Genomic DNA, 144179 nt, shown 5'->3' with positions numbered 1-144179 from the left:
TGAATTGTAGTTAATGCTGTTGATGTAAAATATAAGAGGGATGTTATCAAAACTGCTCACTGACAGATATAAACATGTTTTGAAATATGAATGAGCTCAATAAATTCAATATGCAACTTTTACAAGCCAGCTGTTCTCAAAAGATAAGGCAGTAAAAGATTTTTAATGAACCCCATGCCAGGCCAATGCAAGCTCATTTCTCTGGCCCACATGATGGTGGGAGAAGCATTTCCTACCTAAAGCACACATGGAGTCACAGTTTCACTTAACCCCTTCCATCTTGGGAGAACTAATTATGTCTTGTAAGGAGCAACGAGAGAAGTGGTATGAAAATATCATCAGGCATATGTGTATTTATCTATATTTATCTATCTATCTATCTATCTATCTATCTATCTATCTATCTATCTATCTATCTATCTATCCTATCTATCTATCTATCTATCTATCTATCTATCTATCTATCTATCTATCTATCTATCTCTGTGTCTGTATCTATCTCCTTAGAAGAGATCCTGTGACAAAGATTTTTTACAAAGGTGTCCAGAAAAATCCAAATAGCACTTCTTCATTTTTTACTCTCCATACGATGTTACAATGAGGTGAGTTATAGCACAGGTCTTGGCTCTGTAAATGCTTCTATACTGGAACATGGCACATGAATAACAGCCCAACTAATCCACATAACAGCTGCCTTTGAGAAATTCAATATTGAATCACAAAAGAGTGTATCCTTATAACAGCTTCCTCAGTTTAATACTGAACATTATACACCCTCTATATAATATACATTTTCAACTCTTTGGATGATCAAGTTTATTATTTGGGAATTTTATTTATACTATTATGATTAAGAGCAGCCATGTTTTGTTTCCCTTCTACTAGATGGTATCCCATTGCTTTTAATATCTACAAAATGTTCTTTCTCATCCTGAATGGTTCAAGAAAACAGACAAAAGTGTTTCTTGACAGAGAAAGAGTCTCTTAAATCTTTTAAATATTGTCTATTAGTATTTGACCTTTTGGTGAGGAACTTTTGCTAGTTTTGTTAATCATCTAGAACACCAAATAGATCCTTTTTATCTTCACTAATCTGAAATAATAGAACATAAAAAGTGCACTTAATTAATGCCATTTATTTTTTAAGAGTTTTCAATCTCATTGAAAACATACAATTTATAAATCATCACAGGTTTTAATTCAGCATCCCTGTGTATTACTCACTCATGATGAATTATATTCTACTTAAATAGAGCTAAACTAACTTCTGGCCCAATTACTTTTCTGTACCTATGCTGGATATTGGTCAATAATAGGTGTAAGCCATTTAGTTTGGGTTAATTTAGCAGAAAATTACTACCAAAATTATCAGAAACAAGTGGCAAGATAATCTCATAGAATCCAGAATCTGGGTAGTCTGATGTGGCTCCTCTGATTCCCTTTATATTATTTGCTTTTTTTGTTTATTTACACTTATTTGAAAGTATGGGTGTAAATTAATAAATTAGGACAATGGTGGTGCTGGTAGATTGCTGTGTGGCACATGAATTTACTCCTCTGGGAGTAGGGTGTTAGGAAGTTTGTGAAAGTCAAGTGCATCCAAATTTATCTAATTTCATCTAACTTACACATACCCTGCATTTTGACTGCTGAATCTAAACTGTAAACTTGCACATTTGAAGGTGTTTATTGCAGAAGAACTGTTCTTGAAACTTCAGGGTATTTTTTCATGTGGCAAATGTGCTTTGTCCTGCTATGCCTTACTTTCATAGAGCCTTCAACTTGCAGAGTATTGATCAAATTGACATTTCTTTGACAGAATTCCAGGGAGCCCTGTAATGTTCTTGGCTGTTCCACCACTAATAAAATTGTTTCTTTACAGATGGCAAGGACTAACTTTATATCCTCATTAGGAGCATAAGGAGAAAAGTAATAAAATGGTTTTCAATAACGAAGTTCAGTATTGCATGTTATGGCTTCACATCCATAGCCAGGCCATCATAGAGACAATAGCTTTAAATAATTAACAAGGAGACATATTAACTGTTGCATCTTAAGTCCTGTTATCATTAATGACAGTGACCATACTCTATTAGCTCTTTTCAGGATTTTATTACTGGAGATGACCACACTGTATCCAAAGGAAAATTAATAACTAAAGGAAACCAACCTGCTCAGAATTCTATTAGCATTACTCCAATTCTGTGTTTAAAGTCAGTTATATATATTCCTTCCAGGAGCTGTTGCTTTATATGACAAAACTTTTGCTCATAGTTTATCAGATCCAAACCCATTTTTTTACCTGATAAAAGTGGAAAATTTTAAATTTCACTGTTACACAGATACAGTTTCAGAGTGCAGGGGAATGTTCATTTGTTCAATAAGCTTTTAAAAATCATACTGAGAGAGCTTTCCATAAATTCACAGTTATCAGATATGCACAAGGTTTTCTTATCTTCTCTCCTGGCCACAGTGCTGTACCCAAACATAAATGTCACTAAAGCAGGATTTACGACAGAGGCAACAGAGAAATTCAGTAACAAACTAGCTTAAATATGTATGCACACATATGCATATTAAATTCTGATGGGAAGAGATTCCTTACAGCAAATCAAGTCATCCTTCAGATTTGAAAGAGGCTTTGGATTTACTGAACAATGCTATAAAGCAAAAAGATTTATTATTTTAATTATATAAGACAGTAACAATTGTTTCTGATGCAAAACAAGTCCAGAAGTAAATGGTATTTGAATGAATAAATGAATGAGACTATGGTCTGCTTGTTGGTTAATTTGCATACCAGTCATACCCTTTTACATTTTGTGTAGAGACATAGTGCTTTCTTCATTCAAGAACTCCACTGGTTAACAGAAATTTAAGTGAGTACTGATGTTGCTTCACTGGTTAACAGAAATTCTCAGAAAGAATTGACTGATGAGTAAAAACAAAAAATAAATTAATGACAAAAGCAAGTTCAGGTAGGCTGACATAATAAAATTGAAATTAATAGATTCCACTGATAACATTGCTTAGTTTGATGTAAAATAGCAAAATATTTCTTGTAGATATTTTGTTCACAGTGATTTTGATACTTCTCTCATATTCAGGAGTACTGAGTATACTGCATTTCCTTGATCTAATTTATATCAACTCCAAGTAGTGCCAAGGATTGTCTTTTCACTGTTTTTAAGCTACAATTCAAACAGCTCTCTACTCAGTTAGTTTCTCAGAATTTGCAGATCTTTACATATTCTGAGGTGGATCCCAGGCAAAAAATTACTACAAACTACATTAGGGTTCTATAAATCTGTGCAGCCAGAGCCATGCTATTTCAGAAACATATGACACCTCAAAAATATTTGACATGTATTGGTCCATTTCATAAAAATCTAGAAATTTATTATGTATATTTCTGTAATATTTTTCTGTATGAGAAAGAAATATATATAAAAACAATAAAAGCAGACATTTGTAGACTTTCTGTAATATTTTCCTGTATGAGAAAGAAAGATATATAAAAATATCAAAAGCAGATGTTTGTAGACTTTTGCATTGAGGAAGACATGAACCTTAGCCCTCTTTTGTCTGTCATCAATAAAAGTTGTGCTTAAAGCTGAGTTAACAACCATTCTTTTCTATTATTTTTTTATTTCTTTTACGTTTTAAATACAAATTACTTCTTTTATTTTCATGCTTAAGATAATTTTTATTAGCTAAAAATTCTCTAAAGGTTCTGTTAGCACTCAGTGTGTTGCTGTTCTTGACATGTTAAATGTCAAAACTGTCAAAATTTATAAAGCAATGGCTCAGAGGCTGCGGAATGGACCAGCCATCTGGGAAAGAAGACAAATCAAATAAGCAGGAAATAACAAAAACACAGCGAAGCAAACAAACTCCTACAAAATGGGAAATTTCTGCTCTTGTCCATGCAACTCAGACTGAGTAATTCAGGACTTAGTTTTGGTAAAGACTTTTCAGAAATTTGGTTTTTTTTCCCCTGATATGTTTCACAGTACTCAAAATCTGAAGCATTCATGCCTAATTGGCATGTTGTCTTATGGCTGATGAATTCATGTAACTTCTAATTGAATTGGTCTGATGTGACCAGTAGTAATAGTCTAGAGGAAACAGATTTTAAATGGTCAAAAAGTACAGAGGCAAATGTCCGTCTAAAAATTTACAGAACATCCCAATTAGAAGATTTATTAGAGATCTAATTGTTTGACTTGTCCATATTAGTCATGTTTTTCATTGCCCTCCATGTGGACGGAAGGAAATAGTCCAATCATCACCTTCCACACACTTGCTCACACTTTACTTTGGACAGAATGCAAATGAAAGAATGAAATTGCTCCTCAGCAGGACACAAGCTTAATGCATGGAAAGGATTGTTTAGTTTTGGTTCTTTTTCAGCAGAACAACCTCAGTGAGTGCTCATCTTTGCTGTGAGTTCCAAAGTGAAGAGTTGCTCCACTCCTCTGAATGCCTCCAGGCCCTGCCAAGGCTGCCTGAAGTTGGAAGGCCTATGTTGAATTTAAGTTTCTGGACAGAGATACTTTCCTGACTCAGGACCAGATCTGGTGTCTACAGTAGCTTTTCTTTTCTCTATTTATTCATCATTACATAGTTACTTACAAAAAAGTCCCCTCCTTTCCCGAGGCAGGGTCCTTGCAACAGCAGTGGAAACCTAGGTGTAGCCTTTAGTCAGGATCAATTACAAGTATTTTCTACTACAGCACTGCTATAGAAATGTATGTCTCTAAAGGCAACCATCACAGTACTGACAAGAAAATTACTTTTTATTAGAACCAGACAAGCCACACCGATATGTTAAGTAAACCATGATTTTATGTATATTCTGAGGCCTCTTGGCCTCACAGACAGCAGGAGGGATAATGCTTGCATTTATATCCCCCCAGCATTAAAGAGCATATGCTTGCCCAGCTTGTCTGGTAGACACCAGTGGAGTTTTGCCGTTGACAGCTCCTGTTTATACAGATGGTTTTAAAAATGTTATTGGAAGAGAAAACAGCCTGCACTGTAGGAAGCACCTTACATGGGAGCCAAGGCTTAACAAGGGAAACTATTTTCGTCATTCTCTCCTGTTCATCTGGAAAATTTGAGGAGAATTTGAAGGTTGACCTTAAAACTAAATTTAGACTTATTTTTGTCTGTTATATTTAGACATGTCAAGATTTTTTTTAACATGAATATTTTGAAGATCCTGTTTAAGCAATTTATTAAAGATCTGGTTATTTGACTTGTCTATATTAGTCAGGTTTTGCATTCTTCTCCAAGTGGATGGAAGGAAATAGTTAGGTGAATCACCTTCCACATCTTCACCCTTGTCTTTGGATGGAATGAGTCACTCTCTAGAGAAGCCTGTACCTTCTTGAAAGCTGCAAGGGGAACTGAGCAAAACCCAAAATAGATAACTTGTATGTAGGACCAGTATTTCATGCCAGAATCACATTGAAGTTAGGGGAAAAAAATTCCCATCACTGTCAGCTGCTATAGGGCCTCCATCCTTTGTCATGTGAACTGACAGCTGTAGGACTACTGCCACCAGTCCTACAACAATAATGTGCCTCTGCAAAGTATGCATTTCTTTTAAAGATGCGAGTGGTGGAAGTTCTGGTAGCTGGTTTTCCTGATCCAGAATATGATTCATTCTCATACCCTCATAAAAACAGTCCTGTCCCAGCTGTCTGCATTCATATTTGGCTAATTTCAGACCCCTACCCTCAAAATAAGCAGAGCAATACAGAAGACCTGTCACTAACTTTTACCTTTCCACCTACAGTGAATGAAGGTACTTGGGACGAAATCTGAGCTTTGTGAGACTTTTAACATTGACTTCAGCAAGACAGAGTGTGTCCCAGAAAAGCTCCCCATTCTGTGGGCTAAAAGCCTAAACTAAAAGCATATAGTATAACAGTAAAATATATGCAAATAATTTATTACCCATGTTACAATTCCTTTAACATCAGAACATGCTCACCTCCTCTGCAGTTCATGAAAACTGTTCACAATATGTCTTGCCATGCATTTGAGGTGGTGGTGATACGACACTGCTGTTTGCTGACAGTAGTTATTTAACAGCAACCATATGTAAGCCAACTATAACAAGATAGACAGATACATGGCCAGTGACTGAAACAGAAATTGAAAGAAAGAGCTTTCAGAAATTGATAGGACATGCCATTATCTGGGATAATGGAACTGAAAGACTTAATATTTTTCTCATCTTTATGAATTCTAATGAAAAAAATAAATACTTAAAAAAATTATGGTAAATTTGTAAACAAATGAAACTGCTAATTTGGAAAAATTTTAAGGATTGTTTTATATGAATATCATAGAGATAAATTCATGTAAACACACTATCATGTTCATTAAATCATAGAAATCAGAAAAATAAAAACCTTAGAATAGTCAAATTCAAAGCATAAACCTTGAGACAATATTCAAATAAAGTTTTCCTATGTCACTGATGAGCAGTGCACAAGTTTGAGGAGAACACAGTTATCTAATGCTTAATATATCTTTTTCTTCTACATTACACATATCCTCCAAACAATTTTTTGCCTGTAAAGGATTCACAGCGACACAACACAGCAGCACAAACACCTTTAAAGTAAAGTGCAGTTTTGTGCACTATTCTACAAAGTCAATCTGCTCAGATTAGAATTTATTTTTAAACTACAGTTCAGTCAACTTTAGATGCAATAATGACTCTGCTTTGGCAGTACTGTAATGAAAGCTTTAGTGAAACAAATGGATTTTTTTCTGTTTTACATAGGTTTTTAGGCACAGCACCTGTAGTAATTGGAAGTAATTCACTTCATTTGGGAAGGATGCATTAGCCCAGGGAAAGTTATAATGAAAGAGATGTAAGAGGTTGTTATGTTAAAGACAGAGGGTTGTTTATCGGGGGAGGAGGCAAAGCCCTGTTTTGGTGAAAGAAGTAAAAGGTAACCAGACAACCCTAGAGCCACAGTGCATTCAATTTATGCACAGACATCTGGCCAGTAGCTGCTTTGGTGAAGGTGTTGTACAGAATTGGAGTTGTGTCCCTACTGACAGGGTATTGAGAAGTTATTGGGTACATCTGAGAGCCATTTAAATGCAAATATAATGCAAGTTTTTCATTGACTAAAAACAATCTTCCAGGCAATGGCATTAATAATTAGAAACCATCTGGGTACCATGAAAGCTTACAGTACTTTCCGTATTTCCACAGGCCAAAAGGATGCAATTTATCTCCTATAAAACAGAAACACCTATGCTATATGTTAGTGCTCTGACAATTAATATGCAAAATCAGATCCATCTTGATGCTTTTCCTCTGGGCCAGATCTGGAAAATAAATAAAGAGAATTCTGGAAAAGAGAGTGCCATAAACTTCACAAAGGAAATTTAAAAAGAACACACAGACAGAGATGAATACCTGAAAATATGAAGAAGGTGTGTTGAAAACTTTGCCTCCTTTTTACCTGATAACATTATAAAGGAAAGTTGATAACTCAGCTATCAGATCTCCTTAAAAAATTATGTTCTGTATTTTCAGCGTTTGGTATGTAGAAGTAGATTCAAAATAAATTAATTAATGTAAACACTTTCTCTTTTCTGGCCCTTAGAAGTTTGGGGGTTCGAATTTTCATGCTGTAGAGACCAAAATGAAAATGTTCTAGTCTGTCCATCAAAACCTAAACTGCCCTTCATCATCTTTGTTTTCAAGCTAATATACCCTAAAGAATGTATGGGCAGGTTATTCTCTATTAAAAATAATTCAATAACATCACACTTTCAGTCTTCATCTGAGAGATTAAGTGAATACTGTAAAAAGATAATTTTAAATTTAAATTGGTAATTGCAGTAATTGTCTTCTTCAACACCATGTTCACATGACATTTACATTAATTGTCAACTTCACTTGGTAGCTTGCATGAATTGAAAACAATACAGACATTCAGCTTCAAAGTTTATTAGTGATAACCACTTATTAAGGATATGGAAGAAAGCAAAAATTAAGATATTTAATTTTGAGAATTTCAATAGCTAGAGAAATAACAGGAGAGGCCCACTGTAAGCACAAAAAATTGTAGTTTTTATACACAATGAAACTGTTGAAACATCCCAGTGTGCTATCAAAGTAAAAAGGTGGTGGTTTATCCACTGTAGTTCTGATCTGAATAATGCAGGTTTCAAGGCTGAACAGTTAACATCTGCAGACCATCTTAGAGCCTGTGTTTCTCAGGCACAGCTGTGCTTCTCAGACCATAGTCTATAGAAACTGAAGCTGTTCCTAAACTTTATTCTTACATGTGCCAATGTCATATCTCTATTTGCTATTCTTATAATTCATGGAATATTTTCTTTCAAAAATTCTCTCAGAAATAAGATATGCCAGAAGTACTGAAACTGAGCCATCAAAATAGTGAATAGCAAATGTATTGACTGTGTGTGAAGAGGGTGTTTAAGTGTCTGTATGTCTTTGTGTGTCTGTGGCAGATTTTCACATCTCAGTTCAGGAACAGTATTTTTCCCTTGTGTAGGTGAGTATGGCAATTGAGACTTTCTTTCAAGTTCTCAAGACACAGGATTTCCTATGTACTACTTGTACTTTGAAATATATAAGCTCTGAGCAATGAAACTGATTTCCTAGGACAAATCAATGTGAGAATCTCAGCTGGGAATCAAAATAATTTTTCTGTTTCTGGGTATAAATCGTCAGATTAAGAGGTCTTGGTATGTTTTTTCTTCTAACATGCACTGCTCCTATACAAAATCAAAATTCTCTCTCGCTGGTATTTATAAAAAATGTCACAACACATTAATGGATTGTTTTATGCCCTTACTTCAACCATTACATGATGTATAAAAAAATCAAAACCACTTGTCAACAACAATGCTTCGTTCAATATCCCTGTATGAAATAGCTGCTTCAGTAACTAATTTCCATATCAGAATTCATTTTCTCTCTTTTTGTACATGAGGGGAATAATTTTCTTGTGTGCTTGTGACTTTCAATAGCAAATAAACCTTAACCAATGAGACAAACCTACATAAATATTCACTTCCCTATAATTTTCAGTTCATTTTTTATGCCATCTTGTCCATCAGCAGGGTTTTCTAAAGTTCAACCATTTCACCTCTCTTCTGAGGTAATGCATGCACATTATTTTGAAAAGAGAAACTAGCAATAAGGTATTCCATATATATTTGAAACAGTGATAATTTCATAGATAACTACAGAGCTAACATCTCTTCAAAGATTCTTAAGAGTGCGGGTCTTAGGTGGTCTGTAGATAATACAGATTTCTAGATATAACACATAAATTTTCTGCAGAGCACTGTCTGAACCAGGATAATATGCAATTTGCTACACCACAGTGACATGCTTGAATGAATTCTTGCATTTCATGTTTCTGTATGCTTTAAAAAACCTCAAAACCAAACCAGATGTAAAGGAAAAAGGAGATTTGATTTAGGTAGACAAATGAAAAGGAAGTTTAGTGACAACTGTGTAATTTGGTCACTTTGAATTTATGCTCTGTAAAACACATGCAGATTCTTTTTCAAGCTGTAGATGCAACTCATCATCCATAAAGTTCTCATTTTATAACATCGCTCACTCAAAGAACAGATCTTCCAAATCCCCATTCATATTTTTCTCATGACTTTTCTTGCTTGCCAAAGCTGTTGAGAGGTTTATAGTTTTGCCCTTCACAGTTTGTTAGCTTATTTTTACTGAATTAAAATATATTAACATAAATGACAGAAATAATTTACAGAGCTTAAAGGAAAACAATTCCAAAATATTTTGGCAGTATTATCATAGAATTCTTTCAAGAATATAAAGATGCATATTATAAACATTCTTGTGCAAGTTAGGAAAACAGATTAATTACAGAGGGAAATTTATAAATAGTTTTAATCAATGTTATTGCTGAAATCTAAGAACTAGCAATAAGAAAATGACACAATGAAGGGAAGAAATTATAAAAAAGAACATTCTTAACATTTATTTAAAAATTATCCAATATAATAGCAAATTTCAAAAACCTGTGGCCCAAAGTCAACCTCAAAACTGTATCTATAAGTCACATATAGAGATTTACAGTATAATTGCATTATCATCTACAGTCATATCAATTGGACTCATAGAATATAAGGGGAAAATGGAAAATGTAATGGCGAATCTTTCCAATGTTCAAATAGAATTTTTGCCCTATACAGCATTTTAAGCTGCAAAAATGGAGTCAAATAAGATCACATCAATCAAGGGAGATACAAACCATGACGAGAGTTACCTAGTAAGGCATTGAACTTCTTATAAGAAAACAAATTATAGGGTGAAATAATGATCCCAATTACAATACATGCTTTGATCGTAGTATCTCCCCAAAATTTGCGTAAACCAACAAGATTAATGCATTTAACTTCTAATGGGAAAAGAAATTTAGATTAAATAGAAAAGCAAGAATTCTTGAGGACTTTCACTGTATCATTATATCTCCCAAACAGATTTTTCAAGCAGGTCCATTTCCACTTAAGTTGTCTTTCAGTCAACCAAGAAACTCTGCCCGTATGGAATTACTGCAAAAGATAACATTACAAATAACTCTTTCAAAGGTGCCATATAGAGCAAAAAATTTCTTCCTTTCTATGCATGTCATTATGCCATGGGAATGAGGAACAAAATGTCTGTTAAAAATGTCAGTTTTTGACAGAACTTTCTACAAGTATAAGGTAGCAATCACTCCAGAGTGCTGGCAAGAAATGGAAAATATGAGAACCTTCACATAGGAGGAAAAGGAGAAGGGTGCCCTAATCAGCATCAAGGGTGTCTGAATTTAAGATGTCCCTGAACATCTGGCAAAAATCTTTCAAGCTCTTTCTTCTTCCCTTTGCAAATCGCTTGCTTCAAAGTTGTGAAAATTGCAATTGGCAGTGTCTAAGTCCTCTCTACTGCTACAAGAAGGATTTCTGGAAGTCCAAAGGTTGTATCAACCACTTCACTGTTCAACCTCTGGATTTTGGTTGATGCTGATTGCAGTGTTTTATGGTTCTCAGTTTGTGTCATGAGGACGGAAGAGAAAGCAAATTATGTGCTCAAGTATGTACACACATTTTTCAGTTGCGGTATTTGTTTCTTTCATAACAGATAGAGAGATAGAGGTAATTTTGGGACATAATTCATCAGCTCAATATTGAACAACTGCAGTAGCAGGACAAGTTTTCTGCTACAAAAGTGCTATCTTTAGAGACATCTCAGACAGTGACAGTCCTGCAGGTGCCCAAGTCAGATATCATGTAACTAAACAAGACTATGAAGTCAAAAGCCCTGAAGCCATTCCTTTGCCTGTATTATCAGTTATTCAGGATTTCAGACATTTACATGACTTAATTAGCACTTTTTATTTGGAAAGTACCAGGTTCAAGAGTTAGGGGAGATTTTTTTTTCCTAAGAAACCCACAACAACCAGTACTAAACAAGAACTTTGCAAATCCCTTCTATTTTTTTTATTTTTAAATAAATCCTTTATATGCCTTCAATTTTGTACCATATTGACATTCTTTAGAGACACTTGAAAATCATCACTCTTCATAGACTAATTGATGATTTTGTGTTAGTACTATCATTACAGGTTTTGTGACAAAGTAAAGTCTCTGTTGACATTATTGTTTTTACTTCTGAGCATCAAGAATTCACATACTAGAGTTCTGGGAGTTTTAAACTTAAATAATCTCCTTTCCCTTGGAAACTAAGAAATATTCAGAAATGTATCAACTTTATTAATTGTAATTTAACAATTTATTTTATGAACATAAATCTCTACTTCCCAGACCAAATATTCTGAATGTGACCAGCAATGCTTAGATTTTTAAGGGTTTTCTTTGCTTTTAAGCTACACTGGATGCTCCCCATGAGCAGTGAGCCACACACACAGCCATAGTCATGGGTGAGGCATGGCTATTATTGTCTTCGGTATCTTCTAAGATCTCAGGAAAGGATGCCACTTGTTTATAGCAGATTTTGCTGGGAGTTTATTCATTTTAGGTAGTAAAGGCCTGATCCAAACCCCGATGAAGTCAATGGAAAAAGTCTCCCATTGACTACAATGGGCTCTGGATCATGCCCTAAGTCCATTCTCTTCATTAATCCAGGATTAATAACAGGATGCTTTTCCAGTAGCCTGGAGTGCCTAAGATCCCAGAAATTTCAGCTGAAGGAGTTCACTTTAGATTGTCATTCCATTTGGAATTTGAAATATGAAGTCTTGATCTTTTGCAGTGAGAAGAAAACTTTAAATGGAGGCATTTTCAGTTCCTGGTTATAGTCAATCCCACCAGTTCAGTGAAAATCCTTGGGCATCCTAATGGGAAAACAGGAAGAGCAAATGGAGCCAAAGAAATTTATGTTTTTCAGGGCACACTTCAGAAATACAGTGTAGACTCTGTTTTGACCAATTAATAGATGCATGTTGATGCTTTTGGAGAGATCAGTGTGGAGCCTGACCACAAAGAGCAAATTAAAAAAATTATAGCACACTTAAACATATAATGTTTTTGCTTTTTAAAATTAACAGATAAGGAGAGACATGACATTTTTCAAAGTGTTTTCTCAGTTTGCACAACAAAGCACCATCAGTTCATAAATAATGAAAAGTGATAGAAAGACATTACAAATAGCAATAATACCACTGTTTTCTGAACTTGCAGATGTGAATTTTGAATGTTATACTAGTACAAACTTTGACAGATAGACAGTAAGTGGATAGAATAAGAATAGTGTTATTAAATCAGATATAAAATATATCTGTATTAGGATCCATTTTATATAAAAATCAAAATCTGAAACAAGCACAGTTGGTTATATTACTGTTTAAAAATTGCATTTCTGATAAAGTAATGGATAGATCAGCAATTCCAAAAGATCTCTAGTGCTATTCACTATTCCCATTTAATTAAATTTGCATTAGCATTATTTATTATTTTACCTTGATTATTCATACTGACAAGAACGGCTCAAAAGTTGAAGCATGTTTTTTAACCCAATTACCAATTGTTCTGCTAAACAGTAGCATCCAAGTTGCCGTGTACCTTATGATAAGGATATTTATAAAGTTAAATTCTAGGACTTAAGAAATCAATGGAAGTTTGCCATAATTTCAATAGTATTTGCTATTATATTATCAGCACATTCATTGACCTATAAATTCTTGCAAACGTGTCACCAATCTCCCACTAATCCAGTGAAACATCAAAGTTTTGTACTTTCAGTTTTACTTCTTTTTTTCAGACACATTTTTGCAATACTCTTTGACCACTCACATTTAGTTTTAAGCAATTTAAAAGCCTGCTGACTACTCTTATACTTATTAATTTTAGAGATAAAGGAAGGAGATCTTAAATCTTCACATCAAAATACATCAATTTTCCAGATGAATAGGTTTATTTTGCATATACATAAATAAAAACTTGCTCAGCAAAGGACTCTCCCAAAATACAGAAAAAACTCATGTTTGGATCCATGGTATGAATCATCATGGACTTGTGCATTTCTCTCTGAAATATCTGAATATTATAACAAAATTGATGTCATTTTTATCTCTTTCTTTGCCTTGATGAATTGAAAATAAAGATAATAATATAGTATTATTTTAATATATTAAATATATAAATATATTAAAATAATAATAATAATAATAATACTAAGAAGAAGAAGAAGAAGAAGAAGAAGAAGAAGAAGAAGCAGAATATTTTACTTTGCTGTAAAATAAACATGTAATTTTTCAAATCTCACCAGTTTTTGCCAAAGGAAAATTTGCTTGTAATACAAGATAACTTTAATGACATTGAAACTCACATAGTCATGACCAATACCAAAAAACACCTGAGTTGAGTCTAACATGTTCTCCGAACAAGTCCTTTTTCTCTTCCATCTAAAAACTCTGGCCTGATACACTACTTTAGCTTAGAATATAGTATTTAGTAGCACAGAAAGTACCCCAATTTCAACTCTGTTGAACAAATCCAAGGACTCTTTTCAGTTTAAGTCAGTGTCTTTTTTCCATCCCTTCATTCTTGTTGAAATTAATTTTATTCAACACTGCTTCATCCAAGTCATAGTCTGAAAGAGAAAAGGAAAGGGTCCCACCACCTGGATCAGGTGAAAAAAGAGAGAAAATTATCAGAATTTAAATGCTGTTTTCTGAAGCTAATATAGACAAAATAATTTCCCATCTATTTGTTTAAATAAAAGACATTAATTTGTTTTCATGTGGTTCTCAATTTATCCATTTATCACTTTCAGATGAAAGATGTGGCTACAATCAGCAAGATCAATAGACATCAAAGCTCTCTAAGCAAGGTTTAGCAATTGCTTCCTTAACACATATATAGCTCGGCTACTAAAATTAGCCCATGCCATTGGATTATAAATAATATCTTAATCTATGGTTCCCGTTTGATTTAACTAAACAAATATTACATTCCTGTCTTATAGTGACATTGGCAAGATTTCAAACCCTGTAAGCTGTCCAGGATGTACAGTGCATAGAAAAGACTGTACATTGATTTTCAGACAAAAGAAAAAATATCAGTCAAGAGGAAATGCTTTACTGGAGAGGTCTTCACAGCAAAAGACCGAATTGAGAAAAATTCTTTCTTGCCCTTACTACATTTCGAGCAAGGAGCTTAGAATGTGCAGGAAAACACTCAAGAGCCCTCATCAGAGGGAAAAGTTAATGACATGATAGCATCTAATATATTCTTTAAGCTAACAATTAGAAAAGGTAATTCAGACATCAAATAGGTTGTTTTCAGCAGTTTTAAGTCTTTTCAATATACATGAGACAGGCATTTCAGATCAGACTGTAATATTCTTTAGAGACTTAGATAAATCAATAAACAAGGCCATAATGAATATGTAAGACAGTTTTATCATTAGAAAACCTTGTAAGTAGCCAATAGTTTAATTCTTACAAGGAGTGGGAATTACCTTCATGCATCTATCACCCTACCCTCTTTAATTTAGGTTTTAAAATAAAAAAGTAGACTTAATCACACAATTAAAAATAATGTTTTACTGACTTGGCACATCAATAGGTTGGGTGGAATTTTACTTTCTCTCCTTCTATCTTTCTGCAATTATTAAACACAAGTAAAAATTTAAATTTTCCTTTATTTCAGATGCTCAAGAAAGGCCTTCAGTTACCATCTCGCAAATACCAATATATTGTGTGAATGTGCACAGAAAAGTGATAGCTAGTATATTTTTGTCCTTGCACTTAAGGCCCAAATCAATAACTGTAATGCAAAACCTTTGCTTAGAGCAAAGTTAGGATTTTCAAATATTTGCCTGAATGGAGGGTAATATATCTTTGTTTTAGTATTAGCCAGGCGTGCTACTGGTACTACTCTGCCACCCAACAAGTACATGGTCACCAGAACAAATCTGAAGGAAAATCAAGCCAGAGTCACAGAGAATCAGTTTTAGAGAGCAATGGGGTCCCCCCTCAGCCTCCTCATTCCCCTTCCCTTCTTCTCTCCACCACTGAAATAGCTTTCTTCTTTGTGTAAGAATCGACCAACATTCAGGGATGTTTTAGAGGGGTTGCTTTGCCCACATCTCCTGCTTCAAGCCCTTATCTGAATCTTCAGTCCCTGATATCACATTCCTTTTACCTGTATTGTCAGGGATAGCAACCAACGACAAAAATTGATCAAAAGGCCTTATTTTCAGTTGTCTTTGGTGTAAGCACTGATCTGATAGATTTAAAAAGAATGAATGGATAAATGTAATAAGGCTTCAGAAATTAATCCAACTATCAGTAATAATAATCTAGTTTTCACAATGGATATTTTGTTAAATATAAAGGAGGTTTATTTTTTCTGGAGAGTATGATGAACAAGGATTCTTAATAATCAAATACATTTTTTTCTTTTTTAAATTAAAAGAGGAGAGAAAGAAAGAGTATGTTTGCTCTCATACGCCTTATTCATCATCTCATTTCCCAATTCATCCTCAAGCAAGCACATTTGGTAGATTAAACCTCAACCAGAAAAAAAAAAGTTCCTGCTTTTTCTCTCTTTAGAAACCATCAAAACTAAAGCATACCCTGGAAAGTTTTAAAATAAAGCAATCTCCCTTTACCTACACACAAAGGAACACTTAATTAAAAGTTACAGAAGGACAGACGAAAAAGCAATAACACAATATCAAAGAGCATGTGGACGAGAAGGAAATGTTCACCCTGAGATATTTAATATTTTAATTGGTTATCTGGAAGAAATAAGAAACTGCATGTTATGAGTCTGATTCTAACCTTATTAAATTCAGTGGCAAAAAGCCCAGTGAGTTCAATGGGGCCAAGATGAATCTCTAATTGAATTAGAAACTGACTTCAGATAAAATATGTTACCTTCTTTCCTTCATCTTCCCATTTTAGCAAAAAGAAATAAGAAAGATATATTGAAATTCATCACAGAGGCAGTCAATTGAGTTTGTTTTGAACTGGATCAAAAGAAATAAGTATTCATGAGGAGAGTAGTTTTGACTATAAATTCATTTAAATAACAATAACGGACACTGAGCTTTCCAGTAGAAACTGACCTCTCAACTGAAGTATTTAAAACCTGTCCTGCACTAAAACCTAACTTGTCTGAAAACCTTGGAGACAGGGTAGGTCTATATAAACACAAAAAATACGGAATTGTCCTCTAAAAAATAAGTGAAAATGCAAGGTTAGTTGATAGGAAAAGACCACTACTGTGTTTGTAAGCCCCTCTGCCAGTCAGCATTTGCTTTAAGCTCAGATAAGGTGTAAGATCACATAAGGAGGAGTTGACAAATGAAAACTTCTCTCCCTTTTACTGTTTGCAAGATGACTTATCAGTTGTTACTGGTAAAGCATCAGCAATAATACAGTAGAAAAGACCTCAGTTTCCCTTTTCCAACACCCCCTCAGGGTCTTTTTCCTCCAGCTGCTGCTGGTTACTACTACCCCTGTGATCTTGGTCATCTGTGACAGTGACTGCATGGAGAGGAGGGGTGGCTGCTGTGTAAGGCATGTGTTGTGAAGCATCTCTTCTTTTCTAGGGATTTTCTTCCAGCCCTCAGAAGTAGGAGCTCCCAAATTCTATTGCAATAGCAGAATTTAAACATGGAAAGATAGAAGCAATATGAGAGACTGCCTTCAACTGTAAGGTTTCAGGTACTGTTACCTGAAGCAGTTTAATGGAAAAAAATTCTAAAACTAATCGCCTGAAGCGCAACACTGTAGTTGTTCTTGCATAGTTCTCTTTTATATAACTCGTGAGAATTATTCCTTTTCTTTTTAAAGACAAATATTCATTATATTAATAGGGAAAATGAAAGGAGCAAAGAGGAGTCCTATTCCTTGGCCCACTGGTTAGAGGCCATTTTCTTTCATGTGGCAGGCTAAGCTTGAAATCTCCCAGATCAGTTTCAGAGTTTCATGAAAACAAATGCAGATAAGCAATCATCTATTAATAAATTAGAAGAATGTCAGACAGCCTTAACCTGCCTCTCATGTTTTTTGGGGTTTTTTTGATGACAGTAAAAGAAGCATTTTACAGAAGTGGGACCTTATTTACAGTACTTTGGTTTCTGATGGGCTGAAGAGTCTAAAAAACTCCTGAAATTTTTCAGATGAGGCTGTTTCCTTCCTGACTCTCCCTGCAGTGGCACAGACTTGGGGAAATGACAAGTACCCATCTTTCCTTTGGCTTCTGTTGTGCTTAAGCCAGAAAAGGCTCAACTCGCCAAGATTTCAACCAAGATTCAGCTTTGAGACATTAAATACTTATGACTAACATTCATGAAGGGGGATTTAAGACACAGAAACCAATAACAAAATACAAATAAAGTTAGGGTGGAGTTTCCTTAGTCATGAGCTGGTAGAACAGACATTTCCTAAGCATCATGATATTTTAGCTGCATCTTTTTTCCCCCAGAATAAAACACTACCAGCACCTTCAGAAAGTGAACTGATAAGTCTTTTTAATGTATGTTCATCATCATATAAATTGAAATACGTTTCACAATGCCAAGCATAAAATATTCTGGAAACAGATGAAAGACTTCCTTTGTATTTCTCTGTCCAACTTCTTTGTGTAATATCAGTCCAAATACTTGCAGCATTAGCTTGGGCACATTTGCAGTTTTCAGCAAGCTGATGACTGCTTATTGCTGTCTGGGGACATACAAACTCTTGTACTGGTAATAGAATACCCATGTATCTGGGAGATATGCATACTAAGTGATGGAAAGCATGCCACATTAGAAAATTGATTGCATATGCCAGCATAAGCACCACATTTTAACAAATTAGTCAGTATTAAACTCCACAATATGCATGACTTGGAGTGGGGAGAGATTCATGAGTTTTGTTCAAACTTGAGCTTTCTGCAGATTTTTTAATCTAGAATGAATTTCCTGCTGAAACCAACAATGTCAAAATGCTGCGATATTCTCATTTCATGTTTATTGCATTTACGAATTTTATGAAACTTCAATAATGATCTTGGGGAAGGCTTGCATGAGCATCATCCTTGCATGTTATGATTGAAAGCCTATATCAGCACAGAATTCTCCCCAAACAATACATTACCCAAGCAGTAGATGCAGAGATAAGCATTACTATTATCATAAAAGAAAAAAATCGCTTTTATGCTTTTGTTCTCCCTTTCTCCTTCACAATGTTTGCTATTATTGTAGAAATCAGCATATGAAAAAGGACAAAGGAAAGCTCCTTGGAGGTGACTCTGCACTGCCTTTTCTCTAAAAGGTCTTTTTCTAGGGTTTTGTGGATTGCATCCTTGAATGCGACATTATAAAACAGCATTGTATTTTGCCCCATTTTTGAAACAATGCTCTATGATTACAATACTGACTAAATGCCTTGGTAAAACATAGCTATGCAATGTTTTTCTAGGCTTAACAGGAGTTCCATATTGTAGTTCCTGTGATCTATATATGATTTATAAAACAAGTGAAGTAGTGGAAATTGTCACAACTGTCTTTCTAACACCTTTAAAAAGCATTTAGGAATGTAGAGAGTCCATAAATCTTAGAAGTAGATGAAGACAACTTAACTAAAGTGTTAGCAGAAAATGCCTGATCCAGGTCTAAAAACACTCTCCATAAACTCATTAGAAGATTTGCAAATTATCCAAAAGGAACAGAAGTGGCTCCCCCCCACATTATGTTGTTAATTTTAGGCACAAGTGTACAATTAGTTATTTACTTACCACTACTGGGGTTTTGCTTTTTTTTTTTTTCCTTATCATCCTCCTTTGACTTCCACTTTCTCCTCAACATGCTTTGAAGACAAGGACTGTTTTTGCATAGCAAAAATACAACCTGGTGAATTGCAATGTTCGGGGTTTTTTTCCACCTATCAGTAGAAGGCACCACGTGGCTCCAGTACTCAGATTGTTCTTGTCATTGAGAAAATGGATTGGTAATCTTCTGATGAATTTTTTCTCCTTTCTTCTGACATGGCTGGTATTCAGCACTGACAGAAGTCAGCTTCAAACTGGATAGCAGATCCTGAGAGGCTGGAGAGCTTTGAAATGTTAATAAATGTCAAGTGGCGAGGTAAAACTACAAAATTTAAATCTTCAGAACTTCACTCTCAAGCTAAATGTCATTTGAGCCATGGCATAAAATAAGAAACATTTGATAGGTGCTTATCAGTGAACAGGTTTCAAGAATATTAAAGAAAATCCAGAGAGAGTGATAGAATTAATTTCAAATTAAATTAGCTACCCTCTAATTTCTACTTTAATTTGGTAAAATGTAAATACAAATAAAATGCAATACGGCTGTGTTAAAGGTTAACTGAACCAAAGTTTTCATCACCCACTAACTTCTGTTATTACCATCATAGCTGGAGGTGGGTTTTGTAGTCCTAACAAAAAAAAACAAGAGTCTCTCACAAAGAGCCTTCTGAACTATCAGCTCATTTAGTGCCACCAGCAGCAGAGGGTGCTGAGCCTCAGAGGCCGAATGACAAGATTCTGATTCAGGAACTCAAAGAGAGAAACTTCCCATTTACTTAATTGGCTATTATGCCCTTGGTATGTCACAGCTTTAAATCATATGCCTTATAGTAAGGAAACCAAAGGGACTAAAATTTTGCAGTATTTCAAGCTGTATTTACTAGGTTCAGAATCACACACCATACTTGTAAATATTTTCACTACCATGATCTACTTCTGTTCCTTCTTAAATATTGCATTTTATACCTCCCATTTAAATGGATTGTTCATCACCATGCAAAGATTGTACAGAAAGGAACTTGTGGAAAATCTGTTTGATTAATTCTGATACAGAAGAAGCACTCATTTTCTCAAAGCATTAAAAAAGTTTCTAAATGTTCCCTTACTTTTTACTCCATATACTCCAAACAGATGTGTGTTTAAAACTTCATGCCATATAAAGTTTATGTCCCTGTTGAGATATCCATAAAAGTTTTTGCCTGTTGAGATTTCTCTTTTGATCAAATTGAGTTGAATAATAAAATCTTACAAAACTAAAATTGTGCAGAACTTCTAGAGTAATTTCCTATTTTTATTTTTATGCATCTCTAATAATTTCCTAGCAGCACATTGTGATCCAGATAAACCCTAATGACATTTGATAGACTTTTTTATAAATCTGTATACTATATGCCAGCACAGGAATTTTTTCTTCTTGAGTCCCTGTAAGCTACTGAATTGCAAAAGAAGTGCTAATCTGATAGACACATAAAGGCTACAAAGTTTACATCACAAAACTGAGGAGTAAAACTAAGAATCCTAGCTGAATTAAAGGAAAAAGAAAAAAATCCCAGATCTGAAAACTGTTGCTTATATCTAAAAATGTCACAAAATCCTTGCTGCCTTCTGCTATGAACTCTAAGTTTTCCACGTTAACACCTCTCCCTTTTTCAATCATCAAAGAGCTGGTGATATGAACAAATGGAGATTTAATGTCGACATTTAAAAAGTGTAAGATTTAAATTATTTCCAGTGAAATAATATTTGCCAAGAGTAGTGTAGACTTTCTACTAAGATACTAAAAGCTAACAAGATACTAAAAGCTAACAAGATACTTTATGTCACTGAAGTTATTCTCAAATGACAGCACAAGTCTCTGGGCCTGGATCTTGGCCATGCAACTTAGATAACAGTTGAAGAAATCCTTCCTGCAGGCAGAGCTGTAATGTACTGTTTCATTACTAAAGTGGTGCCAGATATGCTCAGAATATCAAACAAAATAACCCCATGGGTATTTTCTGCACCAAAACTAGTCAGTCGAATGTGGGAGTGAAAATGTTGGAAAGAAATTAAAAATGTCTTCCATTTGGCAAGGAAAACTCAAAATGCAGAGCCTTGTCTCTGAAAAAAAGAAAGACAGTAATTCTTTCTGGCCAGCAAAATAAGTTGTGCTTAAAATAAAGAATATCAGCACCTTATGTATTTTTAATTGTTAAATTTTTCATTTTAAATTGGTATACAAATATAAAATAACTCACATTCCTGAGCTAAATTTTATCTTATGATAATATGAAATTTACTTTAAAAATGAAGGCTAGGATTGGGCTTGTATAGTAACCAAGGCTTCAACTGTAACTTCTGAAAATATTATTTTTGCTTTGATCATTGGGAAAATAGGCTTACTTTAGATTTCTAGTGTTCTCTCTCATTGTTGACTTCTCTTTTCAAACTTATATGGATAGCCTAAGTATGGAACACTAAATTTTCTTTAAATTACCGATTTTTAAAACAAAGAGAAAGAGTAGATGACTTGTGTTAAAAGCTCCTCTAGCACAGAAAAATGAGAATGAAGCTCTCCTTCCCCAGTACAAATCATATTTTTGGCTTCACTAAAGATGGTGGAAGTCATTCGCTTTCGTCAAACTGATTTTTCCTAACTAAAACTTCCACTGAACTCAGAAAAAAAAAATAAGGATCTAGAAGGAGGATGTGACTAAAGCATGAATCAGGCACTGGAGTTTTACAAGTAAAATCTCAGATGAAAAGTGTTTTCGTTTAGTGATGCAGTTGATCCAACTGAATGGTTCATTTAACCAGATACATTAATCTAGCATCTGTGAAAAGAAAAAGCAACTATTTTTTTCACCATAGCTGTTCACCTTTTTCACACAGGTATTTTTGCATCCAAATAAACTAAATACCAAGTAATTACTTTCCTGTAAAGCCACCAGTTTTTAAGTAGCTAAGTCTGTTTATTATGTACCTTTCTGGAGGACTGACTGAAGAATGGAAAACTTAAAAGATCTAAATAACTAGATATTGCAGATGCTGCACGTAGCAGCACAAGACTATGCTCATAGGCTCAGTAAGTCCTTGTCTGCATACATTTATGAAAGAGGCTTTTAAGTCTTTCCAGAGGTCTGAATAGAATTGGTACTCACAGTTGTAGCATCCTTCTCCTTGGGATAAAGAAGGCTTGAACCACAGTTTTCCTTTATCTGAGAATGAAGGGATGAGATGATGCTGCACAGAATTGATCAGGCCTGTTACTTTGGTAAAGAAATCTAAGCAGTCTTATTCTTTCCATATTTTCATCCTGGGCTTCTTAATTTATCTCTCTTCTCCCAGCTAGCATACATTGCTTGAAGGGGATAGCAGCTTCCCTTTTTTTCCCATAGTGACCTTGTTTGGAGATTGTGGATCAGCACAATTCCTTTTCCTGGGAAAGAAAATGGATGGAAGCAGCAACTCCTGCTTCTTCTGGTAGCTGATGTTCTTACCTTGCTGCTCTTACCTTACCTCTGCCACATCATTGGCAGGTATTTGCCAGGCTGTGCACTGTTTTAATAGGTATGTGAAGGAGGCAAGGACATGGATTTAAGTTGTGTGGAAATACATACTAATATAAATACAGCACAGAAGAAAACTTAGAAGTGCTGGACATGGTTTGAAAATGGTGTTAACTGGGAGAAGAAAAATGGTGGATGAACATTGATGTATGGCTATCACAGGAGAAGTCATGCCAACACATGAGGGTAGAAAGCCCAGAAAACACTGATGTACAGGCATTAAAAAGCAGACCCAGTACACCCTAATGAGCCCACCCTCCTGTCCATTCCAGTGGAGCTTCATAGCTTTTCTTGTTTTACATAAAGTGAGAGTGATTAGGATATGCTGAGATGTCATGGGTTTTTTTTGCTGTTTATAGGTAAGGTATGATTAAGATGGCTCTAAAGTGACAGATGGGAAAAGAGGTGGTGGATTCAAGGATACCACAAAGGTAGGGAGCTGGTAGGACTCCAGCATTTTGAGTGAATTTTGAGGTGAGATGGGAACAGAGCTAAACTGGAACTAAACTCACTGTGGACAGAAATGAAAGGCAGGAAGTGATAAAGATGTAAAGTGATCATCAAAGAATAAAAAGAGATGATCCGAAGGTAATGATGAAGAGCAGTGGAGTTGTGAATGTAAGACTTCACATCAAGTGTTGAGCCACAAATGAGGAGATATTTTCAGATCAGATATAGAATTCTATGTTCAAAACAGTTTTGAATGGTGCAGCTTTTATCCTTTGTATGAGCTTATATACTTCAGCTGTGTTCTCTCAGCTGAAATATCTTTGTGGTACCAGGGAGATTAACACATAAAGTAGAAAAAACACCAAAAAATCCAAATTTTGTTTGTAGGACAGTGTTCTGTGAAGTATTAATTATGTCTTTTGGAGCTGGACATAAACAGAATGCTTTTGTTTGATTAAGTTAAAGAATTTATCTATCCTAAAAAATGTTAAAGAATTTATCTGTCCTAAAAAATGTTTGCAAATTGGGGAATAGGTATGAGCAAAAATCCTTTATATTCTTCTTCTAATTATACTACCTTTCTGTGTTTCTTTTCTTTGTCTGATTTTTTGAGGGGCGTGGGAGGGTGTGTGGGCTAACAATTTCTCTTTAACAAGAAATCTTCCTACTTTCTCCTATTCCCTCTCACTGGCTACATTGTTGATAGGTTCAAGAGAATATCTCCAGCATAAAAATTGAGAAAAATTGAAGGATAAGGTGCAAACATTTATCAGAGTCTTTTTTTCCCCAAGCTGTTTTTAGAATTGTGAAGATAGAAAAAGTTTAAATGAGGATGATTTACAATATGAACTTCCTGAGTTTTTTAAATGATGCTGCAGAGAGTCCTTGACAAATTGCAAAGACCATATTTCCTGGAGCAGAGAAAAAATGTTGGATGTGGCTGTTCAACTATCATGCACAAAGAAAAGTATATCCATAATACTACATCCATGGAGGAAAAAAATAAACAGACCACAAAACTATAAACAATATTTCAATGCACTATGATAACAAAACCTCATTTTTAGAAGGTATGTAAGAAATAACCATACTGTCAACATAGCTGTAGATCACACTCATTGCACCAGTCAAACCAAAATTATCTAGAAAATATAATTCTTAGTTTTAGTTTAAGGCAAACATGAGGTAAAATGCATGCGGCTAGGACTAGCAGCTCAGCTAATCCTCAGTAATTTATTGTGTAATACAATCTTAACACATACAACTGCGTAAATTTAACCCAAACTTCCTTTCCATACAATTTAAAGCTTGTTTGAACTTCTTTCTGGTTTTAAACAAGTGGATTTATAATAATGAAAATTACTGATAGGAAAGGAAAAGTATTTACTCCCAGCAGCAACCCCTTTTATTTTAATATTTTGAGTTTCATAGATCACATTAAGATATTCTACTGTTGTGTGATAAGAAGCAAATATTTTCTTTACTGTTTGCGGTATAGTGGACTAGGCTATTATTCACACTGACTATACAAAGAATTCAATTACTGGAAATTAAATATTTTAATTATAGCATTTTATCTGTGTTTGAATTAATTTTTGTTGATATTTTGAATAGATATAATTTGACCCTGTTACCCCCGTACACATGTATTTTATACTTACAATGTTTTTTGTTTTAGGCTATACCTAGCTATTAGGCACTATGTTTCTAAAGGAATTTCCTGGATCATTCATTAATATTCTCACTTTGCTTGACTTGTTCCATTTACACAGCATTTTATGTTTCTCCCTCCTTTTTCTGTGGCACAATTAGATATTTTTAAAAGAAAGCAAGGGTGTGCATGCAATATAATTATTAATATCCATGTCTTCTCCAGTTCAGTTCTTTCAGTTAACGCTTCACTGGAAAAACCTTAAAATTAATTTTATTGTGTACTTGTCTAGGAGGGACTACACCAACTCTGTTACAGTGGGATTTAGGCACTTAGATATAATTACACAGCAACTTTAAAAAACAAGTTCAGCATTTTTCTGTGTGAACAATATAATTAATTCAAAGCTGAATTCATATTTAGATTTTTCCCTATTTTATCTCCAATACTAAATATCTATTCATGTACAAGCCTTTAATTCTGCCTTTATTTTATAAAGGATGCATGGGTGCATCCATTTTAAGCATGGATGTGGCAAATATCTTAACATATACTTAAAAAAAGGGTGATGAGCTAGGACTTGGAAAGGTTAAGGAAAAAAACAGTGATAAATCATATGAAATTGTGAAGAGATACTGATCTGGAAATGAACCATTAGTGCATGCTGCAAACCCATGTAACTGAGGGATGACTCAATGACTCAATGACTGCAGAAGACAGAGGACTGTTTTTCAGATAATATGCGAAAACAAACAAATTATTCAAGGTAAAAAATAGTTGTAAAATACCTTGTAAATATAAAAGTAGTCAAATACCTGAAACCTGTCTTCCTATGTCACTATTATGTCACAGTTTTAGAAATCAGATTTTCTGTATTTTAATTATGCAAATTATATATTATATATTTAAATAGCTCATATAATCACCTTATTTTTTTATGTTAGTCTTTTAGGTTTTCTTTTTTCCCCATGTACTTATAGTTTAGGAACATAGATAGAATTCTTTACAATTTTTCTAGTAAATCTAGCAACATTTTTATGCAGAAAACCTAACGACCATGAATGACGCAAGATAATTCAGAAGGAGCTGAGATTTGTTTTAGAAGAGAACTTGAAAGATAGACTTTAAATAGATAATGAAACTATGATTTTATGCATGGCTATTGAGTTCTTAGATGAGGAGGCTTTCAACTTTACATACTAGTGACTCTTCAATCTATAGTGATTCTATAAAAACGTAACCTCTCAATTTTGATTTTCATGTTGGCTATTAATACTTACAGCTTGAATTACAAACATAATTTCATCTTACATATGGAAATGGTTTGTGTCTGTATTTCTAAAGTTTGAATGCAACCGTAAGATTTGTGTAACAGATAAAAATCTGCTACTCTACTGTACTGAAGCAAACTTCCTAATAATTGCCATGGAAATAAATTAGTTAAGAGTACAGAATGGAATACATAGATTATCATAAACCTTTTAACTGAAATTAGGTGATCAACCTATTATGAATTCATTTAAATTTTAAAAATTAATGTATTCTGTTCAGTAATTGAGGGATGAGAGACTGTTTTTTCTCTGCTCTATCGGTGTTTCAAGTTCCTAGAAACTACATTTTGAGCTTAATCTCCTGAGGATTGGTAAATTAGGTAAAAGAAAACATTGCATTAAACTCAAAGTACGAAATTATTATACATTATTTTATGTATTTTTATATAAAAGTTACAAGTAGCAAGCATATGACACAGAAATGGAACAGTAACAGCAATAACTGTGAATGCATGCTTTTTACAATGTATCTAATAAAGGGATTTTTGCCAACTCAAATATTCAGTAACATACATGCAGATTAATTTCTCAATGTCAAATTCAGTCATATTGCTAGATGCTGATCCAACAAACGTTTCTATTGAAGTGATTATGAATGGCTAAATACCTGATTTTAATAAATTGTTCCTGAAATTGGGAATTTTACTTGCAACAAAAAGAAGAGAGAAAACCAAAAAGATAAATGACTGATAAGCGTAATAACCAAAGTCTTATTGCCTTCTAGTAATTTTACTCAACACTGCTGAATTTTTTCATGATAAGAGAATAGCTGGTCAGAGTCCGTAAAACCTCTAGCTGGTGTTTCCAAGGACGATAGTTTCACATTTCACTGTAGCATGTTCAAAATCACCCAGGAGCGCACTATGTCAAGCAGTCTATATAATGAAAACAATGTACATATAACAAAAGTTCAATGTAAATCTTCTTCCACATATCACGCAACACAGAAGTAAATAACAGACACAGATCAACTTAAATAAAACTATTACTTTAAATAAATAAATAAATAAAAGGACAATCTCAGGAATTAATTTCTTCCTCAAGTTTCCAGCAAATCTGCAAATATATTTAATAACTAAGGAGCACTTTGTGGCCAGAAACCAAATTAAAAAAGAAATGTATTTTTGTGCAATGGGAATATCTTGCTAAGGAGGTAAGATATGTCTATACTACTTAGGTTTGCATAAAGGCAATAAATTAAATTGGAAAATTGTCCACTCTCTCTTTCAGAGAGCTGAGATAGTTCATTATAGATTTTTCCATTCAGAGTTTGCATGACTGCATGAATAGTTTTCTGAAATCACAACTAAGTTAAAATATGCTCTCTCTGAGGAAAAAAAACATTAATGGATTATTTCACTGTAAAATTGTTTTATACATATATACACATAAAAACATATATACACATATCTATGTTTATATATACACATATATAAACTGACAGACTAGCAGCTATTCATAGCTCCATTATAAACATCTGAAATTATGCTTATTAAATGCTGATAAAAATTTTGCAAAAAGAAAAGTCTAAGAAAATTTTCCAAAAAGTAAGTTTAATTTGAAATATTAACCTTAGTGCTACAGAACCTCTAAATTTATCAATACTAACGCACACTCTTCCCCCAACACTTCTCAAGATTGGATGAAAAAAAATTAACTGAAAACACATAGTTCCACATCTTACTGACCTGAATTAAATGGCCAAGTTTTACATTCTATGTCACATGCTGGGGCTCTAACTTTTATTTCCATAAATAATTATTAAGAAATAAATAAATGAAATGCAAAAGCCATGCAAAGCACATGACTCTATTACGCAGCTGGAATTAAGACAGTTCTTGCAAAGAGCTGGCTGCAATTCTGTCAAGAACAAGGAATTAACAGATTTTGTTTAGATTGCAATGCTAAAGTGGTCATCTGGCTTTCAGTTTTTTTAAGATTCAAACCTGTTTCCATACAAGATGACACACAATTTGAGACCTAATATGCATTTTAGCAATGTAACAAATAAAATGGAAAGAAACAGATGGTTCAATTGCTGTACAGATATGTTTACTTACCTCAGGTTTTTCTCTTAGACCCTAGTTGTGTTGTACTCAGACTCATGTTTGCTTAGAGACCCAATGAGGCAGAACCTGGAATGTTATGGCTATTTCATTCAAAATAATAGTGTTTGCATAGGAGAAAAGAAATATATGCATATAGATACTTTATAAACAGGAAACTTTGATAATCTGATAGATATTCATGAAGTAATTTACATAGACATGCAATTGGATTAAAATAACCAAATAACTGTCTTTTTTTTTTTAAGAGAAAGAAATGCCTTAATGTGCAAAGAAAATATGGAGGGCATGTAAACTGTAACAAGAAATGCACAAATAATGCATGCAAGAGAAAACACAAATATATTAAAAAAGGGTTATGTATTCTTTTTCAAGTAAATTGTTCATAAATTTTTTTGTTTTCTTTTTCTTTTACTTGTAAACTTTTAATTGTTCATATTTACAGTGATTCAAATTGCAATATACAGAAAAAATAGCTCTTTTATTAAAAATATTATGCTTGATTTTTCTTTTTTATTGATTAGAAATATTCCCTTTAATTCATTTTTATATGTAAATATATATGTGTTCATTATGTTGTCTCATGTTCTAATCTGTCTATCCATGTTTATTTGACAAACCAAAATACTGCGATCAATAATGGAACAGATACAGTAAAGTTTTGGAAACACTGTCATTCATTATAGAAAAGATAATGTGCCATGAGGAAAAGGGTTTCCTTACCCCAGGACTGTGTTCCTCATTCTTGCATCATGCATTGAAATGGATACAAGTATCTTTTATTTATTGATGAATTTGTTTAGAGATGGTTAGACCAACAGTGGGTGATATTCAAGGCCACTTCAGTTACAAGGAAATGTAATGTGGCTGTTCCAAAAATCTAAATTCACACAGTCTTCTTTGGTTTTTAAAAATTGTAGCTGTTCTCTGTCGACCTGTGTGTGTATGCATGGGGATATTTGTAAAACAGTAAAAGAAAAAGAAAGAAAGAAAGCAGAAAGGTAAAACAGAGATACAGGGTCCTTCAGGAAAGAGGAGCAGAGATGAGAAAGAGAGACAGAAATAGATAATATAATGGCATGTGCTATCAGGAAACAGAAATTTAAACAATAAATAAAGAAGAAAGAAAATATGTCTTTACTGATCAAAGAGTGAATACATTTGGGCAATCAAGTCCTTACACAATAGTTAGTCTTCATCAAAAATCTATTGATACTGACCGCTGAACAGCTTTATCATGTCTGGACAGCCTGTGACTTGTGGTTGGCACCTCTTCAATTTCGTCTATCTCACACGCATCAGCAGCATCTTGTGAGTAGCTATGCTTCATTACAAGGATGTTTCTCCTGTTCATGGGCTGAACGAGTGGTTTTACAGGCTGGGGTTGTATTTCTGTCAAGACAGAAGCATCTCTTGTGCTGAGGTTACTACGGCTGCCCTTAATGCTAGACACTTGTGATCCACAGTGATGGTCATGAATGCATTTTGAAGAGGATCTCCGCAGTTTATGATAATTTTCAAAGTCATCTGCAACGTCAGCAAGGTCAGCTGTAGTCCCTGTCCCTCTAAGGGTGCATAACTCATAATGAGGAGGCTCAAACACCTCCTGGAACACTGTTTGATCAAAGTCTGCTTTCCTTTGGACAAATTTTTTACGAGGCTGCTTGATCTGTACTATAATAGAGATAACAATGAGGATGATCACAATGCAAGAAGTCACCCCAATTATAGTCCCACTGGTATTGGTAAGTTGGTCCAATAGGTTTGCTTTTCTTTTTTCTGTGCAACAGGGAATAAAAAAAAAAAAAAAAAAAAGAGCATTAATTGCAGTTCAAGAATAAAAACAACTATGATGGATTCACAGATTACTGCAAGGCTGAGCCTAGTCTATTTCTGAGTTCACTTAATCAATCTCACCAACAAAAAAGGGGAAGAAATCAGATATTTGTGAAAGCCAAATAAGCAACACACAAATCCTTTATGTGCCTATTCTCTCCGAAACTTATTTATTCAGGGTATCTTGCAAGTTTAATTAAATAAAATAATTATTTTGCTTTTTTATAAAAAACAACCACCATAATAAGCAGATGGCTTCAGTGTCACCTCTGAACTCCATTTAGCTGCTAAAGCCCCCAAGACTTTTACAGATGTTCTCTTCATTATTTTCTCTCTCTCCCAGTAAATATATGCAGCTAGGACATTAGGTCCTATGAAAGAACCAGATTTTACAGGATTTGAGTCTAATATTTGTAAGCTGAGTGGGAATTTTGGCAGTATTCAATGAAAAAGCTAAATCAGGAGAAAATAGAAAAGTTATTCAAATTTAGATTTCAGAAAGGAAAAAAACCCCAAATTTGTGCAAGTTATTTCTGTTCCCTCCCCCCTCCCCGCCATTAATTACCAAAACCTTTCTAAACAGGCATAAAAATCCAAAAGCTCATCATACCTACTACCCTTTGCTCAGGAGCCTCTAATAAGTTAGTCAGCAAATTCTGTGTTGTGAATAAGGCAGAAAAATGCAGTAAAATAATAAAATAAAACCAGTTTCCCTCTCCTCTTGTGCATCTTTCTCTGTGATTGGCTTTCACAAGGCTGCAGGCACAAGATGGTGACTGAGCCTTGTAGAAATTCAAGTTGAAAGTGTTTGCATCAGTCTCTCTCAGGCACAGCAAGATAACTGTAGTTAAGTCTCAACACCCAGTTTAGTGCAATTTTTCCTGGCAACCCAAGATATATAAAAGGAATTAAGAAAAAGCCTTTGAAATGGAAATTATTGGCACCAAAACAGTAACATTCATCTCTTCAAAATCTCCTAATTACCAAAAAATAACCCTTCAGTAGATCATTGTCTAAGCTTGCAGATTCACTCAGTGTTTCTCTAATTGACTGACACAGACTCTGGAGAAAAAGCAGAGTTAGGAAAAGCAACACTGCAGCAAACAACATTTTTGCTGGAATCAGCAAACCTCCTTTTTGTAGTCAGAAAAACAAGAGAGGATAAATGCACAAGACCTGATAAAAGATACTTGACGAAGGAAAGATAAAAATCATTCTGGAAATTGAAGAGTGATGAAGGTTTTCTGTTTTCCTCTATTGTGAAGAACTAGAGAATGAATAACAATGTCCCAATTGTCTGTTTAGTTTCTTTGAAGAATATTATGCTGTGCCACAGTTTAGCTGTGTTCTTTTGAAGTGTATGTTTTCATTTGTGTTTTACCCTATTTCACTGCTGGTCAGGATTCTACAGGCTTCAGTAGATTTATGGGCTGACTGCTAATCCACTTCATTCTGAATTTTTTTCTTGATTGGTTCCTAAATTTGGCATATCCCATGCTTTCAGGAACAAATCTGCAGTAGGGGGGAGACAGGGGGATACAAGACAGAAGTGAACTGTCTTCCTAGCCTGCAATGTAAGTTTGCTAAACTCTTTTCCCTGAAGACAACACACATGCTGGTTTGGGGCTTGTTTGTGTGGTTTTTGTAACAGAACCACAGAAATATTTAGAAACCATTGTCCGTACATGGATAGGAACATCACTCCCTGCCTATGAAATAAAAATTACATCTGATTTCCAGATGTAGTATTTACAAACGTTCCTTGCACTTCAATTTCACTAGATTATAGGTAGATTTGGTTGCCTTCTTACAGTGTTAATTCCACCTTCTTTTACAAGACTACTATTATGGGCATAGCATACAGCTAAAAGACATTTGCTACTCATATATTACTCCACTACAAAGGCAACTATAGCAAAGGAACCAGAATATTACATTTAATTATACTTTAGATTGTATGGAAAAGTGAGACCAAGTGATCAGAAAGCCTCCCAGAAGTGCATAAACAGACAGCAGGACACAACCAATGCAACACCAGAGGAAAAAAATGAAAACGCTGAAAGTAAAATCCACTGGCATTCTTTTACCTTCCTTCATTTTCTCTATTGCTTAATGTATGCTCTCTCTGAATGACTCTTCCTGAGCTTTCACCCATTTGACACATACTTGGCAAGAAACTGAAGATGATATGCTGTATCTCATGCAGTGCAAATGACAACTTTTTCAATTCTACTAGTTACCTTTGCAGTGGTTTTCATCCCAGGGATACACACAGTTCTGGAGTCCATTGCAGACCAGTGTATTATTTATACACATATTACTGTGGCAAAAGAATGTGTTGGCTTCACAAGGGGCTAAAAATGAGAGAAATAATAAATGATTTTAAATTAGGAAATCATTCAGCTCTCCTCTACAAACACATGTAGGAGTGGACACGTATTCTATAATAGGACAAAGCTGTACAACATGTATTCCTTGTGCATTTAAATATTTGATATGCAGCATTGGAGAGCAGTCAAGTCACAAACTCTTTACTATTCTGTGGCAGGAGGTTCTCAGATTTGTCTAAAATGACTGAACCTTCCTCTAGTATGACTCTCCTGCATGCAGCATGTTGGATTCCAAATATTGTTGGGAAGTCACCAATGTGTTATCAAGTTTATCCACAAATCCAAAACATATCACCCTATGGGCTGCTATGAAAAGAGTTAACTGTATCCCAGACTGATCCAATGAGTGACAGATAACATCTTCTAAAGTTTTTGCTGAAACTTCAATTTTATAAGAAAACTTTTGTGACTCAAAGAAGATATGTACTTGACAGTACATATCAATGGTGTCTGACTATTTACACACAGAAAAAGCAAAATTATTCTAAAAACCTTTTAGCCATAAAAAAGGCTGCAGTTAAGAACCACCTTTCAATCATGAGTATGAAGATAAAGAAGCACAAGAGTCTTCAGCATCCCTGAAGCCTGTGGCTTAGAAGAATCATGTAGATTAAAGCTGCAGGAAAATGGTGTTACTGATGGCCATGTGTTATTACTGTGAAGAAACCACCTGAAAGTCTCTGGAAGGTACTGAAGATGCTGTTAAACTGTGGTGTTTATGGAAGTATTGGGATATCATTAGGTGTTGGGGTTGTGAAACTATTGCTCCAAAAGTGCATAATATAGTAGAGATAAATTATTCCTCATATCTCTTCTTTAAACAAGAAAGACTTCAGTAACTTACAAGAGCTACAAACTTTGTCAGTGTTAAATTGTCAAAAATGAACTCCTTATGTATTTTTTTACTTCAAGCAACCCAAAAGTGTTATTATAATTATTTTTAAGGGAGAGATAAACAATAAACTAAGACTCCTAGCTAATCAGAAAGCATTATGATGCTCATATTATTGATATTACTGATACTTTGAGTTTGATACTTCATGGAAATTGTTCTCCTCTGCAACTTTAGAAGCAGTTCCTATGACAACATAAATGCATAGCAGAGAGAATGGTTTAGTGGCTTGCAAATGAAGGACAAAACAAAGGATTTGTATGACTCAATAAATCATGTCAATAAATCTACTTACCAGTAAGTGTTTAAGTTAAGATATCCATAACTGTTATATTAGGAGCAGTTACGGTGTGTTAAGCAAAGAATAAATGCCATCAAAATCAAAAAGCACACCCCAAATATGTAACCACTTACTCAGATAAAACACTATACATATACTGTATCTCTTAGCCAGAAGACATCAAGCACCCTGCCCACTGTTCAATTTTTGTTTTCAAATCTGTTTTACCATCTCTTGAAGTGCAGGGAGCCTGGTCACATTTTAAGTTTGTTACAGAAAGGATTCTACTTTATGCTGAGCAGATCAGAAGAGCACATGTGAATATTAGAAAGGGAGGATATTTAGGGACAGTCCTTATCTATCTGTTGCTGTCGTTTGGGGACAATGAAGACTGAGCCTGGAGGATGCTGTGCCACATCCTGATGTGACACATCACACAGATAACACATCAAAGGCATAATCGTCCTTTCACACTCTAGGTGCAATCCCTGTTTCCAGGCAGGGTGAGGATCTTTTAGGATGTTTCCCACATGCAGGAACAGTCTCACTGCCTACTCTGAGTAAAAAGAAGTGAGAAACCTAAGAAGATTTAAGGAGGCATCCATTCAAAATACAAAGTGCATCCAAAAAAAGACCCAAATATCAAACAGAGGAACTTCAAGGAGTAACACAGGAAAAATGGGGAAATATTTAAAAAAAAAGCAAACAAACAAACATTTGCGGGATTAAGATAGGTTATTCGATAAAAACCACAAAGAAAAAAAAAAACAACAACCAACCAAACAAACAAACACAAAAAAACCCCAACCAAAATGCCAAAAAACATTCCAAGTGGAATGAAGGATCTTAGAAGTGAAGTCAGAAGGACAGAGTGCTGTCTGAATTCAGAAGTATAGTGGTGATAAGTAGAAAAGAACAACTAAAGAAAGGCAGCAAGGAAGTGAAAATAAGACAGAGAGGCATCTACGGGAAAAAACAATGTCAATTGGTTATTTTATTCTGCACTAAAAGAAATAGTGAGATTTTCTATCAAATGAAAAAATACTAGAAAATTTTTCATAGATGAGAGAAAAATAAAGAGCAATAAAAAAGACCTTTTTTTCAGATTTAAGAAGGAATAATTCTACAAAAAGGTGACAGGGACATCTGGAAACGAAAAGCAAGAGAAAGGAGAGAAAAAAGAATGGAAATTTACGTTTTCTTAAATTGTGCTATTGAATGGTGGAGAAAAAAAATGGTATGTGAATAAATGTCAAAACAAGATGAATAGTGAAGCAAAGCAATTTCAGAACACGCACAGCAAGTTTAGCATGAGAGAAACTCAAATGTAAGATTCAGAAAACTAATGACAAACAACCCCCCCTTGTTTATGTTTGTAAAATTAAAATAGCCAGGTTCTCTCTGTGGTCCCATGAACGCAGAGTGATTAAACTGGACAAGAAGTCAATATGTTTTCCCTACTCTAATTAAGGTATTCTGTTGGAATGAATGAAAGCATAAAGCGTAGCTGAAAACTTGTCAGTCCTGTTATATATTGGAAAAATTTGCTTTCTTGCCCAAAAAAAGGCACAGCAAAGGAGTCTTGGAATGCTACATCAAGGACATTCTAGTAATACAAAAAAGATAAATGAACTGATGGTAAACCAGATTCTTTCACAGCAAGATGGATCTGGTCCTGATGCAGTCTTAAAGCTGTTACAGAACCCAGCATGACAGTGGAATCAAGAAGTATGTGACAGCAAGCCTGTAGATGTTTTCACAAAAGGAAACAACTACTATCATTAACTTCAACTAGATAAAGCAGCACAAACCTCTCCACACACCAGAAGCTGTCCTCTATCACTCCATGGTCTTCCCCATCACTATATAAATGCCCTTCATATGAGAGAAGAATGCAGAGAGCTCACCCAAGAGAGGAGCCGAGTGACTTTTTGGTCATGATTAGTGGAAAGCCCAGTGGAAAGCTACCAATATTGTACTTTGTGTCTGGACTACTTGATGAGGAACAAGCAGTCAATGAAATCTTCTTCAGGCAGCTGGAAGTAGCCTCATGATCACAGGCCCTGGTCCTTATGGGGATTTGAACCATGTGATATCTGAGGAGGGCAACACAGCAGGGTACAAGCAAGCCAGGAAGTTTCCAGAGTGCATTGATAACTTCCTGACACAGCTAATCACAGAGTTGATGAGGGTAGCTCTGCTGTTCCTCATACTTTTATAAACACGTTTCAGTTGGGAAGGTGAATGTCGGGAGCATGAGATGATGGAGTTTGGGATGCTTCAAAGAAAAAACAAACCAAAAAGCACAATCATGATTCTGGGTCTCAGAAGAGCAAAAGTTCATTGTTGAGGGGTATGGGTGGACAAATGCCATGGGAGGTAGTCCTGGAAAGATACAAGTTCGAGGAGAGTTGGTTGATTCTGTAAGATCACCTCCTCCAAGCTCAGCAGTTGAATATCTGAGTGCCCGAAAATCAGATGAAGGTAGCAGTTATGGATGGACAACGAGCTCCTGACTAATCTCAAAGTTAGAAAGGATACATATAAGTGGTGGCAGTAGGGCAGCATGATCCCAGCAGAAATATGACTTCTCTGAGTGGAAGGGGCTAAGTTAGGGAAGGTTCAATCAACTGGACAGGCATGAACTCCCAGGTCCTATTGTGATGCCCCTAGTAGGTGACTCACATCATTGTGAAGCCACTCAACTATCTCTGACAAGCCCTGCTTATTGAGGCCTCAATGAGCTGGGCAAACAGGATCTTCAAGCAGATCAACAAAAGGAAATGTAAAGTCCTGTGCCTTGGGAGGAAAGTTTCATGCACTGGTACGTGCTGGGGACTGACCAACTAGAAAGCAAGCTTGCAGAAAAGGTTCTGGTATGCAATAAGGTCACCTTGAAAATCACCTTGAGCCAGCAATGTGCCCTTGTGGCCAAGAAGGCCACCACTGTCCTGGGCTGCATTAAGAACAGAATTGTCAGCAGGCTGAGAGGTTTGATGCTTCCCCTCTATTTAGCACTGGAGAGACCACATCTGCAGCATTGTGTCAGGTTCTGGGCTCCTCTGCACACAAGGGACACAGATGTCTGCAGTGAGCCCAGCAAGAGACCATGAAGGCCTTTAAAGGCTTGAAATACTGGAGGTGAGAGGAGAGGCTGAGAAAGCTGGGACTGTTTTGAGCAGGCTCTTGCCAATGCATCCAAACACCCACTGGGAGGGAGTGAAGAACACAGAGCCAGGCTCTTCTCAGCAATGCCCAGTGACAAGACAGGAAGCAATGAGCACTAAAGGAAATATAGAAAATTCCCTTTAAATGCAGGAAATAACTTTTACTTTGAGGTTGGTCAAACACCGTGCAAGAGCTGGTTTGACATGTGAGATTGTGTTGTTTCCACCACTGTAGTAGATATTCAAAACCCAGCTGGGCACAGCCCTGAGCCACCTGCTGTAGCTGACCCTGCTTAGAGCAAAAGAATTGGACAGACCATATCCTAGAGTCCCTTCCATCCCTTCCATGGCTCTCTAAGAAAACCCTGACTTCATATTTAGATTAAAAGTAACAGCTAGGAACACACTAGAAATTGTATTATTTCTCCTGTGTCTCAAAAGTGCCTTGAGTCAAGCTGTACCAAGGCACTGGCCTAGAAGTAAGAGATCATATTCAGAACGATGAACGATTCATAATGATTACAACACAACCAAGAAAATTTGAATTACACATATAATTCAATCTGATATATTTTGATAAAATCTTGAATAAATTCTTTGATTTTTACAGCATGAAAATACTATATTCTAAATTAAATCAATAATTAAAGACAAATTTTATGAAAGGTTCTTTTTCTAGTTTTTAATTGAAACAATAATTATTTTTATAAAAAATAATAGTTTTTATAAAAGCATATATACAATATTAAAAATTCCAAACATTTTCATTCTGCATTATTTTTAATGATAATATTTTCTTTTTATGTCTGTGAGTGCTATGTGTAAGACTATATTATATCTTAATATACAAACAAATTTTATAGTTCTTGAATTCATTATAATGCAACATTTCCTGCTTTGCAACAGCTATTTACACTGAACACAAGATGGTGCTCTCATCCTAGAATATATAAAAGCAAGTATGTTAACAAGAATAGACGTGCTATCCCAATCTTTTTCAGGTATAGGAAACCTATGTTTAAAAATCCCAAGTGTAGTAACAATCCTCTTTATGTTACCGAGAAATTATGTTCTGTTTCTAGTACATCTGAACATATGTAAATATGTTCTGTTTTAGTACAAATTAGGAGATTGTTATATTTTTCGTATTTCCAGAAGGTTTCCACCATGGTATTCAAAAAAGCTTCCGTTTGGTATTTGAAGGTTACTGCTTTCAAAATTCTTAAAAATTGAACCAATATAGTAGACTATATTTTCTTACTATAGGAAGGTTTTAGAAATGCATGTGCCCATAATCTATACTTTTTAATTTATTTAAAAAAAAATCCTGAATAGCCCTAAGGCAGAGAAACATAAAGTGCATTAACTATTCTTCCATATGCCGTCCTTACAAAGCTACATGAAATAAAAGCAGTCATAATTTAAATTTTTTAAAAGTTATACTAGTTTTGCTCAGACAACAAAATAAATAGTCACAAGTAAGGCAGTCCACTTTATACTATAAAATTACAGAATTTGTAAAGCAGTATAGAAATTAAATATTCCATGTTATTAATAATTATTATATCATTGTGATATTATTACATAAGTAACAAAACACACTATTTCTGTGCATTAAGAATCATTTTGCTGGGCATTGCAGGATACTCTGGAGATCAACTGGAGTCATGGGCAAGCCAAAATATTTTTACAAGATGGAGCTAAAAGCAGATCTGTTATGGAACTGGTGTGCAGCCTGGCTGCTCCTCTTCAGTGCAGTGCTTTCTCCAGTGTATTTCTCACTATTTCTCAGCACCATCCACAGTTAGTGCAGCTCCTTTGCTTCCAGGGTGAGAACTAGCTGAGCCAGCCAGCTTGGGTGTCTAGGCTGTACTTCATTGAACTGTGTGGATTTACCCTTTGAGCCTGTTTCAAGGCAGGGATTTCAGGCCAGGATGGGATAATCTTAGACAAATGTCCTACCCTACTTGTTATTTTTAGGCCTATCTCTCTCCCTCCTTTCTCCCCTTCCTTTCTTGTCATAACATTTTTGAAAGGTCTTGCTTCCTCCTAAGGGTGAATGGGAAAACTCTGAAATCTTAACAATGGTTAGATGTGAGAAACATTTTACACTGAAGTTGTTGGAAATTTCACACCTACTCCTCCTCTCCTCAAGATAGCTCATTGCCTCATGCTCTGCACACACGATTTCTTTAAGTATGGATCATTTGGATTTTCCCATTGTTCTTAAATGAAAAATAAGACCTTCTTTCCTCCATGAGAGAAGGAAAATTTAAATTCTTCACATGTTCCTTGAATCATCTTTGAAACCGAAGAAGTTTTCTATCAGTCTCTTCAAGGAAAAATATATATTGAATGACAGTTTCACTTGCTTTGTTAAAATTATAAAATTATTAAGATTGCTATAGTACTGTGCACTACAAGAATATGATTTGCCACTAATAAAAAAAAAAGGCTTGTTAAAATACAGCTATTAGAAACTTGAAAATGAGATAGGCTTAATACTGATGCTTTCTCAGTCACTTTCAGACAGTTCTGTGAAAGATAAATGTAACTTTTATGGGTAGTTAATATTATATACAGATCAATAATCTAGTCTATTATATACAGATCAATAATCTAATCTAGTCTAGTACTAAAACACGTATATGTGGTTTCATGTTGTTTTGTTCAGGGCTTTTTTGATATACAAACTCACCAGAGAATGGCAGGTCAGGAGCCTGTGCTCAGAGCTCCAGCCTGTGTTCTGTTAATACACTCTGGGCACCACAAAGAATTATTTTGTTCAGGATCAGAGAGTCACTGGGATGCTTAACCAGTGAGGGTTTTTCACTAGAGATAGCTGCAAATAGCACAGAAGGGAAGAAAATCACAGATGAGTGCTCGCCAGTAACAAGCCAATGCCGATGGTTTCTTTTTAAAATGTTAGTGTGGAAGCAGAGAGAAAAAACAGCAAAGCTGCAATCTGTTTACATGCCTAAGTCCTTGCAAAGAGAAACTGCCTCTTCACAGGTTGCACTAAAGAGCTTGCTATTCCATTTTTCAGCGCTTCCCTCAGCTTTACTGCAAAATCACAGTCCCTAGTGCTCCATACCTGCAGTCCCTCTTCCCCATTAAAGACTGCCCATGCTGGGTGCTCCTCTTCAAGTCTGTAAACAAGGACTTGAGTACTGTTACTTGATCAAGTTGGGCAACACTCTTCTAAGCATGACCTTAGACTCCTGCCCAAATATGGGTTTTTTTCATAAAAATAAAATAAGAACTATAGAACTTGTGCTTCATTATGAAAGTTGCATGTGGCAGGGCTTTAAAAACAGACTTTGAGCTCAAAGGGACAATAAGAGAAGGAATGAAGTCTTTCTGGTCTGGGGTTTCTGGTGCAGGGTTATGGGTTATGGGCACAGAAGGAAGCCATGCTACCAAAGGGCAGTCAGAGGTGAGAAAGTGATCATCTTGTCTGCTGTGCATACAGAGGGTTTTTCTCTCATGCCATATACCCTGGTTCTACAAATCTGCTTTTAGGCTAAAGCGTAGGTGTGTCTGCTGAGGAGCAGCTCTTTGAAGAAGCTGTAGGTGTAGCATGTCTGTCATTAATCAGGCTGGAGATCACTCTTCAATCATGGAAAATGAAATGAACATTTAGTCAGTGGGTGAGAAAACAAAGACTCATTTTTCAAGTCTTCTTATCAGAAGAACAGACACCTTCTGATTATACCAGATTTTTGTTTATCTTTTACTGATTCTTATATTAATTTGTTGGATATTTAAAATCTAGTGTAACAGTGAATCCCATGCACAAAAATATGATCATGGCTAGAAGATATTTTAAAAAATAAAAATGTAAGGACACAAAGAGTCAAACCTCAGAATGACAGTTGGAATATTTAATAATGCTGACAATGAAATATCGGAGCATCACTATAAATTATCACCTATTAAGAATTAATCAGTTATTAAGAGTTAGAGCTCAACTACTATTTTGATGATGATGAGAATCATTCCTGATTTTATGGTGCAGGAAATTTAACAACCTCATGTATTGTATGCCTTTCCTTAAGACATATTTATAGCACTACTGCTCTGAAAGAATCACTGTGAGAGGTTTGGGAACGTATAAGAGCACTTTTTAGATGCCAACAAAAAATGCATACATATTTTAAATGGATTTGGAACACACTGATTGAAACATATAAAAACAATCATAGAAGAAATCTCTTTAAGATTTCTCTGTTCTGCATAAATGTCAAGTCCCCAGGAAATGGGTCTGCAACTGGAATAAACACTGAATAGACTTACACTGAAAGAAAACAATGCTCAGGCTCAGGCTTAGTAGCTTGTTTCCACAAGATACCACTTGTGTAAGGGAATACTCACAGTCTCAATAGCCTGACTCCACTCTGAGGAGAGGAATGATAGGAGCAACAGATCACAACACCTCCTGGTCATTCCCACAGGACCTGAAAATACTTTGTCACTCTTTATCATGCACGTTGCTGCAACATAAATGTAATCTTCTGTTTTACTCCTTTCTCAGTTCTATATAAACAAAATAGATTTTTTTCCTCTTTCTTTGTCCCTGAATAGACACACAGGTGTCTGTTCCCTGATGCACATCTCCCTGAATGAGGTCTGACATTCCTTCTCTTCCATGCAGATGATCTAATTATTCCCACACGCTGCTGAAAGACGTAGCAGTTTACATGCCATGAGCTGTGTCTCAGAGTGTGTCTCACTGACATCTGTTCTAGCCAGCTCCTGACAGCCAGCACCAGTGTGTGGCATAGGGCAGCGCTTAGGGACAGCTTACAAGACACAGAAAATACCATCTGCATCACCTTTAAATTTTTAAAGGTAATTCCCAGCATTAAAATCACAGATGCAATATCTTCTACTATTTATGAGCAGGCTATGTAGACATAATTCAAAGTATTATTTAGCTTTTAATAAATTTTCAGCTTTTAGTGAGCAATGACTCTTCAGAGTAAATTTACAGAAAGCACATTATGTTAGTATTTTGAATTTCTGAGTCAGAATATTTTTCAGTATAAACTATCACCTGCTTACAAGAAAGGAGTAGCTCATAAGATGTAGCATGTCAGGTAAATATATTTGGAATATTGTAAGAGAAAAAAAACACCATATTTTTCCTTATTATGCTTTAAAATATGAGAGCTTTGCAAACATACACTTATTCAAACCTTCATTTCAAGTTAGTCATCATAGTGCTTCACTCTCCAGCTCTTTATATGCTGTGAACCTCCAGTGTCTATGCAGTTGTTTCTAAGGTAACAGATCAAGATGCCTTGTGAAAAAAATGAATCAGACCTTGAATATTCAAGACAGCTCCAGTTGCAGAAATGAGAAAAGGGCAGTATCATCTCAACCAAGGGTTCTCAGTGTCTTTTAGACCCCAGTCTGGTTTGCAGGCAAGAATAATATAATCCACCCTAAGGCTATGAGTGTGAGAGTACAGCGGTGCATGCAGTTTCAGACATGCAAAATGTCAGAAATTTTTTAATCAGAGCCATAATTAAGGAATTATGGAGGCTGTTCTCGACAGAGACTTGTTGCCTCATTGCAGGGTACACACACACAGAATACAGATGAAGAATGTGTTTGGTGGGTTGAGCCTCTAATTCCAGCCACTGACAGTCACAAAGAAATCTTTCTTTCTGTCAGACACATGATACACAAACCAAAAACACATAAAAATTAACATGAACCAGCACGTGAAAATAAATGCACCTTTCTAAAGAGGCCAAATATGTATTATTCCTATCAAAGGAAACAGATATCTTTCACAGGTCTTTCACAGGATTATCTGGGTCAATAGTTTTCCGTGATTGGGGCTATTGGGTTTTGTTGAGGGAATTTTTGTGATTTGTTTGATTGTTTCTTTTCTCAAACTGGCTTGAACTACATTTTGGTTTTTTTACAGGCTATATTGCTTATTATCTGAGTCCAGATGTCATATAAAAATATAAACACAAGTAAGGCACATAAAGAGAATATTAACCAAAATATGAAAGGCTTTTAGAAAGCTTTTGTTGCTACAAAAAAAACCTAAACTCTTTGCTTAACAATATCTGACACATATGTTCACTGCTATATGCACACACCCACTAGCTGTGCTAAAATAATCATAAGGTATTCTTCAAATGCATATCATAATGAGGTCTAAAAAACCAAATTCAGAGAAAATGATCTGACTTGATAAAAACTTTCAGAGTTGTATTATTTTCCATGTTGTGTAAGGAAAAGCTTTAATGTAGCTCGGGGATCAGACAAAAGTCACAGTTATATGACTGGACAAGTTATGACCACTTGTACCTGCTTTCTTGGTTTTGAATCTTGTGGTCTGTCTGCTGAATTAAAAAATATTACTCGCTAAAATGCTTGGAATAAAAACTGGTTGAATATTTATATAGCTTGTTTGGCAACATACTTCAGTGACTGCTCTGCATGAAGAAAATATTAACAGATTTTGGGACTTGTATCATTGAGCAAACTGAGAGGAAGACGCATTGATTAGGGTCTTACGTTCTTGGAAGGATGTGAAGAGCATCTGGAATCGGCTGTTTCGACTGCCTTCATCTGCCCACATGCGGATTACACCCAGGCCTGTCCTCAGCATCACATCATTAGCAACTGTGCTGCAAAACTTCGCCTTCAAATCCTCCACCGAGCTGCTTCCGTCATACACTGCTACAAAGTTCCTTTTGCATTCATTGGAATTCTGCATCTCGTAGTCCAAAAATCGCAAATAGATCTATAAATCAATCAAACAACAAAGGGAACATGTACAGACATTTGAGAATGACTGAAAAAACATTAAGCAACTTTGCTCTACATTGCAGGAGAAAGTACACAACAATTCCATCAAAATATTTTTTCTGGAGCTGGTGATCTGTAGGGCACTTCCTCAGAAGGCCATTAATATGCAAACTGAGCACTGTTTCTACTTCCTGGTATTTTGTCTTGCTTGCAAGTAGAATGTCTCAGAAGATCTAGATATTTCTTTGTTCTTACCTATAGTAAGGTCCTAATTTGCAAATACATACTTCTTTTTCCAGAAGTATGTGCAATGATCCTTCAAGCTGAAGGACAGATAAGATAGAAATTTCTTCTTTTAATGCTTGGCACAATATTGCTCTATTACATGACTGACATGTGAAATAATAAGGCAAATCATTGCTGCTCCCTCCCCAGAGCCAATGTGTCATCTTATATGTTTCTGCTACATGATTCAGGAAGTGAGAATCTGAGAGCCAGGCAGAACTCCATCATTAATCTTTTTATGTTTCCTCAAGGATCTGGCTACCATCTCAGCTCTTCTAAAAAAATCTATGGTATAGATTTTAATAATTTAACTGGCTTGTGTAAACTCCTAGAAACCTATGTCTCTTGCATACAAGTAAATTGTCTCACAATGTATAAGATATATTGCCCTTTGCAAAGAACACTTTAAAACTACCTAAAAAGAAGCAGGGGTGAGGATAAAAGACTATTATTTAATATTCAAGTGTATATGGACTTTAGGGTAAACCACCAATTTTAAAAGCAATTGATTATAAAAGCAACATCAAATATTGAATTCACAGAGAAGTACTATTTTCAATAGATACACGATACCTAATCAAATGGCCAAAGGTACTCCTGAGATTTCAGGAGAAAGATACAGAAAGGTGAATTAGGGCGGAAATTGCATAAAAAGGCAATAAGCACACACAGCATAGAGCTATATGCATCTTCACTTGAAAAAAAAATTACTAAAAGAAGCCCCACTGTATTAGACATCAAATATACTTATTTCCAAACAATTTTATTGACTTCAGTTATTTTTCATATGCACAGAACAAATGTTTTATAAGCTCCTCTGCTTTTGCAGAAAGTTCATGAACAGTGCATATCCTAGTAGCAACAAGCCTCATAATTTCACCTCATTAATATATTAAAACTCTTATGGTTTAAGAATTATGTGCTCTCAAGCAGTCTGCTACAGTTTTTAATAATAGCTCAGATTTTTAATGGGCCTTTTCAGGTATTGTATTTTTGTATATTTTCATTCCTTGTTATGCTTTGCATAAGTGTCCCTCTAAAAAGAATATCTGTGAATAATTTTTACTAGCAAATGAATTTAGGTATACCAAAGGCACTTTTTTTTTTCTAATCTGTTATTCTTACAGTGACTCTTACTGATATTCCATCATTTCCATCTTTCAGAAGAGTTCAGAGGAATATATTTCAATTAAAGTGCAGATAAGTGCACTTTACTTTCACCATGTATCCTGGAGTTTACGTACCATAATTTAAGGAATCTGCTTGTATTAGTCTCTACAAAACGGAACGACTAACAGAAATACACAAAGACATATTGAGATGGAAATATCTTATATCAAGGTATAGTTTTTATAGTGTTTCTCACTTCATTTACTGGTTGTTCAGTAAAACAGTGAAATGATACACACTATTGTGCTGACAGAAAAAGATCCCACATGGGGGGATCCCACAAGGTGGGGGGAGGTATGGGAAGAGGCAGAGCCATGATACAAACACCCAGCAACTGACCACATTTGGGAAACACCAGAGAGCTGCTTCTGCGTCCCAGACACCAGATCCTCCTTCTCAAGGAAGGGTGCAACAGGCACTGTGCAACCCTGGCACCCAGCCTCTCCTGGGAAGCTGCTGAGACAGCCCATAGTACATCTCTGCATTACTTAGGGAATTAAGTGTACCCCTTGCTTTTCTTTTCTCACTTAACTGAAGCACTCTGCTTCAGACAGTTGTCCCATTGCCTGCCAGCCTTGTCACAGGTAATGCAATGAAATTTTCCTGCAGATAATTATAGGCAATATTGCATACATGTGACTGTTTCTCAGGAAGAGAAATGAGTCAGATAGATTTTTCACAAAGAACAGAGGGCTTGCAACATGCTTTGTCATGAATCTTTACTTTTACTGTCTGCATATGCCTATCATATGTACACCATTTATATTTATATAAATATAAATACACATATATATATATGATAGACCACAAAGTTATAGTGCAATGTACCACATCACATTTTTGTCTATTCCCCTCTTCAGGAAAGCTCATATTTACTCCAGAAAAAAAGATTACATTAATCTGATGGCAGAACAATAATACAACTATACCTACTGGGTGAAAGGCCTTGCACGCGTGTTCACATGTTCTCTATTTATATCCTGCTGTCTTTTATATATGCATTTATATGTACAATTGCATGTGCACATATATCAGCACATGTATTTCTTTTAAAGCGTATCCCATTTCAGTGTGGAGATGTAATTTTTATGAGTTTTCATTCTTACAAGAAATGTGCGCTAATCCTCACTGTGGTTACAAAATATCCGCTCTCCCGGCAATTTCCAGCATTCATCAATTATTCCTGATCTGTTCAAAAACACTGTTCATATAGCAGTACAGACAAAATCTTATTTCTTTGGGCTTATCATTTGACATTCTTTAGTTTCTGGAGGTATACCAGCCTTATAAAATAGTAAAATATTTCTTAGAGTAGCAGTCATAAATACTGAAAAGGAATCAAGAGAATAATAACTCAGCATTTTGTTTTGAGTCTTCCAGGGGAAGAAGCCAAAACCTTCAATTTTTCCCAAGCCTTAATTCTGCTGTCACACATACCTGTTCATTCCTCTGTGTGGGAAATTCAGCCAACACCATAACATATATAGACCTGATAGGTAATGGAACCACTAGAAAGAAATATTTGACTTAGAAATCTATGTCTATCCTGTAGAAGAAAGATGCCACTTTATCCAGTGCAATAAAGTTTCATAAATTCATAGAGAAATAAGCTACTGATATTCTGAGGTGAGTTGGAGCTTCATTTTCATAATTGTCTTTGGAGATGACTACTCCCAGAACTTTATATAAAATATTGAGGACTTTGTACAACACACTCTGAAATCAGGGGGTATATTTCAATCTATTTTTTTTAAATCAGACCTTTACCTTAAGACTGCAGTGTATTTTTAAAAACTGGAAACTGATTACACAAACTGACAACCTGATATTGGATCAGATTTTATTTTAAAGAGCTGGAATAATTTAATTGCATCTGCACGCCTCTGCCAACTTGTATGGTTTCATTGCTATATATTTGCCATTGTTCCTGTCACTGGCTGTAAGACCCACACTGGCAGAAGAAAATGACTAATAATAAATTGAGTTCCCCAGGGAAAGAATAAAACTGATTATATGACAAACTCTTATTTAATGCAAAATGTTCCCTATACATAGCTTTTTGAAACCAGTGGAAATATTCTCATTGCTTTTGCTGATATGTGGATGTCACTAAAACAAATGCATCAGAAAGTGAGAGAAAAATTATCAATATTGCTGGTTATTTCATTTACAGAGATCTTAGCCATTACTTCTACCATTAGTGGATAAGGAACTTTGTTCCCCTGAAAGAAAATGAACTAAAACAGAGGTCACAGACTCAAACACCACCATCGGCCTTCATTCAGCATTTTTTCATTGATGCCAATAGGAGCTTTTGGAATGAACATTTCCATAGATACTGGCACATTATATTAGCATAGTCAAGGCATTCTTGCTGAAGAGAACATCTTATTTGAAAGAAGAAGCATAACTGCCATATCTTCTTCTTTCAGATTTTTGCTGCAAAGTCTTAATAAGTCGCTTTTGTCAAGTCATCAGCTCCACATTATTTAGGAGAGGGGGCTGCTCAAGTATTAGATTAACTGAGTTTTGAGATGTCACTGCAAATGCCAATGTCATTTGCAACAAAACTGATAAAGCCTCACTGCAACTGTGGCATATTACACTCAGTCACATAATATTTTAAATAATTCTCTTGTCACCTGTAAGTTTTGTATGGCCACTATAAATAATAATCCAAAAAGGAAACGATGGGAAAATTTTACTATTTCTTTTCATTCAAATTTGAAAACAACTAAAAGCTCTGACTGAACATATTAGGAAAAAAATCCCACAAAATTATTGTAAACTACGAATAATATATCACCTCAGTAAAATAGTCAGATTATAATCTCCTCATAGTGAATCACTTCTGATGAGTTCTGCTTTTTAATCAATCACTGGAGGTTAGGGATGACAACATGATTGATCAGGCCAGTCAGGAAAAGCTTCAAACCATATCCCAGCATATCAGACTTAATATATCTGCAGAGACACTCAGTCGCCTTAAACCAAACCAAACAAAAAGACATCATTCAGCTGCCAAAAGTAATTTAAACATAAGAGAAAAACTTCCTCTTCATCTAAGTGTAATGTCCAGATTTCACATACTCTCCTTCTGGGCTCAGTCAATTTACTTGTAAGCACAGGACTGGGTTAAATTGTCCCGTTGCTCAGTGATAAGTTACAGCACCTACTTTATTCTCCATCTTTTTCAGCTCTGTGTGATTAACAAAGTACTTTCAAGATGATTCCTCCAGTATTTAGGCCTGGGAAACCCAGTTTTTTTAAAGCAGATTGTGCAACACTAATTGAACTCATTCAAGGCAACCAGACACCAAGTACACCAGCCTAAAAAGCATGTTATCAATGAGGCTTGAATTTGTCATCGAAATGGTCTGTCCTCCTGCTTGGGTGGTATTTTTTTTTTTAATCAGCATTACTTCAGTGCAAAAGTGTTAATAACACATGATCTGTTGCATTTTTGTTTGTTATTTTGGGGGATTATTCTACATTTTTGGTCTTTCTGTTACTAGTCTGGGACCATGTTGTGCAAACAGAGAGCTCCATACCTCATATTTTCTTCTGTTCTGGAGCTTGGAGATACTGTCTGTCAAAGATGACAATTTTATATGGTACTTCTAAGATACTGTGATTCACAGCCAAGGCTCACATATCAGAACACCAGTTTTTCTAGACAGGTAAAACTCTGGATTTCTTTGCCTTGTCCTATTTGTTTCTTCAAACTTCTGTGACTATCCAATAGTTGACACTCTGTCAAGTCATCCTCATTTTTTTTTCCTTTTACAGTCCAAAAATGCTCACAAGTGAGCAATATTTACACCTCCTTGGTATTATTCTGCTTTTTAACACTGAAAACTGGAAATCAAATCCTGATTCTGCTGTTCTCTCTGACAGATATTTTATTACTTTCTTTAATAGATTTTTAAAATTACATTTCTTAATAGCTATTTGGTTTGAGGATGCTGACTTTCATTATATTTCTATACCTGAATGGAATAGATTAACGGTAACTTAAAAGTGGGGTTTTTGACAGTGTTACTCTGGCACGTGCATTGACATGCCTTCATAGTAGAGATTCTATATACATAATTCCAAATATGTACTTGTCTTGCCCCTTCATCTCAAAAAACTATTTTACATAAGGGATTTTATTCGTTTAATGTAGGTAAACAATATTTTCTACTTGTTTAAACATAATTTGTTCACCTTGTACTCACCATATATACATATGCTGTACTTTTTAAAGTTGTAATAATAATATTTTTTGCATTATCTGTATGCTAGTAAGCTTCAGAGCTTCTTCAAAGAAGTAGATCATCTGAAGCTTGCAAAAGTGTCTCTGGCTGTTAGGTTATTCAGCCTTTAAATTTTATTTTTCTCTAACATTTCAAGAATTGCCACTCAAATGGCTCCTGTTAAGTTTTAGTGCACTACTTAAAGCTTCTGTTCTATAACTGATTAAGAAGCCTCCAAAAAATTAGTGCATCTTAGTCTTCCAGTGCCAACAGCTTAAACTGCTTTTCTTACAAGCCTCATCAAAGAGCACAAATTTCCACTGCACATGGGAGAGCAGAAAATGTTTTGGTTTAGTCAGATCAGTTCAAAGAGACTCATTCAGAGCTCTGTAATTTTCTTCACCTCATGTTTCCTCCTGACTGTCTAGGGAATGCACATATAACAGCCCAGTCTCTCCTCAGACTATACTCCCTATGAAGGCAGGCACCTGGAAGCAAACAGTCAACCCTTTATTTGGTCAGGAGCTTGCCAGGTAGCAGTGCAAACCCTTAGTAAACACACAAGTGTCTTGATCACATTGGGTCCCACTGTGCCGCTCCCAGCCTCATTCCTCACCATCCCAGCCTTGCCAAGCTACTGGCCAGCTTGTGCTTGGGCCAGCCCCACTGCCTGGGCAAGCCCAGCCACCATGGCCAGGCCTCTCCAGTCTCATTAGCCATTTCCTGGCACTGTGGCCTCCCTCATCCTGGCTCCTCCCATGTGCTGTGTATCCCCTTCCCACTGCTCCCCAATGGCTCTGCTTGAAACAGACGCCACCACTCCCTGGCAGTTCAGGGTTAAGGATGCTGCTATGATGTGTCAAATCTAGACAGTCATTAATTGACACTTTGGGTTCCCTTAATCTCTTGGGTTAAGTTTTGCGTGCTATAACCTTTGTCCAATATCCTGTTTAGGTTGGGCAAGAGAATTAGACATCACTTTGCCTAACTACCTTATAACTTCATTTTATTTCTCATGGTGCAAATAAAGAGACTGCTCCCACTATTTGTTCAGCCTAAATGTACTTATTGCTTATTCCTCCAGAATAGATTATTTTCACTGGACTACATTCAAATTAATTCCTGTTTTGATGCTGTTTCCTGAGGTGCCCAGACCATGTGATAATAAATGGTGTTTCTAACAGCACTGCTTACTGTTTTATTCCCAGCATAGGAATATCACATTTGTAAATATTTATTACTCTTACTATCAAGTTCTGCTGTGTTATTTTTTCTACAGAGTCTCTCAAAAAACAAGCATAGCACAAAGGTACCTTGCTGGGAAAGTTGCCCACCAAAGAGAGCACAAACATAGTTCTGTTCTTCCTGGGGGCTTTGTCAAACTATGCTGACTCATCCAACATAGAAAAACCTTGTTGATATTATCCTCCAATACTTCGCCCTTAACAGAAGGTAAGAAAACTACAATTCTATTCACTTTCTTCTTTTCTAGCTCTAAATAAAAAATCTTTGTATATTCACTGCTTGAAGCAAATGATGTCCCTGAAATTTTTCAAATCACTGTGCAATGAGTTTATACACTTCCTTCTTTGGACTTTGTTCTACACTGAAGAATTTTCAGATCAGGAAATCCCTCCAGAACTTTATTGTTCTGGGTGGGTTAGCACTTTCAGTCAGCAGCTCTTTTCTTAATTTTCCATTCTTGCTCTGAATACTAATTGCGGTCGCATTCTACATGAAGTGCAGAACTCCAGCGTTATTCCACGCAAAACTCACAGCTATCTTACTCAGCAGGGACTGACTTTGAATGATTGCAAGAAACACAGACTTCACAACTAGTCACTTTTACTATATAAGACTCTAGCTCTGCATATAAGTTGTGTTCAGACTGCCTTCTGCACTTAGAGAATGTTTGGTTTCTGCATGCTTTTCAGATTTATTTTACTCTGTGTGTGTGGTCTGTGTCAGGGTGTGTGTGTGTGTGTGCATGTGTGATATAAGATAATCAGTGATGTCTCTATTTTAAGTGTGTGCAACAAATTTTCTGCTCTCTGTCCCATTCCAGAGCACTGAGGACAGAAACATTTGACCCAGACTGCCAGTTTGAAGCTCAAGCTTAGAGACCTCAAGTACACACTCCCTGGCTGATCTCATTGCTCATATATTGAGCTCAGACTTGGCTGGAATCTGGAATTGGAAACCAAGGGAAGCACTTGCATCTTGCTTCTGCAGACAGTTTAGACTGGATGAGCTTACGCCAAATGAAATTGCAAGCAACTCACATTCTGGCACAGTTTAATTAAGAAACTAAAGCTGAAAAAATTCAACATATATTCACTCTGAGAAACTCTTGCCTTTTAGGCATAATTCCCAGTAACAAACTGTGCAGCCCAGGGTACAGGAACACGTGGGTTTAAAGATGTCTGCGGAGTTCTCACTGTTCTTAGCAGGAGAGCTTGTTTTCATAGGTGCAAACTGACATAAATTAAAATGATGTCATTAAGTCACTGTACTGAATATGTCATTAATTCAAGGTTAGATAGGGACAAAGGAAGTTGACTGTAAAAAATGGACAGTGGATTCCAGTTCAATTGAATCAGACCCATAAACAATCTTATCATAAACCTTACTTCATACAAAGTTCTTAAAAATTTATCCACTTGTTCCTCTTTCCTTAATATCTGTATATTTTTAAACTTGTCCCAGTGTGATGAAACCATAACTGTGTGTGCATCTCTGCATGTATATACTTGTCTGTGTGTACAAAAATATATCTGTTTGAAAAGCCACACTAAGTTCAAATGCTAAATTGGATTTACCCCCCAAAGATGGATCTAGTCTTGAAAAATCTTTTTTTTTTTCCCTAGTTGACTGTGAAACCTTTCAACTCGACCTTAGGAAATACTGATTTATATACTTTCATATTGCTCACTCTCTCCAAGCAGGTAATTCTGTAAGATGGGAATAGCAGGATCCATCAAGAGATGACCCAGTCCAGCCCTCTGCCTAAAGGCAGGATTTTTAATGTTTCTCTCATTTTTCACAGGTTGTTATCTAACCTACACTTTCAGACCACTAACAATGCCAGCTGAACCAATTAGCCCTCCCTAATGTTCGAATTTTCTTCCTTCATATTTAACCTGAAACTTTCTTCCAGAGTGTGGTGCCCTGAGTTATCCTACAGACATGGGCATCTCAACATTCCATCCTCCTTGTCAGAGCCTGTTATTGCATTGTATTACTCTCCTTCACACAATTTTCTAGATGACATTAAATAACATCCAGTATTACTTAATTTTTCTAAAACTTCCTTGTTGCTCTCCATTCCAGATGCCCTTCAGATAGGATACGCTTCTTGGAATGCAACACAACTAAATGCAGATATGGAAGTTTATGAAGAATTAATGAACTTTAATTTTTAGCTCTCTACTAAGAGTAGTAGTTTAGTATTCTTCTAATAGACAATGTATTTTCGGTTACATAAATACCTAGTTTGGAGTTTTACATCAGAACTAAGTATGGATAAATACTACAGGTAGGTGAAATTGTGATTTTTAGCAGGGCTTTGAATCATATAGAACTTCAGAGTCAGACCAAGTAAGAATATCACAATTACATTATGTGGTCAACCATAAACTTGAATTTATACTATAGGGAAATGCTATTGGCTTAATTAACTGTGCTGATTCTAATAACAATTCTGTGTTTGTCTGCTTTACTTGTACTAATACCTAAATACAGCACAGAATAGTTTAAATTAGAAGGGACGTATAAATGTCAACTGGTCCAACTTCCCTGTCACAATCAAGGATGTATTCAACTAAATCCAGCTGCTCAGAGCCCCATCCAACCTGGCCTTGAATGTTTCCAGGGATGGTCATCGACCAGCTCTCTGAGCAACATGATCCAGCATTTCACAACCCCCATTGCAAAAATATCTTCCTCATATCTAGTCCAAATCTCCCCTCTTCTAGGTTAAAGCACCTTGTCTTACCACTACTTACCCCTTTTTCTTTATAGGCTTCCTCTTAGTACTGGAAGGCTGCTATAAGGTCTTCCCAGAGTCTTCTCTGGACAGACTTTCATCTCTTAGACTTTCCTCACTGGAGAGGTTCTCCACTCCTCTCACTATTTTTGGGGCTCTCCTCTCGACCTGCTCTAAGAGATCAATGTCTTTTCTATGCTGAGGACCCCAGAGCTGGATGCAGCACTGCAGGTAGGGTCTCACCAGAGCAGAGCAGAGGGGCAGAATCTCCTCCCTCACTCTGCTGACCATGCTGCTTCTGGTCTAGCCCAGGACACAACTGTCTTTCTGGGCTGGATGTGCACATTTCTAGGGCATGTTCAGCCTCATCCATCAGAATCCCCAAAACCTTATCGGCAGGGCTGCCCTCCATCTGTTCTTCCTGAAGTTTGTATCGATACTGAGATTTGTGCTGAATGAATATAAACTGCCTATAACACATGGAATAATAATTCATCAGTCCAATAATTTCATATCACTACTTAGTGTAGCAAAATGGGAAGCTCATCTACTTAATTGAAAACCTCTATCAATATTAATTTTATCCAAAAGTAAAAAAAATGTTATAAGATGAAAGTATATTCTGGAAATCATTTATCTGTAGTCCTTATGAGCCAACTCTTTTCCTATACTTTCCCAATAGAAAAATGCTGATAGTAATGATTTTTTTCTCTTCTGAAAATCTTTCCTGAAGAGAACCCTTCAACATTCATCCATGTGTCATTGTGAAACAATTACATATTCAGTACAGTCTCCTCACTGAGGTTATACAAAAAAAGCCCTTATCAGTTTAAAGGAAGCAGAGAGTAGTGCATATATAAATCCTACTTTCTAAAACCTTTCCTGTCCAATAAAATACAGCTAGAAAAAGTATACTGTGGGGTGTCTTTTACACAGTGAATGCAAGTAGGTGGGAGGCATAAAGCTGTTCCTGTTGCAAAGAGGGGAGAAGTGGTAGTGTAGACAGCAATAATTAATGCATATCATAACTGATAAGTTATGGATAAGAGAGAAAATCAAGGGGAATCCAAGAAAAACATTTTTGAATTCATTGCATCCCTCTCATGTTTCTTACAAAGCCCTGGCTTGCTGACTGTGGAGGAAAAGAAATGAGAATACTCTTTTTGTCTGTGTCTCTAAACCAAAGGAATTAAAGGCTTCATATGGAGGAACATTAATTTACTTTAGGTCCATTTTCACAGTTCCCAGATGAGAAACAATGATGACCTCAGTGAGCCAGCAGTGGCCCCTTAGTTGTCTCTATGTTAGGTGTTTGAAATATAATGAAAATTAAAATTATAAGATTACTTCCCACTTTAAAACACACACTGATTCTTTAAAAACATGAGCAAAATTAAAGATGAATTTAAGAAAATTACTTATGGCACAAAAAACACATTAGTATTGCCCAAATCATCATTTATGAAGAAAGGTGGTTATTTTGGCTGAGATGACAAATTACCCTTCCGCAGCAGAAGGAAAAAAATAGTTTACAGTTCAAGCTGTAAAGTTATTAAACAGGATCTGACTGTACTAAGAAATGCACAATATATTAGAAAAGGCAATTTCTTAAATTAAATGGCAAATCAGCAAGTGGATGAAGGACTGACCTTGGATCGGGGTGGTGCTCGGATGTACCATTTACAGTCTACTGCTTCAGTTTCAGAAGCTTTTCCTTCTTTAACAATTTGTACAGATTCCACAATTCCTTCAGGTCCTCCCATCTCAAACTCACAAACTGAATAACAAAACACCAGAAAAAATGAAACCTGAACAGCAAACAAAAGGTTTTCTACAGCAGAGTATAAAAGGCCTCCAAGTTAGAAAAAACCCCAAAACACAACATACCAACCTGGCAATGGCTTCAAAACGCCAAGGTCCTTAAAATCTGGATCTTAAAAATAGAGAAAGACAAAATTAATTTTGTTCATAATCTAGGACGTTATGATAATATGTTCAAATTTTATGATGTGCTTTAGTAATATAATCATACATAAACTTATTGGAAATGGGAACTGTTTCAAAACTATGGCAACACAATAATTATTAATGCAGAAATTATTGATACTATCATACCAAGTAATTTTTTTCTGTTATGAAATCCTGCTTTTTTCTGTCTCTGTCTTTCAGAAGGGTACAAAAATATTTCTGCATACATTAGCAAGTGAGAACATCACATAGCTAACCACATGACATTTTAATACATCAGTGTAGTGAAAGAAGATATATTTACAGATCCATTCAGAATCTTTTTGACTATTTTGCATTTTGAAAAATAACACTCAATTTAATTGGAGAAATCCAAACTTAATTCTGTGTTCATGAATATTCTGCCATCCCTACTGACCAAAAGGAGACACTTTCTTTGTCAGAAGCATCCTTTTGGAAAAAAATACCATAAGAATTACCATTAGAAGTCATTGTATGAACAAGTTAATAAGTCTAATATGTGTACCATTTTCCATCAGATAAACACGATTATATTTACTATCTGAGAGGGCTTGTATCATGCCTTTAGAGTCAGGTGTAATACAGAGATGAAATGAGTTGGTCTCAGATGGATGTGCTTCAATAGACAACCGTCCATACACAAATCATCATTTTACAAAATTTGGCTCAGGTTGAAGATACTGCCCAACACCAGAAATATGGGAGGCTAAAACAACTCCAAAAGTGATGTCTTAGAATAGACTGGTCTTGTCTGGGAAATTTTTATCATTTGCATTGTTTTTCTACATAAAATGAATGTTGTGCACTGTTCGTCTCATTTACACATGAAACTGATCTTGTTTCAGAAGTGGGTCAGTGTAGAAAGAACTATAAATAAAAAAAATGAAGAAAAGCTTTGGAAGAAGGAGATGTGTCAAATGAAAAAAAATTAAACTCACAACCAAGCCATATAAACTGCTCTTTCCCTCTAGCCTTAGTCAATTAGGAACAGTAAGAATCACAACCAGATAATATACAAAGTAGTCTAGTGCTGTATAAGCAAGAACAGCCATTTTAATCTAAAGAGTCAAAATGTGTTGACTTCAAAAACTGGAGTTGTAAGATTGCTTTTTATATAGCCCCTCTATAACCAGGCTGCTATTCTTCTCGAATTTCTCTTACAGTTGCACAATATAAATCATGAGTAAATACTCATGAACTTACAGGACTGCAAATCTAACTGAGTAGGCAATTAGTATTAATTGTTGCATCTTTTTAGAGATCAGTAGGTAGATATGGTTATCAGAACCACTAAAGGTAATCAAATATTTCAGCTAATGTACTTGGGATGCTGATATCTAACTCTGAAAGTGAGATACTGAAAGGAAATCTACTTTTACTTATGGTTTGAATTACCATCCTGATAGCTCATGTAACTATTGAATTTCTTCCTTTTACTGAATTTGCAAGTATTATTCTGATTTACTGAGAACACTCCACCACATTAGTAAAGTACATAGGAGGAAAGAAAGCAAAAACTGTCTTGCCAGAATTTTCCCCATAGGAGAGTTTTCATATAAAGCAAAGTCTGTAGCAAGAATCCAGGCTGAAGTACAATCCAGATCATATAATTTGACTCACAAAACAGCTCTGAAAGTATGTTATCATTTAACAATACAGTAACATTGGAACAACACATACAGAAATGCACAATCTGTTAAGATTCTAGAAATATGATAGACCTGCTCAGTTTTAAAAAATAAATTTTTGCAAGTTCTCAGCTTGCAAAAGTTTCAAAACTGAAAGGGAAATAAAATTTATAACATCTGAGGTGATAACACTTCATTAAATATTGCTATTATACCAATACTACTATAATAAAAACAAAATCTGTAAATAAGGTATTATCACTCAAGCTTAAAATTCACCCATGTTTGAGTTTATTTAACTAGCAAATATTTGCTTTTTAAATAGTGTCCCATTAAATGGATTAGATTCTAGCAGCTCCTCTGTATTTCAATCAAATTGTTATTCTCAGTCTGGCTGGGTCAAAACATTAATGTTATATAAACACTGACTGGCCAGATTTTCCAATAGATCAAAATAATGTTCCTGCGAGGAAAACACCCAAGACTGGAAAACTTTTCTGAGAAAAATAAGATGGATCACCCATAACTAGAGAAAAATAACAGAGGGAAAAAAAGAAGCAATATGGAGCTGCTAGAGACAATCCAACAGAGGGTCATGAATTTTTTAAGGGACATGTAAGGAAAGGTTGAGAGAGTTGGGATAGGTCAGTCTGGAGAAGGGCAGGGTCAGAGGTGATCCCACCAATGTGTACAAAGACCTAACGGAGGGGCACAAAGAGAATGACATCAGGCTCCTTTCAGTGGTATCCAGTGGCAGAACAAGATGCAATGAACACACATTGAATCACAGGCTGTTCCATATGAATATCAGGAAACACGTCTCCGGTAGGAGGTGACTCAGGACTAGCAAGGTAGCCAAGAGGTTGTGGAGTCTTCATCCTTGGAGATATTCAAGGATATTCAAGGATATTCATTGCTGTCTAGACACAATCCTAGGCACACAGCTTGAGGTGACCCTGCTTGAAAAGGGGGTTGGACAAGTCAACCTCAAGAGCTGACTTCTGAGACCAGCTATTTTCTGATCCTCTGATTTCATAATAACTAAAAAATAGACTTTGATAATAGTGAAATAGCCAATCAAAAGTCTAGACCTGTTATCTGAGGTAGCAACAGAAGTTAGACAAATCTCTATCACAAGGCAGACTTGGTTTTGCGGAATTTGCTCTGAGTCGCAGGAACATATACAGGCCTGGTTTCAAAAAGTTCCACTAGGTCTTCATGGGGGCTTCTCAAGATTTTGGATGCTAGCTTTGGAATCTACATTTTCCATGGAAATCATTCGACATATCTTTATTTTTCATTTCACTGTTTCTATGCAAGAAGTCTTTTTCTTATAAGCAGCTGGCAAACATGGAATTTAAATAGAAAAACAGGAGGCCAATTGTAAGGATTTAGGGTACCTGATTGCTCAAAAATCTTATTAAATAAAGAAAATTGTAAAGTAAAAAGGCATTGTACATCAAGTGGATTAAGTCTTCAAAAAGTATGTAAATGACCTTGTTTACAAGTACACTGCAGCATCTTATGGGATTGCCCAGCTGAGGTATATCCATACAGAAATATGTTTACCCACCCATGCATGCACGTACATATGTAACACCTCACTCCATGTCACTTAATTACACAGAAAGTGAAATGTTTAAAATTATATTGCTTGAATAATTTCTGTAAGACATAGGAAAAATGCATACAGTTCAAACTAATTACTAGCAACACGATGTTCTGCTGGTAAGTATTATTGCAAATCAATTTTAAAAGATCATATGTCGAATTAAAAATTCCATACTTATATAAAGATCACTCAACTTGTCTTCAAAGAGAGATGGCACAATGCTTTTAAAAGTAATGTTGTAATACAGAAAAATTAGAGTATTTTTACTGTTAAAAAGGCAAAATTTCCAAGTTGATCTCTCACATTTTATTCATCCTTCCTTAGCTTTTCATAAAAAATTCATCTGGGCACTTTCTTACCCAGCTAACTTCAAACTTGCTGCTTTCACTGATAAAAAATAATATATATCTCACTCTGGAAGTCAAAAGATATAAGTCAAAATTTTAATCTCTTTTAAAAAATGGAAGATTGAGTTTATGTGTTCCTGATCATATCTGGACTACAGTATACTTAATTACACAATTTTATTTTTTTTAATATCTGAAGTGAAATACATATAGTAAAGAACATGAGCAATTGCTGTACAGTTAAAAGTCAAGAGGAAGGAAATGTGTAATACAAAATTCTGGTGCTGAATAACTTTTGAAGTATTTTTCTCTTTTCTTCCATAAATGAGATGTGGAAGAATTATTTGAACTATTTGAAAAAACCATACACTACAAAGGGTTGATGTTTAAAACCTAAGGGGATTTTTGCTGTTTGTGAATACAAAATCCTCCTTTTAAATGGATACATACAGAAAGTAGTCACAATAGTTTGAAGCCATGTTTCCTAATCAGAAGTAGGGAAGCTGTCCCCCTTTATTCAACAATCAAACAGCTGTAGATATATCTTTTCACTTCTCTGTCTCTGACTAGAAATAGGTATTCAACTCCTATCCATCAGCATTGAAGTAATTTTAACACACACACATGCTATTTTGTCAGATAATTTATTAGAGACCTTATTTGGCATGTAAATACTCATAGAAAAGTAAAGAGAATTGCACTATACAGCAAGCCACAAGTTATTTATCTGTAAGTTTACTAAGTCAAGTTGTTTTACAGTGATTTCTGGGAGCCTAAACCAGCCTTGTCCTCTTGGGGGGTGAGGTATAGTTCTCTGTAAAAGCAGAGCTTGCACAGCTCAGTACAGAAAAGTATGATTATTCTAAGGTATTTTATGTCATTGCCTCATAGTATTTGATGATAGAGTAAAAGTAATGGAAGAAGATGGCAAAAAGATTTTAAAAGCAAAAAAATCTTCTTAAAGAATGACGAATATAATTCTAAAATAGAAAATCATTTCTGTATGCAAATTTTATTTGTGTGGTGTTCAAAGGAAACAGCTATTCTACTGGGGAGAGTAAAGAAAAAGTAGCAAGAAAAAAAAATGAAGTTAAATTGGTATGCAAACCCCCACACATTATTTCTTATTAGCCTAAAATGAAATTTGTTCTGATGGCTCCTTTCATATTTCTAGTCTTCTTGAAACTTCCATATATATTTCTATATTTGTACTAATGATATCAAAAGGTGTTCAAAGAAAGCCTCTAGTTAGCTAGACACTGTGGAAAGTTCTGTAATAATTATGGTTGGCAATATTATGTGCTGTATTTGCTCTATTGTATGTGCTCTATTTTCTATGTTTTCTTTTTGAGGACAATATTGTGATCAATTGTAGCTCTTTTGAAGACTACATATTTGTAACCTAAAATAATGCTTCTCAAATTTTTTGCCTTCTTAATATAGTCATGAAAAACCTCAAAGCTGGTAAGTGCAAATGTAGCAGTGAATATGACTCCTGATATTTCACCTTGAACATCTAACTGCCACTAAATCAGCAAAAAGTAAATGAAGGCAAATATTGTTGAAATAACACAAACTATTATCCACAAACTATTTTTTTTTTCATTTGTCACTTTACTACTCTCAGCTCATACCCACAAAGTATTTTTTTAGTGTAAATAATACATACAGTGATTTGTAAACTAATTGTATTGCTATGATGACCTCAGTAAAACAAGATATACTGCAAGTGTTAGCAATAGTGGGACATTTGTATGCCAAAATTAGGTGTTTCTTTGTTTCGTTGCAATCTAGTTAGAAATAAAAAAGACAACATTGGAAAAAAAAATTATAACAAAATCCACGACTTTGAGTAACTTTTTGCTAAGACTGGTCAAACTGAGCAAACAAGAAGCACCTGAATAAATTCCACTGGAACAGAGCACACGATAACAGAAGTTTCAGCTAAATTTCTGTTTTCATGCACATGATGGCAGGCTTTGAGATTTTAGCCTGCTTGTCTCTGTTGTCTATTCTGCAAACCCTTTTAAATGTAGGGCCTTTCTCCTGTGTAAATTTTGTTGCAGATGGGAGCCATGTCGGAAAGCGAAAGGTAACATGGCATTCCAGGTCTCATCCTCGAAGGGTGTTTCAACCCTTTGATATGTGCTCTAAAATCCCAGAAGTGAGAAGCGGTTTTTTGGAACTCTCCTGGTGACAAAGGAGAGCAAGAATAGGCAACAGTGTCATACTCAGGCTTATGAGTGGAAAGAGGAAGTCCTGGAGCCTTGCTATGTGTGGGATCATTTTATGTTCAATATTTACACAAGCAGCTGAGCGCTCCGTTTAGTCATTATATTCCCTTTATGCAGCACACTCTGTGTGGAAATGCAGGGAAAAAAATGATGCCATGATGAATATTTCAAGGGCTGCATATACCTTCACCTGCTGGTTGCCCGAAAATATTGAAACAAGACTGAACGAGCTCAGGAGTGCACTTTATCTGAGTAATGCAGCCTTGCTGTGACAGCGCAGCTGACTTGACCACCAGGACTGACTATCAGTCAAGGGCAGCACCTTGTCTGTGTCTCCCCAAGATAATATCCTGAAGGCTTCCTGTAATTGACTAATGGCCTCTTAACTGGACTAGGAAGAGAGATGTGCAACGCTATAGTGGTTTTCCTGAATAATGTTAAATTCTAGGTATTCCTAGCCATGCAATTTCAACAGGATACTACTAAAGGCTCAGGATTTGTCTCATCATTTTTTTAATAGATGACTCCTGGCCCAGTCCAAGGAAATAACACTTTAAGTTCATGTCAGATGACTAGGGGAAAAAACGAGCCCAAATGTTTAGCCACAACTGAGTACCAGGCATTACTTCTGCAGACTGAACCTATTTACACATGGTTATTTCTTGCTACCACTGAGTGCAGAATCTGCACATCCTTTTCAGGATATTTATGCTGTACCAGTCTGCTGGGTGGATTTCTCAGGACAGAAGGATCTTATGAGAATAACTTTGTGATTTAAAATAGCCTTTGTTGTTTTCATAGGAGAAATGTTTTCTCCTAGTTTTACCTCAGAATATTTAATAGAATGAATGCATTCACTGTAGTGTTCCTTTGAATAGCTACACCTTTTAGACCTCTTATAGTTAACAGAATATACTACTTGTGCTGCTTCAAGTAGCACTCTATAACCTGTTGTTCACTGTACATTGTGGCACATTTCCAATTAAAAAAGAAATACAACACAGTGTTTACACCTACTAATATTCTCCTGCTGTAGCTGGCCATGCCAGTGATGGCATCTTTTTGAAGATAACTGCCTCTCACACGAGAAACTCAAATATCTCCTATAGTTTCCATGTGTAATAACTCACTTTCCACTTTAACAAGCAAATTCTTTCACTGCCTCCAATTTTTTTTCTCTTACAGACAAGCAAGGCACCAGGTGATCTTTTGCTAAAGCAAAGAATTGTGTCAGAGAGCACCAAAGGGAGCTGAATTGTGTTTGTAAAAACAACTGCTTGCTTTATTGTCTCACCATATGTCAGAAGGAGATGAAACAGACAAAATGCTACAGAAAATAGGATTCTTAGAGTAGAAAAAAGTGAAATAGCCATAGACTGAAAAAACCCCATTCATTAGTTTACTGTGCAACTGCTAGATTTTTGAAAGCTGTTGAATGAATTATATTCTAGTACTCTCCTGTAACAAAGTCATTGTATGATTCAAAAAGTCAATGTCACAGGATGCTTTTAAAATGTATTCTGTATCCAGGGTAGAAATCTTTAGGATCAAGGGGAAAAAATCTAGGTTTTCATCCCCACTGGAACCTGAATGTTCTCTTTCTAAAGGAAAAAAATTAGAATGAAAAAGCAGCATATATCAAAGAAAAAGTGAAATTCATTTTTTAAACCCAATTGTCACCTCCAATTGTAATTATATATGCCCACCACAGACACTTTCAGTGAACAAGAAGGGGAATTATAAAAGCCACAGAGCTCAGTGAGTTGCTGAGAAAGGCATATTCACACCAAGTCTCAAAAACAACTGTGGAAAGAGTAACTTTTCTGTCCTGTCATTTTAGAATTCATAGCAGCACAAATTTCAGTGACACCAGATCTTTCCTTTTTCTTCTGCTACTCTTAGGAGGTTTTCTGGCTAGGAACTGTCCTTTTAGGGAACACTGAGCTGTTGACCTCAGCAGTTTCCCCAAATGTACAGAATGAGAAGATGTGTTTTTAAAAATTTTAGCTGCAGAGTATATTGGGGAGGGTCTTTGGAGACATTCTAACACTTTTGCTTCTTCATCTTTTTGACTGCATAGGGCAGCAGCTCTCTCTGATGAAGTATTTCAGAAAGAACATAGCTCTGTGTTAACTTTGAATTCCCTACATAATTACCCACTTACATTACCCACAAACATGAATTTTACATTTTATTATACAAGCTGGCATTCCGATATTAAGAGGATATAAATAATACATCGGATGTAAGCAATAATCATTCCCTCTTTTCCAGTATTATGCAATTCAGCTTCCCCTGAGATTATGGGAGGAAAAAGTTTAGACAATTTTTGGTTAATCTAGACTTTACAGCCAGGTTTTTTGTCTTACAGTTAATTTGTTTCCTGTTGGTTATAACTTCATGAGAGTGACATTCAATTTTATTCAAATTGATAATTTTTCTTCAATTTCATGCAATTAAAAGTGGCAGAGAAAATTCAAACCACACTTAATTCCTTATACTGATCTAGAGTTGCCATAAACTGTTAGAAACAAGACAGAGGTAGTCTATGACTTCTATTATTTTGATGAGAAAAGTCCTACTATATGCTTTACCACGTAAACCAAACACAACTCATACCAACTCTAGCCCCAAATTTTTCACTGAAATTAACAACTAAATATTGTTTTTCATAAGCAACACTAATGTGTTTTACTGCATGGCTGTAGGAAAAAAACACGAAAATAAATGCTAAACCAGGGGATATTGTCTTCCATCTTTTTTACTTTTTCTTCTAACAATGTTCTTCTAGTGGATCCTCAGTCCTCTTTAAGTAGCATTTATGCCACATGCTCTGTGTTCACAAAATGACCTCAAAGTGGTTTGTCAAGAGCATCACAAACAAGTGAGTCTGTGGATAAGTGGAGATTTGGAACCTAGAATTTGAGCAGAGTTACATTCATGTCTATAAAACTCTTGCCTCTGAATTTTCCTTACCCCAGAAACTCCAGATTCTGCTATCCCTAAGCAATGATTATATTAAGTATAGATTAGTAAATTTTTAGTTCTATAATCATGACTTTAGATTTTAGGTGTAAAAATTATTGTTTACATGGAATTTAACTGATTTACATTTTTTCCTCCTCTGATCAATATCTACTGGTCTGAAGAAGTAATTTTCTTTTCACTGGATTTATTCATAATTTTAATACTGATTGTAAAAGAAGCCAGTTTAGGCCCACAATCTGAGCTGAATTTAGCAATTGATTGAGTCCTACACTAACTGACTGGTTCAGCCTAATACAGAGAACAAATAGTGATCTTCTGCATCACAATAATGAAAAAGACTTTGTGATTCATTGAATCACAGTTTGAAAGGCAGCGTTCATAAGTCCTTATGTCTGCTTTACACAATACCCAATATTGCTATGTAAGTGCCCGAAGAGACAGGAAAAAGAACAGCAAAGTGGGTGCTGATTAGAGATTGTCTAGTTCTACCATTGATGTGGTAATATTTAGAAGGAATAAGGTCTCAGGAGAGTTTTGACTTGCAGCAGAAGCAGGTCAAAGAATGATGGCCAGTCGAAGTTCTCAGGATTGTTAAGTAGGGGTCAGCCGCTTACCCAACAAGTAGACAATAATTAAATTTCATTTGACCAGATCAAGTTTTTGACTGCCAAACAGAAGGATTTTTTCTAGCTTGATTTAAAAGAGTCATTTAAAGTTCTAGAGATAAAAAAAAAGTAAAATATAAATTAAACCTTTCATTTAAAAGTACTTGGTAAATCGTTGATCTATATTTGTATTGAAATATCACAAATGTGCAATATTCTAGAATACAAATAACTGTTTTATTGTTAAAAATGTTTTTTTGGAGGATGCTCATAAAATTACAGAGATCCAAACTACTACATCTGATTTTTAAAATTGTACGCCAGTATTGTTAAAAAAAATATACAATTATTTTGTAGAATTTCAGTATGGAATTCATACTTAGTAGCAGTTAATAACATATTGTCTAAACCTCATAATGAAATCAGCATTTAGGAATAAAATATTTTTCGGAAGTATTTTTCTGCATTCTCCTTTAATATTAGTTTTCACATAGACTTGAGAAATGAGCTACAGGAAAAGAAAAGAAAGGGAAAAAAAACCCAAAAGGAAACAAGAGGAGTATAATGCAATCTTTTGTTAACCCACATACTGCAACCAGCAGATTTGATAACATTGTCTCTTGAGCTTCAACTATCAGATAACATCTGGCAAATGATGTATGTAAGTCCCGTTACACAACATCTTCTGGCTTCTCAGTGTCATCTAGGGGACTGATATGTGACTGGAATAACACATTTCACACTGCCTGCTTCTGTCATGCTTGTACAAAATTTTAACAATGGATGTGTCACAAAAATAAGTTTATTTATTTATGAATTCTCAAAAATATTTTGCAATTCCCTTTTTATCATCTTATTCATTACTCAAAAAAACATTCTTAACAGAAATTGCTGGATATTACATAGACTTTTGACATCCAAGTATTCAAATAAACTTTTTACATCTCTAAATTGTAGTGACCTCCAGAGCAATATTTTTGAAGTGTTGATCAAAAGTATTTGCTTACTTATTTTCACAATTTTACAATGAATTTATTCCTTTCAATGGCATCCTCAATTGTTTGGCAAATCTCGTCACCCTATATATTAAAAGTAAAAAATTAATTGGAAGTACATTTTACAATGTGTATTCCAAAGCATTTTTTTGTCATTGAAGTTAAAACCTCCTCTGCAAAACTATTTGAGGAAACTACAATGTCAGGCATTCATCTCCCTAGTGAATTGCAGACTATGCTGTGATCATGTAAGCAATGTGCATCTGAAATAATCAAGAAGATTTTTCAGAGAAAGATGATGATGATGATGATGATGATGATTATTATTATTATTGTTATTATTATTAAATATAATTTTCTCTTTCAAAAAACTCTCCACAACTACTGCTCCATTTTTATTTTAAAAAGAAAATTTGACAGTGGATGCATGAACAAAAGTTGTAGTGGGAATGTAGTAAAAAATGCGCTAGAAATTTATTTTATATTTCAAATTTTGAATTAAAGGAGTGGTTGCAGAACTTGTATCACTTCATTTTACAACTTGTAAATCTGACTGACCAACTGAGTTGAACCAAAAAAAGCTTATCTAAATTAAATACGTTCTAAGCAGAAGATGATTGAAGAAAATAATTTCATTTCAGACAATTCCAGGGTAGCTTTTTTAGGGACAAGGGTATCTGGAAGAAGAATAGTACAGGAAGACAGAAAAATCATTAATCATAGTTTTCTAATTCCAACAAAAGCTCAGCTTACTGTAACAGAATATAAAAAAAATTTAAAAAAAGAAAATGAGTGAGTAAGTTGAACCTATTTAAGGCTATATTAGTTTGATACTGATCAAATGGAGAAATGCTGAATTGATATAGATCTACCACATAATTTGTGTGAAGCTAGAAAACTAGTTTTAATTCATTTAAAAAGTTGAAAAAATGGTAGTTTTGCTCTCCAGAACTAACAGACATTTAATTTTTACTTATTTCCCAGGATAGAAAGGTAGAGGACAGTCTTTAAGCATGCTTACTTTTAAGAACCCAAGCCTAGAGATTGCCTGGATTTAGGCACATGCTTATATGTAGGCTTCCTGAAATTCTTTGCTAAATTGAGACTAGATTTAGTGGCTTGTCAGTGCAGCATTTGACTATAGTAAGCTTAAGCAACTGTTCTTTGGAATTATCCTTGGGCATATCAGAAAGTAATTTCAGAGATTTTTGATGGATTAGAGTGTTAAATTATGGTAGCTGTTATTTTTATTTGGCCTGAGGACCTTTATGAAATGAACAGGTTTTGCAGAGAAAAAAATCAGGACACCTAGCATCTGGATTTGTCCCAAAATAAAAAAAAAAAGAAAAGAAAAATGCAAACTGAAAGTATGTACTCATTGAACATAAATTGAATTTAAAAAATCATTTGTTGATTTTCCCAAACAAAAGATTAAGTATATCTCTATCCAATGTGAATTAATAGTATAAGGAAAAAAAAAAAACTTGCTTAATCTACTCAATATTCACAAATATTAAACAACACCCACAATGAGCAGGGGACTCTTGCATGAACCCAACTATAGTGAAAATTGAATCCTTTTAAAATAAGACTTAAAAAAAATTAGCTCCTCTCTACCTCAATTTGTCATGATAATTTTTAGGACAGCACACCTTGTTGTGCAGATGTTATTAGTCAATATTTTGATAGGAGGTTTGTTTGTGTCTCCTCAGTGTATGTATAAGATAAAAGTATGTATGGTAAAAGGAAGTTGTCAGTAGGTTGAAATAGGTTATAATTGTACAGAAAGAGAGAGAAAGTGAAAAAAAAAGAGGAAAAAACAAATCAGACTAAGTCAGGATGTAAGCTTGATTCACAGTCTTGATTTTCCAGGAGTTTTGTGTCTAGCAATAGATATATTGGCCAGATTTAACCATAGAGATGACTCCTGCTTCTCACAGAAATCATTGTATGATCTGTTTCTCACATGAAAAAGGCTTTACATGATAGTATTTCCCTACCCCATGACAGCAATATGATACTAAATATTACAGGCTCTTCAATATCTTAGCACATAATAGGGGAAAAAGAGAAGGTGGATCAGAGGCATAGATGCTCTAATGGGCAAGGTAACTTTATTTGCAAAATATTAAAAACAAAATTTGTGTCAAAGTTGAATGAAGCATGATCTTATTTTCAGATCTGACAATCAAAGAAGCTCAAATGTGATATCTGAAATAAATATATAACACAGCCTGCATTACTCAACAAGACAGTAAACAAATCAAGATAGGTCTCAGCCATCAATATGAAAGAAGATATATTACGATGACCACAAACACCTACTAGAACTAAAAATATGCAAATAATATTCAATGGCATTCACCTCAGTGGTGGTAGGCAAAAGAGATTCTCTGGATTGTCCTCTTTACAAAAATATGAGTACTACCCTCGGAAAATTAACCAATACTAGACAAGAGATGAGTGTACATAACAAATGGTGACAGAGGATTTGCCTCTTTGCTTCTGACACATTTCATTCTTTACTAAACATTGTATACTGCCAAAATATTCAGTTCTAGAAAAAGAAACATGACTCAGTGTTGCAAAGACTTAGGCTTGCAAAGCTACTAATTATGGGGCAAGAATACTGTTTATTAGTTACAGGGAACTGAGTAACTTCTAACAACATTTTGTGTATATTTCTTTAAGGAGAATTAGCTAGAAGCACTATACAAACAGTAAAAAATCTGTTAAGGAAAGGTAAATATCCCAATAAAGATCATTACTTATTGCTGCTGGAATTGAGAAATGATCCATTAAAGAAATTAGACAATAGCTAGAACAATCTACAATCACAGTTGCTTGAACCTATGCAAAAAGATGACTGAAAAGAAATTATATAAACATGGGTTTTACCTAATATATACTGACAGCTAAAGAATCAAACCTGCCACAACTGAATAGCCATACTAAAAAATAGTTTTTCTGCCCCAACAGATGGGGCGTTCTCAGACTGATTAGAGAAAAACACTGGGACAATTGCGAAGATTTATTGGCTATACCAGTAATATCTTATAAACCTGTAGATACAATGCATAAAGATGAAGTTTGAACAAATTAGGAAAAGTATTAGTGAAGAAAAAGACTTGCTTCAATGTCAGCAGAATGTCTCCAGATATCCACATTTCCAAGGTCCCTAAGAGAAACTATTGCAGACAACAGAGTTGTCAGGAGTAGACCACAATACAACCATCCTGGAGGGCGTCCCAATATGAGCTATGAGAAAATCTGCCAGATGAGAAAATCAGATGACCTGGAAAACCTTTGAAAAGTAATCAAAAATTCCTTATTCATTACACATGAGACAAGAAGTTTCCAATTTTTCCCCTGAAGAAGTAAATGCTATAATGTTTGAAAGAGAACTACCAAGTAACACAACAACAGGCTTTGGAGGTGCTGTTCTGAACCTGGGTAATGAAAATTTTCATTGTAAAATGTTGGTTTTAAACACTTGTGGAAGATGACTATCCAGGCTTTCTGTTCAGCACAAATTCCATATTATCCTCCCTCATCTGCCATTTCCAAGTGCTTCACAAACATCACAGAGAAATCAAGAATTAATAGGGAAAACAAATTTCCAGGGCCCACTGGTTATTTCCTCATTTTATAAGAGTTTAAAGCAAAGGGTAGTTACTTTATATCAGACCTAAGGTTAAGCTAACTCAGCATAGTATTTACATAAAGTCAAAAGTTTATCCTTAGGGAAAAGAGGATAAGAAAAAGACCATGTTTAAGGAAAATCCTCTGATGCTTCTAAGATTTAGATTTAATTATTTTGTAACAAGTAATAATATGAACTATTTATAGAATGACAATGGTATTATAAAAATGCAGCTTACTCTAAAAATGTTAGTTTTCTAGGACTAATTTTCAATGTACATCTAAGCTTCCTAAAGATCCCTGACAGGTGCTCCAAAAACACTGACGTTTTGTCAAAGGGAGGCTCCTCTGAAGAGAATATTTATCATTGCAACATCATAATCACCATATTGGAGAGGTCACCCACAAATGAAGAATGGTGTTTCTTGTGGAGGTGGAATAGAATAATTTGTACCTGTACTTCTGTAGAATATCCTAGTAAACCTTCTCTAGAAGTCCATGTCCAGCTTATTATGGAATGAATACAGGGAAGGGATTTTTGTAGAGAACAGGGTGTACTGATGGCAGCGGAAGCAGTAAGTGTCCCTAGTTAAGTCTACATTTTTCTTTACTCCAGTGCTAGAAATACTTAAAACTGTATCCTATATTTCTCTTACTCTTGTTTTTACATCAAAGTTCAACGTTGCAGGGATTTAAGTGTTCAACTTCCTTCTGTTGGTAATATGAAACTCCCAGCGCGTGGGGATTTCTAAACTAGGAAGTTCTGTATTTGCCTTTTAGGTATTGTTGAAAGAAACATATAACTATGAGATGGCAAGACATAATATGGGATCTGAGAACCCCATGAGACCTTTTAGATATTCATTTGCTCCACATAAAGAATTATTTTACACTTGAAATTTAACAGAAACCTGTGATCATGATTTTCAATGTAATGCATCACCCTACTTGAGAGAAATTCCTTCCCTTTCCCAAGACCAGATGCCCTAATGCCTTGTAAACAACAATGAAGTGCCTGACTCTAATAAAGTGAACTTGTAGAAACACAATAAAAGTTCATAACGCCAGGAAGCTGCTTATTGCAATTTGAAGTGCTGAGAAGTTATATCTCAATAAATAAAACAGATTCATACTTTCCAGGCTTTTTTGACATCACGTGGTCCTGTCTCAAAAGTTTAAATGAAGTTATAATGAGTCATTTCTCACCTTCCAAACCAACTCTAAATCCAAAAGAAAAACATTGTCTGGTTTAAAGTTACATGGCTCTGGCATTGTTTGTTGGTTCTCAAAAAGCTTAACTGGATTTCAAGTTGTTAAAAAGTGATTGTCATTGCTGATACTAAATTAGAAGTAATCAGACCAGGTTCAGGAGAGTAAATGAAAAAGTACAAGTGGCGGAGCTCACATGGATATTCAGCTATTCCAGATGCCTGGGAAATATCCCTTGCAATTCAAGGCAGAAGATGGATGTTAGATGGCAAAATAATTTGATACTATTTTAGCTAAGTTTTTTTAGAATTGTGATTGAATTTATTAAATTCTCATTAAATTTTTCATGAGTTCTAAAATATACAAATCCCCCAACCAGCAGGAATTTGGGTTGTTTTTTATTTTTTTCCCTCAAGATAGCTGACATAATTATTCTATTACTCTGACATTCACTGTTGTGGGAATGTAAAAGTACTTTTACTCCAATTAGAAAGTGTTTCATATTCCGCTTTTTGGGACACAAGAGTATAAATCTTTTTTTGTTTTCCATTATCAGGCAGTTGAATAGAAAACATTACTGACTGACGTTTATATTAATGAGGCTAAATAAAAACACAGATGGCTTCTACTAAGTGAAGGAACTGAAAGTAATGATGTGCTATCTTAAGCCACTGTCCTGCAAAATCAGGGACCAGGATAAACAGAAATCTGATTATTCTAGCTGAGCAAGAAAGCCCAGATAAACACAGCCTCTCTCTGCCTGAATTCTTGTCTGTACTAAAAAAAGAAAAAAAAAATTCTTTTTAAAGAAGAATTGTCAATAGTTTGAAGTAGTACTCGAATTTTTCTGCACAAAACAGGGATTCAACACCACTTTGGAAGACAGTCTTGAGACAAAACTTTTCAAAAAAAATGAGTGCAATAGATTGAGTCAAAGAACCCAGAGCTGTGAAATGAAATTTCTGGTGTAGGCTTTTCAGTGGCCCAAAGAATGACAAAACAAGAGCAAGCATTAAATATCCTTGTGTCATGGTTTTTTCCCTAGCCAATCAATATTGTATTCAAAATGAACCAGCAGGACCTGAAAATATTGCAGCTTGATATGTGTTTCTCTCATACATCAGATTTCCTTAAAAAGAAGTAACCCAACAAAAAAGTTTGTATACATTTATGAAGATTGAATGGATTCAGATAGTTCCATTTTGAAATGAACACGATTAATCAGAATTTTAACATAAAAAATAAATTATAATAGTATATCAAAATTAAAGAAGTTTTCATTTGTTTATAAACTCTCATGTATGCAAAATGGTTGAAAATTTACATTAAAATGCATCTGATTATTAGTGATATTAGCTATAATTATGCAAAAGATGAATACTTTTTCCCTTAGCTCAGAGTTTTGACATTGAAAATAGTTTATTATACCGTACGTACAGCTTCATTCATCCACTTCATTATAGTGTTGCTTCACACTATAATTTAGAAATGACAAAAACCATAACCTAAATTGTTCTCTTAATAAGGAACTTTTTGCAAAACCTTTAGTAGTTTTACCAGTTTCTGGGTGTGCTCATGTTGGCTGTGTGTGTAACTCTGGTTTTGTTGCTAAATTTTTTTCTTCTGGAAGATCTCTCTGTTTAGAGTACTGAAAAGACCGCTGAAAAAAGGTTTATTTAAAAGGAAAAGACTGTATGGCAAAAGAGTTACATTTGTTTCTGAAACCACAGTTCCTACTGGACTTTTGTCTTGGTGGATGAATTTCCAACCATTTCAGTGCCAAGGAGTCAAAGAAATTATTGAACTGAAAAGTTGCCATAATTGCAAATTATTAGTCTATCCCTTAGGATTTTTATATATAATTTCTTTTTATAGGACTTAGTCCAAACTAGATTTTAAATGCCTTAGGCACAGGACTTTTCCATTTGCACAAACAAATAGATATTCATTTCAGCATTTTTCATTATATCCTAACTGATCTTTTTTTCAACTTCATCCAGTTATCTGTTTTTATACACCCTGGAGACATAGTAAATAATTTCTTTCCCTGTTTCTCCAGGTGCCATTCAAATAACAATAAACAGTTGCAGCTTCAATTTAGCCAAATATACTTTTTTTTTAATCTTGACACACACCCACACATTTAACATCATGTCTCTTTATTCTCCATTAAGATCTCAAATGCAAAAGAGGCAGATGAGAGACATGTCAGGGGCAGGTGGGGACTCTCAAAGATTGCTGATACTCAAGAAATAACTCCATTGTCTGTGGATGAAAAAAGCCTCCTCTGCAGGTTGCAGTTAGGAAGAGTTTCCTGCTTTTGACAAGTGAGATGAGTGGCAAAAAAACCCACATTTCCCCTGAGCATTCCGCTGCTTGAGACTGCAACAGTTTCCAAATGAGTCTTTGCTATGGATCACGTTCTTCAAGTTCTTTAAAGAGAAGTTAACATGAAAATTTTCTTCTGATCTGTCCATTGTTCATAATTTAATTTTTTAAGTTGTCACTACCTAAGCTGGTTCTAGGTGGCTTAGGTGATCATTTCTGTATTGAAATCCTGTCTATGCTACTCTGTTATACTCTGGAGTGGAATCCTCTCTCTGTTACTCTCTTATACAACCTCAAAAGCCATAATTCTGTTTTATGGGTTGGCAGGAACCCCTCCCAGTGCACACCTATGGACAATAGATCTCAAAATGTCATGCCTTATCCATGTCTGCATAATAAAAGACTGTCCAAGTAATAATGTGGAATGTGAAGTTCTTCCTCTTATTGGTGATCAAGGAGGTAGCAGTGCTGTTTTGCACTTGTCAGATTAATCACATTCTCATTTTGGCCAATATTCCTAGAAACTCTCGACTACTTGCAGAGCTTCTATTGAAATGTATGGAGAGGAAAAAAGGAAAGAATCAAGGAAGGAAAAAGATATAGCTATTCCATCTGAAGTCTAGAATAATTTATGCTGCTGTACTAATTTACCAGCATTGATCTTTGTGTAGAAATTCTCCTTACATCAGTAGAAAAGGAATGAGAATAAAACATGGTCCATGAAATTGTCTTTTACTTGAGAGGTTTTAGACAGACTAAGTTGCAGATTTTGCTATTAATATCTTTTCAACAAGAATGCAGAACCCTTAAAAAAAAAGGTAAAGAAATATGAAGCAAAGAACTTATGGCACACGGTGAGGAAATGGCAAAAGCCTACAGACCCTGCTAAATGAGAGATAAAAATGTAACTCTCTTTTCAGAGTGGATATGCACGGTTATAACAAAATTTTGTCTATTTTCTTTGAATTTACAACAGATACATATACCTGGCTAACAGATTATTTGGTACAGAAATTCTCCTTACTATTCCTGTTTGAACCTTCTATATATGTTTAGCCACTGAAAAACAGTATCATGGACTTGAAAGAAAATTTTACTATGCTGGTTAGTTTTATAAGTATTTTTCTTGAATTAATGAAAGAAAACCAGAAAGAAGAACAACACAGAGTCTGTAGACCTGCCATCTTCTATGATGCTACCAGAATAATAAAGGAAGAATTTTGGGTCTGCTAATTTTAGGCAGTATTCTAGAGAACATTGTTCAACCTAATGCAACAATTTTGCTGAAAAAATAGTGACATAATTGACAAAATTGCATAATAATTACAGTGCTTTAGAGTCAGCTATACTAAAGCATGACTCATCACTCAATACATAAGAAGTCACAGAACTACGTCACATCCAGCAGTGCAGTTGCAGTGCAGTATAGTGGAGCTGCAGCCAAAGAAGAAATTTAAAATCAGCAATCTTCTGTTAACAAGTGGGGGAACAGGGGATTTAATGGAAAGTATGACTCTGAATTTTGTTTTACTTTAATGAATTAAACAGTGACAAGGAATACTTGTACAATTGCAATTAAGATTTACAGTCTTTTAAGAAAAATATTTAATTAGTGTTACTATTTGAACCTCACACATCCTCTGGTAATACTTGTAATAGTTTGTTTTATTGAGGAAGGAGAACTATTCCACTTCTCAGCTGGGGAAATGATTGGTGAAGTGGAAAAGCAATGATGGAATTTTCTGAGATAATTACATTTTTTATTAGAATACTTTATCAATTATCTTTTTGAAAGAAAAGCTGTACAGTGTAACAGCCAAGCATAAAACACTAAACTTCTCATGAAACATTTTGAATGACCTTCTGTAATAGCATTCATTTGAAAATAAAACTTTTTAAAACTGCAGAATCTGAAAATCTTTCCCTTGAATAAGCCTTACTTGTTATGCAAAATATACATATGACTTTTACCAATTTCCTATATATTAATACCTTCCTTGACAACAAACTAACCCCCAGCTAAAGATATTATTCAACAGCAAGATTATACATCATTAGAAAAGTTACAATGATAAGCTTTTTCTATTAAAAATGTGATGGTTTGGACTTACCAGGTGTAAAATTATACCGAGCAGAAAACCCAATAGATTCCAGTTCAGCATCAGCAAAAAATTTAATCCACAGGAATCTGCCACTGGATTTTATCATAGGTGGATTTTGTTGTCCACAGAAACGTCCAAGGATTGGGGAAAAGCCAAAAGGTCCATCTCGTACTTCTATGTGGTCAAATTTACACTCCCAAGAAGGCTCTATGGAATATTTTTCATCAAAGTGTAGTTCAATGCATTGTCTAGGAGCAGCTAGAGACAAAAAGGAAAATTATCTTATTATTTTTTCTAACCCAAGATCCTTCAAAACTAAAGCAAAACTGAAGAAAATAAAATATATCCATTCTGTATGGATCCTAAAATTTTACTTAAAAACTTGTTTGAAAATTAGTACGTCTACATTTTTTTATAGATTTCACACTGTCAGTTTATTTGCCTGTTATTCTCCTTTAAAAAAAGTATTCTTGACAACAGTGCTTAGTAAAGTTAAGAGAAAGATATCTATGATGAATAGAAAAATATAGCCAGGAACAATTTCTTCAAATATAAAATATAAAATGTTTCTAAGAAACTTACATATTTAGAAAAATTTATTTTTGCTCTTACATTTTGGGGAGGGGTGTTAATCAGAATAAGTTTTTTATACCTAGTACTGAGAAAAATCATGAAGAAAAGGCTGATCAGAAGAACTGTGCTACAGTAAGGACAGATTATCTTCCTACATGTATTGCAGCCAATGACAAACTGGAGTGCAATTGCTTATACTGAGAATTACTTCTCATTGGAAACATAAGAACAAATGCAATGAATTCTCACTAAAGAAAGAAGGATAAGGATCCTGGATAAGGATGCTAATAGAAGAGCAAATGATATACTAAAAATCTTGAAGAAAGTTCATAGGGGCAATTTAATTATACCTTTTTAAAAAATCCATCTTTAATGATAGGTCTTAAGTCTAGAGACATTCAGAATGATCTCTAAAACAAATATTTCCTGGGATCTCCTGTATAAAGCAAAAAAAAGTAACTGGTAGAAATATAGTATATTCTTACAAGGAGGGAAAAAATCATGGTTTGATTGATACATTTTATCAGAGGCAACCTTTTAGAGGTGCACTGTTTTCTATGCTCAATCCTGGTCATAGCAAAAACTGTGCACCTTCTGTGTCTAGAGCATGGTGCATTGGAGCCTTTTGCTGACAAAGCCTTCTGCTAAGACAAGGATTTGTTGTGTCATTGCCTGCTGTGCCTCTCATGGGATCATGTCCTACACTTTACACATACCAAAAGAGGTTTGTATTACCATGAGCTTTGCCAGAGTTACCATTCTTTTCACATGAAAATATGCAAGATCAAAATCCATGCTGATTTATTAGCATGGAAACTGCTTCCACTCCAGGAGTCAGTATCTCTACATTTATTTCCTCAAGAATAATAAGAAAACTGTCAGTGTTACAAGAACAAAGACCTTGTTTGGATTCTGAAATGTTTTAAAATTTTGAGCTTTTGATATGAACTCATTACTCACATAAGAAGAGACATTATTTAAAATAAACTGAGTAAGAAGATATCAGGTAAATTTTGAAATCTTTACATAAGAGCACATAGTCAGATCCCTCTTACAACTATTTCAAGTAGATAAATACAGCCTCATTTAATAAGAAGCATTTAAGAAGTAACATCTCATTTGAAAAGGAAGATTATTTCAACAGCTTTACTTACAATGTTAATATAATTGGGTGATTGATATTTACTGAAACATTAAATTTAACATAAGAAAGAAAGCTTTTCTACTTTTCTCAATCTGAAGACATTCACATTCAAGGAAATAGTAGTGACTTATTATTTATACCGATTTACGGGAAATTTGTGATCTTCATACCTATACAAATTCAATAGAAAAAGCAGAGGTCTGTGTTTTACATATAATTGCACGAAATTCACAGTCTATGGAAAAGAAGCTACTTTGAAAGTGCAAAAAAATTTACAAGAGTAAAGTCAGATAATAAAGCTTGTAAAGGAGATCATAATGATGTTATCCTTGGTGAGGTTTGAAAACCAAAGTAAATCTTTTTAGATTATAGTAAAAGATTAAATACCTGGAAGATATCATAGATTAATTTTATTCAGAAGTTTCTATCCTTGACTTTACACTTTTATAAAAATTATTGATTTAAACTCAGCTAAGCAATACTAGGACAGAAGAGAGCAATCAGTGACTTTCAGTTTGGGATCATATTCTGCATGCTCTTATTCCATTTAAGGAGATTTGTTGAGAGCTGTTCATCACCCACCTAAGGGACCGCAGAGTCAGGTATCAGAAACTATCCTGAAAACACTTTAGGTAATCATAAGAATGCTCATCATGGCTTGAAAATCTTAATCATTCATGACTCCAATGTTATGCTATTAACCTGTCTAGAGCTTTATTATTATGTTTTAATGTCACAAAATAGATATGAAGATTGATTCTCCTACTATTGACTGTCAGCTATGCTGACATACAGCAGCATAGCTGCTGTGCTTCCCATAGCCACAAAGTGATTGCTTCAAAAATGGCTCATGTCGTTATCATAACACATTTATCCTTTAAAAGCTTTCTTTTCTGCTGCCTTATTTCATACAAAGAAGAGAGTTACAAGTGCTGACCCATAATCCTTAACAGGTCTTCTCTGCATCCAAGACTCATGCAATGTTAAAAATGGCCACGAGGCCCCCTCAGAGTTCAGTCATTTGACATCATTTTTGGTGTTGAAAAGGAGCCCTAGACCCAACTATAGCCTCAGTATAGGAGGCTCTGAAATAAAAGGAAAGATTGTGGATAAATAAAAATCAGGCCTACAGAGTTACACATGAGAGCTATTGGCTGGGTGAATGAATGACCTGAGAAAAAACAAAATTTCCAAACCCAATCTCCATGTAGCTTTCTGAATCTCACCAGACAGAGATCACTCACTGCTAACCAGTTTTATGACAAGGATATTGCTATAGTTTACACAATTCTGCTTTTATTTATTTTTTGACAAAGTCAAAATGAGGCTTTTCCTAGTGAAGCTCAGATCTTGCTATAGGATCAGAGAGAATCACATTAGCTCAAGGAGAGCTCAGGTTTCCACTTTTCCCTGAAGGCCCTGTGAGTAGAGGCTACTTCACTTTAAGAATGGAGCATTGAATATTCATTAGCAGCACTTCTCCACTGGGGATAAAACAAGGCTGGGGATTGAGTGTGATGGCTGGATCACTGCCCAGTTCACACTCCTTAAATGTAAAGTCATGTTCTGGCACCATTTTGGCCATGCCACTAGGAACAGTTCATATTTCTGTAACTTTGTGTAACTCCAGGGTACAACACACACATCCATGACTTTTTCATGAGGTGTTGAAAGCACTTCTGTTTTTCTTCTTGTGCTTCATATTTAGTTAATGGTTAAATGTTTTGTTTGCAATAACCTATATATAAATTAATCAAAACTTCCTAGATATGACCATAAGTGATGAAAACACATAATTCAAATTCTCAGCTTTAAGTTCCTTTAAATAAAAATGGTATAATTTCACACTTATGCTGTGGCTTTAATGAGGGGTTGAGTTCTTTATCCAACACAAGGTAGAAGAAGCAGCTATTGTTTAAACACACATCTTGTGCCACACCCTTTGCAACAAAGTGTGTGTAAATGAGGTCACAGAAATAAACTGGGGACAAGTCCAGAATAGTCACTAATAATAGTGTATGTGTTCCTACAGAAAAATTAAAAAAAAAATCCAGAATATGCAAATCTTCCAGACTGGCCATCCAATCAGAAAAGGAGGGATGGAGTGGTTATTTCTGGTACCCTAATTAACAGGTAAAGTCCATTCACATCTTCAGACCTTCTTCTGTGGTTATGATGTCAGGCAAAGTTGTTGCCCTCTCCAAATGAAATATATTGAATAATGTCTCATAAAATGACTTGATTTCAAATGCCACAACTTCCATATTTAATTTCCAATTATCTTTCTTCAAAAAATGTTTAGAACCATGGAAAGGCCTACTTAATGCTTGCACGTCTTGTCATATTTTTCATCTAATTATCTTACACAAGTGCTGTCTTAACATTTTAAATCCAATGGAAAAAAAGAGTCATTGGGTTCCAGCTTGCAGTAGAACAGTTGCAGCAAAACTGCACAATTAAGGTTTTAATTCTGATCAACCTCTAAGTCTGTGTAGTGACAGCTGAAGTTAAGTGAAAAAATCTGTTTCAATTTGCCACACTGCATGGAAATGAGCAATAACTCAACACCTACTGCCATCTCTCTATGAGCTGTTACCCTACTAATAGTTTCAATAATCCTCATTCCTTCTGGTTATCCTGCTATTATTGATAAGGAAACCACATTTACCTTCATTTGAAAATAGGGTTCTTTCATTGTTTTGGTGAAAATTTCTTCAACACAAAAATCACTGTGAAATACAAAAGGATTTTGAGCAGAAGTTTTTCACTTGGTGATAACATGACAATTTCTAACACTTGTGAAATATCATGAAAGAGTTTAAGGGTCTTTTGTGAAGACATGAGATTTTCAAGATTGAGAACTCCGTATGCTCACAAACCTGTATAGTGGAAGATATATTTTACATCTCCATAGAGCAATTCTGGTCCATGCTTGTATTTATAAACAAGCACTTAATTATTAAAAGCAGAAGAGTGGTTACAATTTTACTTATAGGTTTTTCACTTATAGGATTGTTAAACCCATTCTCAAGTTATAGTGTGTATAGTATGACTATCCCACTCCCCAGATATTTTAACACGAATAAAAGCCTTTGCTCCTGCAAAATCTCCTGTTCAAATTTCCTTTTATAGCACACATGCCAAATGTTCTGCAGTCTGGCAAAGGCTATTGCTGTCACTGCTGTGATTGTTCTGGGCAGCTGTGAATTTTGTCAGGTTAGAATCATGAATATGCAAAAGAAGGGTGAAATTTGGCCAATTTTTCTCAGCTCATTTTCTATGCTTTCTATATGCCAACTAAGATTGAAAGAAAAAAAAAGAAAAAAAAAGAAAAAAACAAACAAAAAAGAAAAAAATTCTCATCGCATTTTGAAAGGCAGATGGGATTCATCAGAAGCTCCTTGGGGAGTTGTATCAGCCCTCCTCCAAGCCTCACTTGTGACACTTCTCTATAGCATAACAATTTTTGTACAGAGGCCATGATTTCTAGATGACTTAAAGGATTTCCTTTAGAAAGGCATTCAACCTAGACCTTAAATTTTTTAAAATTCCTACTTGTCCCAAGAGTTCATAATCGTTACTAATAAATCAGAATTAAAAAAAAAAAAAAAAGAGAAAAAGCTTAGAAACTTCAAACTCTTTGATTTGCTTATGTCTGTGGCTGCTGGGATAGAAGCCTTTGCAGTCAGGAATCTCCTTTTCCTTAAAAAATTCACAGTATATGATCATGGCAACTTTTGCCAGCTCCTTTACATCACCAAAATAATTTTGACATGATAAAAGGATTGTATACATATAAGTTGAGCTACAATAGGGAGGGAAAAAAATGAGATGAAATTCAACTGTTTGCAACACACTACAAGCTGGAGTTCTCAGTAAAGACCACTAAAGTCACTAGGAACTGTGTTTGAATTTGCCCCAAGACTATGTTTGATAGCGAATAGATGAAGGAATGAATGCAAGCAGCCAGGAAAGAACCTAGTGATTCATATATGCATTTATGCTCACATCATACAGCTTTCAGTATGTTATATACAGTCCTGGTAGGTTGAACTCCCTGAGACATACAGCAGGGAGATAGTGATGAGGGGGATGATATTATAGACCATACCAACAGTCCCTCTAGTTTGGTGCTTGGCGTTCAACAAGACTCAGAAGCTGTTCAATCATATGGAAATTTCAATTCTAAATATAGAAATGAAATGCATAAAGAGATGTTTCTGTCTTACTCTAATATATTTATTTCCTCCGTTAGTCAGAATTATCCACAACTTCTGTAGATTGTTATCTGATTTCAAATACATTGCTATAAGTGTTTTATAAATCCTTTAATATCAGTGTCTTATGACAATGAGTTTCACAGAATATAAAAGATGTGGGGAAAATTTGATACTTGCTAGACTTCTTTATCATTTTCTGTTATTTTGCATGTCGCAAAAAGAATAAATATGGACAAGTGATTTATTCTAATTACAAAAAGGTTTTTTTGTTAACCTTTAGTAGTTCTTTTGCCTTTATTTTTGAAATCTGACACATTTTAAAGTATTACTGCTCAGATATCTTCCTATATCTCTGCTTATTTTTGTGACATTTTCCAGACAGACATGACTATTTCTGATTTTTTTAGAAGACAGAAATAGACATGGGGAGATCAGAGCTGAAAATGTTGTGCAATGTCTATGGTTCATTGAGAGTTTTAAAATGACCTGCTGCAATCCAAGCTGTTATTAGGCTGGATGGGAAGAAGAAAATACCCATGCCATAGAAAAATTGTGTTCAACTGGATTTTACAAGATTGAACTTTCTGATAAATTATAACAACATGTCTGTTGAGTTTACTCTTTTCCATATACATTGCTCTAAACTTGTCAATGTGGAATTTCATCTTTGTCCTAGAAGTTGGTTGATTAAATCTTTCCTTCTTAAATTGTTCTTTGGCATTTTTAGATATTTTAGATCACATTATTTCAACATTGTATTTTGCAATCTTTCAGCATATCATAGTCTTGCAAGTACTTAATTACTATTATAAAGATAAAAGTCTTTACTATATTGGACTTTCAAGCACCTTCTTACTGTGAGGAAGAACGTCTCATGACCTGAGATATGGGACTAAATTTTACAAAAATAGTGGGTTATTTTCTACACCATTTCACTTAATGACAAAATATCCTGTGTTTCAGATCTTTGAAGATAAAACAGGCTTAGTTCTTCCCAGTCTCACAGGAGTGTTAGATAATTTGATCAATAGATGCAAAAAGACCCAGATCTAGCAACATAAGTGTAATTGGAAAAAAAATAATGCTAAGTTGTACATTTTGAACCTATACATATTTCTTCTTAAAAAAACTTAGTATTTTAAACCAATTACTAAACTATGCTGGAATTTAAATATTTACCATATGTCTGTTTAAATTTCAGACATGTACAGACTAGCTTAAATTTTATTTTAAGAGTTGTTTGGCTACATTATTTATAATCACCTCTTCTGACTTACTTCAGTCAAGTTATCTAGAACCAAAGTGAAATTCAGTCATTTTGTTGTGACTTTTGATTTTCTAAAAGTACAGAGTGTGTGTGGGTCTAGAAAAGTTCATTCAATTAAAATCAGCTATATATCTTTGGAAATATATCTTGGTGATACCTGCATCTTTTGTAAAATAATGATTTCTGTAGTTCCTCACTCCATCATTAATTCTTAATAATTCTCTAAATGAAGCATGGATAGAAGACTACCACTGTTTTATTCTACATGTATTCACAACTCATGAAAGAAGTTTTTTGATTCCAGGGATTTACTATACAGTATATGATTCATCTTTTCTGAGCTCTGAGAGGATCTAACCTCTATTACTTTCCACAGATTCATTATCACAACAATCTCTCCAACATGCATTGTACTAAGACTAATGAAAACACAGTTTGTTTGTAATACACCTTTAGCCTTTCCTAAATCACTTCCATGCCTGCAATTGTATACTCTTTAAAAACTAAGTTTTAGAGATGCTTTGTGCTAATGTTTATTCTCCTCTAGTTTTATTTTGTAGGTTGGGTTTATTTCATTTTCATTTCTTATGAACAACTGGATGGAAAATAATTTTGACACTCACTACATGGATATTTTCTGTATGACTTCTTTGACTGTCCTAAGCTTGTCATCCCTGGTTCAGTTACAGTAAGTTTAAAATGCCTTCATGAAAGTCAAAAGCATTTCTGTTTCCCATGTTTATTTTACTTCTCATTTTAAAATATCCTTTCTTCTGTCACGTTGCATTTTGGGTTCTATTCATTTTCTAAATATCCTGGAAAAAATCCTGAAGTACTGAGTCATACATACTTACCACCTTAACTGATTTATGAGTTATATCAAAACAGAAATCAAGAGGTTTGCTAAATCTTTTTTCTGTCTGAAAAATATTTGTTACCATGACTTTACCTCCTCTTCACATATAATAAAACATATTCTTTTTAATACAGTTGATGGTAAAATATAAAGATTCTTCTTTTGGTCACCTTCTATAATGTAGACACACTCTCTGTCTGGAGGATACTTGTTGGGGTAATTTGGAGAAGTGAAGATGCCTCCTTCTGCATATTTTGTCCAAGTTCCACACTGCACTGGTCTCTGTCCTTCGGAAACAGTTTGCTTTTCTGTGAAATGGTAACATTAAGCATTATATAATTAGCCCAAAAATTATCATGTCCATGTGATACTTAGAACTCTCTAACAGGATAAATACAACAGCCCCTTTTCTGTCAGTGGCCTCAAACTTTTCTCTGTTGAGAAATGATATTGAGTATGATAATTGATCTAGGGGAAAAGAAGGCTGTTTTCTAGGGGTACAAGCATATAATTCTTACTCAAAATATGTTTTTCAAAACAGAGGAGAGGTTTGAGTGTCCAGAGGAAAATAAATTTGCATTGCTTTTAAAATAATAACCATCTAAGGAAAGCACGTGTTTGAGAATTGGAAGGCATGAATTTCCGACTCATACCTCTCAAAAAGCTCAAGCATTTGCTCTATCAGCAATCTTCATGCCATAATACAGGAATATGTCAGCCACAAATTTGAGGAAATAACCCAGAGAATTATGATCATATATAAAAGTTGTTTTAAATCTGCAGCATATTTAGTCTATAGTCACTGGACAGAGGTAGACAGGGGAATTCCTGGAATCTGGTTCATAGATTATTTTTATCTCACTGTTTGCTGTAATATTAATAAATAGCTCTGAGGCCAAGAATCACAGCCCAGAACTTTCCTTCTCCTAAGTGAATCCTCAGAGAGTAAGAGCCAGATCTTCTTGTCTGCTTTCTTCCTAGCCCTGAATCTCTTGCATTTCTTTCTGCTCTCTTACAGAGAGACTGTAGTCAAAGGTTTGGGCCAGTTCAAGCTGAAGAAGATCAGGGATCCCTTCCTAAGCACCTTGCTTTGACAAGTAGGCTAAAATGAGACGGTTTCTTCAGAAGGAAATATATTCAGGCTGCTATTAAAAGGAAGGGTAGTAGGTTCTAGACTTGTGTTGCTCTGAATGGGGTATTTAGTAATCAAAGAGCTGTCCCATATAGCTTAAGCCCCTGGTGCATAGAATAAAGGTGTTCGAGGCTTCCTCTTAGGATCAATGGCTGAAAACAAGCACTTTCCAAGGATGATAATAACCATCTGAGATCTCACTCATACTCTGCAAGCATTTCTTTTTCACTCTGGTCCATATCCAGGCAGAGTATGACGTGGAGCCTAATTTCCTGCAATGAACTCCAGCCTGCAGGGACTGTGCATTCAGATACAGGTTCAGACGCACACTGTGCTTAGCAGCATTCCCCATTAGCCTCTCCTCACACTGAGCATCCAAGCCTTTAAAGAAACTCTTTCACTACTCCCCCTGCACAAGTGCGCTCATGATACCAAATTTCAGGTTTTTAATTATACTTCAACAAGAAAAATGGTTTTAAGTGTAGGTATCTGAGTGTCCAAACTGGACTTCCCAATTTGAAAGTGGGAGTATTTTATAGTCTTTAGTTAGAGTCAGGCTGAGCCTGATGAGCACTCCTGGATATTTTTTGTGTGTACAGCCATGTGAATACTCCAAACAAATGGACAAAGGGCAGACACTGGAAGTAAATGAGCTACTAAAAATTTCAAAAACTAAACTAAAAACTCAATCCATATTTTGGTCTCTAATAAATTGTCTAACAAAAATGTTTGATGTTTACATACCTGTTCCTTTTTTGGTTGCCCCAGACAAATGTAGGATGATTAGACTTGCTACAACTGAAAGAGAAATATCCATTAAATATCACAGAGTGATAGTTTCTGCAATCAAATGATTTGTACTCATATATCTCACAAGAATACAAATGAAATACCATTGCTGTAAAGAAAAAGTTTCATTTTCACTTGCATCTTTTAATTGCACGTATTGTATAAGCAAGTTTCTTCATGGCCTGTTCTTGTAAGTACTTATCTTTGCAAATGTATGCAAATAAAGAGGAAATCTTTGGGGTTTAAAACAAAATGCACAGGTACTGATGTTCTCATCCTTTTTTTTTCCTTTTTCTTTAATATTAGAGAAAAACATTTTTACCTATCTACCAGAATACCTATTTATATAATAATAGTTCACGTCAGTAGTAGAAAAGTGGCTGCTTTTAACAGAGGGAGACAAAATTTCAGTGCCACTGTATGTACTAATGTCTCTCACTATGGCATAATAAAATTTGAAAATGAGTACTGGGAGTAGGAAAGAAGTGAGAGGTTGGGTTCTTCACATCCATCAAATCATTTGCAAATCTCTAGTGAAGTAAATTATTGTGTGTGCTTAACAATCTCATTAATCTATTTTGACTTGTTGAGAGGGTGTTGATTCTTGCTGCAGTGAATCTGCAGCCCACTTTACAAACAGGTATCTGCTGTCTCCAACCATGATAGGACAACTATGCCTCTTGGAAACAGATGAAAGCTTTCTGAAATGGACTTAGACCTGGAGATAATGGCTGGGTTTCTGGGAATTTCCAAATGTAATAGCTTGACTAGAAAAGGCTAAGAGGCAAACACTTAGTAGAGTCATAATGAGACTAATTTGGAAGATCAAAGTCACTAGCTAGCTACCTGATGAAGAAATCACACACTGATTTTCTTGTCATCATTCATATCTTTGGCTCTCAGAGAAAGTGCAATAGCAAGCACAGAAGAGAACAGATCCATCAGTTCTTGGAGTGCTTAGGGCTTTGTCCCGGCTAGTTTGGCATTAGGCCCAAACAGAGCCCAGGCCACACTGACCTTAAGGTGGAAATAAGTTGCATGCTTATTCAGAGCATTTTGGATGAGTCAGCTACCATTTTGTTGATGACTATGATGAGGAACTGATCAATTAATAAAAGTAATTGAATGGCATACTTTCTTCTTATTTTCCCTAAGAGGCACTAAAAGCCACCATGGGCTAGTAACTATGATCCTTTCCAAGATGGTGCTTTCAACATTTTCACCGTTTTTATCACAATTTATGCGTGATTTTCATTCCAAAGGAAGCCATTCTCCATATTTCCAGTATTCTGATGGCATTGAGATCCTTATTTCTATGCCTTTGACCTTTCCCATGTGACAGAGGGTTTGAGGCATGGATGATGGCTCCCCTATTAAGCAGGGTAAAATTGAAATTCTGGGAAAATGAAGGCTTGGCAGCAAATTCACTATTTCTTGGTCAGGCTCACAGCCCCTAGAGATGGATGTTGGCAGCACTGATAGTTAAAACTCTTGTGTGTCATGGGCATTCAGTGAGAACCCTACTCCTTCTGCTCAGATCTGCATGCTACCTAGCCATTCATGCCCTTACTCCCCTCAGGGATGAATTCTGGAAATACAGGCTAGCTGGGACTCTGCCTGACAACTCTGTCAAAATCCGAAGGCAAGGCAGGAGTCACCCCTTTACTGAGTTGCTCATTTCCTTTAACTGTGTTTCATGCAGTGATCATAATGCATCTATGCTTGCAATCTTCACCAGCCTACACCTAATTTCTCAATAGTGTAAAGTGGATTGGTGTTCAAATGTGGAATCAGCTGCCAGTGTTCTCTCTGCCCATAAATTTGTGGAAGCCAGAATAGGACGCACGATAGCCAAACTCCATGTGAGAAGTGTTCCTTTTAGGCAATTAATAACAATGCATATTTGATTCTCACACGTTCATTTCAAACATCTTTATCTATTAGGTCTCTGCTCATTTTCTATGCAGATAAAAGTGAAGTTCAGAGAAGTAAAGAGAGTTGGTCCAAATCACAGATATATCATTACCAAGATGACAAAAAGCCCCACAGATCTTTTCAGTTCCAGCTATAACTGCTAGAAAAGAGGTTTCCAAACCACAGAACTGTTTTCCTAAAGCACAGAGCTTTACTTAAATGTCATTACATCAGTATTTCCTAGTAATAAGCAGTCAAAATAATCTTGATAATAAAGTCTAATAAACAAGCAGAGACTTAGAAACTAAGTCTTTGAGGATTTTGGTTTTATTCTAGCCATAAAATATCTAACATTTGGATAGATGAAGTGAAACACTTCTCCCATGTTAAAACAAAAGAAAAAAGAAAAAGGTTCTTGTTTTAGTGGTATTAACAGCAGCACCAAAATATGAAAGTTGCCAGAAAGTAATTAAAATTGTGGTCTTCTTGAGAAAAGTCTACACAAATACATATTATTCAAGTAGACAAGGCAGATAATTTTATTCTATGATCCCTCTGCACAAACGCATCCCTGATACTCAATTTCAGGTTTGAATTTCTCATGCCTTTTTCTTTCTCAAGCCACAGAAAAATAACAGTGCTTTTCAGAGAGGGGGGGAATAAAACAAGACCCCATAGGGACCAGCCATGGAATCTTCACTCGTTGAAAATTGTCACTTGGGAAGTGTTGGCAGCATAGCAACAATATTGTCATTATCTCGGTTTGGGAATTATTTTAAAGAAGTTTCCACAAAATTTCTTGTTGCATTCTCACTGTCTTCCTCCTCCCCCTTTCCCTCCTAATCACGGGTGTAATTATAACCGTGCTTTCTAGTGCCACTCTGATTACGCATCTTTCCATCTTTTTTGGATCTGTGCATTTTTTTCATTACAAGCTGTACATTAAGTGATTTATCTCTTGGCCAGGCTTTTAGGAGACTGTGATTTGGCACAGATGTGGCTTAGCCTGGCGAAGAGTTGTTGGACAAGCAATACCTGGTCATAGCGCTATTGTACAGGTGTGGGCGCGCAAAGAAGTGCTGGGAGGAACCGGGGCCAGTCAAGCCCCTTCAGAACAGCGGACCCTCCGCAAGACGGAGGCGGGAGAGGGAGTCCCACCTCGCACCTTGAGGCCCCTAAGGTCTTGGAAGAGCAGATGATATATTTCGGTGCCTCCTTGCTATTCCTGGTGGATTTCAGCCGAAAGCGCCGCCCCCGCCCCGCAGCTCCCCGGGATCCGTGCCCAGTGCGGCCGCCCCCGCCCCCGCCGCGGCTCCCGGTGCTGCCCCGCGCCCCCTCACCCTCGGCGCCCGCTTCGAGCCGCGGCCGGGGCCCCACGGCGGGGGCAGCTCCCTCCGCTCTTTCCCGGCGCGGCAAAAGCCACTAGACCTGTCGTGCCCAGGTGAAAGCCTCCAGCCCCCGGGAGCGTGCCCCGTCGCCCGCCCCACTGCGCTGGCAGACACCGGCTCCCCTCCGGTGCTCCGCAGCGTGGTGGGGGAGAGGATGCGGTGTGGGCGTGGGGGGAGTTCGCCCCCTGGCCCAGGGAGCCTGGGCGTCCCGTTAGCCAGCCAGGTGTGGAGGCAGCGGAGGGCAGGAGCCCGTGCGTGGCAGCGGAGCTCGGTCGGGGGTGGGAAAGGGGGACATTGATACTCACTGTGAAAGAAGCTGCGCCCATGGGTCATGTCTGTTCCTTACACAAGGGGCTTCGGTCTCCACTAATTCCATTTAGATACGGGAGGACTTCCAGTGGCGGGGAGAGGATGGAAGTAGGAAAAGAAGAAGAAGAAAAAAAAAAAAGGAAAAAAAAGCGCCCGAATCCCACACACACAGCAGAGCCGAGCAGCCTTTCCTCTCCCTCGCTCTCCCTCACCGCCTTCAAATGATCACCGCCGGCTCAATCCCATCACACCCGAGCGATCACCAGCACCGCCACGAGCGGTGCATCGCGGCGGCGGCGGCGGGCAAGGCGGCGGCGGCGGCGGCGGCCCGCGCATCCAGGTGCCGGCGGGCGGCGGCGGCGGAGCGAGCCGAGCCCCTAGTCACCAGTTTCATACAGAACCAAAAGCAGATCGAAGCATTTCCTGCAGGACTCCGAGCCCAGCGACTTCCAGCCCTTCGGCTTCTTTTGATGCATTGAAGAAGGGATTAATGGGTCCGTCATCAGCTCCCTGTGCTTGCTCCTCTGAAGGGGTGGGGGCGGGCGGGAGGGAACCCAAAGAGGAGGGGTGGGGTAGAGAAAGATTTACCAAATAGGGGATTTAGTCATATTTGTGTGCAATGAGAACCTTATTAGAGAAGAAATCCTTTGAAATAGAATAAATCCATTTTTGCAAAACCCTCTCCCTGCGCATAACACACTATCAAGTGGTAGCAGCGGCAAGAGGCTGAAAACACATTGCACGGTCTGAAATCCCCTTGAGAATGGATGAAGCGAGAAAGAGATGGATGAGGACAGAGAGATGCCCCCTCACTTCTCCAGTCCAGGGCGAGAAGCAGAAGAAAACCGTGGAGACTCTTCCATTCATTCAGTGGAGGGGAAGGGGAAGAGAAAGAGGAGGGGAAGGACGGGAGGGCGGCAGTGGCGGGGAAGGAATGACTTCAAAACTGGGAAAGGAAGGGTAAGAGGAGAGGGATCGCTTCCCGCCTCCTAATCAGTTCATGGATCAGACAAAATGCTCATGAGTTCCTCCTTGACCTGCACCTGCCAAAGGGAAATTGAAAAGATTTTTCCCTTTGAGAGACGACTTCTTCCTCCACACACCCACACCCACGCACGCACAAAGACGCGCACACACACGCACAAAAGGGAGCAATAAAAGTTTATCTGCTAATCCTCCGGCCGCAGATACAATGATTACCTCTTCCAATCAGCCCAGAGACGACTGCAAAATCTCTCCCTTTCTCTCCCGCCCTCCCCCCTCGTCTAGGACTTATCTTCCTCCCCAGCTACGACCCACCCCAAACACCCATCCCTTTGACGAGATTGCGGAGGGCTAGTGGTCGGAGCGGGAGGGACGGGGCCAGAATATAGTAGAGAAAACATATTAATAATAAGAGTTTTGAGAGGGCCTGAAATGGTCTCAGTGGGAAACAAGAGGGGAGGAGGAAGGGATGAACAGAGAGGGCTGTGTCCCCTCTGGGCCCCGGGAGCCGGCCCTGCAGAGCCGCGGCAGCCGGCACCTCTGACTCCCGCAGCGCCGCGGCCCCGGCCCTCCCGGCCCGGGAGAGTGGAGGGCGCCAAGCAAAGGCAGGGAGCGAAGCGAGCGGCGGGGAGGGACGAGGAAAAAGGAAGATTTGTGTCACAGAAGTGCGAGGGGAACAGGATGAGACCGTCTGGCCCCTCTGCACCACTCTTGCGGCGGCCAGGCTGCGGGAAAGCCGCCGACCCCCGCGGGGAAGGGGGCAGAGCCAGGGCACCCGGGATTCCCGCAGCCCCAGCCCCGGGCTCCCCGCGCCGCAGCAGCATCTCGGAGGCGGGGTCGGCTCCGCTCCTCCTTGCCCGCACCTGATGCTCACGCCGTTTGCAACAAGAAAAGTGTGTCTGGAAGCGCGGCCAGGGCAGGGGGAGGAGGGAGGTGCTGGGAAGGAGGCTGTAAGTCAATTCAAAATGAAATGCAGCCCGGCATCCTGCTAGGCGCGGGCGCGGAGAAGCACGGGGGAGAGTGAGCGCGGGTCGGACGGCAGCGGCGGCTGCGTGCCCGCGGCTCCGCGGAGCCGGGCTGCCCGCTGGGGCCGGACGGGTCTGTCCCACGTCCCGGGGTCTGCGGCGGGCTGGGGCTGTGTTAGCCTAGGCGGGAGGCACCTTTTAATGAGACGGGTACCCTTGCTGCCTTTGGGACAGCGCTGAGCAGCACAGCAGCTATTCCGGAAGGTGCATGATGAGGAAGGCTGGATATTTATTTATGTATGTATTTATTTATTTATTTATTTTTCCCAGTAAAAATCCATGTTTCAATAAAAAGCCTCAGCGTTTTGGTTTTTTTTTTTTTCAGCCTGTGGATAGTCTGCCCCATACTCTGGAATGAAGACTGTATCTGTTATCAATGTTTAGGACTGCAGGCAGTCAGCAATAACATCGTGCACATTAGGGTAAGTCAGAGGTGATCGTGGCTAGCAGGATTCACTCACTCAACCAGCCAGCCAGCCATCAGCCCAGCCAGCCTGACTGAGCTCTTAAAAATCCTGCAGGGTGAGCAGAGCGAAGGGTTTTGCTACAGGGCTGTGAGTAAGCTCCTTATTATAAGGAATATAGAAGATATAAGACTTTGTGAAAGCATTCACGTGTTTTGTGTAATCCGTCTTGCCATTAGCAACATCAAGTTTGCAGCTGTTAATCTCAATAAACTGTCCTACTCTGCTTTCTAACCCTCTCAGCACTTTCTCTGACCTTCCTTATTCTCATCCACAATGAGTTACAGAACTTTATTTGTAGAGTAATTGAAAGACACCTGATTTATCCATAGGATAAACTTCTATACAGATGTGCAGTCTATCTTAGTCAAGGAACAGTAGAGTAGCAGAAAAAGGTTGTGTTGAAAATAGTCATACAAATGTTTATAGACAGTCAGATGTTTCTTCTGCAGGATGATGCAGACGTCCATATGGCTAAGTTTCAAGTTATAGTTACTTAGAAAAAAAGGTAATAGAACAAGTAGGCACAAAACAGCTGATTTTGCTGTTCTGGGAAATGTGCTGTGTCACATAATATAACAGTGAGCTTCACATTTTTCCTTTTCTAAAATAGGATGTTTCCAGTTTTAAAATTCCTAGATCTTTTATTGTCACTCATAATTTTAAGGACACCATTGCAACAGTATGGACAAACAGAAAGTCGTACATACCAAGTGTGTTTATGCCAAAATGTAATCAGTAACCATCATTATGGAGGGAGACATCCACAAAATAAATGAGGCATGACCACAATGGCCACTGAGTGTTCTCATTAGCAATGAGACCTTAAGGAGATATCTCAGGATCTACACCACTGAATGCTAAAAGCTTATGCAAGTGTTTATAAGCAAGTACCCAGGGTTTGCAATTTAGAGACTGTTCAAAATTGCTTTCTGCCTCAGTAGATATCACTTCTGTAGAGAGTTTGAAATTTTGAACTTCATAAAACTACTGAAGTGTTCACCACCATCTTTTTTTTGGCTTTATGTCTCATTTTGTCACAAAATCTCTTTATGTGAGTTTTGGTAAATGCTCCTTCTAGTAAACTAGTAGCTCATGCTCTTAGGTGGGCACATCTTCCATTACCCTGGAATTCTATAGCTAATTTTTTATAAACTTAGTGTGTATTTCTACATCCCTAACTAGCCAATTGCCAGAACCTTAAATTTCTACTAGGCAGTAAATTTAAAAAGGAAGAAAAGGACTGACATTTAATAAAACATGAAATGTTTTTAAAAAATGGGAAAGCCTAACAACCATAAACAATTGTGTCAAATGACATCTTAGTAGTGTTAGGAAGTCTTTGGATTTACTTGGTAAAAGTCCTATTGATTTTTAAATGAGTTTAAGGGTTTTTTTGGTTTTGCATTTTTCTTAGAGTAACAACATTGGCTTATTTTATTACAGGGAATGACAACTACACTTTTAGATTAGAAATGTACTTTTATTAGTTCGATATTCGTTGTCAGCTGAATCTTGTTTTTAAAAATAAGCAAGAAAACCCAACACAATTATGTTCCTTGATTCAGTACATACAATGCTATTCTTTGTGGTTTTAAACCATCCATTACATTGCAATCTCTTTATATGGTGCATTTTATCTCTTTTGGCCTCTCTTTTTCACATTCACAGTTGAATTTTTCTATTGATTTTTAGAGCAATATGTTTGAACCCAGAATATTTTATTCAGTAAGACATGAAGCACTTCCTTCCTGTTGTCTAACATCTTTGGGCAAACCTAAGACACTGATCAGCCTGAGGATGGTTGGTTTGGCAGAAAGGAGATCACTCATTTACAGACCAGTTTATACACTGTGAAACATTTCCAAATTGAGATTACAAGATGAAAAAAAGATAAATAAGCATGAAAATATCTAACAGTTTTGTCCAAAACTGTAGTGTACAATCTCCTATTGAGATCTATGTGAAGCACTGGACAGTTTTCTTCAACAGATAGAAAAAAAAGCTTTTGCCTCTGAATTGTGTTATGCTGGTGTTTCAATGACAAGAAAAGAAAATAAAAATTCTGCTTTGCTGTCCCCCCCTTTCTGTGGTTAGCCTATATGTTTGTATGTCAAAAGCAGAAGTCCTGGGCAACTGGCTGTAAGTGTCCCTGTCCAGGCAGCGGTTTGGAAAAGACAATCTCCAGAAGCCCCTTCCCACCTCAAACACTCTTTGATGCTTTGAGTCTGTAAACAGTGGGTGACAATGGATCATAAATTGGGGGAACAGTTTCAGTGAGAAAAAGAAACTCCTTAATATTCAGCACAGACTTGGCTTGCTTTCAGTTTAGTGTGTAAGAAGATAATATATCTCGATTATTTTCTCCTTGAACCAGAGGAGATTATTCAGTCTCTGTTAAAATGGTAAGTTATTCACAGTTAAAAATTCCCCAGCATGGAGCAACCTTAGGTAAATTACTCCATACCTTTCTCAATTAAATTCTTTCTTGTGAAAACAAAACCTGTCCAGCATTTGTCCATCCTTTCCTTGGCTGCTTTGAATAGTCTTGTCTTATCCCAACTCTGCCATTGACAACTATAGCCTATAAAAACTAAGTGAATTAATTCCTCTTTGTGTAGATAAAAGACTGAAAGGATTCAAAATTGCCACCAGTTTCTCCCACATTTTCAACAAAACACATTCCTTGAACTGGAAGAAACACCACAGTTATGAAATGGAGAAGGCACTGGCTTCCTTATTTATGGAAAGAAATCTATGCCTCTGAAGGTGGGAAGGAAGAAATACAAGAGTAGTATTTCTCTTCTTTATGCCTTCTTTAAACACATTTTGGATTCTATGCTGTCATGTGTAATCACAGATGCACTGTTTGCCACAATTTCTTTGTGAATGATTTTTTTTTTTTTGCTAGAATGTAGCAAATCTAAACTACAGGCTCAGTATATCACATACACAGTATGACATTTGGAAACATTGAAATGAATCATCAAGCTGATCAGCACATCTACATTCATGATTTAGTTCAGATAAAAAGCGTGGTTCTAAAATGAATCTCCCAATTGCCCTCACTTACCGCATTTTGGATTGCAAATTGGAGCAGACTCTGCGTGTGTGAGCTGCTTTTCTTACAGATGAAACTGAACTGAGAGATGTGTTCCTAGAGCAGTCTGTTTTCCAACTTCTAAAGGGCATGCAGCCCCACAGGAGCAGAGTAAAACTAGTGCTAAATAAATACAGGTACAGAGCAGGCATGGAGAGCTCAGTACCAACCATTTCACCTTCCAGACAGGCTCCTTTTGCCCTGAATTGCACATTAATATGGACTTATTCAGTATTGCTTTCAACAGTGCTAGTAACTGAAACATGAAAAACTGGAATATATTCCATTCTTTTGTGATGAAACACTTACAGAGAGGCATAACATATACCTTCCTGTGTGTTATCAGGATAATGGAACCTTTTAGTCCCTTAAAATAACATCTTTCCTCTTATCCATTTCCTGGTCATTCGCAGACTGTCTCTTGTAAGTGCAGAAGGACTTTGGGTCTGTAGTCTTCCAACAAATGTGTTCCTGAATACGACACATTTAGAACATCTCTCCTGACATAGTTTTCTTGAAAATTGAAGTGCATTTCTGTTCTGCAAACCAGTCTGGGGGATAACCCTTAAATATGAGAAGAAAGCAGTTTAAACAAGGAATGAAGAAAAATCTGACACTTTTCAACTGCAGTTTTTCATAATTAGTCTTGTATTTAATAAGTGCAACTTGGGTTTACATGACACCACACAATTTCAATGGATAAAAGACTTCTCTTCTACAGGACACTTTTATTTCTTCTCTTTTTTTCTTTTATCCTCTTTAATTAGTGTCACTCTGAAATGGAATGAATAAAAAAGTAATTTTTTGGGGTCATACAGGAATTGGCAAGGTTGCCTACTGTACTTAGTTTTCTTTTTTTATTTAGAAAAGTGGTCTCCAAAATGGGGGGAAATTGTGGACTAGTAGAGTGTATAATGCAACACATTGAGGTGCAGAAAGAAATTTTTTTTACACCATTAATAAACAAAACAAAGCAAAACTAATTTTTAAAAACAGTTTTTTAGTTCATCCTTATCCTTCTTAATTTCTATTTTTGTATGTGGTTTATAAATTCAATGCATTACTACAGTAGTCTGTGTATGAATTTTGTAAATAAATAAATAAAATTATATTGGGCCACATGCTTAAAAATCTCTTACTAACAAGGGTTTGCTACCAAAAGTGTTTGAAGAACACTTCTGCCAGCTATCCCCTCTGAAACAATGGAATCTGCTAGCTCAGATTCCACATTTAAGACAGAGATAAATTTGTCACTTAAATTAGGGTTTTCAAGAACCTTTAATTCTACCATTTCAAGAACAAGGGCAATTCAGAAGGTGGGGGTGTTTTGGTTTGTTTGGTTAGTTGTTTTGGTTTTTTTCATTCACATGTTGCTGATTTTGTTTATGAATTAAGCACAGACATGTTTCTATCTGAAAGAGCTCAAAAAATTCCATACCTGTTATTGGTAAAGTCTGGAAGAAAGCTGTTGAACAGGAAGATTCAAAAAAATTTTCACTTTTCCAAGTCATCTAGTAAGAATTTTGTGATTACTACTCTAAAATAACTAACACCAAATAAAACTCCCCAAAAAATAAGCAAAAGAACAAGAAAAAATGATAAATAATCAGTTTGCAAAGAAACAACTGCAAGAGCACATGAAACTCATGACAAATCTTCCCAAGATTGTATTCTGAATCATCTATCCCAGGTTAAGAATTTGAATGCAACAGTGGAAGATAAACCATGCAAATCTTCATAATTTAAAATTAAAACCTGAAATGGCAGAAGTTAAAATTAGTTTTAAAATAGATAATTAGTTCCTTACAAAACTACTATGACTACTACATAATAAAAAATATCAAAAAATTACTAGTTTTTTGTTAGCTGATTCATCTGCACTTACCTCTGAGCCACTCCATTGCAGCTATTACTGCACTTTTTCCTATAACTCTATTTAGGGTAAATAAACCCAAATACTCAATGGTGGTCCCATCTGAAAATAGTATTTAGAAATAATGTGACATACATATGGACTGTATGAATCAGTTCTTCATCATAAGAATGAAGAAGAATACTTAAGAGAAAGTATAATTCAGTTGTATAGATATTTGGATATTTTCCTGAAATATTCTCTTCAGTACTGACAAAAGAAATTACCTCCTTAATAAGACAAAGCAGCACGATTTTTTCTACATAATAGTGAGGAATCTTAAAAGGGTTAATTGGAAAGTTCAACTAATTCTTATTTCATTAATGTCCCAGTGGAATGCTGTAATTAAATGTATTTTTCCAGGGAATTGTTAATAGGGCTCAATTTACCATTTAAGACAAATAGTCTTTTTTACACTAGGGAGGCAGGGTGAGTCATATTTATTATTTAAGTGGAATACTTATAATATTGTGCCATGGAAAGAAGTGGATGAGTCTTGATGTCTTGCCAAACATTTCATCCTTGCAAGAGTAACAGAGGTGGTGACAAATCATATATTTTGGACTTAAATTAGTCATTGCAAGGTACTATGAAATTACTAATTACTGTAGACCTGGTTCAAAAAAAGCATTTATTTATAATCTCTTATGGGAAAAGAATTTGAAAGCTGCATGCAAGTTTCTAACTTCCAAGTCAGCATCTTTGCTATATCCAGCACATGAGTTATACACATATGCAAGCAGCAAAGCTACAAGTAAATAAATGATGGACTCCAAACTAGACTGAGATGAAGGTAGAGCGGGAAGAGTTATTTGGAGCACTGAATTAGAAGGAAAAGCCTGGCCTGATCAGCAGTTGTAAATCAACAAAATTCCACGGAAGATGCTGAATACACATTTGTCAGTCCAAGTGAAGTCTTAGTTTAAAAGACTAGCTTCTAGACTAACACATAATTTCGACATTCATTGTATTGTCCTTTTCTTAATCTTGAGATAGGAACAAAGGGGAAGGTTGGTGGAAGATGGAAAGAGTACATATATAAGGCAAGTAGGCACAGTCCTAATGCAGATACTTGGATGTTAATGGATAATACTGAAGACTTTTCTCAGGTAAAATTGATTGATTACAAATACTAACAGACCTAGGAATCTGTATACATGGGGTTTTGCTTTCAGGGAACTGGCACCAAAATATTCAAAATAAGACAAAGTAATTGCATTATGCTTTGGGGCAATATGTTAGTATGTATTAAAGTTGCAATTTTTCCTAGAAAGTAACTAAAAATATGGAGTCCTTCTTTGACTATTATTTACATGAACAAGTTGTCACAGGTGAAAACTTTTCTGTTTCTAGTTTAAAATGCATGTCCTGTCATTTAAGTCCTGTAATACTTTTTCATAATTAACAAAAATATGTTGAACCCAGAATTTTTAATGTCATAGCTCTTTTTAAAGTCATAGCTAGGACAAAATTTAGTATCATTAAGTCAATAATGCTAAAATTGCGTTCAGTTTCCATCTTCTGAATGGCCTTTCATTCACAGTGTGCATATGCAAATTTTGACAGAGGTCTTCATCATTAAATTAATAGTATGCTCTTGCACATGACAGTTTTTTAAATTAAACTTCATCTTTCTCAGTGTATTCTGCATCAGCCTACTAAACTGAATAGCCTCAAGTTTAGCTACTCTATTTTTAAACTGTCAAACATTATTAGCAGAGCAGAGAAGCAGTTAAAAAAGTAATTAATTCCAGGGCTTAGAGTAAACTGCTATTTTAATTAAAAGAACACTAAATACTAATGTCCTGATTCTTTGTACTTAGAACATGAAATAAAAAAAGTCTAAATCACTTGCATTTAATACATTTTAAATGCAAGTTGAAATATATGAAGGGCACATCTCCTGTTCCTGCTCCTTATAAGCTGAATTTTAAAAAAGGAAAAGATTATATGCCATATTTATTGGTTATGTTGTACCATTTTTCTTATTGATTCTCTTCCAGTCTGTGCTGAGTAGGAATATCAACAGTTGCACCATAATTGCACAGCGTAGGATGCCAGATCTCAGCAGTGCAGTTGTGACTATTGCCACCTATAAACCCACAGAAGATCCAAAACACAGAAGATGTGGGGTTCTCTTTTGAAGCAATGAAGTGCTTTTCATGCTTTGCAGATTTATAAATTCCATCTTGTGCAGTCTTTAAACTATACGCAAGGAAGGCACTTTACGTGTGAAGAAGCGCTGTTCAGAGCACTAGAACAGGCTGCCCAAGAGGTGGTGAGGTCTACTCCTCTGGAAATATTCAAATCCCTCCTGGACGTGATCCTCTGCAATGTGTTGCAGGTGAACCTGCTTTAGCAGTGGGGTTAGATGATCTTCAGAGGTCCAACCCTCACAATTCTGTGTTCTGTTAAATAAGACTTTTAGGCAGTTTGGTTTGTACTACAACTTTACAGTCTCACATCTTTGGTGCACCTCTCTTTTCAAGGAGCAGTTGAAGTCTGCAGGCATGTCTATCACAGAGCACAGCATGGCTGGTCCTAAACTAGCACTGATTCCCTCACCGCCTGGCAGAAATCTCCATCAGGATCATCATCACCATGGCCTGAAGAAGCTTGAGCTACAAGACACCCATGAGATCAGGGCTGATACTCTGGAACAGAAGAGTTCCACATGAGTGCTGTGTGTACCACGTGATGGTGCCAGCATTGCCTGGGGCTAGCTCACGTATCCATGCACAGATGTTTGCACAACACAATTCTGCCTCACTGCTTGTGTCTGTGATGCTCATCTCACCTCAGAGCTGAACTGCAGTAATGCAATACTTGTCACCACAATGACTTGTGGAGAAAATTCCAGCTTGTGCAAGATGATTGACAAAGACACAGACTGTGTTTGTCCTTCCCTCTCCACAATAGTTGACTTTCTCTATAATTTTTAATTCAGTTGCTACTTTATGGCCACGAACCCAGGAAAACTAAAAGATCAATTCAAATTTTGGTAAGGAAGACACAGACAACAAGCTTAATCATCTAGTTCAAAACAAAAAAAAAAAAAAAAAGCAAAACAAACAAACAGAAAACCTCCACAAAACAAAACAGAAAAAACCTACCTAAAACAAAACCTAAAATTTTATCACAGATTATATGTTAGCCTGCAAGAGCATCTTGTAAAATTTAAGTAACTGATGCAAAATTTTGTCATCACTGTGAAGGAAATGACAGAAAAATACTCCCCTTTCTTCCCAGCTACAAGATTCAGCACTTTGACCTTACCTTCTCCTAAACTTTTAAAGATTTGGATAGAAAATCTGGATCTGAAATCTGTGAAATTCTGATTCAAGTGTTTTTGGTTTTTCTTTTTCTGATTTAGACTACAGATTTAAATTAGAGGTGCTGCATTCTAAATAATTATCAAGAGGTTGACCATGGGGTTTTATATTATATATTTAAATTTCCTGGAAAATTCAGTGCTGGGCATCAGAATCCTTTTGGTGTTCTGGACACTTGAGCCACTGTTCTTTGCTGCCTCCAGACAAAATTTCATGTCACACTATGGCCACATGGCACATTAATATTGGTCCAGTATTACCAACATGAGAAAAAATCCTGGAAGGAGTATCAAGTATTAAGGCTTATCTCAAACTTATTAGGATTTTTTGTTTTAGGGCCTACTCTCAGTTTCTTGTACTTTTATAAGCTTTATCCACTTTTATACTCTTTATCCACAGAAAAAAAAAGCTTTTTTTCTGTCAAGTATCTGATTCTGTCTTTATACTTTGTAAAAATGTCAAGAATGGTTGAATCATTTCTCAGTCTAATATAAAGAAATAAAATTCTGCTAATTAATTCTTTATCTGAAATGTTTTAGAGACCTTTCTTTACATAGAAGAATATTAATTTATTTAAATTTTTAATACTTCATGCAATTAGTTACAGTATTAGAACTCTATACAAATTTGACCAAATTGGAAACACAAAAGGGCTCTCTTCTAGCCAGTAAAAGAAGAAGGAGGAAAAAAGCTAGATATGAAAGGACTAACATATAACTGAAAGTAGGATTCTTCTAGATGGTGCTATTGCTTAGTTCTTGTGTGAAAAAAAATCTTTTCAGAAGAAAATAGATTTTGATAAATTAACTAAGATCTATATTATTGTTATACAAATGAGAGACATTATCAGGATATAAAATAATCTCACACATAGCATACCTAACTTCTAAATGTATGTTATATTTATGTTTTCAAGTACTTTTCAAGGTAATTTTCAATTTCATATATATTGTCATATCTAAATTACACTGGATCAATTAACACTATCACTTGATTTTATCTTTAACATTTATACCAAAATGAGTATTTGCTCACAGAAAACTACCATTTTTCTGCAGGCAGTATTAAAAGGCTTGAAAGACTCATAAAATCCCCTGGGATTTGCAAGTACATATACTAATCAGATGACCTGCCCACCAGTCCAAATTGAGAGTTGTCAAATAGGAAAAGATCTTTATTACAGAAATGTTCTTTATACAGGTATTTACATTTATTAATATTTGTAGCATACTGCTCAATTCCTAAAGATCAGAATGTGTTTCCCCTCTGTTCAGATGCCTAATTTCTTTATATGGATTTAAGAATGAAGACTCCAATGAAAATAAATTGAGGGATTCAGTAGTATAAGTGCTCAGAAAAGCTGTTGTTCAAAATCACTTACCTGGCAAAAGTCCCAGGAAGACAGCACTGGTGTCATCTATTCAAAACATTATATTGCTCCTTTACTGCATCTCAAAGCTTTTATTGTATTTATTTTCAAATCTTCATGGAATCATAGGGAAATAAAAATGAAAGAGCCTTTAAGAGGTCACTAAGTTCTCTGGCACAAGGCTCCATGAGCTATATATTTGTCATTCCTGATACATGTTTATATAGCCTGTCCTTAAATTCTCTAGTGAAGGAGATAGCAAAGTCTCAATGGGCAGTTTCTTTCTATGCTTCAGTAACCCTATTATTGTTAATATTTGACTGAATCTTTCTGGATGCAAATCCACCATATACTGACAAAATGGCACGGGTCAGCTGGGCATGTTTAAGCAACAAGAGACTCCAGGTTCACATTACTCAGGGTGTAGTGATGCTGATCAGTTGAAGCTTACTTCTCCATTAAGGGAACTGGATTTTGCACTTTAACATTATGATCAGTCTAATATTTGGCTCTGAGATAATAAAAGTACAAAAACAGAAATATCCCAAAACATCAACTGTAGGTTTAACATTCAGAGTTCTTCCCTCTAAATCACCTGCAGAGGAGGAGTTTGTCAAACTACTGCCTCTGCAAGCTTCTGTGTGGGATATTCTAAGTGATTTCTCAGTGGTCTATGAAAAGTATTTTAGTTTTAACTAAGTTACACCACTTATGCTATTTGTGGATGGGATATTACAGGTGATACAATTTCTGAGATGATGTAGAAGTTAATTTAAGAATAATCTAAGTCATGGAGTGCTGGTGGGGTTTTTTTTGTTGTTTTTGTTGTTGTTTTTGTTTGTTTGTTTGTTTGTTTTCCCACATTATATTTGTATACTGCCCTTAAATGCTCTTGGAAATGCATTTTAAAAAGTGAACCTAAATTAATCACTACATCGTCTTTACCCTTGCAAAATAAATTATTTCAATTTTAAAAGTCCTACTGAAGAGGTTTAATTTCCACAGTAGGTCTGAATGAAATCATAATCTCACTCATTTCATTTAATGAAATGCTGCATTTCCCAAAAGAAGCCACCATGAGTCACATTCACATTCTGAGTTACAAGATGAAAATTTTAATAGGATTAATATTGGATTTCATACTGCTTTCAAAATCTGAAAAACATGATGTAGAGGAAAAGGTAATATGTTCATTCAGTTTTCATTGCTTCATAGTTTAATGAAAACCTGACAAATCAGATATATAAGGCAGATACAGACAATAAATAGAATACGTGAGAACACTAAAGTTTTATCAGAAAAAGAAGATGATGAATCCCATTTATTGGTTTTGCTTACAAAGGAGATGAACATTTTCTCTCTCTGGAACTATTCTTTATGGGTGAGTTCAAAGTACTGCTTAAACTGGAGTTGGTGTTAGAATAAATTGTGACTATAGCAATTCCAGCTTGTGAAAGAAAGCTGGATAATGATCTGGATAACTATAGATCAGCACCATTATCCACAGTGGACAAATAGTAGAAACAAGAGGATAAATACTGGTGCTACAAAGAATCAACACAGCTTTTGTAGAGAAAAACCATGTCTGACACATCCACAAGAGTTCTCCAAGACAGAAATAAATGAGAAAATAAAAGGCAATTAGGTTAATAAAGTATTCTTGGCTTTTCAGTACATTCTGAGCTAAAGTTTCTAAATAAACTGTCAGAAATACAAGGGAAGAGCCAGCCATGGTAATAAGGAAAACTTGGGAATTAATGGTCAGTTTTCACAACTACAGGGACTTGTCAGAGAGACCTTTTTGGTTTTTCTCTGTTGTCAAATATTTTTACAAATAAATCTGAAAATTATTGGAGCAATGATGTGATACAGCTCTCTAAGAATACAAAATCAGGCAGTAGGGTCAAAGCTGAATGTGAAGTATAACAAAAGGACCTTCTAATATTTGAATAAAGCATCAAAATAAGAGAAGATAAAGTGGCAAATTAACTCAAATGAAATAATACAAGGTAATTAATTTTTTAAAAGTCAACCAATGACATATTCATAATTAAAGATTCTGCTTTATTATGATGTGAAAGAGCTTCAGATATTTCAGCAGGTAGCTCTCTAAAATATCATATGGAATTTTCAGCAGTCAAAAAGGCAAAATAAATTTAGCCATTCAGGAATATAAAAAAGAACAGATAAGAACTTGGTTAGAATGCATATTCTTCCATGCTGCTGCATTCCCATTCATCCCATTAAAAAAAATAAAACTTTAAAATTAAAAAAAAAATGGATCAAAATAAAAGAAGTGTGTTGAGAGAAATGGAATACCTTCTACAGATATGGAGAGAGGCTACTGACAGAAGATGGAAGGCCCACAGAATTATCAGTGAAATTGAGTGGGTAAATTGGGAAATTTAGAGTCCAATTCCTATTTCTTTTTTTTAATAATGTGCTATTGATGATTGTGAGGGACAAGACATTGAATGAGATCTTGGTTTGATGTAATGCCTAATAGTTTAAAGTTCTCTTATTAGCATGCTTTTCATGTGCTGCTTCAAAAAAAAAAAAAAGTACATAAAAATATTATTTGCAATCTCTATAAAAAGCCTAAAAAGAGGGAATTTTTTTCCTGAACCTGGTCATATCATGTATCACTGGCCAAGTACTGGACTTCAATTGGCTGATCCTGGCTCTTTCAAAGCTCTTTGTCTGTCTGTTAAGTTAAACAAACTCATACAAAAGACCTGATAGATTCTTTTTTCCTCTGTGCTCCCTCAAGGAGCTCAAAAGGGCTTGAAGATACTCAGATTCTTAAGTTCCAAGGGAGTCTTGACAAGCAATCTCCTACCTTGGTGACCAAAGAGCTGTTGCAATATTCAAGGCTCCCTGAGACTCTTGGGAGTCTCAAGGGCTCTTCGCCTTCTTAAGTCCCGAGAGCTCCTTGCCTGCCTGGAGTGAGCTTAAGAGTCTGGAGCTTTCAGGTTCTTCCTACTCCAGGGTTAGCAGGAAGTCTTTTTCTTGGCCAAACACCCTTCCTGGGATTTCTGGAGTCCCTGATTTGACGCTGAGTATCTACAGAGTCTGGAAATCCTGGCTTCCAGGCTAACTGTCAGCACGCCAGTAACAATCCCCCAGCCTGAGCTTATTCTACAATTTGAGTAAAAGCCTGTAGTGGGATACACAGCTTTAGTCCTTGAAATATACACTCTGTTGCTTGTTCTGATTAGTTTACATTCCCAGGGACAAAATCTCAGTTTAAATTTCATCAATATAGAGATCAAATTGTTAATTCAACAACTCAGGTGTGCTACATACTGTTGTGAAGAACAAATAAACCTTAGCCAACTAAACAAAACCCACAAAACCCAACAGATCAACATTCATTTAACAGAACTTTACAGAAAAGTTATCAGCTTAGATATAATAAAAGTTTTGCCTTGAGTAAAATCTTTTCTGCATTTCATAATTCTAAGTAAAATAGAGCTTGCTTATTTTTTGTCTTTTTTCAATGCCACATTTAAGAGCACATTTAAAGGAGAAAGAATGAAATTCTCTTGCTTGGTATGACTCAATGTGTGAAAGGAAAGAAATGCAAATCATTCATAAGTTTTGCTGTTCCTTAGTCCTCAATGTACTCTGCATATACATGTATTTTGAATGCATGGAAAGAATGCTATTCCCAAAATCTTACTATAGCTACAACATACAATCCAGTACTCTAAGCTATATGTTAGGAAAAAAACCCAAACCCTGTTTAAATTCTTCATTTCAAAGTCAGTCTTTCATTCTTAAGCACACTCAGAATTTCCTTTATTTTCCTAATTTAACATGGACCCATAACTGATGTTCATATTTTCCCCCGTGTTTAATTACAGACTAACTGGATTCATCTTTTAAGCAGCTTTAGGTTTGGAAACTGCTGTTCAGATGGGAGCAAGTGTTCTAAATGTTTATGACTGACTAAATGAATAAAGATCATAATGAAAATCAAAATAAAAGCATGATGAGGACATCAGCTCATAAGTTTATTCTACTATGTGCCCTATAGATGTCATAGATGAAAGAGGGTGTTTGTTTCATGATGAACCCAGCATTTTTAAGAACTGCATTAATAAGTTTTGGCCATATTTCAGAATAAGCAGAAGTCTTTCTGGAGCATCTGTCACAACTTTGCTTTCATTCTCCTACAACACAAAAGAAAAACTCTATTGAAAATATATATATATACCCACACAATATGCCCTTCTCAAAGTATAATATGGATGTTAAAAATCTTATTTGAATGGCTGGGCTTGAAGAATCGTGTTACTTTCCCAGGTAAAATAAACTTATTTAGAAAAGAATTTATGCCTCTATATTGCACTTGTGTGCTACCAATTACAAGAGTACATTGAGATTTTTAAAAATTTATTAAAATTTATTAAATTGTGAATTTTTTACTTGAGAAATAGTAGTGGCTAGATAAATAATCAATGACTAAAAAAATGTGATAGGATACTATATAGAAAATAATTTTGACTTACTTACACTCAGTGAAATTCCAAACAGTGATTAATGAACAACAAACTCATTGTGTTAGAAACTATGAAGAATTTATCTTCTGCATTCATGTAGCGTTAAGCTATTTCAAAAACATCATAAGATGAAAGTTTGAACTAGGATGGACAATCATCTACAACACATGTACATTAAACATATAGAAGTACACGATGGTTTTAAGCTTTAAAATTTCAGAATCCTGACATGCATTAAAAAGATGCAAAATACATGTCTATACATGCGAGGATAAACAGACTTAAATAACAGGCTACATATTTACCAAAGTACAGCCAAGATCAATTGACCCCATGAAGAAAATGATGTATTACACCAAGATTTGATGATGAACAAAGCACTTTGCAAAAATAAGTTCTCGGTATCTCAGTCTTTTCCCCATGGGTTCCATTAAAAAGGTTAATGGGTGGGGAGAACAGAGAGGGACAGTCTGCCATAAGAAAGTGTAGATGATCACTTTATGCAAGTTACAGAAATATGTTCTTCTGGCCCTGAAGTGCTGAAAGGTGACTAATTAGTCTTCTCTGCTTTGACACCTACCGTTGACTGTCCTTGGGGCAATGTGTGACAATTCATCTCTGCAATCTTTGGTAGCTTGAAAAAATTAGGTGATCAGATATATTTAGGGTTTTGACTAGTGTTCATCTGGTCACAAGAGTGTCTTACATTGTCAGATAAATTAGCATAACATTAGTGTTTCAAAATCAGCAGGGTATTCCATAATGTAAATGTACTCTGTGCAAAAAATGCCTTTCTCTCTGCAAAATACCCTTGAACAGATACTCTACTATTTCCAGAAGACAGTCATAGCAAAAAGAGAATATAGCTTCTTCAGAAAGTAATAAAAAGTCAAATAAGATTTCATTTAGCATTTACACCTGCATACACTCATTTTGGAGTTTTTCAAATGGTGTCAAATGCTGATGGTAGAGAACAATAAGACAATTCTGAATATATCTAAAAATATAATGAAGGAGAACAGATATTCTTACTGGAATGGTCACATTTCTGGGGATATGAAAGCTTTGATAGTGATTTATTTTTGAGAGATTCACTATACAAGCTGTTCAAGTACAAGTTCATGGGTAAATGGCACTTAGAATGTTGATAAAGGCAGCCTAGTAATAGTAATAGTAATAGTAATAGTAATAGTAATAGTAATAGTAATAGTAATAGTAATAGTAATAGTAATAGTAATAGTAATAGTAATAGTAATAGACATGAATGATAAAGTGATATTAATAGCAGGCCCTTGGCCCTTTTCTTGTTGCAAGTTGAAAATAAGCAACCACTTGAGTTTCTGGTGTCTTATGAACTACCAAGTGACTGGTGTAATCCTCTGTAAAGCTGATATAGATCCTTGCCTTAAGCTACAAGATCTGTAAATAGAGCAGCAGAAGATAATAATCTGATTCTTATTACAATTTATTTTCATTTTTTGATGCAAAATAAAATAGAAACCTTCGTTCACTTTACATGTGTGCTTTTAAGTGTTAAGTTTAGATATTCACTTGGATGACAAGATTCAAAATTGTTTTTTGTCTGCATTGAAAAAATCTCACTCAAAATACCTTATAACTTCAGGTCATGACCTTGAGCAGTCAGCCTGTGATAATGTTTTCACTGACACAGGGAAACAATGCAATACAACAAAAATATTCTGACATAAGATGAGGTCACAGTTACTTCTTTCTGAGCACATTTTTGTCTCAGCCTCCACTCTGATCTAGTTTTATCAAAACACTTTCAGAAGACCTCTAAAAGTTACAGCCAGACCTTTTTTCTTTCAAATGTATTAAAGCAAGAGTTCTTTGTCATGTGGTTTAATAGTCCATAGAGAAAAAAGTCTGATCATATTTACTGTCAGCAGGGTGTTATATTTCCATTCATTTCAATTTTAGACAATCAGTACACTGAATTGCATAAGTACATAAATTAAAGTTGTTAGGATCCAAGAAACAGCTACATAATCTACTTTACTCATATTCTCAAAACATTTTCTGAAACATTTATGATCATATGAGCTTATGACCAGGAAAATGTCTTACACGTGCAAATTACAGCACAGCAAATCTGAACTCAAAAATTTCCTGCAGGAGCTCAAGCTAACAGGCGATATCAACATACTCACCTTGCTTTGCCCTGTGCACCATTTTCACTCGTATAAGAATTATTACCCATGCATGCAGTTCTACTTTGAAACACTTTGAGAGATAACAGGTGGATACATTAGGAGTTGTCTTCTCGCTGATCTTCCAAAACTGCTCCTCTGTTTTCTCAGACCTGTGAAGAGTCACAGACCCCTTGGAAGAATCTCTATACATTTAAGCTGAGGAATAACTAAGGAGACCATTCTGTATTTACCATCTGGATAATTGAATTCTCAAGGTAAAATCAGTATCAATTCAAGGCAGATGATTATCCTGCTTAAGAAATACATCCATAGAAGTTGTTTAACAATTTATGGCACTTTTTCTAGTTTCAGAAAGATACAAGGTTGTGCAAATATTCATGTTAAGGCCCTAAAAGAAATTATTGGGCTATCTTACTCTCTCTGTTCCATGACAGACTGGAAGAATGAATAGGGATTATGTCCAAGATAATGTCCAGTAATTTTTCAGTGACAAAGTGGATTTCTAAGCTTATCAACAGGTCTCGACATCACAGGTTCAGAGATGTGAATGAATGAAGTTCTTACATGAACAAAAATACAAAGTACAAAAAGGCACTAAAATAAAGACTTTCTTCACCTCATTATCTTAATTTTTACATTTTACCATGTTTTAGGCACAGCGACCCTTTTCTTCAAAATTCCAAGTACATTTGTGACCTTACTGTCTCCCAGTTAGGGATGCCAAATTATGGTTTTAGAAAAGCAGAACTAGTATCTTCCCAACAACTGAATGCAGATTGGACACCTGAAAAATGACTCAGAAACCATTAAATATATAGAAAGAATAAACTTTTCTTTAAGATTTTCCAGAGAGCATACTTAAATAGACAAGACAGACAAGTCAATTCCTTAAATTGTAAGCAGACAGGAATTTCTTGATTGCAAAGGGGAATGAGAAAAATTGTCTCAGTGCTATGTGGCACAGATTTCTAATATCCAGACAAATCATCTGCCACGAACATTCAAAGTTCAATTACCCAAATATATATTGGATTTATTGCTTAGTTTCACTGCAATTTCAATGCATTTTGTTTTAGCAGATTTTCAGTCTGTAAGAATTCAGTATCTTATTTCCAGCTGCAGTGCAGTAATTGCAAAAATTATTTCATCATATTGTGCAGGGTGAGATGAAACACAAAAGAAGTCCATTAAATCTGCTGTTCACGAGCTACTGTATGATAGTTTTGCCATGTAAAAATATTCCTTTTTCCATGACCGTGGTTCAGCTCTTACTGACAATAAGTGAGGAGATTGTCTCAAGGAATCTGCATCTTCTCTGGTTTAGATTATTAGGCTTATTTCAGTGTGAAGTGGTAGCCTTTGGCCGCAAAGATCTCACCACATTTTTTCACAATGTGATTTCAGGAAAGGAATTTATCAAACCAATAAAACCTAAATCTAAAGAAGAGATATTGTGGAAAATAGTGTTTCAGTTGCTGTTCTTAATTCTCTCCAGGCCCTTGACAAGGAGTGTAAACTTACACTGGCCTTTACCTTGATTATTACAAGCAAATCAAACTGAAATTTAAATATCTCTGGTTTGTATTTGCAAAAAGAATATTTCTTTTTTTTTCTCACAACAATACTTTGATAATTGTTTTATCAGATGGTTGCATGTGACAACAAAACATTTTTTGGTAGAAAAATCACGATACACAGTGTAAATTTTCCACAATATCAGGCAGCAAAGTGCTCTTCTTTTTAATACATACTTTTTCTTTCATATTTTTCTCTTACTGGATGAGCTGCAATAAAACATTGTTAAAGCTACAGCAAATGTATGAGATATGAGAGATTTGCATTTCTTTTTCAATCACATGCAAAAGAAAGCTGGAAACTTTAGGTAAAAGTGAGTAGAAAAGTATGCTTCAAAATACTGTCATTACATTTTTCAATATCACTAATATTAACAACTAATGGGACCTTCTTGATTTATTCCCTCAGGTTGCTGTTGCCACTTTTCTAGAGTACTAAAATTATTCAGTTTTAGTAATATTTCTTGGTAATTTGAACATGAGATTTCTTAAACCCAGACAATCACCATTATGTTAGCAGAACACTGGTAACTGTCTGCTGAAAGGACTGCAATAGACATATATTATGACAAATGGAATTATAAAAATGTATATTTTGATTAAAACTTTGATTACACTGGAATAATAAGAAAAACATTTTTTTTGCTTACCTTTCTTTCCAATTAACTACTATACAATATATTTTTAAAGAAAATTCTCTAAATTACCATATAAATAATAGTCTTTCATAGTTGATGATAAATTTGTAATTATTCCTTCAGTGTAAGATTTGTCTTTACTATCTATTTATATAAATAAAAATATGTGTTCATAAATACACAGAAAAATAAAGTTTGCCATTCACATCAGAAAGTCTGATTTCCTTTTGCACAGGGAAACTGCTTTTAGACCCAGGTGGACACAGACCATTGCCAAGAGGAAAAATTACTTAGCTGGCTTAAATGCAAGTGATTTTCTTTGTCTAACACTGTCTCTCCAAATGCAAGCACTTGGCCAACTTCTTCTAAATTGCTGTACTTGCAACAAGTACAGCAATAGAGTAGTAAGGAAAAGAACCACATGAAATAGAAAAAGATATTCTGAACTAAAATGGGAACTCTTGGTTCAGTGAGAACTGAAAAGAATATGACAAGATGGCTTCAAGGATGCTCTTTTTCCCTGTTAACTACGTGTTTCAGATAAAACTGAAATCATGGAGAAGATAAAAAAGAGATGTTAGTCATTTACACTTCAAAAGATTTTCACAATGACTAAATTGTCTGTTCCAAGTGTTAGTGTCACACATAAGGATTGTGCATGATTCAAAATGCTTTTTGCAAAATACATATAAAAGCTAGTCCTTGCTTTGTTCTCAGGAGCACTCTGGTAGTTCCAGGGTATAAATCAGTGAAGATAGGGAAGCAGTATGGACTCCTTATTTGTTAGATAAAATGTTTAGTGGCTTTCAGGCTTTAAATAATGTATTTGTACCATAAATGGCATAATTTCTGATTCAAATATCTTGGTATACTAGTTAAAACAAAAATTATAATTCAACAAGGGCATGTAACAAGATAGTTATCTGCAAGAAGTGCCCTTGCTTTGCTCTTCAAGAGTAACAATAGATCTCAGTGAAAATAACAAGATTAAAACTTTTTCATTATATAGTCAGTTAAATATGAGGAATGATTCCATTCCTTTAAGTACTTAATGGCATTCAAACTCAATGAAAACAGGAAAAAGATCTGTCTTTTGTCTTATTCATTCTGTATAAATTCATATCCTAAATGCAATGTCTCATTACATATATAGTAGATTTCATCAAAGCTATAACGTTTTCAGCTCTCTCTATGATCATTAGTTTGAACCTGCAAAGCCCTTAATGAGATAAAACGTACTAGCATCAAGACATGGTTAAATTTTGTCAGACAGAAATATGATACATTTCAGAAATACTGGCTTGTAAAGATCCTTTTGGCATTAAAAGTTGGTACTTTAGTAATTCTGGAACATCTGTAGCCATGAGAAGATTTTAAAGATCTAAATTTTGGATTTTGACATCTGAAATGGCATTTATCACTGACAAATCTTTGTGTCAGTAATCTTATCTCTGTATTATTTTAAGATCAAAAACTGTTCAAGATAAATAAATTCTAGCACTTTTATTTAGGGTGCTGTGATCTTTGAAAATATGTTTACATACTCATTTGAATAGATTTCACCATCTGTTCAGATATGAGTGGCTCCTAAATGATGATCTGCATAATGGTACTTGAAGTTTCCTTCACATGTGGGAAGTTTTCATTGGCAACTCATCTTTGACTGCTGCCCTACAAAGCAGTAGTCACTCACTGAGAAGGGCAAGAAGGGTTTTTATTTTAAAACTGCTTTTTCAAATGCCTTTAGTGCAGTTATTCTAGCTCTTATTATATTGAATTCATGAACATGCAGTGAAATAAAAAAAGCTTAAATTAAGTATATATATTCCATAATTTGAAATAAAATATTCATGATTGCAGAACTAAATGAACTATAAAAAAATCAAAAATATGTTTACATAGACTATATAAGTGTAGAAAGAATATTAAGAGAATCTGGAATAGTTTCTCTTGATAAAGATAGTAATCTAGGACATCCTGCATGGTTTTTATCAACCAATAGCCACATTAATTTAATGATGTGTGATATTTTAGGTTTGTCTAGTAGTGACATGCAAAGACTGAGGCAACATGACCTGACATTTCATTCAGATAATCTGCAACTAGTGGGTCAAAATTTAATTTCTCCCAAATTTAATTTTAATTATCCTACACCTTTTAATATGAAAATGCCAACTTTAGGCATTTAATTTAAGGATGAGGTTAAGCCAATTCTGGATCTGATTTCTACTTCTGACATTTTCACTATGCTGAAACCCCCTGAAGTTTCATTCTTCCCAGTGCATCTTTTCTCTCGTACTTTGCTTATTACTTGCTCTCACTTCTTGATCAGATATTATTAGCAGTGCTATAGTTTTCAACTTTTTAACCCATGAGAAAATATTCTGGTCTTTGGTAATGATTAGACAGGGTGGGCATACATTTGATGCTGAGAATGTTGAGATAAATAGTGCCTAATGTAGTAAGTGGATGGTTTTGAAAAATTTGCAATTTGAAGTGGTTGTTGGGAGTGCAACAAAAAAGTCAAAGAGGAAAAATTTGCCAGAGTGAAGCAACAAGAATTAATGTAAATCTTCATTAAAACATCTGACAGAATGAGACATCACTGCCTGTAAGAAATCTTGTCTTTCCTTTAGCCTAGCAACACACCTCTGCCTTTGTGTGACACTGAACCAGATGTAGGAACTGATATGGCTTTATTTTTTTAATTTTTATTCTTGATTCATTCAAATCAGTTAACTACCAACTCATAGTGAAAATTGATTTCACTTTGAGAGGAACTGCCAAGTTCTAAATGAAACTCAAAATTAAAAAAAAATTAGGTTTATTTAAAATGGATTTGACTGAAAGTTTAATTGATTTCTGAATTGAAATAAATTAATATCTCATTATTAATAGGTCAGATTTACTGAGCAGTTACCACTTTTTCAAGTAAATAGAGGCCTTTCTTATCCAAGATATTTCTGTGTTGCTTTGGAAACATGTTAGCATGCCAGCAGCCAGAGAAGGTTTTCCTGGATGAAGGCTATAATGAAATGGTCAATGGCTAATTAAATTGGTTGATGAGGGAAGTAGAATAGCCCCAGGCATACGAGGGTGCAGAAGAATAACTAGAATATCTTATTTATATATTTTGGCTCTCTAAATATATTTAAGATGGAAGATCTTCGTAAGTTTGTTGTCTGAGTCTAACCAAAAAACGAATTTCAGGAGCCCATTTCTGTATTAGACATACCCATCAGGAATTTTTAGATAAATAAATCTAATTTTGAGGCTTTTTTCCTGCCTAAAATTTCTGACAAAACCATGTCCATTTTAGCCATCCCTTTGAGCGCATCTGCTTGTCTGATGTAACTAATGAGATTTCTTTCTTCATTATATTTGATCAAATCCCTTGGAAATCACTGGCTTAAACAATTTGACAAGTACCTGAGCCACCCTCTTGTGTGTGTGCATACATGTGTATTGCAGTTCCAGAAATCTTACTGAATCAGTGGAAATGATATAGTGGTAGTGGTTATTTAGATCAATCGCTAAAAATGGACAGAGAGCAGCGATCGACACTTCCTCGTTTTGTTCTCCTCTAACTGCAGTTTAATATGCTCAGAAGCTCCTGAGTTGAACTATGGAACTCAAGGTCATATGTCTGCAGTTATATTTGTCATGCCGAACAAAACTGCCAGCACTGAGCTTCCTGCATGAACAAACATCAACCGACTGATTTCTGCTTGTGTTCAAAGCACAAGTTAAATACTTTGTAATTCTCTGACCTTATCTCAGAGATAATTTCTCTTAATGATCAAATGCAATCATTTATGAAGATTTCAGCTGTGACAATACAGCATGACACATTAGGTTTTCTCTTGCTCCCTTAGCAACAAGCACTGTGTATTGTTCCTTTATTAAGGTATAGCTTGGCTAATCCTGAATCTTGAGAGGTAGGATATCTTTATTCCTAAGGAACTCACTGAAGATTGGTAGTGAGTATCACACCACAAAGCCGATTACATGCTCATAATATTATGAATAATTTTGTCATATTTCGTCCAGTTTGTAATGTAGTATTTCATTATACATTATATTACATATCATTATATTCCCATGTGATGTAGGTTTCTGGTCTGGATCCTGATGATTCCTTATTTTAAACTGTGCAAAACTCTATCAAAGACAGGTACAAAGTTTTAGTTTTAATTTTCTACACTTTTTATTTCCCCTGTGAGAGATGGAGGGAAAAGAGAGGAAATGGGAAGAAAATTGAAACAAGTTAAATGTTTCTACTAGTTCACAAATTCCAATACCACAGAAATCAGCATGAGTAGTTACATCCACACTCAGAGCTGTAAGGGTGCAAAAGACTGAAATTCAGAAAGATCTGATCGTAGACATACACTTTGGTGCATTGCAAATATAAAGCTGCTGTGTCTGTGTTCAGATAGATTTTAGACATTAAAAAAAATAAAAACCAACAAAATAAACCCAGAAAAACTATCCCAAACCCACAACTGAACCAAACACAACACAAAAACCACAAAATGTCCGCCAAAACCAAAACCAACACTCCCTCAAACTCCCAATTACAGTAAATTAGAGACATGATGTTGTCACCGTGATTTCATATACATTTAGTTGTAAAATTTAATACAAATAATTAGGGAGCACACAAACAAAATTTACACTGAGCTGTCAGTGAGCATGAATCTTTGAATTAACTTTTGCATATTCAAGAACCAGAATACTCCTTAAAATCTTCATCAACCAAGGTTTTCATTTTTAGTTCTGCACAACTTCGTCAGTGATTTCTGTTGTTAACAAAAGCCTGGAGGCAGATGTGTGGTTTCAAAAGTTAGCAGTGTAAACCCTATGGATTTCCTACATAAATATTTTCGCAAAACCAGTTTATTGTATCATTAAGAACAGGCACAAGGTGCAAAAAGACAAATATTTTGGAATGCTAGCATTCAGAGGACATCAAAGAAAATTACAAGAATGAGGGTTTATTCCTTTGGACTGGAAGAGAAAAAAATCTACTGACAGTCAGTTTAATAGAACTGTGGAATGAACTAGGGATTTGGAGTAAAAGGACTTTTGGAATTCTTGAAAAATCTAAAGTAAGTGTTTTGTCCTATTTGCTTTGTTCAGGTTTCCTTGAAATTATCAGGCCTGAAGAAAAATTAGGATGAAATTTAAAAAAAAAATCTCATACATAATAGATATGCAAGAAAGCACACCATACAAGGCATTAAATAAAAAGAACACTCACTCTGATTCCATAAGACTTTTCATTCATTATTAGGAATCCCTTCATTTTTTGATGACCTCTATCTGCTCACCTTGCTGTCTCCAGCAGTCTTCCTAGCACTGGAAGTTCTCTTCATGTTTACAAAGAATTCAAGAGTTTTATCTGGGTCTAGTAGTATGAACAGGCTGGAAAGAATGAGGTATATCAGGCTTTTCCCAACAGGTCCTTCAGGTAAACCAGCAAGGAAACTGCTTTGTAAAATCTCTTCAAATATAACAGCACATTACTATATCTAGGAACAGAGCATTTCCTTTCAGTACTCCCTTTAAAGCCTTTAGAAAAATTCAGAAACATTGATCTACGGATAAGGACTCTATAGAGACCATTTGAGGGAAAGAGCATCCTGGGTACCTGTTCAGGCACACAGTGATTCCAATTTTAGCAGCAAATGACTCTCATGACAGAGCACTGTGTTTAAAAGGTTTAAGGAAGGACAGCTTTCTTCTTTAGTTTTTTTTTTTTTTTTTGTTGTTTTTTTTTTGGTTTTTTTTGGTTTTTTGTTTTTGGTTAGTTTTTTTTAATTTTATTTTTTCTTTTTTCATTTTATGTTAAATAAATGAAATTTGGACTTTGTATCAAACAAAGTTTTCAGAGAAAAGCCTTGGGACATTTTCACAGCAAGACATCAAATCTCCAGTGTCCCTTTAGGGTATACTCCTGTCTAAAGGATTCACTCTACATTACTACCTTGCCCTGCTACAGGTAATTGAGCTTTGTGGCCACTGAAAATTGAAATGTTATTAAATTTTATACAATATTTGCTAGGAAAGGTAGGAGAAATTAGTGCCCAAAACCCCAAGTTCTAGTTGGCATTTCTAAATTAAAAGAGAAGCAAAAGTGAGAATCTTCAGTTAGTTCTGCCTATCCCATATGCACAATGCTATATATATATTTTACAGTGCTTTGAGCAGGATTATGTTCCTTTTGAGTTGAATTATACGAGGGACTTATATGCTACACATAAAAACTTAGTTAATTTTTAATTTTATTTCTGACTGAGAAGAAGGGAAAGTGAAGGAATCAGAAAAAATATTAGGAATACTCATGCTACAGTGAAGCAAAAGAATATATATACTGTCACAAAATCTCAAAGAGTAAGATGTTTTCTACCATCACTGATCCTGCTTTATACTTTGAAAGGACTTGGGCACATGACCAAATTTCTCCAGGAATAACAATGTACGTCAGCTGATCTCTGCTAAAATTAACATCCTCCACCCTGTCACATTCAACAAAGCTAGCAAAGCTGAACAAAATTTATCTGAATGTTTCCACAATTTGTGTGATTTTGACAAAGATATTATTTGTGAAATAAACCAGATATGTGCACATATTATAGAAAATCTGGTTTTGGAAGGAATACCCATTCTAATTGGCAGAGGATTTTTTTTTTTTTTGAATGTCAGAAATGGGAGCTCTTTTCACTTTGACAGCTGCTGTCTTTTATCTTGGAAAAACCATACTTGTCCACAGAGATTATTGCAGTATTATCACAGTTATGAGTAGGCTGGCTATGAGAAGGTAAATACTAAGAAGAAAACAAATCTGAGAGACTGACAAAAGAAGTTAATTATTTCAAGAAATACAGTTGGTACCCATTACAAATACACAGTGATGCACTCACACACTTCTGCTCATTCCTCTAACTCTAACACGCACTAGTTACTCATTCCAGGTGGGAAGGAAATCAGTCAATTATGTGTATAACTTGTTGAAAACATTCACTCCTACAAACGTATGTCTTTGGTTTCACAGTTTAGCAGACTAGATCAGTGCCAGCCTGTCAATAAATGGAGTTATAACTTGGAGGTGCCTCACCCCAAAGTCAAGGAAGAAGATCCATGTTCTTTGTCCACTTGCAAAATGTTTCCCCAGTAAGGACATTTTCCAAAGAGGGACAAACTATTATGAGGGATCACACAGCCCAAATGTCAGCTCCCTCTTTTGATCTGTAGCTAACATTTGACAAGAAATGTGATAAATATAACAGAGAAAGAATTTGAGTTTTGGTTTTGGGTCTGACCCAAAACCTTCCTACAGCCAGGACACTCAGCAGTGAGCTAAATGTGTAAAAAACATCTGAGAAGATGACAGGTTCCTCATCAGTTCCTCAGACTCACAAGCCCCAGTAACAGAAATTGCTGAAGTATGGTCACTCTGGACTTGTGCTCTCAAATATCTTCCCAAGTCAGCTGGCAAGCAGGGGCTGGCGAAACACTGCTTATTGTGCCTGAAAGCAGCTGCAGTGTCTGGACTTGGAGTCTGGACTCCTAAGGTCAGTCATGTCTCAGAGGCTTAGAAAAGATCTCCCCATTTTATAGGAAATGCAGTCCAGGCATATAGTGAAAGTTTGATGAGAGGAGATTTTTATATCATCATTGCTACATCTTAAATATAACTAGGCATTTCATTCGCTGCTTATAAAAACACACAAAATTGAAAGACACCTACACAATCTATAGACAAGACTAATTTAACTAAATGATGTAGATCCCTGCAATAGCTGCTGCTTCAGTCTCCTTACCTTCTGCTGTGGTCCTTGTGGTGTGGCTGTGTTATTCACTCAGTAATGATTGCGATGACACATTAATTCAGCTTGTTAAAAAGCCTGGAAATTAAATATATTTAAAGAAAGCAAGGCAGAAGCTAAAACTCAACAGGAGTTGGCAAGTCTGACAGGAAATTATACAGGTCCAGTTACACACTGGAAATACTCAAACAATAAGATGCACAGGCCATTTTTCTGAAAGAACTGCTTAATTTAATATTTTGGCTGTGTTTCTCTAATCAAAGCCAGCCTGATGGGCCCAAAAAAACAATTGCTTTTCCTGTGCAGTATTAATACTCATAAGTGGCTTCTGCATCCCAGATTGCATCATATCTGTCATTACTTGAAGGTTGTGGTTTAGCACTGAAGCACCTGCAGCATACTAAATGCATCCTAGACACTGACTCTTATACTGTATAGTCAAATAGTGTATAAGTAAATTGTGTCAAATAGTTGGAATTATCTAGTCTTCTCTCTGTAGCTTGTCTTACATAACCTGTATTAGGCTTGTGAGTTCAGAAAGTCACACTGGCAGCTTGCCAATCCCCAAGAATTCATTGGGATTTTAAAGCTCCTAATGATCTTACTTGATATCACTGCCAAATGTTTGTACGAGTGACTTTGGTTTGTTGCTCTTCAAATGAAAAGATAATCAGACTAGAGATTCTCCTAGGCTTTTTAGAATGTGGTGGGTTTTTTTTTCCTTAAAATTAACCAGAAAGTACAAAAATCATGATTTAAACCATTATTCCTCAAGGAGAACATATAAGTCATAAAAAAAAAAAATAATTCTGATTCAGAATTTGTGGAAATTGAAGCAATTCTTATCCTTGTGCAACCCACATATCTTCAGCACTACACTGGAGAGCAGTGGTTCTCCAGACATTTACATGCAGTGCTAGAGGCAACAAGTCTGAGCTACTGCTTCATATCAGCATATATGGCATTTCCTCCTAAACAATTTGTTCTATTCCCAGCACTGCTGTGGCATGTACTGACAAAAATATCAAGTGGCAAATTAAAGACTTCAGTCTGCCACTACCTAATCTCAAGATTAGATTCCAATATAATTACACATTTCAAATAGAAATTAGATTAAAACTAGACTGATATTCTAATCAAGTTAGAGTTCAGTTTGGTAACTCTTAATTGCAACATATTAAAAGAGTCTGGTACACATAAACAAAGGCTGTAATAGTATAGCTGAAATAATTCAGACTCCTGCATATTTGTAGCCACTGGTTTATTTCACTTCAAGGAGATGGCTCATCCTTAAAGAGGTTAAACTACTCAGGAAGTCTCTAAGAACTTGCAAAGATTTTCTTTTAACTGGCTCATCTACCTCTGTGTGAGCATGTTTTACATATTGAAATACTCCCATTTAAATATTTCTATGCTTTTTCAGCCCAGCTTGAGCTGCTACTTCTCAAATGAGATATTTAAACCTTTCTGTACTCCACTCACATTGATGAATTGTTCTTCATCTGATAGTCACTGCACAGGATGGAGTTAAGTACAAAAAATGTTTGTCTGGGCTGGGATTGCAGCGTTGGGTTGTCAAAGAAACAGAGTGAGATGAGGGGCTAAGGAAAGTATGATCTTACTTGGTTAATTAGCTAATTTGTACTCACAGCAAAGCTTGGCAAACTAACTCAACTGCAGGGTACACAGTATTCTGACAGCAACCTCACAACTTGGTATCTTAATGTTCATTAAGAAGACTTGACTTCCCCTGCTCTTATTAAAGTTGGGTTTGATTTCCTGGAGTGAATTTGATTGAGTATTCACACCCTGGAATTATACCTCTCCTTTCAGTGTCTTTTTCTGCAAGTAATCTAAAGGGAGTTGCTTGATTCCTAAGCAGCTCTTCTCACACTCATGGTACTCAGATGTGTTTCGCCAAGTGTGGGTTAAATACTGAAGGGGCAACAATCACATGGAAAAATAAAGCAGTCACTATGCTTTCAGCAAAGCCTGGACAACATCCAAAGATAGGCTTGTTTTAGCAAGAGGGGATCTTGGCTGGAATCCTGGTGGCCTGATAAGGAAGAGGAACAAATGCAGAAATCAAATCAGATTCTCTCAGGCAGACAGTAAAGAGTATTACTCATAGCGCTTTATTAGCATTGACTTCCTAAACTTTGCCATTTATGATATTTCAGGTCCTCAGTTCACTGGAATGTTGGGGATTTTCTATCAGTCCTTCAGCCCTTTCACTGATATGAGTGACTGAATTTACCAATATAAGAAATTTCTCTATTTATCCTTTTGCTTCAAAGCATAGAATCAAAATCATAGACTAACTTGGGTTGGAAGGGATTTTTAAAGGTCAGCTACTCCAATCTTTCCTGCCATGACCAGCAGCATCTTCAACTGGATCAGGCTGCCTCATGGCTGCCTCAAGCCTGACCTTCAATATTTCCAGAGATGAGACATATACCACTTCTGGGCAAGTTGTTCCAGTGTTTCACCACCCTCATCTTCTTAAAATCAAATCTAATCCTATCTAATCTACCCTCCTTCACTTTGAAAACATGATTGCTTCTCATATTGCAACAAGTGTTGCTAAACAGCTTGTCCCCATCATTTTTATAAGAACCCTTTACGTATTTCAACACCTCAGTAAGGTCTTCCTATTTGTTCTCCGGGCTGAGCAACCTCAACTCTCCCAGCCTTTCCTCACAGAAGGTGTGTTCTATTACTCTAATAATTTTTATGGCCCTTCTCTGCACTGTCTCCAACACATTGACAGCCGCAGACCTGTACACAATGCTCCAAGTGGAGTACCATGAGAGCAGAGCAGAGGAGCAGAATGGTCTCCCTGCTGTCATACTTGTTTTGTGCGGCCCTTCTGGGCTGTAAGTGCACACTGCCAACTCAAGCCCAGCCTCTCATCTACCAGCACCCCCAACTCTTTTTCAGCGGAGCTGCCCTCAGTCCCTTCATCCTCCAGCTTATGTTGATTCTGGGGGTTGCACAGACCCAGGTGTAGCACTTGTACTTGGCTTTGTTGAACCTCATGAGGTTCACTCCTTGAAGTTATTGTCTGGATGATGTCGTATTTCCCAGGTGTGTCAACACCAGCACTCAGTGTCATCTGCAAACTTGCTGAGGGCACACTCCATCCCTCTGTTTAGGACACTGATGAAAACATCCAACAGTATTGGACTCCATACGAAGCCATGTGGAATATCCCTCAGCACTGATCTTCATTTGGACATTGAGATATTGACCACTCCCTCTGGATTTGACCATCCAAAAAATTCCTCATCCATGTGATTGCTCCTTCTACAGAATATCCTTTTAATTTTCAAAATTTGTTACCTTTCACTCTGAATGGTCAGTCTTTCATTTACAAATTCATATTTTCAGTTTTCTTTAACTGTTTTCAATCTTATACACATTTCAAGGATTGTGTTAATTTGGGATAATCGGTGTTTTATGTGTTTAAGTAGAATTAGCTAAATTTGTCTAACAGTCTGTATCCTTTTCCATTAATAAATAATTATTCCTTGTATTTCAATAAACTGGAAAGTTATACTGAAAGAGTATAACATGCTATCAGTTAGGAAAAATGCTATGATTGTGAAGCAAGATTTATTTCAAATATTAATTAGTTTTTAATTTTTAATTTTAGCTACAATAGAGTTCATATTTCATTGCAGTCACTCCAACATAATAATGTCAAGCAGTACAGAATGATGCAAAAGGTTTCTGGCTTGACCAAGACACACAATGAATGCTATTGTCTATTCCAGTTTAATGGGCCTCAATTGCTGTAGCTAATATATCATATTGTGCAAAGAAAAAAGGCATAATTAAAAGCTATTCCTATGTTATTACACTATCCATTATTCATTACTAAAATTAAGGCAATTTTAAAAGCCTTCTATCACAATAAATTGTTAGAGAAAAATAAAGATCACTTGAGATGAAACCTTGTTTTTTTGCTTTGTTATATTACATGTCTGAGTGTCTGCAGCCTGTGCTGAAAAAGGAACACATAAAATTCCTGAGAGAAGAAAGTCATAAGAGCACAGCAAACCATCATTATCCAACATTATCACTTACACGGGGGAAAGGATACTACAGAGATATCAAAAACCCCCACACGAGAAAAATCATAAGATATCATGCACACAATTTTTGTATTCAGTACCCATACAGGACGACGGTTGTAGATACAGCAAGGGGTGATGAAAGATAATTATACACTTGATTTTCTATGAGACAAAGATAATGAGAATCATAAGTTTTTCCAACATGAGTCTGGGAACCTGAATAATAGAAATTTAAGTTTTTCAAAATTGTTATATCAATATATGGAACATACATCATGAGAAACAAAGCGTCCTATGAAACCCAGTAACATACAAGACCAGTCATCCAAGCGTTCTAAAACTGTTTTCAAAAACAAAAAATAATAAAAAGCCCCCTTTCTTTCCCCCCTCTATGCCCACCACTAAAAAAACCAGAACACTTTTGAACTGCCACAAAAATGTCAGAGACGTACTTCAAGCATAGGAAAATTCTACTTGTCTGTTATAGCACTGCTCAAATGCTTAAAATGCAGTAGTGAGGATCCCAAAACTAAATTCTGAAGTTTATTATTACATAAGGTCAACAGTACCCACAAGATAAATAGGCTGAAAAAAAACCTCTCTAAGAGCAAGTTTATCAGCAAATCATTTAAGTTTCTAAGAAGAAAACTTTATGAACACTGAGATCTAGAGGCATATATATAAAACATTCCTTGTGAAAACTTTCACTGAGGTTTGGTGCCTTCACAGCAGTTAGGTATATACATTAAGGACAAATGAAGACCAGAAAATCAGTGGTAGTGAGTTCCTTTCATATTTTATGTTTTCTATCAAAAGAAGGATGGCCAGTTGGTTGAGGGAAATGGTTCTGCCCCTCTACTCTGTTCTGGTGCACCCCACCTGCAGTGCTGCATCCAGCTCTGGGGTACCTAGCACAGGAAAAACATCAGCCTCTTGTAATGAGCCCAGAGAAGGGTTACCAAGATAATTAGAGGAATGGATCACCTTTCCTTGAAGAAAAGGCTGAAATATTTAAGATTGTTCAGCCTGGGAGAAAGAAAAGCTTCAGAGTGACCATCCTGAGGGTTTCCAATACCAGAAGGGAACAGACATAAAAGATAGAGAGGGACTATTTACAAGAGCATGTAGTGACAGGACAAAGGGGAATGGCTTCAAACAGTGAAAGAGTAGATTTAGATTAAATATTTGGAAGAAAACTTTTACTATGCAGGTGGTGAGGCCCTGAAACAGGTTGCTTAGAGAAGTTCTAGATGCCCCATCCCTGAAAGCATTCAACGTCAGGCTAGTTGGATCTCTAAGTAACACAATCTAGTGAAAAGTATCCTTAATCATGGCAGGGGATTTTGAACTAGATTATTTTAAGGTCTTTTCCAACCCAAACCATTTTATGATTCTATATTCAGATGGTGAAGACAGGAATAATGATGCAGACAGAAGCATGTCCTCAGCCAATCTGGACATTGGCTGGCAGTGAAGAAAAAAGTGAATCAAGATGTCAAAGATATTCTTGGGGCAGGGGGGAGGAGGAAAGTACTGTCCCATTTATTGATCTACTTTTGAAGTACAGGCGTCTATGAAAATCTCAGCATTTGAAAGACGGACTCCAGAACAGGAAACAAGAACCTTTCAAGACAGAGCAGACAGCACACAGGCAGTGAGAAGAAGGTGACACATTTTTTACCACATTACTACTAAGAAGATTATTTTGACTCTTGGAACAACTCAAATATAAAAGATTATAGAGACAGTATAACAAAACATTTTTCAGGAAGTACCAGCAGAAAAATGAATCCAATTGCACACTGATAACAGAAGAAATGGGCATTTATAACTGCAAATAATGTCAAATAGATAAAATTAGAGAAACATGTGAACTCAGTTACAAATGGGGAGATGGATTACATCTAAAGAGGAATGAAATGAACTGTGGTCATAAATAGGACACCATACCATGACATGTACACAATCAGTGGTCAGACCCATTTTTCATGGTAGATATTAGATCTGCCTGAAGACAGATAAAACTCCCACCAAAAAAAGCTAGACTATACAATGAAAAAGATATTGTCTGGGCTGATAGACAAAAAATTCCAAATCTTAAAGTAAATACAAGACTAATAATTTCCACAAAGGAAAAAATAACAATAAACCATGTTTAAGTTTAGAAAATATAATAATAAGACACATTCAAAAGAAACGAGAAGCCATGAAGGGAGAAAAATATTATTTTTTTACATAGTTCAAATGGACTTAGATCTTGGTTTTAATATTAGTCTGAGTCCAATGACACAGAGCCTTGAATAAGACAGAAACAGGCCCACTGTAACAATACATGGAATCACAGTTTGCATCCAATGTGACAGATTCATATCAGTAGTTCAGATTTTAGTTTTTATATTTTTAATTTCTAGGTATATAAGGATATTTTGAAACCTTAGTGATATAAAGAAATAAATCTATTCAAAGACAAGATTTCTGCACCTTGCAAAACGCTTTTAACAACTGACAATTTAAATAACTGTAAAAGTACAAAACATGTTTCAAACTGTTGTTGATGTATCTTCTACTGTAATTTGTTATATCGATCTCTTTTATTGTGTACCGATTGCCAACAAATTAAATTATGTAAACTAAAAAAAATTCCACAGCCTGTGTTGCTCTCTCAAAATATTGTGCTTTACAGGCTGATATAAAGAGATGCTATCATAAGAAAAATAAAGGGCACAGAAAGTTACACAGAGTGGCACCTTTGGAATGTATTGGTTCAATAAAATTTTCATGAAAGGTCCAGAAAATTATGCAGAAAATACAGTAAAAAAGAAAACGTAAATTTAAGTCAACCTCTACAGTTTAGCTCACAACATAAAATCAAAGCTGCAGTCAGGTAGTGCTCAGTGTTTTCTGACTGGAATCAAGACAAGGCATGGGATGTTAGAATGAAGGAAAGAGATCTTGTCCTCTCACCTTACCTACTGTCACCTATCATTATCTAGAAACATAATGTCACCATCTGGCCTTCAGTGAGACTTTTACTACAAAATTAGCTTAATTGCCAGTGCAAGTCAAAGTGTAATATCAGCGCTGTGTGGCAAATGCCCTTTATGCGCTGGTCAAAATGTCATCTTTGCAACCAAACACCGAGCAAGCTTTCTCATTATCTTCTTTAGAGTTCCTGCAAAACAGCTTCTTGCTGTGCTATTTCCTAAACACTTCCAAAACATGATGCTCACAAGTGCTCCGAGTAAACTCTTGCAAAGCTGCAAATCACTTCAAGGACTGACAGAAAGCAAAAAGCAACCAAATTGTAGCTACAGAGTTTTTAAAGCTCCATTGGTCTAGAAAAAAGTTGCTGCTGCTGCTACATGACTGCAGACCTGAAGCCATTGATAATCACAGTGATGAGTCATTCTCTGGGTAATCTCAATTAAGTGGTTTCTAGTGTTCAGCAAATTCTTCTTAAATGCATTTTGCTTCGCAGAAGTGGACAAACAGAAATATAACATTGTCCTAACCTTGTAGGAGAATGCCAGGCTTCATTAGTACTTTTATGAAGATTTACATCTTCAGGTAATGACACCATCTGCCTAAAAATATTTTTCCCAAATCATAATTAGAAAAGCACTTAGGTTAAAAGTTTAGGTAGTTAAGGATGGCTTAAGTTATCTTTATTCAAATCAACTCATGTCTCATTTTTTTGTCTAAATGTTTTCTAGTCATGTCAATTTGACTCAAATGTCCAACTTCTAGTAGAGCATTAGAAAACTTGTTAAATGTATTTATAGAGTAAAAGCAAACTGCCTTATCAATATATTTTGCCGTGAGCTAGAAATATTGCATCCCATTTTAAAACATCCATTTTAAAGCAGTATAAGTCCAAACAAAATTATGCAAGTCTGATATAAGATGCCAGAAACCAAAAGCATTACTGAACTGTCAAGAGTTTAAGTTTTAGTGTCTTGCTTAATTTCATGCTCCAACTGGCTGCTTCTCAGATTTAAAAAGAAAAAAAAAGACTGATGAAAAGAAGGGGAAAGAAAATATTTCCCACTACTTTTCCTAGTCCAAGAGCAAAAGGGCATAAAATAAACTAGCAAGTGCAAAAGAAACTAAGGAAATATTCCCATACACCACGCAGAGAGGACTGTGGAAGCCCTTGTCACAAAACTTTTGCAGTACTAAAGGGGTTTGATGACTTCACAGAAGAGGATCCATGGCCTTTTTAAGTATACCATGGAATACCCTGCTTCTGCCACCAAGGAGAACCTGGAATTCAGCTCAAGAATTATTGTGAATTTATCTAGACAGTATGACTACATACTTCCACCAATTTGTATTTTTCTTCCTGTATTGACAATGGTGATGCTTAGCTGGGGCTTTGAACCTGCAGTGTGTATCTTACATTGTTAGAAAATGCATCACTGTCCTTTTGCAAGTAGCAGGTCATAGAATTATTGAAGGGCAAAGACCTGATCTAAATTTGTACAAGTCACTAAGTCAAGGTGAACTCATCACCTGGGTGATTAGAACTTGAACTCATCACCTAAGTGATTAGATTGTAGTTTCATCCACGAACTAATTACTTAGAGAAAGTATTCCTGTAATAGCCAGTTAAAAGCCATTATAAGTTCTAGGAAGTATTTTGTATTTTTCCAGAAAAGTCACAGTTTTCTGAAAAATATCCAGGTTACATGGCCAAGGACTAAATGTTACATTTTAGAATGGAAATAATCTCCAGCAAAATTTACCTTTAGGTGGTCTGCCATAAACTGGTGGATTTTGCAGGTGTTTATACTGACTGACCATTCAATGTATTGTGCAGCTTTTTTTTACTGCAATTATAAACCATGAATTTAGGTGTTGCTGTAATTATATGTGTTGCCATCAAACTCAAATTAAATGTCATGTTAACCTGACTTCCATTGGCCCCTGCAACACTCAGAATTTGTTTCCAGAGTTGGCTTGGCAACATGGAGTCTAGATAACAGGGCATCTCCTCTAGGCTGAGATGCAATAGTGCCAGAGAACTGTAAGCCAAAATACCAGTTCTACTCTACCATAGGATTTTTATAATTGCTATGAGATCATAGACAAGTTATTCAGGGTGCCTGTGTTCCCCCTTTCCAAGGGCCTAATATTTATGACATTTTTGGTTAAAATGTCATTTTGGCATGTTTGCTTAACCATTGAGAAGGCACAACCCCAAAATAATTTATTATCAGTCCTGACTCTCTGGAGTCTAAGTACAGAATCATATTGTAGAGAACAGAATTTCCTCCTCATAGTCAAAACTTTTCAGAGGGAAGATCATCTCAGAGCACATAAATAATTGCAGACTGACATATTTTTTTTACTGCCTTTCTTTTTTATTTTTTTTCCTGCCAAAAGGAATCACAGGCAAAACATGGAAAAATAAAATTAAGCAATAAGGAGCTGTTGAAAAAATAGCTTTGGTTTGAATATTTACTCTAGCAGAATTATTCAAGTTGATATTAGGCAAAATCTGTCTTGCACCAGTCCACTTCAGGGGGGAGGAGGCCAGTGATGAAGTGATGGCCATGATTTTCAGACAAAGCCTAAACTAATCATCTTACTAGCTCTTTCAAAATTACTGTGTATCATGCATACTGGTGGGTGGTGGTAAGGGGGAAGAGAGAAAGAAGTATTATATGTGCATAAACCAGCACAGGCCTGCCTCTTTTAGCAGTGACCTAGTGAGTTTCTCTTTGCCTGGGCTGCAGCTCCAATACAGTTCTGAGAAATGAGCAGAGCAGACACACAGAACAGTGCTGCACATGAAGAGTGAATCCAACACGTCCCAAACACAGTGAATTATTTCATTACATGATACAAAGCTAATGTCTGATAGAGCTAGCATAACTGGAATTTGCTGTGCCATCTGGGACAAGAGATACATTGGCAATGCTGACCAAGCTGGACTATGGAATCTGCACTCAAAACCAACTCTTCTTACAGCAAATCTGTAACCCATTTAGACTGAAGGCTGTACCCAGAGTACTGGAAAGTTTGGAAATTATTTAGTTCAATGCAGCTTAACATTACAAAAGCCTCCGTTTTTTCAATGTTACTTAGAAACAATAGAACAAGATGAACAGAAGCACTTGTTTCTGTTGATATCGAGCCCTTTTTTTAGTGATATGAAGCAGCTAATTCACTAAAAGACAAAATTTATCCACAGAATTTATTGGCAACTGGATAGGATACTACTTATGAAAATGGGAAAGTGGCAAGAGGGACCCAAAGCAAGAGTGAGAGAAGCAAGAAAATAAATGTTATGACAATAAAGGAAAAAAGAATATGCAAAAAATAAGAAAGGAGTGAAGGTTCAGAACTAGTGAAAGTCTATAGATGAAGATTAGTCTTGAACTCAATACATCAACAATGGATTTGATTTATTATTTCCATAGTTAATAATACCAAAAGTGTGTTATTTATACCAATAGTTACCAATTTAAATCTCAATTTCTTAAAAGGGGTAATATCTCCTCTTATAAACTTGATGTGCAAGATGGTGAACATGCAAACCAAGGAGCAAAAGATATTATTCAGCCAAGAGCTGCAAGCTACTGTGGGAGTAATTCCTTTAGACTGCAAATAACTCTCTACAAATACAGTATAGGAATCTTCATTTTCACTGGAAAAAATAAAACCAACCTTAAAAAAAAAGTTTATAGTACAGAGGAAAACCAGCAGCCAAACCATTAAAATGAACAACCAGAAATAGAATATGGAAAGAAAAAAATGCATCTAGCACAGAAAATATGTTAAATTTCTTATAAATTTTAGAAATTATGCTGACTTTGCAAAAACAAATGAAAATTTTGTTTAAATATATTTAATTAGATATTAAAGGAATTGTAGTTCATATATTTATTTATTCTCTTAAACCACATGAACACTTCATTTTTTCAAAATTATTCTGAGAAAGAGTGTTCATTTGTTCAGTGGGAGCAGAATGAGCTACGTTGAGCAACATTATTCTTAATTCATGACTTGTGATTTCTTTGTAAATTCCAGCCTGGATGTTAATCAGAAGGATTGAAAACAGACTGAGTTACCAGTTTCTTGGGAAAAAAATGTAAATTCTTGGAAGACGGCCAGAGAACACCCAATAAAAAGAGAATTTTTATTTGTGAAATAAAGAATTTCCCTTCCAGAATTTTGATGAAGAAATAATTTTTACCCACTATATTACCCCATAGTATTATAATATTATTTAGTATTATTTATTGTAGAATGTTATTAGTATTTTTATTTTAGTACTTTAGTATTATTATTCTTTATTATTATATATATACAGAAGAACGCATCCAAAAAACATAGGTCTGGGCACCACTGGGGTTTCCTTATTTTTAATATTTTTGCACATGCTATGGTGGGGTTTCCAGTGCTGTGCAAAACCATACTTTACAGGTAGAACCAATATATTTAAAATATAGGAAGCAGGATAACCATTTAAATGCAATAAAGTTGTCAACTTATTAGCATATGGCATTATGGACACCTCACCTCTGCCCAAGACTTCCTTCCCTTGATCCATCCTCTTTCCATCTGATAATCTTTTTTTCTTTCCGTTTCCTTTCATTTTTTAGCATCCCCAGTCTTCATATTCCATCTTAAAAATAAGTTTTAGGAAGAGATGTAAGTCCATTACTCAGAACTGTCCACTGTGGATTTTGGAATCTGGTTCTGCTGTCTCCTATTTCCCTGGAGAAAGATTTGATCACATGGCAATAGGAAATCTCTGTTTCTATTTTTGAAGATGCACACTTTGCAAAGAGCCACAAGTTCACTGGACAAAAAAAAAAAAAGAGAAAAAGAAAATTACCCTCCTTCACTATGTGTGTTTCACTATGTATTCATCTAAGAAAGAAACATTTTTCCCATCCCTGCTCCAATTGCTCAGTATTTTTATTCCATTTAAGTATTAAAGCATCAGTGCTCATTAATTTAGCTGTAATATCTTCCTTCTTCCCAGAAAATTAATTTGATACATTAATACTGTTTTGCCATCACCAGTGTTAGGCTGTAGAAGAAGAAAGAGTTGAGGACCCGCGTTTTGGATTTATGCTTGCAAATTCGATTTAACTGTTAGACCAGACAGTGAAAGTTTTTTATGGATTAAGGCTTTAAACTTTTATACCTCAAGTCATAAAACAGAGATACATAACTTCCAGCGTCTCACAACATTGTTGAAAGGTTTAATTCACTGACACTGACTGAAAATAGCTTGGGAAAAAAACTTGAATGAAAGACAGAGAAGTGCAAATGTAGCTGTCTTTGCAGAGGAACTGTGGAAAGGATTTCTCTTAAGCAGGCTTGTCAAGCTTGGCCATACAATAAACATTGCTTGCTAGGGATATCTGCTTAACAGCTGAATGAAAACAAGATCTACTTTCCCTCCCATTTTTCCTCTGTTTTAATGAACAACTTGAGCGGACACTCATTTCACAAAGACAGTCGATAGCTTCTATTTTCTTTGCCAAACTGAACCACTTTTAAATTGTTCACTTTTCTTTTCCCTCATCAAGAAAATAATGTTTTTCTGGATTAAAGAATACTGAAGTTTATTCATCCCTTTGCACTTATACTTAGGAAAAAACACCTCAACAAGAAGCTATGTTCTTCTGAGCTCTAACCCCCAAGTGAAAAGGGAACAGTTCCCTATCATGCTTGATAGAATATCTCATGGGAACATGGGATGAAATCTCATGTAATCCTTGTGGAAAAAAATCCTATTTAAATAAACAATGAAATAAGCACAGTCAACTGAAAAGATTTACAGTTAACTCCTTTAAATCCATACTGCAAAAAAAAAAACACTTTTATCTTCTTTTTCTTATGTCCCTTCTCATTTACTTTCCATGGAGAATGATACGTTAAAATAATACAAATATCTTAAAATTCCAACCAGATACTATCTGTAATACACTGAGGCATGTTCAATGCAGTTGTACCTTTAGCTTCCTTGATGTGTATTCTCTAGAGTATATTGCTGGCTTTGAAAGAAAAAACAGCTAAAGAGGCTTTCAAGCTTTAATAGTCATAAATCTGTTCATTTATGTCTCTTACAAAAAGTTAAGTTTGTATTTTAAATATTTTTACTCTATGTTGTTGTGAAATACTGAGAATGGCAAAAACTGTAGATACATGGTTTATGATCAGGAATGACAAGTCCTTCTTTAGATTAAAAAGCTTAAAAAATGTATGATACAGCTGCAGTACCAAGAAGAAATGTCAAGGGATTTCAGGGGATGATAATTATATTGACATTAATGATCACAAATTCTAAGAAAACAAATAGAGAGATAGCTGACATTATTTGCAATTATTAAATACAAAAGCAAACATTTTCTCTCTTATTTCTGACAAAAGAAAATAATTTTTTTCTGAAGTAATCCACTTCATCTAACAATTTTTAAGAGTTGCAGATTGTGTTTTAACAAAAATAGCAGGAGTTGTTTATTCTCAAAATGCAAAACACATAAGTCTTTTTCATGACACTTCCTTAAACATCAATATTTTATTTTAAAATTGAATTTATTGGATGAGTAACTCATGCAATGCACAGAGTAATAACAGAAAATAAAAAATTACACCTTAAGGTTTGCTTTGGGTTTGTGGAGGTGGGGTGTGATTTTCTGCAAAAGCAAATTAAAAATAAAGGATAAGCTTTGGAACTGATATTTAAAATGTCAGATTGCTTTTATTTAATTAAGATTTTTGTATGCTTTATAAAAATCAATCAAATCTTTCTAATAGTTTTAGTATTGCTGTACAACTGCTGTCATTTTTGTCATCTTAGTGCAAGTCTTAGAGTGAATTTAGCAGTGCAAAATAGTCTGAGCTTAATTGCATATTTTTTTAGGTTCCACTTTATTTTCATAATTTCCTTTTGACTCTTTCAGTATGTTTATTACATTTGTTTGAATTGCACTGTGCCTATTTGAGGAGAAATTTACTGTTTCTATAGTTTTGCGCAATAAGGTAGTCTCTGAGCACAATGTTTTCCAAAAATGGACTGGTTCTTTGACTATAGGAAGAAACAGAGTTTAGGAATGATGCAGAATCATTATCACAGGAATCTGAGAGAAGTACCAAACATATTCTTTAAAATGGCTGTTTCTCAGTTATACAGAATCTGAACAATGAATGATTCTAAGCTTAGCGACAGCAAAGAAATACATTTTACTGCTAGCATTTTCAATATGTTATAATAAAGTGGGCTGAATAAGAACAGAAACATATCAAGAGTATATATTTACTCTGGATTAAAGTCAGCTTTCAGTGCCCTGACCTTAAAAAGGACAGTACAAGAATAAAACTTACAGTAAAGGATAACCTTGACCATGAGCCAAATGTGACCTGCTGATACATGCATTAAAATCAACTGCAGTTGTCTAAATGCATTTAAGAGAAGCTTTGTTACTAAATGTATTCTGGATGGAAATCCCCCTTTACAAGAGTTTAACAAGCTACACAAATGATCTCAGAATCATATCTCAATAAGCCAAGGAAATTTTAAGCTTCTTGAGTATTTAATAGCAAGGCAGGTTGAAAAGATTAGCAACTTTACTCTCTTTTGTGGGAAAACATAAAAGCGATAGATATGGAGCAAGTTCTGAAGTTGTATCATCCTCATATGGCCTTAATTCAGAAAACAAATTTTCAATGGAAAGCCCATTCCCCCATATTTGGACTGTGATCTTTTTCTGACAGTCATTCACACAGTTGCAATGCTTCCCTGGGTTTTGTTTTCTAGAACAGGGTTCTACAGCTGGAAGTTAGGGAAGAAGATGACAGGAGTTTACCAAAGGATTTAATTATAATCTTGCAAATTGGTCCTGGTTTTGTGTTTGAGATGTATGCATATAAACTAGCAACAGTCAGAAGGGGCTGACAAGAACCTGTCTACACTGAAAATATTGTTTAATGTTGGGTTCTAGCAAAGTTTGACCCCTAACTGCTGATACTGACCATGACTTTCAGTGAGTGATGCTGTCTACCTTCTTCCAATCAACATAATGTCTTCTAACTTGTGATCTCACCAAAAGAAATAAACCAAAGAAGGATTGATCTGTGGAAGAAATTTCACCTGGTGTGCAGAGCCACAGCATCCCACTCTTTCCAACCTAATAATTTATCTGGACAATGCAAAATTAAAAACACATTAGCCTCCTATATGACAAGAGAATGGTGTCAGGACACTGAATTTTATAATGAACAGCAAAACAGTTTTCTGCCACTCTGCTTCCTTTAACAGTGATGCTCATGAAATGGGTTTGAAAATTACTTTTGCCCATAGTTATGTGCTTAAAAAATATCAGAGCTAAAAATTTGGAAAAAAAAATGAAACCGAAACAAACCTACCCTTCCTTCACCTCTCTCTCTTTCTACCCAGGCTCAACTTCTCTCGTTCCCTCCCAGCCTCTTTATCTCTTCCCCAAGTGGTACAGTGGAATAGGAAATGAGAGTTGTGAGTAGTCCATAAGAGTTCCTCTATGATGCTTCTTCCTCCTCAGACTTTTCCGCACGGATCTTTTCCATGTGCTACTGTCCTTTAGGATAACTCAGCTCCTGCATGCTTTCATTATGGGCTGCAATTTCTTTCAGGGAATATGTGCCTACTCTGACATGGGCTTCTCCATGGCTGCATATGGACAACCTGCTTCACCACGGTCCTCTCCAGGGGCTGCATGAGAATCTCTGCACCAGAGCCTGGAGCACATCCTCTTGCTCCTTGTTGTCCAGCTTGGTGTCTGCAGAGCTCCTTGTCTCACTGTAGTTGGTTTTTCTGTTGTGGTGGTTCTGTGAGGGCTTTATGTTTCTTGTTCTCCCCCTGCCCTTTCCCCCAAATTGTCCTTGTTAGGTCCACAAATACTTTAAATGTTGGTTGTCTTATTTAAGGAAGCACCTTATTTTTCATCAGATACATCTAAGTCAATGAGTACATGATCCCAAGTAAAGCTGCACTTACTTACACTTAAAACTGATATTCTTTATCCAGGATACTTGCTCTTACTCTTGATCTGGCTTAATATAAATTGTCAGGTGAAATCTTGAAGAACTTCCCATATTCTGAATCTCAATTCTGGATTTTTGTCTATGAACTCCAATACAGGGTTTTTTTGTGTAAAATCTGTGCATTATCGGCTAATAAATGCTAAATTTAGCCATTACTTATGTTCTGTATGGGTAACATGAAGACGTTTTTCAGAGTTGCTGCACAGTATTTCAAAGCCACATTATTTACAGTAGGAATAAGGCATTCACTTAATAATAAGGTTTTTGGGTTTTTTTTACTTTTTAAACTGTATTTCATCTTTGCACTGTTTCAAGAGGCAGTTGTTTTTGTGAATTTTCAATCATAAGCAAGACTTCCTATTTGAAAGAACTTATCCAAAACGACCGTCAGCTGCCTTCCCTATACAACAGAGAGTGGTGATAAAGGGAGAGGAATTGAAAAAAACTTTACTACTAAAACTTATTTTGCAGGACTAACTTTTTTTGTGGGGGAGGATGCTTAAATAGTAATGAAGATAGTTGCCTTTAGTATTATTTAAACTATAAAGATCAAGAATTAGGAATGGATATTTAACATGTGCTCAAGTCATCCATAGCTAGATGCTGTTCTTGTGGCGTATATTAAGGATTGTTTAATAATCCTGGGTTTATAGTGATTGATCTTTCTTCATCAGATCAGATCTGCACCACAAAAGATACAAAAAATTAAGTTTTGTTTTCAAGAAAATATCTGTATTAAAAAAGAGTTGTCAGTCTTTAGTGAGATCCAACGAAATTAACTAGGGGAAAGAATTTAATCTGTCTTTAAAATCAGAAAACCAGTACAGCATAACCTTATTGTGAATTAACACATAAAAGTGTTACCGGGAAGGTGTGATGTTAATATGGTAAAGTTAATGGATTGCCTCTAAAAGATTCCAGCAGAGTGGAGACAACATGCAATAAAAGACATAGGGGCTTACAAGTTAGTGCTGCTCTGCCAGCACTGTGTTTGCCAGATCCCTGGACTAGAATACAAATTGTGAAATGGGTCCTTAACTAGGGGCTTCAGAACAGTAAGCCAAAAAACCCAATATTGAGAGCTGCTCTTTATAATGTTAGACTGGAGGCTGAATTCCCAGCTCTTGCTTCACCATTTTACACAGAAAACTAAAAAACAAACAAACAAACAAACAAACAAACAGAAACAAAAAAGCAAACAAAACCAAAACCCCAATCAACTAACAAACCAAAAAAAACCCCACAAGACCAAACAAACAAAATAAGAAACAAAAAAAAGCAAAACCAAAAACTAAATTCCCAAATAAACCAACAAGCAAACAGCTGTCATCTCATTCGTTACTTAATTTTTTTAAAATTAAGCAAATGCAGATGCCCAGGTGAGGGGACCTGACCATTTTGAGAGGCCCCACAAATCAGTCCTGTGGCTCAGATTAGCAGTGAGAAATGTTAATCATCCCTCCTTAGGGAACTTGGAAGCTTCTTTCAAGGGATCATCAAGATGGTTTTTTTGGATCACAGTTTCAGAGCTGGGGGCATCTTCTCTGTGTGTTCTTCATCTCATTCTTTGTAACCAATGCCACAATTTCAGGGTCATGGCTCCATAATTTGCTTTCCCTTATGTCTCCAGATCTTCCAAGGGTGATCTCCCACTGAGATACTGCAAGAAGAGCAAGGCCTGGGGACTTCTGGCCAGCCAGTCTCTATGGGATGGCTGTAAGAGGAACACCAGAGCAGAGAATTGATCAGATATTGATCAGTGCAGCTGCAAACAGTTACTTCAAGTTTTCCATGATCTTTCAAGGAGATCAATCAGAAGGGAAGATGCGCTGTAGATCAGCCAAGTAAGATGCACTTTATTTCAGGAAGTTGTGGGAAAAGTTGCATCTTGCCAAACAGCCTTTAGCAAACATTATGCACTTTACTCGCGTCATTTGGAGAAAAAGGAGGACAGCCTGCTCTTGATACACCTGTGTTAATACTTTTTGGTGGGATTTTTTCCTACTTGGAGACAAAGGAACATATCTTAACACATTGCCAGGACGGGTGTCCCTGAATATTATCACAGCCCTTCTGAAAGCTATGTTGGCTCTTATGCTGGACCTTTCTTGTGCTGAGAATTTTAAATTGTCTGGCTGTGTTTAATATAATGAATACATCGAGAAAAGGAATTACCAGTGTACCCATACACATATATTGAAGAATTTTCCTGAAAATTTAAATATTTTATCAGGTCCTTCAACATAGGCAATGATATTAAAAACTTAACTGAGATTAAACAGTAATTGCAGGCAATAAATGTGAAAAAGGTGCAATTGCCTTCATTATGTGAGAATTATGCGAGAATATGTGTTGCTAATTGCAGTGTTGAGATGTTACAAGAGACACAGGAGTCAATATCAAGTGTTCTAATTTTCCAGTAATTCACCTGTATGATTATAGTTTAGGCTTTATTGTTAATTTGCTTTTTTGCAGATACTAAGAATAATTTTTCAATGCATGTATTAAATCTTCTAAATTAAGAATATACACACTATTTTTAATCATAATTTTTAATACCTTGGCATTCAGAAACAGATTTTCTTTCTGGTTCATGAAAAATTCTTTTGTCTTAATGTTACATATCATTGAGCTCAATGATAATATCCTTCTGATTTGGGATAGTAGAAATTACTATCTACTGAATGGGTGTGCTAAGAGTTTCTTTGTCAATATCTAGAACTACCTGCAAAGATGTTCAAAAGAAACAAATCCTAGTATTCTATGAGCCTTTAATACAAAGAGGATTCTTTTCTCCCAATTATTCTTCACTGAGTGATTCTCAGAATACAGAGACACTGATTTAAAAGAAGAATCATCCGACATTCTTGTTTTGTGTTTCAACTTGTGTTTTTAACGGTTTAGGATATAAACAAAGCAATTTGACTAAAATGTTGTGACAAATAAGTCAGTGCATGAAAGAGGTAAAATAGTAATAAAGTATTCTAAGAGCTACAGAAGCAAGGAAGCATATCCTGTAGGGGCTCTGAGTTCATTTGTCATTAATTTATTGGCATAGCTTTGTGAATATTCCATTATAGAAACAACCTAACCAACTATCTGTGAAATCCTATATGTCTGCCAATTGGTGATTTTCTTTTGGAACTGTCAGCACTTTTCACTGTACATGAGGCAAGTTACTGCGAAGGATGAAAGAAAACACAAAATCAATAGCTATTTTTTTTTTATTTTGATTTTTTTTTTATGTTGAAATGCAGGTGTAGAAAATAATCAATTGAAAAGGAGCACAAGTTAATTGAATTACATGAAAACAATGTCATATATTGCTTTGGAAATGGCACAGTATAATACTATTATCTCTAAAGCAATAGTCATGTTGCTCTTCTTATGCATTCCCTTTTGCTGTTCATGGAAAAAGGCAAATTACTGACATAGCACAAGAACAAGTCAATAAACATTTAACATTTAACATTTTTGTTCATCATGAATCTGTACTGCAGATCTTTCCTCAGGCACTTTGATGATATTTTTTATGATATACAATGTTCATGAACATAATAAGAACATGTGGAACAGTTTGACTTTCAGATATAAAGTCCCTCTCTACCCTACCTCCTCTAGTGATTGATTTCCAGACCTAGATTCTACCTCCACAGATTACAATAGTAGTGCTGTTTTTTATTATTGTTAAATAATATATATTAAAAATAATAATTTTATTTTTAAAAATTCCTCATAACATGACAAGAAAAAATTAGTTTAATGTCTTGAAACAAAACCCAGGTCTTCAATAGTAGTCTTTTCATCCCTCAGTTTTTCAGTCAGCATCCCATAACTTTGATCTTTTGTTTAATATTACTAGCAATATGGTCATTTCAGACTTGGCGTTTATCCTCCTTAGCTCACTAGTGATTGTCTTTGGCACACAGACTGACAGCTGTATGGTTGAGCAAGTAGAATGAGTGGAATGAGCAGCAGGGTAATAGTATCTGGAAGTTGTTTCCTGCACTATGTGAAGAAAGATAAAACAATTACATTACACTGTACTATGAACATCATTATTTTTGCAATTACTATCTCATAGCACTTGAATCTATCTATTCTTTCTCCAGAGCACAACAGTAACTTTGGCTTTCCCCAGTCCATTATTTTACCATGCACATTTAAAAAAATAAATGTTCCAAGTGGATGCAGTTCTGTGGGATGTCTGCATTGTCATCTTTATCCATCATGAGCACTCTTCACAGCTCTTATAATGATTGAATCAGATTAAACATATACATATCATACAAACATATATGAGGCTATATTTATATATGCAAAAAGTATAGCAAGAAATACATATTTCACAAAAAAAATTAAAACTCTCTTTTTTCTCTCTGAAAGGAATAGTTGAAGTATACCATTTTAGTTTTCAGTTTTCAGCAATGTAATGGCTAGCTGAATCTGTCAGTCCCTCGAGTTTCAAACTGAACAAGGTCTTGCTCTACCCATAAATCTAGTTCTTACATAATTTTTTCTTTCTCACATCTCATACTCATCCTGTATCACATTCCATCTCTTCCCTTTGCTTCCTTTTTTCATAGTGTTTACATCCTATAAAAGGTTTTGATGATCTTTTTTTCTAATATTTAATGTTCATGAACCCAAGCTGAGCACGTGGTTCTTCACATAGTCTTCCTTGCAAACCAAAATCCTCGAGTAAGGCATAGAGAAACTTTTTCAATAAAGCAGGTATTGATTATAAAAGCAGCTTTGTCAAAAACAAAACATGCAAAAAACCCCATGTTGTTAGAAACAGCAAAAAATGATCAACAGGGAGTGTAAAAATGTGTATTTTTGTTAGCTTGTTTGTTTCTTGAAGCATTTCTTTGACTTTAATAATAAAAAATGGTATCAACATTTTCAGGTTTATGTTTGCTTGGAGGTATTGTGTTTGTTTGTCTGTTTGTTTGTTTTGAAATATTGTAATTTTCAGGTTAAAAAAAATTCATTTTTGAAGAAACACTGGTTTTATTTCACTTTACAGTCATGATATATTTTTCTCACCAGGGACACACAGATATATGGCTTGACATGCAGGTGTCTGTAGGAAATTTACCCAAAGGGCAGAGCCTGTGTTAGGTCACTGTCAAGCCCTGGCTTCCCATCACTCAGCATCTGACCCTCACTGCTCCCTGACAGGGTAGAGAACAATGGCCAGGTATTTCAATAATTAATAATTATTTGAACGTCAGGAAGCAGTTTTCTTAGTTGGCCTTTAGCAGTGATGGTTCCTAGTTCTTCTTCACAGAAGGGACAGGAGTTCATGGGGAAAAGGACCATGGCAGGAACCAACCCTCACACTTCTAGCAGTGAGGAACATGAGACAGAACTCAAGGGGAGCTTTGACCTCTGTCCCTTCTATCTCTTGCTTCTAAGGGAGCTGGACAGAGTTTAAACCTGTCAGCTTAGTTTTGTCTGAAAAATTGTATGATATTTCCCACAACTGGCAGAACTTACTTTAGCTACCCAGTAAAGCCAGCTTCAGTAGGCAGAACCTATCCTACTCAAGACTCAAAAATATTTGAGATTTCCGTACAGAGCTTGGAAATTATCTGTTACCTGGAGAAAAATCGATAATACTATGAAATCTACAGTAAGCTCTACTAAAAGATGTGTTTCTACTGAAGACAGATTCATAATAGAGATATTTATGTTGTTTGATGAGGAGAACATTTTGTTTCTCCTGATTTTTGTCTGATATTCCAGTCTTGAATTTTGCCTTTGGAGCAAGCTTATAATTTCTGCGATTATTTTTCTTTCCATTAATATGAAAAATGTTTGAAGTCTGAGCAACTCCTTTCATAACAAAATTCTTCATATCTCTGTGGAAACCCTCTTCAAAGCTTCATGTCACAGTGGGAAGAAAAGCCTTTTATAAAAGCTCACATTGTATGAAGCAATTATCTTAATCTCCTGACACTAAGTAGATATATAATTTTTTAAGATATCTATGTAAGTGAGCAGGGCTCTTCACTCTGCTCAGGCACTTTGTTTATTTAAGGTTTTTTCACTGTAATCGGTGTTAGTATATACAGCAAATATATCTCATTAAGCTAGGTAATGTGCATATTGCATGGTTAAAATAATACATTTACTTTTTTTTGAAAATAGTCAATTCAGATTTTAAAAAACAGTGTAATTAAAATTTATAATGGTTTGAACCATTTTTTCAAAGATCAAGGCAGTATAGGATAACAACATAAAATCCAATAGCCAGGGAAAAATGCTTTAAAAAAAATTAGGCAAGTTATTTTGTGTACATATGCACCTATGTATTGGAGCTATCTGTGTAAGCAATATATATGGTTATTGTGACTAAAGTACATAAAAATATTGTTAAAAATAGAGTTTTGCTTGCTGTCTTGAAGCAATATGTTTGGAATTGCTTCAAAATTATTTATGAAAATGTTATGTTCAGATACATATCTGAAATATCACTTCTGCTAAATCACTTCTGAAATATTTGAAACATAGATCTACAAAGACGCAAAGTATTCATTATATATAATATCATCTGCACCTAAAGTAACGGTGGTTTCATGGTTGCCTATAAGCTTAAAACGTCAGGTTTCAGCTACCCATCGGGGACATTTTAAACTTAAACCAACTTAAAATTGAAACAATCTGTTTTATCAGGTCACATAAAATAATAAAAATATTTAAGGACCAAAACATTTTAGCAAAGGTGTAAATTAGGGTAACACTCATTTTTTCACAGCACGATGTCTAGTTCTTACTATAAATTATTTATTTATTATCTCACTCTCAAAGAATATAGGATAGCTTTTTTCATGTTTAGACATTTTTACTTGGTTTTCAATTTTCAAATGAATTTCAAAGAAATTCTCAAATTTTTGGAATTTTTCTCATAACTGCTTAGCTTTAAAAAATAACCTCAAAGACATTTATCAGTACTTCAGTGTTATGCTTTAAAGATTTTGTTAGAGGTATAACTGAAGAAATAAATGCAGCAAAGGATGTGCAAGTAACAATACTAGTAATAATAAAAAATAATATTGTTACTGCAGTCACTGGAATTTTCTTTGGTTTTCTCAAAGTGTCACTCTTAAGATCCTCTGTTATTTGCTGACTCTTTATTCTTTATCCACTCATTGCTCATTGATTAGAAGTGCAGAGGTCATCAGAAATATTCACGACTCGTGCCAAGTGACAGACAAATCACAGGAGAGAAGTGAAGCAGGTATTTCAAGAACTGAAGCAGCATTCACAACTTTTACCTTGAATAAGATACAAAGAGCTATCCACAAAGCTCTGATTTTTTAGAGTTTTGTATGTGGGAGTACTTTCTTATGATAAGAAAATATGATAAAACTTCAGTTCTTTTAAAAGACTATTTTTTTAATCATGCCATTTTTGGTTTTTTACCATCAGTCTAAATACAGCCATGTTAAAACACATTTCTTCTCTCTTCCAACCCCAAAATAGATGTCTCCAAACTAGCTTTGAATCATGACCTCTACCTAAGGAAAAGCATTTTCTATTGTACTGTAAGCCTCAGTACCACAAGAATACTGGATTTTATTGATTTCCTAAATAAACTTAATCCATGTCTGAGCAGTACTGTGATGAGTTGATAAAGGAGTATTTTTCCCCACTCTAAACCTATTCCACTGGGTAATATGCATTTGCATTTTGGTTCCAAATATTGGTATTGGTATAACAGTGGAATTTAATTAGAAATTAAAACTATCTTTAGAGCCAAAATCTGACCAGATCTTAGACTGACTGTTATGTCATAACATTTTCTGAGAGCAGTTTTAGTTTTTAGTTTTAATGCAGCACTTTGTATTTATATTTGTTCTTTCCTGTGTGCAACTTCAAGCTTTTTTACTGAAAGAAACATTTACTAAACATAAAAACACAGAAATGGTGTCCTACCATCATAAGAATCAATACTAGACAGTTGTTTTCATTAAATAAGCAAGCTCCACTAAAAAGCTGACAAATGGTGGGAGGCTTTTGTGTGGATTTTGTTCCCCCATTCCTTTAGAAGGATGCTTCTCTCTTCTCTTCACAGGGCTTAGGTGCTTTTCATATTCATAAGGACTGTCCTAGTGGGCCTGCAGCTCTGCCACCCACCGTCTGCTTGCAGCTCTCTGCCCTCATCTCCCTGTAAAATATTCCAATCCTCTTCTGTGCTGATTTTGTCTCTCAACTCTGCGTCATCTGCGTTTCATTAGCATGATCCTGCTATTTGCACCAGTGCCATTAGCAGAAAGAGACTGCCCCTAAGTCTAAACCTCAAGGAATTCCACAGACAAGTCTATCCAGTAAAATCATTGTCCTCTCAGAAAAGGTGTTTACACTCACTAATATTTATTTTTTTTTTTAGAAATTGGGCTACCTTGAATTTAATAGTGAATTCTTTTATACTAACTGATCCAAATATTTGTTAATGCTGAGTATTCAAATTATTTGAGTATTGAAAGATGTCCTGGAAAATTTTGTGTTGCCAGAAATGAAAATTGACAAAACTGAAAGTCTTTTATGAAAAATTCAGGGCCCCTACTGTTGCACATAATTTTAACCAGTCAGACTATTTAGCCTTGATGGTTTGCTCATTGTGTATTCTTTGCAGAATGCACCAATATAATCTTTGGGAGAATTTAAGTAATGCATACCAGCACACTCTCACAGACAGAAGCACATGCTTGTTCACTAATTGCACACAAAGTGGTTGCAAACACATATAAAATTATATTAGCTGGAAGTTATTAATAGACACTGTCTTCACTAATGTTGATCATGTAATCCATGTTTATCTTCCAACTTTCATATTACAAAATACAGTGGCCATAAAATATCAAGAACAAGGTTTCTTCAAAAAGTCTATTAAATAGTCACGGGATGGAGATCTATATTCTATTTGCACCACTGAGCACAAAAATACAGTTGTTGCTTTTTCTCCTGAGGCAATTTCTAACCATAAGGCAGTCATTCAGAGAAATTGCATCCCTAGCTCCTTAAGGCTAAGCATCTTTCTACTGTAGGAAATGCAATCTAATTACACTGGCAAATAAGCAGTCTTCTCAAATTGAATTCCATGTGACAGTAACATGTGATGACATTTAGCAGTGTTTATTTCTTCAGAGTTTCTTTGTATTGCAAGAACAGTCTAACCTGTACAGGAGGAATATCTTGCTCCAACTCCATCTGATTTTGTGTTGTCAGAACAGAGAGCCACTTAGGCCTTATGGAAAATATTTTGTTTCAGTAGAGATGTTTATGTAATTTAAGTAACAATATCTACACTGGAATATTAGAGTTAACATACCACTTAAAAAAAAAAAAGACATTAAAAAGCTTTTTGTCTCTTGATTTGCAAACCCTTGCAAGTAGGGGCCTAATACTGGGGATAATCTCCCAAATCTAAAAATCAAACATGCTTAATTAGAATAAGCTAGAACAGCAGGGAGAAAAACCTCTAGAAGCGACTATTTTTACATTTGTTGCCACTTAACCAGAGACACAATGCTTAATATGTGGTGATAACACAGACAACTACTTTTTATCCTGCCTTTTAAATAAACCAGAGGCTTTAGGGAACTATCTGCTAATGTTGATTTTACTGAACACTGCCTTGCTATAGGTTTGAAATTAAAGAAGAAATTTCAAAGGCAGAACAATTATTCCAGTTGGAGAGCTTTAGAGATTTCATGGTTATTGCACTGAATTTAAGATATCCTTATTGCTCTAGAGGTAGGCTATATCCATACTTCAGATGGCACTGTAGCATCCTGGTAAATTTAAACAGTTAAAATGATCTAATTCAGGTACCAGGAGCAGCCAAACAGCAGCTGCACAGAGCTCTTGCAGCTGCATGAATGTGAACTAATTTACCTTTGCTGAGAAAGCTTGATAATTCCCTCCAGCTGAGCTCTGCATTAGCATGGTTAGCCTGCCTGCTTTTTTAAAGTTGTGTTGAATAACTTCTCAGTGCAGGGAAACACAGTGTAACAGGAGTCACCAGGGTTTGGAAGGTGTGAATACAGTGAATGGTCTCAGGTTTAGCAGCAGTTACATCCAGTGATGTGGGGGTGTCCCCATATCGTTGGATACCTACATATAACATGCAGAGCTTATTCTTCCTCTGCACCATGATATCATGTAAGAATGCATGTGCTCTGCAATATTTCTGTCTGAAAAATACACCACTCTTTTATTGCCTTAGTCTAGATTTCATCTTTTTGATTCAATAGGAATGGCAGGAATAAGGCTGGAGCAGAGTGTCTTCCAGGAAACAGCAGAAGTACTCTGTTCAATTTCTCCGTTTCCTTCCTCTGTTTTGTCTGTAGCAGTCTTTGATTTCTTTGATATTAGCCACAGGAGCTGTTCACCTGATTCTTAAAGCCTTTTCAACATTGCTCTCAGGAAATGCTTTCTCTATCCAATAATATTTGTGTGACAGATGGTGCAAATGACCACGACATTG

The 144179-nt window shown here is 35.6% G+C and overlaps 1 protein-coding gene across 1 annotated transcript; it reads right to left on the bottom strand.

Annotated features, from left to right (window-relative positions):
* Positions 1-26654: 26654 nt before the first annotated feature.
* NETO1 (neuropilin and tolloid like 1) lies at positions 26655-89521 on the bottom strand. Its single transcript, XM_030943834.1, has 11 exons — positions 88648-89521; positions 84996-85049; positions 83290-83427; positions 75069-75317; positions 55272-55313; positions 55030-55157; positions 43469-43697; positions 32440-32553; positions 29584-30142; positions 28358-28432; positions 26655-27172 (listed from the first exon to the last, which is right to left on the bottom strand). The coding sequence occupies exons 1-10, from the start codon at positions 88673-88675 to the stop codon at positions 28372-28374; spliced, it is 1602 nt and encodes a 533-aa protein (XP_030799694.1). The 5' UTR covers positions 88676-89521; the 3' UTR covers positions 26655-27172; positions 28358-28371.
* Between the last annotated feature and the right edge of the window lie 54658 nt (positions 89522-144179).

This window comes from Camarhynchus parvulus, chromosome 2 (assembly GCF_901933205.1).
Source record: "Camarhynchus parvulus chromosome 2, STF_HiC, whole genome shotgun sequence".
In the NCBI taxonomy this organism is placed as follows: domain Eukaryota; kingdom Metazoa; phylum Chordata; class Aves; order Passeriformes; family Thraupidae; genus Camarhynchus; species Camarhynchus parvulus.
Note: the sequence above shows the minus strand (reverse complement) of the source record. Positions and strands in the feature narration are given on the sequence as shown.

Bases quoted from the DNA above. Each gene is read 5' to 3' on its own strand.
- NETO1 (XM_030943834.1), bottom strand. From the start codon at position 88,675: ATGACCCATGGGCGCAGCTTCTTTCACA. The intron at 83,428-84,995 runs GTATGTAAACAT...ACCATTTCACAG, and splicing joins GGCAACCAAAAAAGGAACAG to AAAAGCAAACTGTTTCCGAA. The intron at 75,318-83,289 runs GTGACCAAAAGA...TTTTGTCTCTAG, and splicing joins GTGTGTCTACATTATAGAAG to CTGCTCCTAGACAATGCATT.